General features: G+C 58.1%; 1 protein-coding gene across 2 annotated transcripts; it reads right to left on the minus strand.

Moving 5' to 3' along the window:
• Positions 1–18,705: 18,705 nt before the first annotated feature.
• Positions 18,706–73,140, minus strand: PCDH1 (protocadherin 1). 2 transcript variants are annotated; one of them, XM_083871946.1, is made up of 5 exons: positions 73,042–73,140; positions 65,115–65,929; positions 61,384–63,576; positions 44,724–44,943; positions 18,706–20,277 (listed from the first exon to the last, which is right to left on the minus strand). In XM_083871946.1, exons 2-5 carry the CDS (start codon positions 65,910–65,912, stop codon positions 19,892–19,894), a joined length of 3,597 nt encoding a protein of 1,198 aa, XP_083728072.1. In that variant the 5' UTR covers positions 65,913–65,929; positions 73,042–73,140; the 3' UTR covers positions 18,706–19,891. The 2 variants fall into 2 exon arrangements, with proteins under 2 accessions (XP_083728072.1, XP_083728071.1); XM_083871945.1 differs by lacking the exon at positions 73,042–73,140 and adding an exon at positions 71,758–72,284.
• Positions 73,141–140,457: the final 67,317 nt, after the last annotated feature.

Raw genomic sequence — 140,457 nt, forward strand, 5'->3', positions numbered from 1 at the left:
CTGCTGCTTCCCTTGGCCCATGGAATTCCAGCCCTTTCCCCAGACCAGGGCTGCTTCTCTCCCATCCATGATTCCCTCTCCTTGTTGTCTGTTCGTGCTTGGCTGCTGCTCTCAGGGCATCCCAGTCCAAGGGCTGCTGATTCCTGCTTTTCTCCAGATAGAAATAAATCAATGGATGCCCTGACACATCAGTGTGGTCCTGCTCCAGGCTGCAGGCACACTTCTGCCCCTTCCAGAGATAGGATGGGGCAACAGGAATTCTGCTCCTGTGGGAACTCTGTGTGTGCCCCACAGGGCTGTGCTCATCCCATTCCCAGTGGATGTGCTGGAATGGGAATGGTGTCTCCTTAGCTCCATCTGGAACAGCAGATTTGTGAGTGCATTGATGGCCAGGAATGGAATTCCAGCATTTCCCATGGGATTTGGGCTCCTGGCTGGCTGCTGCCCAGGATCCTGGCCAGATCCATCGCTGAGGGGATGCAGGGAGCAGAGAAGCAGGATCCTCCTGGCCTAGGGCTGCCTGGACACAGCCCTGGCTCCCTCCAAGGCAGGGGCTGCGTTTTCCAGCTGCCAGCAATTTCCATGAAAAACCTCATCAATGCAGTCAAAACACATTGGCTGAAACTGTGCAATTTTGAGGGAAAAAAAAAAAAGATATTTTAAGCAGTATCTTGGTCAACAGATAAAAAACCTGGGGAGCCTGGAGGAAGAGATGTGGGAAATGGGGAATTTTAAAGGGAATTTTTGAAGGCAGGAGAGCTTGTGAGCATGGCTGAGCCCACAGAGGCTTGAAGACAAGGCACGGTGGTGACAAAGTGACCCAAAGCTTGGTGTGGGGACAGGCACTCCAGTTGTGAGGAGCTGTCACACATGGAAATTCCTAGCTTGGGAATACAGGGAGAGATCTGATACGATCCTGAGCAAATCCCAGGGAAAAGGAGCCCCAGCTGCTGCCAGCCAGGCTCTGCTTTGCTCATTCCAGGCAATCTGCAAACACAATTTTGCTGTGACAGGCCCAGCTCCTGATAATATTTTTCTCTTCTAACCTGATTGTGCTCTGGAATGAAGTTGCCCAGGAGTTCATCAGTCCCACGACACTGGAGCTGTCCTTGGGAAGCAGCTTTGGAGCTCTGAGGGTGCCCAGCTTGGAAATGAAAGAGCTGCAGCACTGGTGAGATCCAAGGTGCTGTGAGCACATTTCTTGCTCAAGAGATCAGCATTTCATGGCCTGTCCCAAAACAAGGGAATTTCTGGGGGTAGATTATTCCAGAGATTCCTCAGCACACAGTCAAACATTGGATTATGCTGTGGGGGCACCCAGGACACCGGGGCTGAGCTGGATCCTGCAGGATAAGGGACTGGAGCTCCAGAGCTCCTTCCCCTCTCCTGACCAGGGGAGACAGGGAATAAGACACTCAGAGCAGCTATGGCTGCCACTGGATCCCTGGAAGTGTCCAAGGCCAGGTTGGACACTGGGGCTTGGAGCAGCCTGGGACAGTGGAAGGTGTCTCTGACATGGATCTGATCCTTTAAGTCCCTTCCAAGACAAACCAGTCTGGGATTCCATGATCCAGTCATTGCCACAGCCCCAAATGCCTCCAGCACAGAGCATTCCTTGGAGCACACATCCTCTCTCAGTTTAGGATTTTATCTTTTATGGTGATTTTGCCCAAATCAAAGAATAAAAAAATACTAAAATATGTCTATTGCCATCTTATTTTATTTTAATAGGATTAAGTATCCTTGTGCTATCAAAATGTCTGTTTCAACATTTGCAGGCTGAGGAATTTCTCTCTCTGTTGCAAATGACATTTAGGAACAAAATTGAATCTAAGTGTTCCTTCTACTTGTGTTTGAAACAGTCCAAATTGCAGTGACGTATTTGAGCTTTGTTGACACGGAACATTTGGATTAATCCAAAAGAAACACTTCCAGAACTTCATCTCAAGAAAACACTCAGACTTTGATGGGCCTGTTTCATTTGCAAATGAAGGGAGAAGAAAAAAAAAAAAAAAAAAAAAAAAAAAAAAAAAAAAAAAAGGAGAAAAAGTCACATCCTCAGCATTTCCTGGGAAACTGCAGCTCCTTTCCTTCCCCGTGGTGTCTGAGGATGTGGGATGTGCTCCAGGGAGGAACCAGCTGGATCTCGGCCTCAGGATCATGAGCAGCTAGGGCTGCTGTGCTGGGCAGGGTGGGGGGACACAGTGCAGGTGGGACTGGGCACACTGGGACCTGGGACCAGTGGCCCTGTCCCCAGCAGGGGATCCCAGTCTGATTCAAGTTGGTTTTCAGCAGAAGCCCAGAGAGGCTGGAAGTGTCTAAGGCCAGCTTGGACAGGACTTGGAGCAACCTGGGATAGGGGAAGGTGTCTCTGCCCACGGCAGGGGCTGGAATGAAATGCATTTTAACATCCTGTTCCACGATTCCATGATTCCATGGTTTCATGATTCCATGATTTCATTATTCCAGGATTCCAGGATTCCATGGTTCCATGATAAGCTGTCCCAGAAGATGGCACCCACCTTTCTCCCAGCCCTCAGACTCGTTCCTGTAAGCTTGGCCACCAATGGATCAGCCATTACCATATTCCAAGTGATGAGAAGCTTTGGATACTACTTCAACTGGCCCTGGAGCACATCAGGAGCATTTTCAGCAGCTGGAATCTCCTGTCCTGCAGGGAGCATCGGGCAGTGATGGATTCAGTGAATATCTCTGATGCTGTGGGTCAGTCTCAGGGCTCCTCTCCCACTCTGTGGGTGTTGTTTGCTTATCCGTGTGTTCCATCCATCAAGTGTGAGCTCTGTGTGCCAGGGCATGGCTCTTTAGGAGAGATTTCTTACAATCCCAGGATTGCTGAGGCTGGAAAAGCTCTCCCAGCCCATCCAGTCCCAGCTGTGCCCCATCCCCACCTTGTCCCAGCCCAGAGCACTCAGTTCCATCTCCAGCCCTTCCTTGGACACCTCCAGGGATGGGCACTCCAAACCTCCCTGGGCAGTTCCAATCCCTGAGCACTCTTTCCATGGGGAAATTCCTGCTGCTGCCCACCCTGAGCCTCCCCTGGCCCAGCCTGAGGCTGTTCCCTCTCCTCCTGTCCCTGTTCCCTGGGAGCAGAGCCCGACCCCCCCGGCTGTCTCCTCCTGTCAGGGACTTGTGCAGAGCCACAGGGTCCCCCCTGAGCCTCCTTTTCTCCAGGCTCAGCCCCTTTCCCAGCTTCCTCAGCCTCTCCTGGTGCTCCAGCCCCTTCCCCAGCTTCATTCCCTGTCCTGGACACGCTCCAGCCCCTCCAGGTCTCTCTGGCCATGAGGACCCAGAACAGGACACAGCCCTCGAGGTCCCCCAGCAGTGCCAGCACAGGGGACAGGCCGTGTCCTGGTCCTGCTGTCACACTGGTTTTGATGCAGGCCAGGTGCCCATGGCCCCCTTGCCCACCTGTGCACACCTGAGCTCGTTTCTTCTCAAGTCTGGTGCTGCTTTACCTACTCAGGCTGGGCTGGAATTTTGCTGGAATTAATAAACCAGCGAGGCACAGCCCCTGCCCTGTGTCCCCTCCCTGTCCCCACCCCTCTCTGCATGGGAGATGTCATCAGGAAAGGGTGGCATTTCTGGGGTGGGATGAGGAGAGCCTGACATATTCCCTCAACAACAGGGCAGCTTCCAGCAAGTCACCGAACCAGGAGCAAGCAAAGAGCAGCTGGCAGGGCTGCTGGGGGCTGTGAGGGGCTGGGGGCTGTGAGGGGCTGGGACATGATGTCCTGGGGACAGGGGGACAGTGACTCACTGCAACCTGATGCGGGGGGAGGGGAGGCAGATGAACTCATGCGGCCAAAGAGGGGAAGGGGAATCAGATGGGTTTTACAAATATACCAGGGGAGTCTCGAATACTGACGAGAAAGTAGGAGCCATTAATAAATTAGGAAGATGATTAAATTAATGATGACTCTCAAATGGCTGAAGCACTGCAGAGCCTTCTGAAATCTGCCTTTAACCAAGAAAAAAAAAAAAAAAAAAAAAAAAAAAAAAAGGAAGAGAAGCTAAGGAGTTTTCTGTGGACAATAAAAAAACAAAGGAAATCTTGTCAAATTGTCACATTTGAATCTTAAGAAAAGGCAGATGAAGCTGAGCAGGGCTGGGGCAGGCAGAGGGCCCGGGGTGGGACCAGGCTCCTGGAATAAAGCAGAGCCCCACAATAGAGTCGTTTAAGTTAGAGAGGAGCAGGAAATTACCCGAGGGGTTGCGAAGAGGAAGTGCAGCAGCCTGCATAAAGGACAGCGATCCCAGCAGTGATAACGGCAAGGCTCCATCTCCAACCCAACAATGAGGAGCCCAGAGCCAGGGAGACTTCTGGAAAATAAATGGATTGGGGCAGCATCCTAGGGGACTCTAGGGCCAGAGGGGACCAGCCCAGCACCCACAGCCTCTGCAGGTGGGTTTGCCCACCTTACCCACAGGATTCCTGCTCTCTCTCCACACTACCCAGGGAATGGGGGAGAAGGCTTTTCCTTCCTTTTCCTTGTGGAGCTGCTTCCAATGGAGCCACTCTGGGCTGCTGGGTTTTGGAATCCATTGGGGGATCCAGACAATCAGAGGAGAAGGTGGAAAGTCATCACTGGGTACAGGGATGGGAACAGCAGCTGCAGGTTCAGCTGCTGGATGGTTCTGGAACAGGAATGTTGATTTCCATGGCACCTGGACAAAATGTCTTGTTGCACAGGAGTGGGAGAATCACTGAATGACAAAATATCCTGAGCAGGAAGGGATCCCTAAGGATCATCAATCCAACCCTGACACCCCAGACCCCCCAACAATCCCCCCTGGGCATTCCTGGCAGTGCTGTCCAGATGCTCCTGGAGCTCTGGCAGCCTCAGGGCTGTGCCCATTCCCTGGGGAGCCTGGGCAGTGCCAGCACCCTCTGGGGGAAGAAACTTCTCCCAAAATCCAGCCTGAGCCTGCCCTGGCCCAGCTCCAACTGCTCCCTGGTGCTGTCCCTGCCCAGAGCAGAGCTGGTGCTGTCCCTCAGGAGGAGCTGCAGCCCCCAGAGCTCTGTCCTCAGCTCCTCTGTGAATGAGCCAAGATCCCCCAAATCCGTGACCCAGAGAAGCAGGACAGATCCCACTCTCCAACCTGACCTGCTGGGTCTCTGCAGGATCCTGGCTGGATCAGTCCCACATCCTCCCCGCCATCAGGCTTCACATCATTTCACATCATTTCCCCCCACAAATACAAGAACCATGGCTGGGTTTAGCCCAGAGCAGGGATTTTGGCCCAGATTTGGCAGAGGGAAAGCTCTGCAGGAGAGAATCCCTGGAACTGCCCAGGAGAAGCCCTCCAGTGCCTGGAGCTCAGCTGGGAACAGCGGGGTGCTGTGGCAAGGAGGGGATGCTGCAGCACCAGCATGGAGAGAGGGATGATTCCAGAGTGTCCCATGGCCCCTCTTCCCACCCTGGTGCTCTCCAGCTGTTTCCTTCAACACCCATCCCAGCACAGGAGCTAAAAGTGGCCTCAGGAGGTCACTGAGGACCACCCATCACATCCCCAGGCCTTGGTGTTGGTTAAGAGGCTCCTGCAAGCTGAGGGGACAGCACCAGATGTACCCAAGCATCTCTGGGGACCCAAGCACCCTGCAGGGTCAGGCCACACACACCAGGGCTCCCTGGGATGTGCTGGCAGCAGCATTCCCACCCAGATCCCACACAACTGGAGGCCCTGCTGTCCCCAGGAGGTCCAGCCACACAAGAGGGGCACCAGGGGGTGCTGAGGGGGCTGAAGGATGGGATTTGGGAAGCAGATGAAATGAACTCAATCTGTCCAGCTCTGCTGATCAATCACACAGGCAGAGCTGGATCACTGTCTCCGAGTGCCTGAAGGGTGGAAACAGAGAGATGGAAATTGCTCACTGCAGCTCGGGGTCAGGGGGAATGGGGAATTCCAGGCTTGCTGACTCAGCTCTTCCTGCCTTCCTGATGGTTCTTCAGGGGCAGGGATGGGGCTGAGCCCCAACCAAACCATGCCTGGGCAGCAGGGGAAGCTCCTGGCCCAGGGCTGCAGGTCACGGAGCTCTGTGGAAACCAGCTGGGATGAGGGGATGGGAAAATGGGGCTGTGCAAGGAGGGCAGCAGGGTGAGGAAGGTGGGATGGGACAGGCAAAACCTGCAAAGGCTGGACAGATAAGAATCTGACCAGATTGGAATTTGTGGGGTGTGTGTGCCATTACAGACCCTGATTTGGCACCGTGGTCCCGTAGGATGTTCCATCAGCCCTGCAGGGAGCTGCTCTTGGGGATGTTGGGGCAGGAGCCGTGGTGGGAGAGCCCAGGAAAAGGGAATGGGGTCACTCCATGCAGAAATCCACACACAGGGGTGGAGTTATTCCAATACCACAGGGACAGAGGTCACCCCAGTCCTGTCATCACCAGGACATCATCCCAGGGCTGTGGGCAGGGCTGGGGTTGGGATCCATCCCTCCAGGCACCACTCCCAGTCCTGGGATCCATCCCAGTCCAGGCACATCTCCAGTGCCGTGGAGCTGCTCTGTGTATCCCCTTCCCTGTCTGGAGCAGGACTGGTGGCTTTAAGGTGTCCCCCCTCGGTGTCCCCCCCTCAGCCCTGCTGCTTCCTGGGGCCTGTGGCAGAGCTGTGCCTCATTCAGGCTCTTTATCTGTTTTCATTTTCTATGCACACCTCTGGGGCACTGCTCAGACATAAAATAATCAACATGACAGTCCCCAGATAAAGGCCACTTCTGTTAGGAACACACCAAGTTCTCGTGGAAAAGCACACAAATGGCAGTTTATTTTCTATCTCAGCACCTCTCAGGCCTTGCAAGTGTTGGATCCAAAGGAAAATCTCCTGGTCAGCTCTTTCCCACCTGTGAAACATGGTGCAGTGTATAAAGTTCAGAGCCAGGAGTGAATAACAGCGACTTTCATTAAGTGTCAAGTGAAAGCAGAGCCAGGCTGGAGCCTAATTCCTGTTGGGACCCGTTCAATAGCAAATTAACCTGCCAGTGATCTCCCAGGAGGCTACTGAGCAGAGCAGGAGGAATAATTTGAAACCAGGTTTGGAGAGCGAGGTAATATCTTTTTTATTAGATCAGCAGATAATTTGTAGCCAGATATTTATTCCACGAGCCTCCGTGTGCGTGAGGAGCCCTCTGCCTCCCCCTCTCCCACCCAGATCCATGAAATCCTCTCCGGATATTCCATCAGGGCGGCAAAACCCGGGCAGGGGGTCGGGGATGCCCCGGGAACGCACGGGGGCACTTTTGGGCTCTGGTTTCTGTGACCCCTCCCTGGCCGTGCCCGGGGGACGGGAGGCACAGCGAGGATGGCCACGGGGATGGCTGAAAACGCTTTCTCCCCCCCTTTTTTTTTTTCTTCCCTTTTCCCTGACTGCTGGCAGGGAGAGGCCGGGCAGGCGGGCAGTGGCGGAGCAGCATTACCTCACCAGCGCCGAGCCGCGTTGGCTGCAGCGCCCGAGGAGGAGGAGGAGGATGTTATCTCCTGGCAACCCCCGCGCCTGTCACATCCATCACGGCAGCGGATGCAGCGCAGGACCCGCAGCCCCGGTGCCACGGGAGTCCTGCTGAGGAGGGCTCCCCTCCCTTGGGGAAAAAGCCCTTGGAATGGGCTGTGCTAGGGCTGCGGGTGACAGGAGTTGCAGGGATGGGCAGGGCAGGGATGAGGGCAACAGGAGCAGGGCACTGTGGGGAAATCAGGCTGCAGAGGATGGGTCCTGCCCAAAACTGAGCTCCGAGGAACCCGGGGGCAGAAATCCCGAGCTTGTCCCAGCTGATGGGTCAGAACCCCTCTCACCCTCAGGTGAGGATCCCTCCCCAGCCACAGCCCGGCCACTCCACCTAACCGAGTCCTCCAGCACTGCAGATTTTCACCTCTGCCTCCCAAAAGGAGGAGGACGAGGTGAAATACCTGTGCCCTCTCTGCTGGGGGATGCAGCCCCATCTGTATACACCCTCTGCCTTTAGCCAAAGGCTCCTTCCTGAGCTCCCAGCCCTGGCTCTGAGTGTGGCCGGTGAGTGCGGGGCCGTGCGGGCGGGGGGAACCCCGGCGGGAGCGGCACGGACCTGCGGATGAGAGGCAGGAAAAGCGGGGGATCGGCCTGGGGCTGCCAGCCACGGCCTCTCCTGGCTCCTGGCAAGCTGCCTTCAACCTCCCGTAGTCCTCCAGCACCAGCCTGTTGAGGGACTTCCACTGGGAATGGGGCACCAGGCAGGGCTGGGATGGACCGGAGGAGGAGAGGATGGACGGGGAGGCAGCAGCAGAGCAGATCCAAGGGGATCTAAGGAGATGTTGGCTCCCCCTGAGCTGCTCTGAGCCATGAGCTCCGTTTGCAGCCGAATCAGCACCATCCCCGCCAGGGCGGGGGCTGGAGGCGCTCGGCATCCCCGGGATGCTCCTGGCAGCTCCCGGGGCAGGGATGGGGCTGGAGCTGGAGAAGAGCCACGCTGGCCCCGCACTCGCTGAGCCTTCCACGCTGCCGGGCCCCCGCGGCAGTGCGGGAGAGGGGACGGGAGGGAGGGCAGGGGAGGAGCGGGGGAGGGAGCGCCTGATGAGAAATCCGGGAATGGGAGGCAGACAGAAAAACTAATCGGGGATGATTGAGGGAGAGCAGGAGGATGAGTGAAAGATTGAGACAGAGTGATAAAGAATATGTCAGACGGACAGGAAAACTAATAAAGAATAATAACAGCCCCTGGCCCTGCGCAGCAGCCACAGCCGCCTCGGGCTGTGCGGGGGGAGCCCGGGCTGGGTGTTACACCACCCCCTGCCCAGGGACACACGGGGACAGGCTGTGTGTGTGTGTGTGTGTGTGTGACACCACCCCCTGCCCAGGGACACACGGGGACAGGCTCTGTGTGTGTGTGTGTGTGTGTGTGTGTGTGTGTGACACCACCCCCTGCCCAGGGACACACGGGGACAGGCTGTGTGTGTGTGTGTGTGTGTGTGACACCACCCCCTGCCCAGGGACACACGGGGACAGGCTCTGTGTGTGTGTGTGTGTGTGTGTGTGTGTGTGTCTGTGTGTGTGTGTGTCTGTGTGACATCCACCCCCCACCCAGGGGACACATGGGGACAGGCTCTTTGTCCCCCCTGGACATCTGGCCCTGCACAGAGCAGCTCTGGTGGCTCATCCTTGCACTCGCAGCCCTGTTGGCGCCCCCGGGGAGGAGGATGGGGGTGTGTGGGTGTGCAAACCCGGGTGGCACTGTCCCCACACCTGTCACTGTCCCCGGGCTGCTGTGGACACCCCCAGCCCGGGGGGAAGTGCTGAGGGAGCTTTGCCCTTGCCAGGTGCATCCTGCTGGGTTGGGGACACACCCAGCTGGCCAGTCCAGCATGCAGGACCCCACGGAGCCCTTCCCTTCCCTTCCCTTCCCTTCCCTTCCCTTCCCTTCCCTTCCCTTCCCTTCCCTTCCCTTCCCTTCCCTTCCCTTCCCTTCCCTTCCCTTCCCTTCCCTTCCCTTCCCTTCCCTTCCCTTCCCTTCCCTTCCCTTCCCTTCCCTTCCCTTCCCTTCCCTTCCCTTCCCTTCCCTTCCCTTCCCTTCCCTTCCCTTCCCTTCCCTTCCCTTCCCTTCCCTTCCCTTCCCTTCCCTTCCCTTCCCTTCCCTTCCCTTCCCTTCCCTTCCCTTCCCTTCCCTTCCCTTCCCTTCCCTTCCCTTCCCTTCCCTTCCCTTCCCTTCCCTTCCCTTCCCTTCCCTTCCCTTCCCTTCCCTTCCCTTCCCTTCCCTTCCCTTCCCTTCCCTTCCCTTCCCTTCCCTTCCCCCTCCCCCTCCCCTCCCCCTCCCCCTCCCCCTCCCCCTCCCCCTCCCCCTCCCCCTCCCCCTTCCCTCCCCATGGATCCCATCCCACCCTTTCAGTGGATATGTGCAGGTGCCCCCAGGCTCACCTTTCCACCTGTGGCTGCTCCTGTCATTGTCTCCCTGCTCCTGTTCCAGCCTAGGGTGCTGAGGGATTGTGCACAAGCCCTCACTGCTCCTCCCTCTCCACAGCATTCCCTGTGCTTCCCTCGTTCCCAGCCCTTCTCCGACCCCCCTGTGCCCAGGGCAGGGCTGTGCCAGGCCCAGGCCCCCAAGCTGTCCCCAGAGGGGCTGGAGGCCACCTCAGCTCCAGCACTCTTGGTTGTCTCCTGAAGGTTAAACAAGTGGAGAATTTCTCCAGGAAAAATGTCCCTGCTGCATCACCAACCTGCTCCCACCAACCTCTGCCCTGGAAAACTCCAGGGAGTGTCCAGCTCCAGACAGGGAGAGGTTGGATGAAGTGAGCCCAGCTCGGTGTCACTGGTGTTGGCTTGGGGCCCTGCCATGGCTGAGATCAGTCTAGTGCCAAAGGACAGGGATGGGGGACAGAGCTCAGGCTGGCCAGGCTCTGGCTGGTGACACATTCTGTCACCAGGGCTGGGGACATGCTGCCAAGACAACTAGGACACCTCCAAGTGCCAGACAGGTTCTGGGGCTCCCGGGGAGGGGAGGACAAACATGAGGGATGAAAGACAGGAGGGACAAAGCTGGAGGTGACATCCCACAGTTCCAGCATGAGCACTGTGGGATTTGGTGTTTCCTGGTGCTCCCCAGGCAGGTGAGGATCTCGAGCAGCTCACTTCTGCCTGGATAAGGGAAAACCCCAAAGGCTCAGGTGGGGGTGATTTTCCATCACATTTGTGACCTGTTTGGGATCCCACTGTGTCCCCAAGGCTGCCTGAGGGCCTGTGAAGGTCCCAGCGTTGCCTCCTGCTGCACCAACTCTGGCTGTGCCAGAGCAGATTCCAGCATCCTTAGACTGGAGGTGGAGCCCAGGAACAGCAAGTGAGATTTGCTCATCATCTCCTGCACTTTTGAGTCATGAGCATAATTCAGCAGCTTCCAGACTCTGGGGATGTCAGGGGAACTCCTGGGCTTTTCCTCCTTGGAAGTTGCCTGTCCTTCTCCACCTCAAGCAAAGCCTTTTGGGGTGCAGAGGATGCAGCCACCTTTGGGATGAGCTCAGAAGCTGTGCCATGGCAGAGCTACCCTGGCAGCCAGAGAGGCCCTGGGAAAGGTGCCATCCTTTCCAGCAAGCTGGGAAAGGGCTGGGATGTGCAGAGCTTTTCCTGGGAAAGGAATGCCCTGCCCTGGTATAAATTGGTGCTGATATAAATCCTGCAGGACCCACACATGGGAGAGTCATGGATCTGTTCTCAGGGATCTGTGTGTGGGTGGAGGACCCAGATCTGCCACAGTCCTGGAGACCCAGAACCAGGAGCAGAGACTGGGATGAGATGGAGAGCAGGGGAAGGATTTAGGGATAAGGAGGGCAAGAAGGCTCCGTCCCTCCTGACACTTTCCCAGTGCTTCCCCACATCCCTACCCTGCACACCAGCCCTTCCCAGCACTTTACAGATCCATTTTCACTGTCCTGGCTCCATTACAGCCAAGTCCCTCTGGCACAGAGCCCTCTGCTTCCTTCCAGCCTTTCCTTGAAGGCTTTGTGTTCCTTTTTGCTGGCCTCACATTTGGAGCACACAGGATGAGTGCTCAGTAACAGGGCCAGGCCAAGGTGGCCTCTGTTATCCACTCCCTAAGGATGCACATCCTCCTTTGGCAACCCCCTGCTCTGTTTGGATCAGAAACAACTGAATTTTGTGGCTTTTCCTGGATTTTTGGGTGGTTTTTGTTGTAGGTTTTCTGGGTGAAGGAGGTGCCACTGGAATGTGGTGTCACCACGCAGAGCAGCCTTCCTTGATGGTTCCTTCAGATCAGATCCATGCAAGGAAGCAGAGGAATGATTCGAGCCAGTTGATTCGAGGGGTGTTTCCCAAAGATGACACAAAGTCCTGGGTCCACTTTCAGCTCTGTCTCATTCCACAGGATCAGAGAACATGGAATGGTTTGGAGGCAACCTTAAAAATCAGTTTGTTCCACTCCCTGCCATGGCAGGGACACCTCCCACTGTCCCAGGCTGCTCCAAGCCCCAGTGTCCAGCCTGGCCTTGGGCACTGCCAGGGATCCAGGGGCAGCCACAGCTGCTCTGGGCACCCTGTGCCAGGGCCTGCCCACCCTGCCAGGGAACAATTCCTGCCCAATATTCCATGTGTAGCAGTGCCAGAGGAACAGAAATTTCTGCACTGTGCTTGCAGAGTAACACCACAGTGGGTTATGGGGGATTCCTCGATGTTATTACAACACTAATTAATCACTGGCCCTGGTAGTTTTCCCTTGGGATCCTCCCCATGCTTCCCGAACTGATCCTCACGGGTCTGCAGAGCATCCCTGCAGTGCTGGAGCTGTGACAAGGCTGCTGCAAAGAGGGAACCGAGGAAGGCTTGGATGTCCAACCCCTCTTAAAACCTCCTTTTCAAAGGCTTTGGGAAAGAATGTTCTTCCTCTGGGGTTAAACTTCGCAGTCTGGGGCTGTTTCAGGAGTACAGGGGGGACTGACTCAGCTGTGTCCACAATGAGATCAGAGTGGCGGGATGGGCTCAGGGAGCCGAGGGATCGCATACATAGCAGGCGTTAATGTGGAGTTTTCCAAAGCTGCCTTTCCCCAGGAATGTGGGTGCTGGGATGTGATTGGCACCTGCTGGGCTGATGGACGGGCGGGAGGGAGCCGGGGAGGGAGAGCAGGCACAATTCCCTCTCCCGGCTCCCATTCCCGCTAATCCCATTAGGGCCGCTCACACTAAGCCCCCTGAGCCCCGCCCGCCCCAGGAGCGGCTGGAGAGGGACCGGCAGGGACGGGCACAGGGTGGGGAGAGAGCTCTGGGGACGGGGACACCGGGACAGGGTGGGGAGAGAGCTCTGGGGATGGAGACACAGGGACAGGGTGGGGACAGAGCCCTGGGGATGGGGACACGGAGACAGCAGTGTGGGGGATGATCACCCGGCCATGGAGACTCTCCGTGTGCTGGAGGATGACAATTCGCTCCTGCCCGTGATTAGCTACTGGTGGCAACACCCCAGCCTTGTCCCCGTCAATCTGCCTGTGGGAATAAACGGAGCCGTGCGTTCTGCTGGGGCTCCAGCTCCAGAGCCCCCCGGAGAGGGGGCTGGGTTGCCTCTAAATCTCCTAATCCCCTTCATCAGAGTGCCAGACAAGCAGAGACACCGAGCAAACTGCCTGGGGCTGGGCCCCCTGCCTTCTCTGAGCTGCTGCAAATCCCAATCATCCTGCGGGCGATTACAGGGGCTTCTCCTGGAGCACAATATCCAATCTCCCCCAGAGGCCACCACAACATATGCAGGGCCAGGCTCCGGGGCCACAGCGGACTTCTCTCTCGCTCATCCTATTACCGGAGTGCCCGGCAGGGCTGTGCGGGGCCGGGCACCCCCCGGGACCAGCGAGGGAAGGAGGGAGCGGCTCCCCCGAGCAGCGGTCCCGCTCCTCCGGCGCTCCGGGCTCTGTTCCCAACCCCGATCCGGCCGCTGCAGCCCCTCCCTGCCCTCTCCATGGTCCTGCTCTGGAGGCTTCACAGCTGCCCGTGGGAATCGTGGAATAAAACACATCTCGTGATAAAATAAATAAATAAATAGATAAATAAATAAAAATAATAATAATAAAAAAATGCTGTCAGCTCTTCGGCTCTTTTGGAACCTCTGCTCTGAGCACTAGGCTGGCTCAGCAGTGATCCAGAGCCCTGCTTCCATGCCAGGAGGGATGTGTGGCCATCATCACAGCACAAAGAGCTGTCCCATCACTCATCCAAAGAAAAGTCCACCCTGCTGGACACTCGCTGCTCAGGCAGCTCTGGGCAGGGCTCTGCTTGGCCCAGGAACCAGCTCAGCATCTTTGAAATTCTTCAAGGATTCAGTGAGGATAGATCAGGCTGTTCTGAGGTTCCACCTGGCTCCCTGTTTCCAGCTGCCAGGAATGCCCTTCGCTCTGGGAGCGAGGAACATGGAGAAGAGAACACCAAAGCACAGATGGTGATGGGGGCTGGGCAGGCCCTGAGGGTTCCCAGAGAAGCTTTGGCTGCCCCGGGATCCCTGGAAGTGTCCAAGGGCAGACTGGATAGGGCTTGGAGCAGCCTGGGATGGTGGAAGGTGTCCCAGCCATTGCAGGGGTGGAACTGGATTATCTCCAAGGTCCCTTTCAACCCAAACCCTCCTGTGCTTCTGTGATCCTTTGGCCACTGAAAATGCAGCTTTAAACCTCCCAGTGCTTGGGGCTGAGCTAAGTCCTGCTGGGAAAACCCTGAGGAAAGGCAGGCTGGGAGAAAATGGTGCCACTGCACTGCTGGAACCAGCCAGAGATCCCAAAGCTCGTCCTCATTACCATGCAAGCCTTGGGAATGACCCTGCCAGGTCCGTGCAGGCAGCTGGACAGCTGGGGCTGCAGGGTCAGGCCCTGAGGCAGCACAGGAATTAAATTTCCCGTCAAAATGGATGTCCCTGGCCTGGCACATTCCCAGCTCCTGCTGTAAGCCAGGACCCAATTAAACCAGATGTACCTGGAAAAGCCAGGTCACAACAGGGCTCTGGCACCAGCCCAGCCATCCCCTGTCACATGCTGTCCCCAGCAGCCACCAGTCACCCCCTCTGCAGCTGCCCCAACACCAGGGGAGCCACTGAGGGGTGACCAGGAGCCTCCACCACCTCAATCTCCAGCCAGAAATGTATCCCCATGAACTGAGCAGGGACACCAAGGCCACATCACCCCATCCCATGGAGCCCAGGCAGGTGGGACAATCCTGGGGTGGAACATCCTTGTCTCACACCCCTGGAGTGCTCCCTGGGCACCAAATCCCATATCCAGGGTGCTGCTGATGGGATCCCTGTGCTCATTCCTGTTCCTCACCCCCTGCAGGGCTCCCTGGGCACCGAATCCCATCTCCAAGGTGGTGCTGATGGGATCCCTGTGCCCCGGCCCCGCCGTGCTGGGCAGCTGCAGCACCAGCAGCATCGGCATTACCCCTTCCCAGCCGGTAATTGATGTGTGCTGCCATGGAAACCAGAGGGTTCCAGCCCGGCTGGATGCGAGCTCAGGGCTGTGCCGGAGGAGCGGGAAGGCTCTGTGTGCCGATGTGGGGTGAGGGGAGAGCACAGGAACAGGGAGGGGAGGCAAGGAGGGAACGGGGAGGGAGTGGGTGGGATGGGTGGGAAAGGGCCAGCAGAGAGGGGCAGGAGGCACAGGTGGGGTCAGGGAGGGGTCTGGATAGGCTGAGGACAAGTGTGAGGAGCAACTGCAGGGCATGGAATGTTCAGGAAGGACAGGGAGAGCCTGGGACTGTCTCTGCTCAGGAAAACACCCTTTGGTCACCTGTCCTGGGGGCAGCTCTGCCCTCTGTGCCAGCTGAGCCAGCCTAGCACCACCCTCAGCATCCAGATCCTCTTTCCTTGAGATGGCAGCAAAGGGCACTGGGCTCCTGAGGATCCCTGGAGACACATCACTGCTCCCAGCTGGCCTGGGCTGCCCAAGGGGCAGCTGAGACCTCCCCAGCCCTCACCACGAGGGGTGATCCCTCAGGAATGGAGCCACTGGATCTCCTCTCATGGCCCTGCAGAGCCCTGGGCAGAGGATGGCTCCAGAGGAGTCTCTGCAAAGAGGAGGGGAGGATGAGCTTCTTTTTCATGTGGGAACTCCTCCTTCCTGGAGCCTTCCAAGCTGGGAAGGAGTCTTTGCCTGGTGGTCCCACCACAGTGAGCCCAGAGCTGAGCAGGGAGAAGTGCAAGGCTGTGTGTGAGCCCAGCACAGCCCAGATGTGCCACACCTGGATGGACCCCACCAGAGGGGAGCAACTCTGCCCCGAGCCAGGAAACCTTGGGATCATGGGATCCTGTGCAAAGGCAGGCAGGGAAATCCCACAGGCATGGCTGGAAGAGCTCCCCCGAGATGGGCTGGGAAGAGCCACAAATGTGCCCTGGTCTGGAGTGGCCCAGATGTTTCCAGAGGGTCTGAAAGACCCAAAACCCCACATCCATGCCTGGGAAAGGAGATGGTGAAATGGTGGCAAATGGAGCAAGTCTCCAAGGAGCAGTGGTGGAGGTGGGAGGGGATCTGGAGAACTTTGATGGGATTTTCCCTGATTCCCACCTTGGCTGGTGACAGGCAGGTGGCCTTGGGGCTGGAGCTATTTTTTCATTGAAATATTTGGGTTTCAATCATAGAATCAATCACAGAATCATGAAATGGCTTGGCTTGGAAAGGGCCTGGAAGCTCATCCAGCTCCCACCACCTGCCATGGGCAGGGACACCTTCCACTGGATGATCCAAACCCCATCCAACCCGGCCTGGAAGGAGTCTAGCCTGTGGGAAAGTGCTTTGGGGGCTTACCCTCCTTGTCCCTGTGCAGGAACATCCTTGAGCTGGAAAACAGGGAGCCAAGAGCAGGGCAGGAAGGGAGATCCCAAAGCCTCGCCAGCCCTTTCCTCCCCTGAGGATGCTCAGGGGGATGGCAGGCAGATCCCAAAGCCTCGCCAGCCCTTTCCCCTGAGGATGCATGTGTGGGAAGAAGCAGCCAGGCACAGGCAGCCGGGTTTTCACACTTTTATTGTAAAGCTTTAGGAAGGGCTAATTACAATGGACTTGGTCATCTTGACAGCTCAGCAAACAAACGGAACAGGGGAGAACGGAAAGGGGCTCACAACGGTGTCATGCTCACGGCTCAGAACAGAAAGAGTTACAAGGGAATCAATTGTGCTCACAGCGCCCGGGGAGAACCAAGCCCAAGGCCCAGGGGCTTCCCCGCACAGGGAAATGCATCACACATTGAGCAGTACAACCTTAGCAAGAGGCGTTGCCTTAGACATAGGGCACCATCTGAAAAATAGTGGGGGTACTTTACTCTGCCATAGGATTTCTCCCTTTAGAAAAGCTACACCTGCATGTACATAAAACTGTACAAAAAACAAGGCATCACAAGCAAGGAAATGAAATCTCGTATAAATAGAACCAACACTGAAGAGCTACAAAGGGGTCGCTTAGATCCTTCCCACGCAGCCCGCCTGCTCCCTGGCTCCCACCTTTGGTTTTCCCCCTGGCTTGTCCTAGTGCAGTGTGAGATACAGTGAACCCTCCTCCTCCTCCCTGTGCTTGTCTGGAGCCCGTGGGGAGCTGTCCTCCCCCCACGTGCACAGAGGCTTGATCCTTCTGGCTTATAATTGTGCAAATGAGCTTCTTCTTCCCACAGCACCTCTTCCTCGCCCTCCCCCAGGACTGATCCCCAGCCACACTGGCAGCTTCCTCTGGGGACAAATCCCCTCAAACCCCTCTCCCAGGACTGATGTCCAGCACCCTCTGCTCCCCGGGGACCCATCCCCCTGCACCCCTGGCACCCCACTGAGGCCCCACTGCCCCCTCTGGCCTTCCCCATACACCCACGCTGTGCCCTGAGACCCCCAAGGCCTCTGCACCCCCAGACACCCAACCCTGGCCCCACTGTGCTCCCCTTCAAGCCCCCACCAGCCATCTGTGCACCCCACAGGGCTCCCCCAACCCCAGACCCACCCCCAAACCCCTCCCCAGCCCCAACCCTCGGGCACCCCTCTGCACTCCCCCCTCCCCCCCGCACCATGCTCGCACTGAGGACATCGCCAGGTGCTCCAGGAGCCAACACAGCAATTCCAGCCACAGGAATTCCAGCCTCGGGATCCCTTCGGAGACCCCAGCACAAAGCAGGGAGCCCACCCGCCGGGATAAGGTGGTCTCGGACAAGCCCCCCTCGCAGGTGGCTCTCCCCGGGGTCCCCAGGAGGAGCACTGGACACTGCCACTGCCTGAGCCCAGGGGAGGCGTGAGCAGCCGAGTTGGCAGTGGAGTCAAAGATCGTGGCCAGCACGGCCAAATTGCACATTCTGCCCAGTTTGGCCCTGAAACTACAGAGCTACAATAAAAACAGGTCAGGAGCGGCACCTGCTCAGGCAGCCAGGCCGGGGGAACGCGGCCCCGCAGGGCAGAGCAGGAATCCCGGCCGACATCCACCGGGAGCATCCCGCCCGCCTGAAGGGACGCCCGGCCGGGCCGGAGCAGCAGCGGGAGGCCGGGAGGAGGGTCCTGCCTCCTCCGGGGGGCACCACCGGGTGCCGGGGCCATGCGGGGTGGCAGCGGTGCCACCCGGGGAAGGCAGGGCTGGGGCACGGGGGACACGAGCAGCGGGTGCGAGCGGGCGCCTTCTGCCGCCCTTCCTTTGCCCAGCGGGCTCGGCCGGCACCGCGTCCCCTCGGGGAGGTGGGTCCCGAGAGGCACTACAGCTATGGCCTGGCCCCGCGGGGTCCCGGTGCCCCCGGAGCCCGGCACAGCCCCGCGCCAGCCCCGCGGGGACGGGCCGTGCGCTCCGGGGATGCGCCGCCGCGGGACGCCCATCCTGCCGGCCTCGCTCCCTCGGGAAGATGCCAGAGCTGGAGACGGGAAGCACAAGGGTGCAGCACGGCCCCTCCCGCGGCCCGGCGGGCGAGGACTGGGAAGGGCTACCCAGGAATGAGGCGCGAATGGCCAGGACCCCTCCTGCCAGGGGTGCACCCCAAAGCCAGGAGTGTGCCCCGGCTGCTGAGGGAGCGGGGACAGAGCCAGGGGTCCCCTCTGGGGAGCCCTGGGAGGGGCAGGGGCTTCTCTCCCCCCTGCACGGGAGCTGAGGACGCCGGGGCAGCGGGGACGTGCCGGGGAGGCCGGTGGACCTTTGACAATGGAAGAGAAAGCTGGACCCCGTGAGAGTGGCCCTGGGGCCTAAGGGCAGCGGAGTCCAGCGGGCAGGGGCTCGGCGGCCCCCGGTGTGACCCTGAGACAAAGCTCCTCCTCACAAAGGCAATGGTGGCTTTACAGGCGGATGGGACGGAGGTGGAGGGCACGGCACAGCCCGGCCTCGTGGGCATCCCCTGCCCCGGAGGAGGCCCGAGGCGATGGGCTGAGAGCCGGAGCCGCTGCCGACCTCCCTGCCAGCAGAGGCGGACTGAGGGCTTCTCCGGACCCAGCCGGTCCCTTCCTGGGGACATCTCCTCCCCGGACCCAGCCGGTCCCTTGACTGGGGGCTTCCCCACCCCTCCTCCACCCGCCAGGCGCAGGGCCACCACCGGGGACATCCCCGCCCCCTCAGAGCAGCCCCCACCTATGGCACCGGGCAGTCCCTAGGGACCCTGCAGCTTGTGGGCACAGTGACAACGTTCAGAAAGAGATCCAGGCTGAAAAATAGCAAAGTCCCTACAGTCCAGCCAGGATGCTGCCCCTCTCCTCCAGCTCCCCAGCTGCTGTTTCAGGGACTGATCACATCTCTATTTACAATATAGAACATGAGTGCGGGCCGGACGCTGCGCTCCCAGGGGCTCTTCCACGCAGGAAACCATTCAAAGCTGGAACTTGCTCCCTGTGGTTTGTTATTTTTCTCTCTCTCTTTTTTTTTTTTTTTTTTGTTTTGTTTTGTTTTGTTTTTCCTCTTTTTTTTTGTCTAGGTTTTTTTTTTTTTCATTTTGTTTTGTTTTCTTTTTAAGTGTCTCTTTTTTTTGTTTTGTTTTGTTTTGTTTCAAGGACAATAAAAAGTTGCGATCAGGCAGGACTTGAATGTCATTCCTATAAGATTCGTATTTACAGGAGTCTACAGCAAAGAGACAGGCAGCTGGCTCCCCGTGCTCGGGGACACTCCTCGTCCTATGCCCCAGGAACTCCACCAGCTCTACGTGGACCTTTGGTACGTAAGCCCTTCTCTCCCTTCTCTGTGCCCTCCGCACCAGGAGCCTGCCCAGCCCTCCCTGGCAGCAGTTCGGGATGCTCGGCAATCGGGGTCGGGATGCTTCTCATCCTCCCCACCCACCCCCAGCCCCGGGAGACACGAGGTTAAAAAGGCGCTCCTCTCATCCCTGCCTCGCCCTGCCCTGCTCCCCGCAGAGCGCCCTGCCTGGAGAAGCGGCCGGAGCCATAAAGCATCGAAGTGGAAAACGTTCCTCTGGCCTCTGCTCCCTGCCCCTCACGCCCAGCCTCACAGGTAGATCTCCCTCTTGGTGGTCTGGGCCGAGGGGGTGGTGGCCGACTGGAAGTCCGAGGTCTGGGTGAGAGGAATTTCCTCCATGGGAGAGTCCTTGCAGGGCTCATGGCTACTATTGGAGAAGGCACTGTACGTGGGGAGCAGGCGGAGGTTGGCCATTTTGGTGCTGCGCTCTTCCGACAGTCTGGGGCTGCCATTCCCGACTTGCTCTTGGCTCCCTCGGTCTTGGTAAGGCACAAAAGTGGAGAGTTTGAGGGCGTTCTTGGGCCTGCGGCTGGGGGAGGACTGCCCAGGCATCCAGCAGGTGTCGGAGTGGCCGAACTCTGTGCACTCCCGGGTGCAGGTCCCAGTCATGGCTACATCGGGCAGAGGCCGGAGATCTGTGGGAACAAGGGACAGCAGTGTCACCCCGGGAACTCCCTCAGGATGGGGATGGAGGGCAGGGATGACCTGCAGGGACTGGAGAGCTCCATCCTACCCACACTGGGAGGGATAGCTGGACACACAGACACTCTGGGAGCAGGACCCACAGACAGCCAGGGAGCTGGACCCATGGACACCCTGGGAGCCAGACCCACAGACACCCTGGGACCAGACCTATGGACACCCCGGGAGCTGCACCCATGAACAGCCAGGGAGCAAAGCAGAGCTGGGAGGGAAACCTAAAGCTACAGAGAGACAGGAGGCAGAGCATGGGGCAGAGCTCCCCGAGCCCCTTTGGAGACCAGGATTGCACAGGGAGGCCCCATAGCTTGTATTTGCACAGCAGCACACACGCTGCCACACCAGGCTTGTGATCCCAGAAGTTTAGGCACCACCTGGAACCTGCTAAGCTCCAGGAATTCCCACTGGGCACCACTGATGGCTTCACAGAGACAGAACTGCCCTGGACTCAGCCCTGAGGCACAGCCATGTGTCCTGGGCAGCATCCTTGGGCATCCCTGCCCTGCTCCCACCAGGCATCCCAGGCCACATTCCAGCCAAACCTGGCACCCTCAGCAGAAGCCACGAGCCCAGCCAGAAGTCCTGGTCTCCTGTGGAGCCCGAAATCCCCAAGCACATGGAAGTGAAACCATGCCCCCCTTGCCCCGAGAGGCTGGAGATGCCAGGATGTCCTGTGCACCAAACCCCTGCCCCTGAGGGAGCCCAACACCCGAGGGCACCACAGCTCCTGGCACAGCCAGGACACTGAACACCAGTTAGACCAATTCACATCCTGGTGTCCTCACACACCAGCCCCCCTTGCCCCAGGTGTCCCTGAGCCTCAGCCAGGTGTCCTTGGCACAGGCAGCATCTGTCACGAGGCTTCTGTGGCCGGAATTTGGCACTTCCATGCAGAGCTGAGTGTCCCTCAGAGCCATCCCAATCACGAGCCATTCCTTGATTTCTGCCCCAGTGTGGGGCACCACATGGTGTCCTGGGACACATCACTGCCTGCTGCCACAAGCACATCCAGCCTGGCGCTGATGCTGCTCATGACCTTGAGGCTGCTCAGATTTCCAGATGTCCCTGTGGTTCCCAAAAATCCTCTCTATGTCTCCACCACCATGGAGCTCTCTCCACTGACAGACCAATGGTGGGAGATGCTGAGGAGCTCTGGGGGCCTGAGACATGTGGGGCACTCCTTTCCTACTGGGCACACACTGGTGCACACAATTCCCTCATCCCAAAAGCAGGGCAGACTCATGGACAGTGCCTGAGCCCTGGGAAGGAGTGAACCAGGACACCATGGTGGGGTATCTGCCCTGGTCAACACTTCCTCCTGTCACCAGTTTGGGACTGCCACACACCCAAGTCACCCTGGCACAGCTCTCACACAAAGGATGCAGGAGAAGGCTCCAGACAATGCTGGGAATGCTTGACACCGGCATGGATGAAGGGGCAAAGTCAGCAGCCAACCATTGTGTGAGCACATCTTGCCCTCAAACAGCCCCCAGTAACTGTCTCTGAAGGCAGCCCCGTTTCCCCCTGGGGCCTGTGCCCACGTTCCACAGGAGCTCTCCCTGGAGCTGGGATATCCTGGCGGGAGGCACACGGACATACCTGCTGGCAGCCCCCCTTCACAGCCTGCTCCGCTCAGGGGACTCTGATGAGGGGCAGAAAAAGGACGACAGCGTCACATCAGTGCACAGCCCCAGCTTCCACACCCCCTTCAGCCTCTGCCACCCCCTTTCCCCCCTTCCCCACTGCCTCCTCAGCCTCTCCTGGCCCTGTCCAGCCTCCTGGAGGCTGCTCAGCCACCACTGCTGCTCCCTCACTCCTTGCTCCAGCTTTATCCTGATCCTCCCTGGAGCCCGGCAGCCTTCACGGGACTCACACAGGGACACTCAGAGACACCTGGGGGGTGACAGTAGAAGCTGAGGGGCTGGGGCTGTGCACACACAGAGGGACACACACATGGACACACACATGGATACATCCCAGCAGGACGCTGAGCCACGCTCACACCGCGGGGACAAAAAGCAGCAGCACAGAAGCAGCTCAGGGGACACAGCAGTGGCACGGGCAGCACAAGAGCACAGCTTGGCAGGGCACGTCCTTGGGGCTGGCCATGCACCAGCTGCCCTGCTTTCCTGGGGAGTTGCCTCGATTCTGTTTCACATGTGAGATACAAAACCACAGGCACAACAGCTCTGTTTTCATCCCTGCTCTGGGCAAGTCCAAGCAGAGAATGGAATCTGAATCCGAAAAGATCCATCAGGTTTTCCTCTCAGGAGTATGGGACTCTCCAGTGGCCATGCAATGGCTTGGTCAGTTTGAAGTCCAAGAGGAATTAATGCCATCCTTTCCTGCTTTCCTCCTGGACATCCCTTCCTCTCCCAGAAAGGCCCTGGTGCTCTGTGCTCCCGGGGGGTGGATGGGAGCCATCCCCTCTTCCTGGGGCAGGAGGAGCTTTGCTGAGCCCACAGAGGGGACTGGCAGGGCTGAAATAAAATCCACCTCTGCAGGGAACGATGGAGATTTCCTCGTGCCAGCAGCAGCTTGGGAATGGCAGGATCAAGCAGGAACGCTGTGTTCAGGGGCTTTTATTCTGCTTTACCCATTGTCTGCTCCTGGCACTGAAGCCTCTTTCCAGCATTGTCCTCTCGCCTGTGGAGCCGCTGAGCAGCGGATTCTGTGCCATGAGCCCGGAACGGGGCAGGGTGGAACTCCTGAATAGCTGGGACTGAGGGAAAACACGACCCCATGGCCTAATTCCCAGCACATGCTGGTGGCTCGGGGACTCCCATGTGCCACCAGACAAGCACAAATCCCTCTTTGATGGGAGTTTTGCCCATTTATTTTTCCTGATTTTGTGAGGTGGTGAGGAGGCAGGCCCACACCTCGGGGTGCACAAAACAAAGGGCACTCAGGATTCCGGATCCCTCCTCCACCCAAAATGCACTTTTGTGCCTTTGAAACCCTGGAATGTGACAACATTCCCAGGGGGTGGAGAGGATGGCCACGCCCTCTGGGCTATCAGGGCGTCCTGGCCACGCCAGGTAAAGCTTAGTGCAGCTGCCGTGTTTTCCTGAGCTTTGGCCCATCCTGGTTATTCCAGGCCACCAGACTGTGCTCCCCAGGCAGGGAAGTGGTGGCTTGGCCATTCACAACCCTCACACCCTCCTGGCTGCCCCTCCCTGCAGCTTTGCCTCTCTCTGGCTTCCCCTTGTCAGCTGCCTCGGGGCTCTCCTCCTTAGGGATGAATCCAGGGCTGGAAAAGTTGGATCCCTTTGGTTTTTTGAGGGGCATGGTTGGGGTTTTACCCCAGGATTTTTATGCCTCAGAGATGCCAGGTTGGCTCCTCTAGGAAGAGGCACAAATTGGTGCTGCTGCTAATTATTCCTGTCTCCCTCTCCCCACCCAGGGCAGGAGCTCATCCCATCACAGCGCTCCTCCAAAACCTTCCTGGGAAATTCCAGCAAAGCTCTGGGGCACTTTGGGAAAAGGACAAAAGCAGCAGCCCCAGTCAGCAGCGCTTCCCTCTCCTGCAGGACACGGGCAGAGGTTCCCTCGCCCTCTGCAAGCCTGGGATCTCCAGATCTCCAAGCAGAGGCTGAGCAAGCCCCCAGCATGTTTTTAATGCCACCTTCTGCCACATGCCAGCCTGGTTTGGTCCTGCTGTGTCTTCCATTTGTGTCAGTGCAGGGAGAGCAGGGATGGATGATGCAGCACAGAAGTCTTGGAAGGGAGGGGAGGCAGTGGGGCTGTGACAGAGCAGAGCATGGCAGAGGAAGCAGAGAAGTCCAGGAAAAGGGAGGAGGGAAGCACAGCATGCCAGGAGGGGCTGGAGAGGCTCAGCAGTGTGGGGAAATGGGGAATGAGAGTGTGGGGAGAGCAGCTGCGAGGAAAACCAGATGATTTCCCAAAGCTGGGATCAGAAAGAGCCTTCTTCCCTCCCTGGGGAGAACTCATCCCAGCCAGCTGCCTCAAAAGCAGAGCCCCAGAGCCCTGACTTGTGCTGGGCCTGGGGACAGAGGGACAGAGCAGGGCCCACGCTGCACCCTGGGGTGCCAGGGATCTCAAAGGTCTGTCCTCAGCCAGGGAAAGGGGCAGTGTTCCCAGGAGAGGCAGCCTGGCCTCTGTACTCTGGACACCTGGAAATGCCCCTTCTCCCATTCTAAGCCCCCAGGGCTCTGCAGACCCCTCTGGGATGTCTCTGACGGTGGTGGCCTCCCATGCCATCCCCTCCCAGCAGCATTGTCACCCTCTCTGTGCGACAAAGACTCCCTTCCTGCCTCACAGCTCCTGGCAGCTGGCACCACTCCCTATTCCACCATTCCTGGTACCACTCTCCTGCACCATCACTCCTCCAGGAGCCATTCCCAGGAATTCTGCTCCCCTCTGCCCAGGACAGAGCTGCTGGCAAGCCCCATCCTGCCGTGCCAATGTTCTCCATGGGTGCCACCCTCCCGCAGCGCCACTCCCCATAGCTGTGTCCCCATAGCTGTGTCCCCACAGGTGTGTCCCCACAGGGGTGTCCCCACGGGGGTGTCCCCACAGCGCAGTCCCCAAGGCAAGGCTCTCCCATGGTGCTGCTCCCTCCAGGTGCCGTTTCCCGCCGCGCCGTTCCCGGGAGGCGCCGCTGCCTCCAGGGACGGCCCCCCCACGGTGCCACGTCCTGCAGGTGCCGTGTTCTGTGCTGCTGCCGCCTCCAGGTGCTGCCTCCCCCCGCTGCTGCCTTCCCTGCAGGCAGCGCTGCTGCAGTGCAGCCATTTCCTCCAGGTGCCATGTTTTACAGCACTGCTCCCTCCAGATACCATTTCCCTGCAGAGCTGCTTCCTCCAGGCACCCGTGCTGCTTCTCCCCTCCCTCCTCAGACACCCTAAGGAACAGCTGGGATTGTGTAGCCCAACATCCCATGTTACACTGTCTAGCCCCACTGCTATCCCATCCTATCCTATCCCATCCCATCCCATCCCATCCCATCCCATCCCATCCCATCCCATCCCATCCCATTCCATCCCATCCTCCACACCTGTGAATGGATGTCCTGCATTATCCCACCCCTTCATTCCCACCTCTCCATACCAGGCCCAGTAGCCTGGAAAAGTCCCCCCACGCTGGCACAAGAGATGCTCATCATCCCAACTCATCTCATCCCATTCCATCCCATCCCAGCTCAGCAGGAGCTCTCTGCAGGGAACAGGAGCTCTGTGGCTCATTCCCAAAATGTTTTCCCCTTGCCAGGGCTGTTGGGAGAGGGGAGCTGTGCTGCAGGTGGTTCTGGAGCTGGGATCTCCTTCACAAGGCTCAGAGACAAGGTCGCCCCTCACAGTCCCCAAATGAGGGGGGCACAGGCAGTGTGATATCCCAGCAGGGAATCATGGAATATCCTGAGCTGAAGGGACCCACAAGGTTCATCCAGTCCAGCTCCTGGCCGTGCCCAGACACCCCAACAATCCCCCCTGGGCATCCCTGGCAGCGCTGTCCAAAGGCTCCTGGAGCTCTGGCAGCCTCGGGGCCGTGCCCATTCCCTGGGGAGCCTGGGCAGTGCCAGCACCCTCTGGGGAAAGAACCTTTCCTGGCTCACAACCCAAACCTCCCCCTCCAGCCGTTCCCTCCTTCCCTGAGCTCTGCCCTCAGCTCCTGTGCTGCAGCTGAACCAGCCCAGTGCCCTCAGCTGCTCCTCGGGTGGCCCCTCCAGAGCCTTCCCCAGTCCGGGCTCCCTCCTTTGGACACTCTGGAACAGCTTTGGATCTCTGATCCTGTGGCACTCAAAGTGCCCCAACACTGGAGGTGAGGCTGCCCCAGCCCAGAGCAGAGTGGGACAATCCCTCTCTGGCTGATCCCCCAGGACACCCTTTGGATGCAGGATCCTCACCCATTCCTGGCCCATATTCCCACGTGGACAAGCCCAGAGGTCCCCAATGTCCCTGCGGGAGCTGCTGAGCCCTGCCCGTCCCCTCGGGGCTGCTGCAGGGCCGGACGGGCACGGGAGGCCCGAGAGCCGAGAGCACAGGCACGGAGCTCCCTGCTGCCCCAGCTTTTCCCAGCCGCGGCTCCCTCAGCCCCTCCCCGCGTGCAGACGGTTTGCAGGACCATTCCTAGCACTACAACACCCAGCCAGACGGCTGCGGGACCAATTCTAGCACTACAACACCCAGACAGATGGCTCCCCAAACTACCCACCCTCGCTCCAGATGGCTCCCGGTATCGGAGCCCGACCCGGCACTGCCCACCGAGGTGCTGACTGCGGCTCGAAGCCGCACCTCCGGCTCCCGGGGCAAAAACGAGCAACACCCGCTCTCCCAGCACATCCCAGGGCTCCGCAGGCTGCAGCACAGACGGGTTTCTCCTGGGCTCCGGGGATGGAACACCCCCGGCATCTCCCCCGGCCCCTCCACCCCGCTGGCTCTGCTGACCAGCAGTCCCGAGCAGCACGGACAGCTCGCCCTGAAGTGCCCGGCCCGCCAGGACCTGCAGGACATCCCGAAACTCCGGAACTGCAAATGCCTTCCCAGCTCCTCCGAGGGGATCCCAGCTCGGCCCAGGAATGGATGAGGACAGATGCACCCACCAGGCTCAGCAAAGCAGGCACAGCTGGGGCTGGAGTGCTTCGCCTGGCTCCCAGGGGATGTGTTCTTCTCTTGCCCAGCTCCCAGGGGATCTGTTCTTCCCTTCTGACTCCCAGGAGATGTGTTTTCCCTTGCCCACTCCCAGGGGATTCGTTTTTCTCTTGCCCAGCTCCCAGAGGATGTGTTTTCCCTTTTCCCATCTCCCAAGGATGTGTTTTCCCTTTCCTCACTCCCAGGGGATGTGTTTTCCCCTTTCCCATCTCCCAGGGATCTGTTTTCCCTTTCCTCACTCCGAGGGATGTGTTTTCCATTTCCTCACTCCGAGGGATCTGTTTTCCCTTTCCTCACTCCGAGGGATGTGTTTTCCATTTTGCCATCTCCCAGGGATGTGTTTTCCATTTTGCCATCTCCCAAGAATCTGTTTTTCCTTTTCCTGTCTCCCAGGGATCTATTTTCCCTTTTTCCCGGCTCCCAGGGATGTGTTTTCATTTTTCCCATATCCCAGGGATGTATTTTCCTGGCTCCTGGGGATGTGTTTTCCCTTTTCCCGGCTCCCAGGGATGTGTTTTCCTGGCTCCTGGGGATGTGTTTTCCCTTTTCCCGGCTCCCAGGGATGTGTTTTCCCGGCTCCCAGGGATGTGTTTTCCTGGCTCCCGGGGATGTGTTTTCCCGTGTGTGCCGGAGGAGCCGCCTCCCTGCTGCGGTCACGCCACGGGCACCATGTAACAGTGGCCACATTGCCACAGCAACAGCAGGCAGAGCACCAGGATGGATGTCCCTGGACACTGAACGTGTCCCTGCAGGGCTCAGCAACACACTGAGGGCTCCCAAAATCCCCACAGCTTCCCTGTGATACCCAGGGAACAAATTCCACCCCCCTAGAACAGATTTTGTGCTCGTGGTGCCATCCTCATGATCTACCCTGGCACAGAGGGGCTCCAACCTCCACTGGACTATAAAAGGCAGAATTATTACATTAAACTGCCAAATAATTATGTTAAGAAGCACCTTAATAGGATTACAGGGTTCAAAGGTTAGGAAATGCCAAAATTAGGATTGTCCAGGCAGCCTTAATTCTCCTCCTGAAAGTGCTTTGTGATGCACACCAGAGTCACACTCTGGTGGAAATATTTCCCCTGGGGTCCCTTTGTGGCTCCCAGGGAGAGCACAGAACCACCCAAGATTTAACAGGGAAGGAACTGCCTTGCCAGTGAGACTCTGCCCAAAGGCTGCAGAAACTGGGGAAGGTACAAGGAAAGGCTCAAGAGATCACAGAAATTCCTCCTCTAAAAAGGGGCTGGAGAATGGGGATGTTGCTCTCCTAATGAGGAAAAACAGCAATTTTCTCTCCTCATTTTGAAAATAAAATATCTGGGCACATTTCATTGGCACTTCTCAAAACATTTGGTACCTGGCACATGCCCTCTATGAAAAATTGGGTCCTTGCAGCTAAAACTCACAGCAGCCAAAAGCAAAGGCAAGGAATGAGCATTGCTGGGCAATCCTCCTCACTCACGTTGCATAAAACAACCCAATCCAGCTCCAGAATGAAATCCTGGATCCATTAATATCCCAACATTATCCTCTGGCTGTCCTAGAGACAAGAGACATTCCACAGATATCCACCAGAAAGGTTGGGGAGTCCAAATCAATCCACGGAATCACCAAACCCTCTTCCCAGCATTAGCTCCCGCAGCATCCAGGTGAGCAACAAGGCCTGAGGTTCCTTTAGGAGTGCACAAAGATCCTAAAAACATGGAATTTCGGGCAGTGGAGCTGCCCTCCTTCCTTCCCTGCCCCAGGAGCTGGGACAGGTGGGAGCACAGGGCTCTCCTGGCTCGGCACGGTCTAATGATGGTTATGTAAATCCCACGGGAGGCGGCACCACCTGCCATCCCCGGGGGCTGCCAGCTCATGCATGCCTTGGATGCGCATTCCTGCTGCCCAAATTCCTCCGCGATTGCTCCTGCCTGCATCCTGCATTCCCACCTTACCTCTGCTGATGGATGCTCGGGATTCCACCCCTGGGGGGCTGCGGGGATGGCCTGGCCCCCCCTCCAGGCAGGGACTCCCTGGGGACACAGGAATGGCCCTCCCAGAGCTCCCTGGGGACACAGGAATGGCCCTCCCAGAGCTCCCTGGGGACACAGGAATGGCCCTCCCAGAGCTCCCTGGGGACACAAGAATGGCCACCCCAGAGCTCCCTGGGGACACAGGAATGGCCCTCCCAGAGCTCCCTGAGGGCATGGGAATGCCCACCCCAGAGCTCCCTGGCACACTCCGGGTACCCTGTGCTGCCAGCCAGTGTGACCACAAGGGGCCAGGCCACCGGGAGCAGTGTCACCAGTGCCACTCTGACCACCCAGTGACCTGGTGACACAGTCCCACAGCCTGGTGCCCTTCCCAGCCCTCTCAGCTGGACCTGGCTGAGGGACAGGTGGTGGCCCTGGTGGCACCAGGTCCTGGGGAGATGCCAGCCCATATTTTCATGTGGTGGTGACACAGAGTCGCCCTTACCCCATGTCCCCAAGTCCCCAGCTCTCAGAGCATCACTGGCCATGGTTCCAGAGGGGCTGGAGACCTGAGCCATGGCAGGATTGTGCCCTGTGGGGCTGGGGACAGTCCCCCCACCTGGCAGGCAGATGTCAGAGCAGCAAATGCTCCTTGCAGGAGGAACCTGAGCACATAATCCTTGAGCTCTGCCTTGTGTCTGAGCCTGGGAAGGGCCAGGTCTGATCCTCCCTGACCTGTCCCCTCTGCCCCAGGTTGGGGGGCGCACAGCGGGTCCCCTCCAGCCCCATCCCACCCAAACCATGGCACTGCACCAAGGCACCCCTAGGGCTGGCCTGGGCACCCTCTTCCTACATCCCAGTGCTCATCCAGCACCTGCAAGGGTTAATCTGCCTCTCCAGAGCTTCTCAAAGCTAATTAGAAAGAGCCTGGGCAAGTGTGGTGGCAGACACCAGTGCACTTATCTCCCCACTTCCGGGGCTCTGCCCTTATCATTTAATTAAAGCTGCAGCCCTGCTTCCCTGGCTGGCAGCAGCTCATCACGGAGGGCACTGGAGCTTGAGGCAGCTTCTGCCAGCTCGCCAGGAAGGGCAGGAGAAGGGAGGGAACAGGCCCCAGGAAGGACAATCAAAGGAAGAAGAAGATAGAGTCCCTTTGTGCTGGCTGGGGACTGGGGAGGCAGCGAGGGACCCCAGTGTGCCACCCCTGTGCCACGTGTGGGGGGACGTGGGGACAGCTCTGCTCCAGGGGATCTGGGCAATGTCACAGCCTGGGAATGAGCCAAGGAAAGGCTTTGTGGGAGGCACTGCAGACTGGATGCTTCTCCCAGAACCCCCAAAGCAGGTCTCTCACTGAATCCCAGGGTCACTGAGGCTGGAAAAATTCTCCAGCATCATCCAGTCCCAGCTGTGCCCCATCCCCACCTTGTCCCAGCCCAGAGCACTCACTCAGTGCCACCTCCAGCCCTTCCTGGGACACCTCCAGGGATGGGCACTCCAAACCTCCCTGGGCAGTTCCAATCCCTGAGCACCCTTTCCATGGGGAAATTCCTACTGATGTCCAGCCTGAGCTTCCCCTGGCCCAGCCTGAGGCCGTTCCCTCTCCTCCTGTCCCTGTTCCCTGGGAGCACAGCCCGACCCCCCTGCCTGTCCCCTCCTGTCAGGGAGTTGTGCAGAGCCACAGGGTCCCCCCTGAGCCTCCTTTTCTCCAGGCTCAGCCCCTTTCCCAGCTTACCTCAGCCTCTCCTGGTGCTCCAGCCCCTTCCCCAGCTTCATTCCCTGTCCTGGACATGCTCCAGCCCCTCCAGGTCTCTCTGGCCATGAGGACCCAGAACAGGACACAGCCCTCGAGGTCCCCCAGCAGTGCCAGCACAGGGGACAGGCCGTGTCCTGATCCTGCTGTCCCACTGGTTTTGATCCAGGCCAGGTGCCCATGGCCCCCTTGCCCACCTGGGCACACCTGGGCTCCCAGCAAGGCATCCTCAGGTGCACCCTGACCCCAGAGGCCCAGAGCAGAGCCAGCCATGCTCAACCCTCCCAGAGGAAAAGGACAGTCCCTGCCATGCTGTACCCAGCATTCCAAAGAAAACTGAGGACCACAGAGCACTGGGAAATGTCCAGGAGGGAGGCCACCAGGCAACTGGATGGATGTAAATCAAGGAACAGGATGGATGTCCACAAAGCAATGGCAGCAGACCCTTGCTGGGATCCAAAAGAGAACTTGAATCATGGAATCACAGAACAGTTTGGGTTGGATGGAACCTCAAAGCCCATCTTGTTCCCTGCCGTGGGCAGGGGCACCTTCCACTGTCCCAGGCTGCTCCAAGCCCTCCAAGCCTGGCCTTGGACACTGCCAGGGACCCAGGGGAGGCTTCAGCTTCTCTGGGCAACCTCACTACCCTCAGAGGGAAAGATTTTTTCCTGATATCCCATTATAAACCTCCTCTCTGTCAGCCGGAATCCACTCCCCCGATGGATAAACTCTGGGAATGCTGTGGTGTGAAGGCCACACAGGGCAGTGTGGGTGTGGCCCCCCAGGGATGTGTTCTGCAGTACATTCAGAGCACATTTTGGGACAAGCAGCCCCCAACCGCTGCTGGCATCTCCCATGCCAAATTCCACACCTCCCTCCCAAAGCGTGGTTAAGCTAATGGGTCTTGAAAGGAAAATTTCATAATCACTTTGTTAGCAGGGCTGAAGCAGCATGGCTTGTTCTCCAAAACCAGCTGGAACAGCTCTGCTAAAATTTAGGAAAAACAGAAAAAAGAAATCAACCTGAGGGAAACCCAGCATGGAAAATTGAAGCCATGGTGCTGGAAAGCAGCTGAGGTGATCAGCGATCAGAGAGGAGCCTGAACAGCACAAAATGTCAGAGCCTGAGGCTGCGCAGTGCAGGGAATGATCCTCACTGCAGGCTCCAGAGCTGCTCCCAGGGCACAGCCTGCCTGAAGCCCTGTGTGGAGCAGCCCGGGAATGGGAGCATCGGCCTCGAGAGCAGCTGGGAACGGGGTTCAGCTGCAGAAAAGGAGGTTCAGGGGGCTCTTTGTGGCTCTGCACAGCTCCCTGACAGGAGAGGGCACATGGGGGAAATCAGGAGCTGCTCCCAGGGGACAAGGACAGGATGAGTGTCCTCAGGTTGCACCAGGAGAGGTTCAAGTTGGACATCAGGGAAAATTTCCTCCCACAAGGATGGTCAAGCCCTGGCAGAGTTGTCCAGGGCAGTGGTGGAGTCACCCTGGAGCCATGTGGATGGCTTTGGCACCCCCAAAGACATGTGGATGTGGCACCTGGGGACAGGGGTTAGTAGTGGCCTTGGCAGTGCTGGGGGAATGGTTGGACTTGATGATCTCTGAGGTTTCTTCCAACCTTAGTTCCATGATTCTGTGCAAAGGGTGGTCTTCTCCCACTCCCTGCTCATGCCCTAATCACACAAGCCAGTATTAACGGGCAATATTTGGATTATTTTTTATTAATTTTCAGCAGGGCCAGTTCTCTCACCTCACCTAAAGCCACGGGGTGCACTCCAAGGGGCACCAGTTCATGTGCACAGGGATTTGGGAACACCAGCCCGGCTTTGTGAATCCTCTCCAGTGTTTGCTCCTTGGTGGCTGCCTCTCATTGTTCCCGGGTATTAAAGCTCTTGTGTCAAGGAGAAAAGAAGTGGCGTTCGCATGTCTGCCTTTGAACAAAACCATTGTTCAGCTCCATCAACAATTTAATAATCCTTCCCCGGCAGGACAATGGCTGGGGGGAAATCGTTGGTGCAGGGGGGCCGGGAGCCACAGAGCCAAGTGCTGTTCCCGGCCTTTGAAGTCAGGGAGGTGTTTGAGTGACAAAAGAAATCACAAGTTTATGAAAAGGGCTCGTCTCAAGGAGGGGATCTGCAAACAAAGGGAACCGAGACCACTCGGAGGGAAGCAGAACAGGGAGAAGGAAGAGCCCTTGGAAGAGAGTCAAGCCAAACCCCAAGGAAACCGGGAGAGGAAATGACAGTATGGATTTGCATGGGGACGCTTTGTTTCCTTGCCACGGATCTTCCCTGGGCTGCCTCCGAGGAAAGGGAGCACCCTCACATCATTCCAGCTCCTTTAGAGCCTGCCCTGAGCCCGCCTGAGCTGTCCTGCAGACACCGAGGGGGAAGAGGCAGATCCCTGCAGGAATTTTTGGTGGCTGTGAGAAGGATCAGGGGACAGGCACTAAATGCAGGGTGAGGCTCTTGGGCTGTGCCGAGGGGGAAATGTCTGTCCCTGATGGGGGCACACACAGCTCTGGATCCCAAACCCAGCCCTGGGGAACCCAACCCACCTGAAATCCAACATACAGCAGTCCTGGGAGCGTTAGGGCAGGGACACGGCCAGGGAACTTTGCAGGAAGGATCCCGCATCAAACGGGGCCATTTCCCTGCTGATTGCTCAGAGATGCAGAGCCCGAGCCCCCGGACTGCCGAGCCCCTTTCTCCGCAGTGCAGCCGTGCCACAAAGCAGCTGAAAACGCTCCTTATTGACGCCTCCAACGCCCACAGACTGCCAGGCAGAAAATCTGCAGTGGGAGCGCCACGGGGAGAGGTTTTGTGGCTGGCACGTGGCAGGAGCAGCCCCGGTCACATCCTCCCGTGGTGCAGGCAAAATTCACCCCAAGAAATTGCTTGAATTGAACCATCTACCCTCCTGCTGTGACTCCCCACCAAGCACTGAAAGGATCTGTCGCCCTAATGGCCAGGACTGGGGAGAAATCCCCTTCTTCTGGAAAAGCAGGAGGGATCAGCACCAAGGCTGAAGGAGCAAACACGGGATATGGGGAAGTTTAGGAACGGGACAGCCTGCTGATGGCTCATTTGGGGAAAAAAATCCAATCCTGATGAATTTTGCTGTGCCCTGTGTTTGTTTTTAGGATGGCAGCAACAAGCCCTTGCGGGAAAGCAGGGAAAAGATGGATAATCGCTTCCGATAGGGAATATCAACTTCCAGCTACCCCTGGGTGCTGCAGTTTACAGGCTGCTGGAGGAGAGATGCAATAAAGTTTGCACCACTCGAGGGAGGCCTGCCAGAGGCAGTCCTAAAGGCTGCCATGAATAAAACACACTTTAAAGAGCCAGCAAGGATTACAAAATCCTAAAATCCAGGCGGGACAAGCGGGATACATCATCCCCCCCTCCACATCAGAGGCAGGTTGGCAAAGGGGATTTGCCCAGAGCACAGCACCAGGGAGCAGCAGGATGATCACGAGAAGATTTGGATTTCACGGTCCAACAGAGATGGATGAAAATTTTCAGAATCGGTCCAAGGGCATCATTTTTAGCAGTTATTTTTCCAAAGGGAGGAGACTGGCAAGGGCAGGTCTGCTCCTCATGCGAGGGGAAAATCCGTGTGCAGCACGGAGCAGTGTCTGTGCCCAGGTAGGGAGCTCCGAGGGATCCGCGATCCGAGAGGTCCGGGCCAGCAATTGACCCTTTGAAGGAAGCCGTACATCATCATTAAAGAGCTCCGCGTCCCGGGGGACTCGGAGGCAAAACAAGCCCGGCGCTGCTGTCCCGGTGCGGGAGCAAACAGGGCTCAGGGAATGACAAATGGAATGCGCGTGGGCGGCGGGGTTTACCTGCAGCCCTGAGCACGGGAAGGGCTCGGGATCTGCTCCTCAGGGAAGCTGATAGGGGAACAATAGCCTGCAAGTGGTATTGTTTGCAGGAAAGGCGAGATATTTGCCTTTTCTCACTGATGTTGCTGCTTCTCTGTGGGGGCCCCTTCCTGCGTGGCTAATAAGCAGCAAGACGCCAGACGTGGAATACAAAAAATTCCTTTGGCTTTGATTCGTTTTCTTTCTGGATAGAGTCAGCCTTACTTTTGTAAAGATCCCTGTTGTCTCAGTAATTTCATCTAGAGATCCTCAAGGAGCAGAGATCTCCACATCACTCCGAGTTTAATATCTTGGTTTGAGCTGGCATATATTCCAGCAATAATTTATACAGCTGAAGAAGGGGGAGAAAAAAAATTACTTCTGTCTAATTGGCATTACACTAATTACCAGCAAAATACATCAGACAAATATCACATCTCCTCAGTCTCTGTCATTTTGCATTCCCTGCTCCATTTTCTCTTTCCTCGGCAGCGATAAAACAACACAAACGCCATTCTGACATCCCCGAGCAGGGATCACATCCCGACCCCCTTCTCCTGCTGCCTCCTGGGTTCCTCATGGCCAGGCAGGTTGTTCTAACCCAGACACACACAGCTGACAGAGAACTGCTGTTCCCTGGAACCTGAGCATTCCAGCACCCTATCTTTCCTGCTGGACCCCTCTCCCAGCCTCTCCTGTGTCCTTTGTCCAGAGGGGACATCCCTGGAGGAGCATTTTATATCTGAGTAATACAGAACACAGACTACAGTAGAGCCACAAGTCTCACCCACCTGAGCTGATTTATTCCTGATTCACAGCATCCCTACCAGTCTACCCCAAATTATTGGAAAAATTGTATTATTTTAGCCTGACAACACCAGTCTCATGCTGGAGTAAATGTGCCAAATATAAATCCAAGCATGTCCAAGACCTACCACGAGCAGAGTCATCATCATCCAGCTCATTCTGATATGAGCTCCCTGCCAGACAAGAGCCCTGGAAGAGAGCACTTTGGAGGGATCCTTCCCTGTTCTTGTCCCCCAAGCCCAGGAATGATGTATAGATGTTTGTTTTTAGGGAAACAGCCCTGGAAGGAGCATCCAGGCAGGACTCGGTGTCCATGACACCCTGGGAGGTTTCCATGCTCCCACCAGTGAGGTTTAGCCCTCCTTTTCCACGAGGATTGAGGCTGAAAGGCCTCACAGGGATCATTTGGGAACCTTGTACCCTGTTCAGAGGCACGACCCCCTCTCCATCCCACTGGGGACAACACACACAGACAATGTCTCTGCATGTCTCTCCTGGGAGAATGGAGCCTTCCAGCCTCCACACAGCAACTTCCCCCATTCCTGCTTCTTGGGAGCTTCTTGTCCTGCTCAGAGGTGCTGGAAAGGGAGCCCAGCTCCGGCCACACTGGCCTGGGAACAAGGACTGAGCCCCACGTGGTGACTGTTGTATCCCTGAGCAAAGCGTGGCTGCCTCAGCTCCCGGGAAATGAGCCCTGGATGCTGGCAGGGAGCTGAGCTCTCGGAAAGAAGAGGCAAACGCAGGGGCTGCCACGGTTTGATAACCTCTGAGGCACGGCAGCCTATCCCTGGGATGGCTCGCCACATCCATGACTAATGGGAGATTTATGGAGTGTCCTCTCTGCCGGGGAAGCGCAGCGCTGGCGTTCCAGCCACTTAACGGAGGGGACTTCAAATCAGGATGGATGAGAGCCCATAGGAAGGAGACAGGAAGAGAGATTCTTTAATGGTGAGAGCACAAAGGATCAAATCCCGGGGAAGAGCCAACAACTGAGACTGACACCTGACCTGTCTCAACAGCAAAGCTGCCATTGATTTCACCGGGGACAGGGATGAATCCCTTATCCTCCATCTCCTGCTGGAGAGAGAGATTTTCCATGTGAGGGATCCACACCTGACCGATCCTTCAAACTCAGCCACCTGCTATTTTTATGAGAAAGAAACTGAGGTGTGGAGTCCACGAGAAGCTCAAATGGGAGACTTCGTAAGCTCCTCTGGCATTAAGTTTAAATCCCACACTAATGCAGGTCCCTCGCACGGGCAGAGGCAGGCAGGTTTATGGAGACATTCCCGAGCATTGGGAGGCAGATAAAGGGGGAATAACTGCGGTAGATCACACAGGAGCTGGAAATGGCACGTCAAATTACTTCAAAAGGAGCTTTCTAAGGAAGCAGGTCTTTGAAAACAACAAATAGTCTGGGGCTGCTGAGGGATCCTGCCTGTCTGTTGCTTTTACACTCGGTGGCTTTTTCTGGTTTAGACATGTTCTAAAGCTGAATGCCAAGCTCAGAATCCCTGCCTCCCGCAGAATCCCGGCTTCCTGCAAGTTCAGCTCTTTGTGGAGCCACAGAGCAGGCAGGGTGGGAAAACTGCTCTGTCTGGAGAGGAAAAATGGCCAAGAAATGTGACCCAACAAAACCTCAGCCTGGTCACTCCCCTGTCCAGTTGACCATGGAGCTGTGCTGGGACAGCAGGATGGCACAGGGACAGGGCTGAGCCAACCCAGAAGGAGAGGAAGGACCTTCCTATTCTGCTCCCAAAACACACAGAGTGTTGAGGCTCAAGAGAAATCATAATTTCCATTCCTGGCTGTCCCCCACCTGTCCAGAGGAACGGCAGCGGGTCCCAAGTTCAAGTGTGTATTTTCAAATGGGCTGGGAAACAAAAAGAAGAGCCTGAAGCAGCTTCACCCAACCCCTCACTCCGAGGAAATGTCCTCCCTGGAGGGGAACATGAGACAAGCAAAGAAGGGCCCCACCCTCCCGTTCCCATTGCAGATCTAATTCGGAAAACTCTTCCTGGAACTGAGTTTAACGAACTCGAGCTGAAGCCATGAATAGTTGGAGGCTGATGTAAACTATTTTTGGGAAATCGACTTTCTACCAAAGAAGGGATGTTGAGATTTGGCCTAGAGATAAGAATAGCTGTGCATGACCATTTGCATGGGCATTTGCATCGGAATTTGCAACCATTGACAGGGAAAAGGAAAATGCCAAGTCCTGTGTGGGTTGGGTTCCCCGTTTTAATGTCACCGAGGTCATGTTCTGCCAGGTGAGAACCCTTTCCCAGGCCTGCTGAGGTAGAACATGATGGAAAATGTTCCTGCCTTGGACTGGAGGAGTTCCATTACACAGTTGGGCCTCCCTTGTCAGGGAGATGGGAAATTTTCCATTTCCAGGGACAGCAGAATTTGCCTTCCCTCAATGAGCTCATTTATAATTCCAAGCTAAAAACTTCCATATTCCCATCTGTTTGTAGCTGATTCCCTTAAGGAAAGTCTCAAAGTTTGCCATGGAGCTGCCCGAGCCCAAGAGTGGCTCCAAGGAGCAGGGTGAGTTTGGGGTCAGCAGCTCCCAGCGTGTTCCCCAGGCCCGGGGGCTCTGCACAGTGAGGGCAGGGTCAGCTCCCCGAGCTGGGCACTCACCATGCACAGGGACAGCACCATCCTGGGGAGCACTTCCAGGGGGAAAGAGGAATAAATATCACAAGAAATTATAGAATTTTCTCCACCCAGTGAATTCAGAGGAGAATGAATGTGAGAGACATAACACAGGTTAGAGGGCATTGGCAGATTTCCACTGGCTGGCCACAGACAGCAAGAGGGAATGGAAGAGATCCCAGCCCAGCCCAGGATCACAAGAACCGGCAGAAAACTCCCAAAATCCAATCCTGAATGCAGCAGGCACACACATAGCCATGGGGACCTAGATATTCTCCAAGAGAAGGCACCTTCCCACTGAAATATGGAGGTTTTGTCTCTTGGGTGTTGACTCTGAGTGACTACACTGCCTGGACCTTTCACAATCACACCACGTGGGTTCAGGGATAGAAAGGGGGAAAAAAGAACCAGAATCCAACAAGGAAATTTGGGTTCTTCAAATAACTCCTCTAAAGATGTCGAGGATCCGCCAAGGATCTTTGGAGATTTGGAGAACTCGAGGACAACCTTATGGGTGTGTGTGCACTACCACATAATCCTCTGAGGCAAGAGAGGCAGATAAATTATTACAGCTATTTTGGACAACGTCTGAAGCGAGGAGCAGCCTTCTTAGAAGGTCTTGAGAGGATTAAAGGCACTCTCTGGAGCTGGGAGCAGTATGCTTGCTCTTGGGGCAGGGGAGCAGCCGTGCCCTGTTTACCCCGAGCTCCTGGGGACAATTAAGGGAGGTGACCTGCCTGGTGTGGCAGGACAACTGCCCTGCCCTGAGCAGCTCTGGCGTAAGAGTTTGCCCAGACACAGCTGCTGGAAAACATGGAAAATAAGGAAATAGGGCTGGAATTACAGCTCAGGCAGAAATGTTGAAACCGGGATGGGGTAATCCAGGGCCATTTGCAATCTGCTGGATGTTGCCTGTCCTGATAAAAATCTTTTCCCAGCGGTGATTAAGCAAACCAGGAGCCAGTTTTGGGGATGAACCAACATTAAGTGTGGAAAGGAGAGAAGGTCCCAATTTCTTCTGAAGAAATGTAGGTGCTGAGAATTACTGAGGGACCCAGAGAGAATTTCCAGAGGGAAATTTCATGAGGAGCAGAACATGGTCACAAAGAATGTGGACACCCTAAACCTGGGCAGGAGTCGGAGCTGCTGCAGGACAAAAGGAATTCCAGCCCTGAAGTGTTCAAAAAGGCTGAAGATCAGTTACAAAAACCCCAAACCCACAATGTCTCAGCTAGAAAGGAGTCCAAGCAGCTGCCAAACCTCAGCTCAGCTGGGCAGATGTGTGACCTGCTGGACCTCAGTCAGCAAAGACCAAGAATGGCATGGATCTAGCTGGAATCCCACATCTCAGACAAAGCCCACTCCAAAGCATTCCTCAGCCTCCGCAACAAAGCAGAAGTGCTGCATTTGAAAGAAAAACAAAACAAAAAACAACTCCACAGACTGCAAATGTGCCTGGAACTCTTTCTGCAAGACAAAAGGGACATTTAAAGATAATGTAGGAAAAAGAGAATAGGTTTTAACATCTAGAGGAGTCTCCGTGCCAGGGAAAGGAGACAGAATGTAATTTTTTTGTCCCATCTGTTGGCTGCGAGGAATTGAACAACAATCGCAGTGAGAACCTTAAAAAGCAGCTCATGACTGGCACTAAAGCAGAGGCAGGAGGCAGTGACTGCCCAGGGCTGCAAATCCATCCTCGTGGTGAGCAGGAAAAGAGGATGGTTGGCTCAGGAATACTCTGAGCCATACAGGTTCTCAAGGAGCTCAGAGCTGGGGGTGCTCAGCATTGAGAACACTCCAGGGAGAGCTCAGAGCCCCTGCCAGGGCCCAAAGGGGCTCCAGGAGAGCTGGAGAGGGACTGGGGGCAAGGGGTGGTGGGACAGGACACAGGGAATGGCTTTCACACTGCCAGAGGACAGGGCTGGATGGGATATTGGGCAGGAATTGTTCCGTGGGAGGGTGGGCAGGCCCTGGCACAGGGTGCCCAGAGCAGCTGTAGCTGCCCCTGGATCCCTGGCAGTGTCCAAGGCCAGGTGGAGCAACCTGGGATAGGGAAAAGGTGTCCTTACCCATGTCAGGGGGTGGGACTGGATGGGTTTTAAGGTCCTTTCCAAGCCAAACCATTCCATGATCCCACAGCACTGCAGGGTGCACACACAGCCAGGTGCAGCCACATTTCCATGCCATGGTCACACTGTGAACACAAACACTCCCAGATACATCATCCTGCACCTGGAGCTGCTGTGGATGTCACCAAGTGCTGCTGGGGGGCTGTGGGACATCACCTGGACACATCCAGCCCACCAAAAGCTTGTGGGCAAATCGGAGACCATGCTGAGAGGAATATGAGCTGCAGGAACGGAAGGCTTGAACTATAATCAGAAGTTAGCAAAGTAGGGGAGGGAAACTTCTCCCCAGACTGCCTCTGCAAGGGTTGCCAAAAAGCACCACACACATCCAAGATGTGCCAGATGTTGCTGCTGTCCAAGAATGAGGCTGCAGGTCTGTGGTGGTGGCAGGAGCAGATGGCAATGGCTGGGAGGAGCGCGAGGAAGGGTGGGAGGAGAGGAAGAGAGACCCAGCTGCCAAAATCTCTTGCCTTGGCTCTGCTCACAGGGAGGGACTTGACTCAGTTTTCTTTCAAAGAGATCTTTAAATGTTGAGTTGCCTGAATGGGATCTCCGAGTACGCACCAGGAGAGGGAATTCTGGTGTTGTGGGATTCAGTAGGAAGAAGAGGGAGGAGCTGAAGCAGAGTTTAAGTGTAGACTGGTGAACGTGGGAGCAGAGAGGACCTTCCACTGGGAGGGCTTGCCTTGGGTCTCACACTTTGTGCTAACAAAGTGGGAAATTTCTAAAGGGATGTTCCCGGCAGAAATCATGGGCTGGGATTTCATGGCCGTGTCACACATGGGTAAGACAAGCTGCTCCTTCTGGCTTTGCAGTGCATCCCTGTAAATCTTCCCTGAAACAAAGGAAAACCTGCACTGGCGGGGTTTTATTGAGCCCAGCAGCCAAACCCAGGAAGTGATGTCTCCATCCATCCACTCCTGCTGTGCTGAGGGGTTGGGAGGGCTGGGACAGCACCGGGAAAGGCTGGGCTTGGCAAAGCCCTGGTGATGAACCAGGCAGGAGGGTTTGAAACCAGCTCTGCCACAAAGTCCCAAAGCCTCGTACCTCAGCAGCAGCCTGGGCTCTGGCATCTGGGAGCAGCCAGATTCCTGCCTCTGGAGCACCAGGATCCTGACAGGGCAGAGGGAGGAGCTGCAGCTCATCCAGGGTCACCCAGAGCAAGCAGCCACCTCCAAAAAATGCAAATTACCATTTCCTATTTCATTCCCCACCTATGGCAGAGTTTCTCCCCTGGAACTGTGAAGATAAACTCATGAACATCTGGGAAGTGCAGATCCTACGGCACGGAGAGTGTTGGGAAAGCTCATGAGGTGTTGTTAATTCCATACTCCGATCAGGGTTGTAACTGCATGCATTAAAAATGGCATGGGGTCTCCACTTTAAATAACAGCCATAAAACAGATTTTGGGGGTGGAAAAGCACTAATCAGAAATGCCTCATCCAATAAACCACAATCTCAGACATGTTCTCACCACACAGGGACAGAGGGAAAACAGGCTCAGTGTAACAATTCCTAAATTGCTCATACTCAGTCCTGAAATCCTGTTGAATTCCTTGATGGCCGATGGAGAGTGACTGGCACTGCCCCCATCCAAGCCCTGCGTGCACTATGGCAGCAGGGCAAAGCCTCCACAGAGCACCAGCACTCCCAGGCTCCTTCCAACCAAAGCAAATCTGGGATCCAGGGGGAGCAGATGTCTTTGGGAAAAGCACCGGGTGGCCAAGAGGGAGACTGAGCTTCATTCCCAGCTCAGCGTGCCCCACCAAGGTGGGGAACAGCACAGGGAAATGTTGGGGAGGAAACAAGTGGGCATCGAGGGAAAATAGCAGGGATGACAAACGCCTGGGATGACTGAGGAGCTGCCACGTCAGTGCCAAGCTCCTGGACATGTCTTCACCAGAACCAGCATAATTCCTCCTGCAAAGGGCCTGGCTCAGCCCCTGCAATACAGCATTTTACTGCAGTCTGCACAGCAGAAAGGGTCCAAAAAAGGAGGACACTGAGATGTGTGTTAATCAAGTGAAGAACCATCTACAAAGAAAAGGCATGGATCTGTCTTCCAGTTGAAAAGCTATAAATAGCCTTGCATACTTGCTTATCAGATTGGTTCGGCTGCCGGGATAATCTCCTGGAGAAAGCAATGGAAGCCCTGTTATGTTGGATATTTATAACCAGATGAAAGCTGAGAAAATGCATAGTCGTGTCAGCCTGGCGCTCGTGCCGCGGGATGGGGGAGCAGGATCCAGCGCAGCTCCGCGGTTTAACAGAAGGTCAAGAATGGCTTAGTCTACCCAAAAACCCAAGATCTGATCTCTTTGAGGGGCTGGTGCTGCTGCTGAGGCCAAGGCAAGGACATGATGGGACAGTCCCCAAAAGGTCATGATGGTCCCACATCATTGGAGAGGCTTTGCAGAAACAAGTCATGATTCTCCTCTGGACAAACAAGGTCTGGTTGGAAGTACAGATGTGGATGTGCCACACCTCGGGCAGGGGACAGAGCAAACACAACTCTGGTGAGCTGATCTAACACCCCCAGTGCCTCCTAATCCCCAAATCACCTGTCTCAGTGCCAGGGTCCCCTGACAGTCTGCTTAGAGGATCACGACTCTGACCCCAGCTCCTCAGGTCCCCTCTGAAGTGCTGTGCCAGATTATCCACAGAGCACCAGGACCAGGATAATGTTGCTGGATTCCTGAGAGCCTTGACCTGCCACAGCCTCAGTACCCAATACAGGTCAGGACAGATGCTGGAGCCACTGGAGCTCAGTTCCCAACCACTGCCATGGGAAGGGAACCAAGACAGGACATTCTGGGGATGGAGAGCGGAGCAGGGTTGTGGTTATCCCCTGGGAGCCTCCACCATGTCCATACGACAGATGGATCTGGTGGTGGATGGCTGTGGGGTGATTCCTGCTCTCCTGGGAGGTGAACACACACAGGGCACCTTGTGCCAGGGTAGGGAGCTGGCTTATAGGGCAGTTTTGTGAGGCTGTGGGCAGGGAGCCATTCCTGGGGGTTCCAGGCAGTGTCCCTTGGCCTTCCTCAGCCCTGTTCATCCCCGTCAGGGGAATATCCCAAGACAACCCTCTCTGCCCTCCACCTTCCAGGTGCTCCTCTCTCTTCCCTCTTTGTACTTTTAGCCCTGCTCCTCCCTCATCATCTCCGAGTTTCCTGTCACATTCCAGGGCTCAACCTTTCCTCTTCCAGGTCCATCACCCCCACTACCGCCCCATATCCATCAGCTCATCCATGGGGCATCTCCTTGCTCACCACCCTTCCAGCCTCTTTTCAGGGAAGCCCAGTACTGTTACCCTGTGCCAGGGCTCCAGGAACTGCTCCAAACTGCTCTCCCCAGTTGACTGAGTGCCACTTTTTGGGAGAAAGTGATCTGCACAACACTCATGGACAGGAGGGTGCAACAGATGGATTTGGGAACCCCACCACGCCTTGTTCCAATGGTTTTAACACAGAGAACTCCAGTGTTACTCCAAGAATAAGCTGGCAATTGGGAAGAGATGTTCCACTAGACCTGTCCATTTCCACAACAGAGGGACCTAGCAGGTTTGCAGCTCCCTAAAAACCAGCTGAACACACGCTCAGCCATCTTCCCACCACACACATACATGTCCCAAAGGCAAGGATGCTCCCAGAAACAGGAGGAGACTTCAGAAGAACCCTCTGCCACTTCCTCTTCTTCCCTCCCAGAAGTTTCTTTGACCCTGCCACCTCCACAGCCACCTCCCCTGGGGACACGAGCACAGAAGGCAGCAGGTACAGGAGAGAAGATGTTATGTGCACAGCCAGAGCCAAATCCAAGGAAGCAACGGGAGCTGGCCGGAGAAGACAGCTAGGGGTGGGCTGCAGCCAGGCGGGGCAGCACAGAGGCAGCACAAGCAGCACAACCGCGGGTGCCATCGGGGCAGGGGGAAGCAGCTCTCTGGCCGTGACCCCACAGACATCTCCAGGGGCTCTCAGGGAGTGCTGCACCGCACCAGGAGGTGATCTGAGGGGCACGGTGAAGGACACGTCACTCTGGGGTTTGCCACCACCACACTCCATGAGCCTCCATCCCATGGATCTCCCAGCCCAGCCTGTGCCACTAAACCTGCTCTGCCCCACGCACATAGCTCTGACTCCAAACACACCTGAGGAGCTCCAGCACACCCCAACCCCCCTGAGGTGGGCACAGGGACCCATGGGACCCCTGAGTGAGGCACACAAGCTCCCCACTGGCTGGGATACAGCCCCTCTGCTCACCTCTGTGCTGCCATCTCATGTGGTCATTCCCTCTCTGGTCATTCCAAACCCACCTGTCCCTGCCACACCCACCTGCTTCCTGCCACACCCACCAGTCCTCTGCCACACCCACCTGTGTCCTTGACTCTTCTCATCCCACACCTCCCCTCCCTCACCCACCTCTCCCCTCCCCACGACTCCTTGCTGCTCTCTTGCTTTGAGCCTCACCTCTTCTCCATCCTCCCATCCCACCAAACCAAGCATGTCCCAGCCGAGCTCCATATCACCCACAGTGGGGACATGGATCATGGAGGAGCAGGAGCCTCGGGGACAGGTCCCAGGGGAGGGGACAGCGTGAGGGGCGGGCACATACCGTTCTCAGGGTGCTCCATCTCCCCGATGCTGCCATCGGGCGTGGTGCGCTCATAGTGGTCCTCGGGCAGGGCCAGGGGCCCGATGCGGGGCCCTGATGAAGATTTGCTGCTGGGGGTCTCGGATTCCTCCAGCCCGCTGTCATAGTAGCTGTGCTGGGAGGGGTCCTGCAGGTCCTGAGCCTGGCTGGCTGCAGAGAACGTCACTCGGCGATGAGGTAACTGCAGACAAGAGAAAAGCTGTTGCATCACCCACCCGGCAGGTGAAGGCAAAGCATGGGGTCATCCAACCTGACCCCATCCTCAGCCCCCAGAGCCCTCCTGACAGACTCAGCACCAGGCTCCATCCCAGCCAAGACCTCCCCATCACATGTAGGGACACACTTTACACGGTCCCTGTGCTCCCCCCAACCCTTCACTCCCTCCATGGCTCTGTCCCGGCCTCTTCTGCCACCCAGATGTCCCCTCCCATGGCAGGACAGCTCTGGAAAGGTTCCCCCATCAGCACAGCCTCCTGAGTCACTGTCCCCACCCTTCACCGGGTTCACTCAGCAGGTTCCCGGTGCACTCAGCAGGTTCCCGGCGCAACCCCAGAGCCTCATGTGGCCAAGGCCACCCCAAAGCCTCTCTGATGGCATCACTGTCAGCACAGAGCCACGGTGACATCCTCCCTCCCCTGCCGGCCCCTGGCCTGACCCCAGCTCCATCCTCAGGGTTCTCCACCCAGGGTCACCACCAGCTTGCTTTGGTGTGCTCGTTAAGCGTTTCAAAGAGCCCATTTCACACTTTCCCTCCCAGCCCTGCCTCATGCTCCGAGCAGCTCCCTGCCAGCAGCCATTAAGCCACATCATTATCCCGCTCCAAATCCTTCCACCAAATCCCTCTTTGGCGTGATTACCAAGGAGTGGAGAGGGCAGCACGAGTTCAAGGGGCAGGAGCAGGGAATGAAACACAACCACCAGGAGCAAGAAAAAGCCACCACAATATTTCTCCACCAAAAATGCGCGAAGAAGCCCATGACAAGAATTATTTGGTGGGGATCTGAAGGTGATGAGGCGAGAGAGGAGCCAACACATCGTTTAGGCTGAATACCTTTTTTTGTGCTGGTGTCTTTACTACAAATCAGTGGCAATCAGGCGTCCCACACACAGCGAGCACCGGCCAGGAAGGGGAAGGAATTGAGACGAACAGAGGGAAGGAACACAGAGGGAGCATTTAGATGAGCTGCTTTAAGGTTGGTTGGACCTGATTAAATTCACCACAGATGCTTAGAGACCTGATTTAAGTAACTTCAGAGCTGTTAGGGCTGCTGCTTTTTTTTTTTTTTTTTCCCAAGACTTTTTTTTTTTCCTGAAGAATTTGTAGAGAATCAGGGAGCTTCCAGAAGACTGGATGCGAGCTAAAATAGCGCCTGTCTTTAATGATGAGAAAAAAGAAGAGCTGGAGAATTATAAAACAGTTAGCTTAATTTCAGTTCCTGGAAAAATACTGAAGCAGATAAAAGAACTCTTTGTAAGTACCTACAAGATAACAAGGAAATGAGTAACAGCCACTGTAGGTTTGTCACAAACAAACATGTCAAGCCATTGAACTCCTTCCTTTGAAAAGACAGCAGGCCTCGTGGAGGGAGGAGGAGCAGTAAATGTTCTAGCTCGACTTGAGGAAGTTTTTTTTTTGACACTGTTTTAGCTGATTTTCTCATAAGAAATGCAAGCAAAGAGTGGAGGTGCAGCACGGTACATCCCTGCCTGGGTAATGTGGGTACGAATCATTTGGAATCATGGAAATCATGGAAAGTGTTATTCCCAGAGGAATTACTGCAGACAGCCTCTTCAGCTGGGATCATGGATCAAATTAAAGCTCCGGATTGTGCCCTGAGTCCATTGCTGGGCTGTGTTCTCATTAACTGCTGGCATGACAGATGTGGGATGGATCTGCCACATCTGCACCCTCGTGAGGAGTAATCACAGCTGGCTGAGGATCACTGCACACCACGGGCTGGGGATCCACCCACAGTGCCAACCTCTCACCCAAAAATGCACCAATATCAGGATGTGCCAGCTCTGCTGGGTGCTAGGAGGCTGAGCTGGGCTCCAGTTTTGAGGACAAGTTCTGCCCCACTTCAGCAGAGAAGAACAGATAAGCAGTTGTTAGGAACCATGACAAAATATTTTTAAAAAGAGAGAGAAATTGGATGAGGGAAGAGAAGGTTAAGGGTGGAAAGAAAAAGCCTCTGCTTGGGACCACTGGCAGATAAGAAGGAGTAACACTACCTCTAGGGTTAATCACTATGGCAAAAACCCCACAGTTGGTAGCTTTGGCCAAGTGCAACCACAGAATCATGGCACAGTTTGAGCTGGAAAGGCCTTAAAGCTCATCTCATTGCACCCCTGCATAGGCAGGCACCTTCCACTACACCAGGTGGCTCCAAGCCCCATCCAGCCTGGTCATGGGCACTTCCAGGATGGGATGGGGCACAGGAACTCTATGCCCGTGGGTTGTCAGGGCAGAGGGGGCACCTCTCTGTGTCACTAAGGCACAGCCAAGCCCCTCTCAGGAGGGCTCTGGAGGAGCTGAGGACAAGGCAGCGCTTCCCAGGTGACAATGACCCTCTGGAGTCCCCTCCCAGCTCCCAGGGATGGTGTAAAGCCCGGCACTGCTCTCCCCCTGCACCCTGCCCACCCCGTTGAACCCCATCTCCTGCCTTGCCACGGCCCATCCCGAGCTCCTGTTTTCCCTCCGTGCTCGCACCAGCCCAGGCAGACGGGCCAGGCTGCTCGAGGCGCTGCAAGAATACGAATAAACAACCTCCCAAAGCCTGTGACAGCCACCACCCCCCTGCCCGGGGGTCTCCATCCCAACTGCAGCGCTTTTACCTGAAAAAACCCTCCTCTAAATGTCACCTCCTGCCAGGCAGCCCTGGAAAGGGCTCCTCTCACTGCGGGGCTCCCAAGCCCTGTCCCCTGCAGCCCCACAGGGCACTGGCACGGGGAGTGTCCCCTCCCTCTGTGCCCAGCCCCACCAGTGGGTGCCCGGGAAGCTCTTCCCACACAGCCCAGCTCTGCAATCATGGAAAGGCACGGAATTGCTGTGTCTGGCCCTGCCTGTCAGAAATGGGGTTTGGTGTGACCTTTGTGGGGGAGGTTAAAGAGCCTCTGAGCAGGCACGGCCTCTGCACAAGGAGCTGCCTGTGCAGTGCAATCAAGGCAGGCCGGGGCCTTCTGTTTGAGGAGTCAAACACAGCAGGTCCAAGTCACAACCTGCAAACAGCAAATCTGTTTTGAGGCCCTCATCTTTGCTTGGCCCAGTTTTTCCTCGTTCCTCATCAGAGGTGATCTTTACAAGTGCCATCTCACCAGGGCTTCCTCCAGCGCCTTCCTGCCCCTCCAACCTCGTAGGTTTTTCCACCTGAGGTCTGTGCCAGCCTCTTAACCCTGAGCTACTCATGCAGCCTGACCCTTGGATCCATTTTAAAGTCAGCACTTCCCAGGATATCAGCCAGCATTCCCCGTTTCTCCGCACACAGCTTCGTGCTGGGCCGTGTTAAAATGCACTTTGTTTAAATGGGCCCAGTTTACCAGGCAATCTGGATTGCTCTGCATGACTGCTCTGTCCTCAGCACCCTCTCCCACTCCACCAATCTCTGTGGCAGTCGCAGGTTTATCAGCAGTGATTTCAGATTTCCTTCCAGCCCATTGATTACAGCAGTGAATGGCAGCGGGCACGGCGCCGCTGCCGAGGAGCAGCTCCAGGAGAACCTCGCTCCACGAGGAATCCCAGCCAAACTTCCTTTCTCTGAGCTCTGGATAAACCAGATCTGCCTCACAATGCCATGCTGAGAATCCCAGAATCGCAGGTGGGAAAAGCCCTCCAAGGCCATTGAGCCCAAGCTGTGCCCAGTCCCCCACCCAGAGCACCGAGTACCACATCCAGGTGTTCTTGGACACCTCCAGGGATGGGCACTCCAAACCTGCCTGGGCAGCTTCTCCTGATCCCTGACCACCCTTTCCATGGAGAAATTCCTGCTGGTGTCCACCTTCAGAGCAGTGTTCATGCAAAATAATCAAAATAATAATAATGAAAATTATAATGATAATTATAAAATCCCCATTATCAACTGAGCACATCCATCAGTCTCCAGCTGCTCTGTACCCAACACAAACCAGCTCTGCCTCTCCAGCCCCACAGGAATGCCTGGAGCAGCCTTTGTTCCTCACGGAGGCCAGGACCATGCACAAGGAAAGGTTTAAAAGGCAGACCTGTCACATAATGCCAGTGCCCAGTGTCCCCTGCCATCAGCCACAGTGACTGACGTCAGTGCTATTTCCATCAGCCATTCCCTGCTTTAGCCATTAATCCAGTTGTTCCCTGGGGCTGCCGAGGACAGTGAGCACTGCACAGCCCCAGCCAGCTCTTCCAGCTGCTCATGGCATCACTGTCCTCCCAGTCCTGCCCATCCTGGGCTCCCCAGCTCCATGGACACCTCCGGAGCAGAGACATTCCCACTCCTTGGTACTAATTATTCCATCCAATTATGTCAAATATCTCTATTTTGAATGCCTTTGCTGGTTCCCAACACATGGGCAGGTCCCACATCCTACGTTGTTATGTCTCAGCCCAAATTACTCCAACTATTTAGTCAATACTTCTGCATTTTTCTCCATAATTAACAATTCTGCAATCTCCACTTGGAGTTGACAGTTCCTGAATTCCACCTCTTCCCGGTGCATTTTTAAAGTACTTATTGTGTTGACTTTGTAATAATTGATTTTCTCCCAATGTCTTTGGCTTTGCTTGTTAATTTTCTACGCTCCAGAAAGACTCATTTCTCCTAATTGCTGTAACTCCCTCCTTTTACCTCCAGTATTTATTGGTTTCCTACTTCCAACTGCTGCCACTGTGCTGGAATGGGATTTGGGGAAGAGCTGTCTATTTTCTCAGCTGAGAAATAGTGGCTTTGGATAAAAAGCCACATTTTCAGGGCTCCTCAGTGCTCGCTGTGATATTCCTGTTGGGGCACCTGTGTCAGCTCCACATCTGAGGGACAGACAGAGTCCCTGTCCCCTCTTCCCACAGGGATGCTCTGATGGGGATGTTCATCCCTGGGAAAATGCTGCAGGTTCTGTGCTGCCACAGCTCAGGGATTTTTCCTGAGGAGGAATCATTGGCAAGTCTCCCTCTGGTGACCCCCATTTTCTGTGAAGTGCTCTCCTGCTTTTTGAGCCCGTGCCTGCTCCGGCCTCTGCAGATTCCGGCAGCGATGAACTCCCGGCCCATGTGCTCGCTGCAAAAGCTCTTCCCTTTGCTCCTGCCTCTGCTGCCTGCTCACTCTGCCTTGAACTTCTCCTACCTGCAGGGTTGTGAGGGAACAGCAGTAATTGCTGCTCACTCTGCCCCTTTCCAATTCCACAAATCCAGGCTGCATCCTGCTCTGCCAGGTCCTCCTGCAGACACCAGGCAGGTCTGGTCAGCTCTGCTTCCCTTCCCTGTGCCCCTTCCAGCCCTGCTGCCCTTCCCTGTGTCCCCTCCAGCTCTGCTTCCCTTCCCTGTGCCCCTTCCAGCCCTCCTGCCCTTCCCTATGCCCCTTCCAGCTCTTCCCCAGTTTTCCAGCCACAGGGAAGCCAGGCCCAAACCCACAGCTCCAGTTTTGGGGCTTGTCTAGCAGTAGCAGGAACTCATTTTGGTGAGGAATTTTCATGGGCTGTCCTTGACCTGCCTGGTTTTGGCTGCACAGCTCAAACCCCCCCAACACCAATCCCTGACTGTGTTGATTCCTTCTGCATGAGGGCATGTTAGGAAAAATTATACTGGGAGAAGTTTCCTCATGGAAAGGGTGGTCAAGGTACTGGAAGGAGGGTGGTGGAATTACCATCCCTGGAGGTGTTCAAGGAATGACTGCAGGTGGCACTCAGTGCTCTGGGCTGGGTGACACCAAATCGTGATGATCTTTTCCAACCCTAATGATTCCATGAGGATTCCTACTCACGGATGCTGGACGGGGCCAAGGGGACCCCACACTCCTCAGGCCCTCTGATCCCTCCTGCCTCTTCCTTCCCTCATTCAAACATCTCCAGCTCCCACAGGACCTGCACCACGCTGATTCTCCTTTTTAAACCCAGGGAAAACAAACTCAGCCCAAGTGCCAGCAGTGCCAGGAGGGAATGGGAATTTGGGATGCCACCACATCCCCACAAACCCACAGCATCACCGCCTGTGCAGAGGGCAGGGACCGAACAGCAGGAGAAATTCCATTGTTCACAAAGGAAACAATAAACTCTGCCCTGGGCACCCTTTTCCTGCTGGCAGGGATGGAGGGGAGCCACCCTGCTCCCGCCTCCCGAGCGCAGTGGGGAAAATCCAACCCTTGTTAACCAGCTCGCTGCTGATTCCAAAGCGGGATCTGCAAATCCCAGCCTCCTCTGGCAGCTCCTGTGCCTCCCCACACGCCAGAAGCTCCTTTCAGGCAGCTGCCAAAGAAGCTGCTTCCCCAAGAGCTGCCACAATGCAGCAACTCACAGGACCGGGAGTGAAAGGCAATGTCAGAGCCAGCGCCCAGAATATCAAAATAAGTGACAAGGGGGCCATTGTGGCCCAGGAGTTACTCAACTTCAGATGGATTCATGAACCCTTCTCCTTTACAAACCAACCTGGAGCCATGCAACATCCCTGGATAGGGAGAGAAAGAGAGAAAGATAAGCCCATGTGCTCAGAACAACCCAGAGCCAGCTTTCCATGGGTGGAGGACTGGGAATTATTTGCTTTGCCTGGCAAGGAGCGGGGCTCCGGTGCAGTGCAGCACAGCCTTCAGAGCAGGAGGCTGAGGGGAATATTATGTTCATGGAAACCAGGGCAGGCCTCGAGGAAAGCTGGAGCTGAATTGCCAAAATCACCCAGGGCAATGCTCAAGCTCCAGGAAACAGGACACAGACTCAGCTCGTCCCTGAGCTAACCATTTCACAGCTCATCGGGGCCACAAGAGCTTCTGCTGTCGTGCTGGGGTGAGGATGGAGCTGAGACAGCTCTTCCTATTTCCATGACTCTCCAGCAGCACACTGTGTGGCCACTGCAGTGATTTTTGGAGGAGAAGCACCCCAAGAGCCCTCTTTGCTCATTCTGCACTTACCCTGCAGGTGATGGGAAGAGCTCAGGGCATTTCCTGGCACAGCAGCACCCTGAGAGACAAAGGACAAGGCATTGCCCTGGCTTGGTGTCACTTCCTGGCATCTACAGTTCCCCTCTGCTCCTGTCCTTGGTGGCCTTGGGGGTCCTGTGTGCCCCAAGGGTCTCTCCCTGCCCAGCCCCAGCATCTCCAGGTGTTGTTGGTTGAGCAGACCCAGCTGCATTCCCAGGGTTGGCTCCCTGTTTGCACAACACAAAGGAATTGAGGGAAGGGCTGGTGCTGAGGAGGGATCAGGTCCCAGGGGCTCTGCCTGCTTTGGACAAGGGAGGGAGATGGATGGGCCCATCTCTAAGCCAGGATGTGGTCTGTGCACACCTGTGAGACCCATCCTTTTATTCAAAACACTCGCTCAGGCCCTCCCAATATTCTGCCCCTGCGAGTGGTGTCTCCCAAAGAACCCTGGCAATCCTGGAGCACAGTTAAGGATCTGTGACCTACCAGTCTGACTTTACTGGGGTCACCTCCAGCACAGCCCTGGTCCCACAGGGCACATCAGCCATGGGGTGACAGCTCTGGCCCATGATGCTCACAGAGTCTCCTGTGATGTCCCCCGTGTCTGCGCCCACAAATCCCTGTGTCCATCCCAGTTCCCAACAACCCTTCAGCTCTTTCACTGTTGGCAAAACAGAGGAGGAATCCACAACCAGAGGAAAACCACGCAGGAATCCATGGAATCCCACCTCCCAAACCCAGGGATTACCCCAAAAAGCACCTGCTCCCCCTCCTGAGTGGCTGCTCAGCTGACAATTAGCGAGTGCTGACCTTGCAGTCAGCAGAGTCAGTCTCCAAGTCCTGCCGAAATAATGATAGCAGAGCAGCCAGCCTCAAATGGACATCAGCTCCCGAGGCACTATTTAATGAATAAATCCAGGGAAAATGCGGGCTGACTCCACATAGGTGCCCTGAAGCCTCCTGAAATTTGCATGATGCTCAAAGAAGCCGCCAAAGCCCGGTGCCAACCTGCCTGGTCAGATCGAATTTATCTAACTCAGAGCAAGATCTAACGCAATTAGAAACCCATTTAAGCAGCCTGGGGACAGAGCCTGCCTAACCCCAGCCTATCCCAGCTCTGAGCCCATCCAGGAGGTGCCATTTGGCTTTTCTTTGGGTGAAATGAAGATGGGCAAGGAAAATACAGAAATAAATCATCGGAAGGGCGAGCGGTAAAATTGAAAAGGGTCATTATCTTTGTGGAATGATGTCTAAATTGGCCTGGCCGTGCTGTCCTGGAATGTCTGTCACCATCCAGCTGATAATGGAGCTATTCTGGAGATGGTTGGTGTGGAGTGGAAATTGCCCTGGACGCAGCAGGAGGCCTCATAATCACGTTAAAACCATCTGAAGATCCCAGGGAGAAAAAGCTTCCGGAACTGGGAGCAACACTTGAATAAAACCCTCGAGGAATCCAACAGCTGCAGAGTGGGAAAATAATGCTGGGAAAATAATGAGGTAATCTGGCTCCCAGTTGCACCCAGTGGAGCTGACACGGAGGGTTGAAGGCTCTGGGGAGAGCAGGGGGTCTGAAGCTGTAAACTCAGGACTCTATTAAAAAAAAGGGAGATAACCAGGAATGCTTCCATGGAAGCCTTTCCACAGAAAACCTGTCAATTTGCTGAAACCAGATCATTATTCAAGCGTGCTCCTTGTTTCAGGGTTGGGGCATGGGGGGAGATCTTTGCTGACACGTGAAAATGAAAAAATGATGCTCTTGCAAAGGTACCTTTCACTTCAGGACTCCAGCCAAATATTAATTATGGAGCTCAACTCAAAAAGGTCAGGCAGAATCATGCCTTTAGAAATTACTAGAAAAAAAATTATATATAATATGTATTCTGATTGACTTGGGAAATAGGGAGAAGAACTGTCAATTCTTCCTGATTTGCTTTCAAATTGAAAATTTTCCTCTGAGGGCAAACTTGTTTTGCAACCAACTCAATTTCCACAGGCGAAGGGCAGCAGCTTTTCCTGTTTGCCCAAGGAATTGTGCCTGTTCTAGAGGTCTGGGCACCCACACACTGCAGAGATGGGCAGAGCCCTCACCTTAGTGGTCTGCACCTCCTGATGAATGGTGATACTGGGTGAGACAAACCTTCCTTTGGAGACATCAAACAGGTAGGACAAGTCATAGGAAGGCTTCTAAGGGCCACCTATCTTGCCTGCACTGCTCTAATTCCCATTCCCACTGGCATGGGACCCCTGGGATAGATGAGTTCCTCAAATCCCAGGATTGCTGTCACATCCTTGGCCAAACCAGATACTGGCTCCAGATAAATTTCCAGCACATTAGCAAAGCGTTCTGAGATTTCTGCGCAAGAGACACCCTGATAGTCCCTAATAAACTGTGATCCACTTGAAACCCTTGGAAAAAAAACAAACCACCCAAGCTTCTCCAGGCACTTGCAGAGTCTGGAATCACAACACCCCAAAAGGTCTTGCCCAGTCTGAATGAGAACGAAGGGCTCTTCAAACATCTGAAACACGGGTTTTGCTTTCCACAGGGCTCAAGTGCTTTTGATGAACAAGCAGGAGGATGAATGGATGAGTGTGAGAGGAACATCACACATCGCTCCAGTAGGATCTCAGTCCAGAGCTCAGCCACGAGGTCCCCCAGCAGGGCCAGATCTCAGGCAGCTGTTCCTGAGCACGGGGACATGGGAGGATGTGGAAACCAGGCCATGTGGGAGCAGTATAGCTTCAGGCTTTCAGGTTGCTCGGGCCTTTCAAGATGTCTCCGAGGAGCTGAATCAGGGCACGCTGCTCTGACAGCTCTGGAGTGGGATCAGCTCCCAGGGAGGGAGGTGGGGGTTTGCTGCCCTCCCCAAAGGATGGCTCTGAACTTGGATGGAACATGCCAGGATCCCTGTGCCATGTGCAGATAAGAGATCAGAGCAGGCGTTTTGCAAGCTCAGGAGGATGTTTACATCCTGGGGAAGGGGCATCTGCAGGGATCTCTGGGCAGGACCCACAAGGCCTGGCTGTGAGTGCCAGAAAGATGGAAATGATGAGGTGGTGGAGCTTCCTCCTGCTCTCCCTGCAGGTCACAGCCCACACTCCCACCACAAACCCACCCACGCTTCCCTGCAAGCAGCTGAAGGGCTGAGGCAGTAAACAGCTTCCACCACACAAGGCATTGATGCAAAACAACCAGGAATGTTTTGTAAGGGATCTGGGGGAGTTGTTTTCTTTCTGGTCCTCTGCCTGACCTCCTCTTCCTCTTCAGAGGGTTGGGTTGGGAATCACACTGGGAAAAGAAGCCTTTACTACAGGTAGGACATGGAAACTAGGTCCTCAAGGGTGCAGATACCTCCAGAAAAGTTCAGAAAGTCAGAGAATAGAATCATGGAATGGTTTGAGTTGGAAAGGACCTTAAAGCCCATCCTGTCCCACCTTCTGCCATGGGCAGGGACACCTTCCACTGTCCCAGGCTGCTCCAAGCCCCAGTGTCCAACCTGGTCAGGGACACTGCCAGGGATCCAGGGGCAGCCACAGCGTCTCTGGGCACCCTATGCCAGGACGTCTCCACCCTGGGGAATCATTCCTTCCCAGCATCCCATCTAAATCTCTCCTCTTTTAGTTTAAAAGAGTTTTCCTTGTCCTATCACTCTCTGCCTGTGTAAAATCTCTCTCCATCTTTTTTGTGGGTCTCCCTGAAGTACAGAAAGGGTCAGGACAAAAGATAAGGTCAAGGAAGGACCTGTTGGGGGGAAGCTGAGTGAGTCTGAGCTGCAGGTCTGACTCCAGAGGTGAATTGCCAAGGCTGAGCTTCACCCAGGTGGCCTGGTGGGTGCTACAGGCACAGTCAGAGGTGACAAGAAAAGGGGCACCAACATGCCAGGGGTGACCTCCTCAGCCCTGTTCAGTCCTCCTGTGCCCCAGCTGAGCTCTCTGTGCTTTCTGGGGTGCTGAAGGATCAGGGCCCTGCAGGAAGAGCCTCCTTTGGAATAATCTCCCCTGACCATCTTATTTCTCCCAGGAGCAGAGCTGGGTTGTGCAATGGCAGCACAGCCATGCCCTGGGGATGGGCCATGCCCAGGGCTCCTGGCAGGTGCACTCACAGGACAGGGGTGTGGGGATGAGGGTGGAGGGGCAGGAAGGTGATTTGGGCCTGGCATGGGGCTCAGCATTCCAAGGGATGTGCCAACCAGAGGGAGAGTTGCCAGGGCACCACAGGGGCTGGTTGTCCAACACCCCACAAACCACAGAGGAGCTCTTTGGGACTTGCCCCAGCATGGCACCACACAGGGGGATTCACTCTGGGGTCCCAGATGGCCAGCAGCTCCAGGGACACCAGAGCACAGCAGCCACCCCTTTGCTGTTGTCCCACAGCTGCCAGGGCAGCCCTCCCCAGCCCTGACACAATTGCAGCCACTCTGTGCCCTTTGCTCCAGGCATTCCTTAGCCCTTGTTCCCTTCACAACACCCTCCCTGACCTGTCCTACATCCTGCACCCTCTCATTACTCCAACCTCCTTCTATCCCATTCCAGAACATCCGAGAACATCCCAGCTCTGTCCTAACCCGGGAACACCCCACCCTCCACCCCCTCCAGCTGCATCCCACCCTCAGTGCTTCACCCCACCCACAGCCTCTGGGCACTCCGTGGGCTGAGGGGCCACCGAGTGCCTGGGGACACGTAGGGACCACGGGGACACACAGGGACCATGGGGACACACAGGGACCAGAGGACACACAGGGACCACAGGGACACACAGGGACCATGGGGACACACAGGGACCACAGGGACACACAGAGACCACGGGGACACACCCTGTGACAGCCCTGGGTTCTGCCCCAGGATTTGGGTGTCGGGTGAAGCAGCCTGCAGGGCTGGGCCCCACTCCAGGGAACAGCACTGCAGCTGAGAGCCCGGCCGAGCGGGCAGAGCAGTGCTGGGAATATCAATCAGGGAGGCTTGGAGCAGGCGGCTGCACACACAGCCAGGGCTTTCATCCCCCAGGATCCACAGCTCAGCCGGCAGAGCCAGCCAGAGGCTCAGCCCTGTTCTGGGAGGGCTCAGCATCCCTCTGTACTGGGGCCAGCACGGTCAGGAGAGACCGGGGAAAGCCAGGGTGAAGGGAGAGATCAGGAGAGAGGGTGGAGAGGAGCAGACACAGCTGTGAAAGATGTGGGAGGATTTGGGGGGGAATAAAGGAGGAGCTCCCCAGATGCAAGCTAGGAAAGGCTAACGCTGGCTCCAAGGGTATCAGACAGGGAAGAGGCTGAGGCTGTGGGAAGGGAGAGGAAGAGGACAGCAGGGAGGAATGAGAAGCAGGGAGGAATGGCAAGAAGGGAACTGGGCAGTGCTGTCACCCAGCCCCATCTGGGGAGCCCCAGGCAAGGAGCACAGGCTGGGTGAGCCTTCAAGGGAGAAAGGACGAGGTCCCCAGCACTGGTGGGGCCAGGGACCTGATGGCCTCCCTGAATGGGTTAGGGACAGTAAGTGCCACTGTCTCTTTGCAGACACTGCTCACAGAATTGTCACCTGACCAAGATTTCCCACCCTGCTGTCACCTGCTGTCACTGTGTCCACCCCACTGCCACCCTCCACACAGCACAGCCCTCCTCTCCTTGGGGCTCTGCGCCCCCTGTGCAACCTCCTACCACAGTCCAGGCTGCACAGTCCCCACTGCCACCTCCTTGGGGACAGGGGTTGTACCCTGCCCTGTGCTACCTCCCCCCAGGGAGACTCCGGCTGCATCCCCTGCATCCCCTGTGTCCCTGCCCTCCCTTGTCACAGAGCCTGCACTCCCCTCAGTGCCACCTGCACATGGTGCTGGCAGTGAGCATCCCGCTGTCACCTCCCACGCAGGGGCGCAGGCTGGGTACACCCCGCTGACACCTCCCCCTGCAGCACAGCCTGCGCACACCCACGCTGCTCTGGCTGCACACCCAGCCTTTAACCGGGGCTTGCTCTTCTTCCTGAAGCTGAAGTGGCTGAAGCTCCTCATTTTGAGGTCCCAAATACCCCACGATGCCCTCACTCCCTGCCATCATCCCATGTCCCCAGCAGAGACATGCCAGGAGCCACCACACCTCCCTGTTTTTCCCGTGGTGCCCTCAGCAACCTCACCAATGCCCCAGCACAGTGCACAACCCACTCCCACCCCATCCTGTGCTCCCCCAGCTCCCCCAGGCATCCCAGTGATGCTCACAAGCTGTTGTGCTTTGACACAGCCAGTCTCCCAGCAGATCCAGGGATCTACAGCCCCTCAGTGACATCTCTCTCATTCGATCTCAGCCCAGCAGGGCCAAATCTGACCCCAGCCCAGTCGATCCCAGGAGCAGGAACTGATTCACAGTGTGGAGGAGCTGCTCCCAGCACAGCATGTCTCTGAAACTGGGGAAAAGCAGGGCAGGTCCCCCATGAACCCTCAGCTCCATCTGCAGCTCCTTGCTGGATCCATTTATCAGCTCATTCCACGTGAACGACCTTGAGAAAACCCACTGACCCGGGACAGTGGGAGACTTTCCCAGACATCTGCCAGCACCTAAACCTGCAATTTATGGAGACTCTGAGCTAAATTCTCAAACAAGACGATTTCATTTCTGTCCATTACAGCTACAATGTTCCTCTCCTCCCCTCCCGCAGAGAGTAATTAATGCTGCACCGCGCTCCCAGCCCGCAGGCAGGTGCAGGAACCTCTGCTGAGCTCGCTCAAGTTCACACCACTCCAGCTGCCTTCCAGGGTGGTGGGGGGCTGTAAGGACCCGGGGCAATTCTCGGGAAAGGATGTAGAATATCCCCTCCCGGTAAAAAAGGATGGAGCCTGGGAGCCAGGCAGAAGAAAGAGCCGCTCCCCACGCCAGCGCCTCAGTTCTCACCCCAGGTTCATCAAAGAGCTGCTGAGGAAAGGAAGGAAGGGAAACTTCTCTCATAAAGTTCCCAAAGGGAAGCAGATAGCAGAGCTGAGCCAAGCCCCCAGACTGCCCTGCCCAGCCCTGCGGGGAGCACTTATTGAGGTGGTTGCTGGTGTCTCCTTTCCTCCTCTGCAGCCATCACATCTCCCCGCGGGTCCCAGCCCTGCCTGCCCAGGAGGCCCAGACACTTCCTGGATGGTTCAAGATAAAACCTTATGCTGTTAGCAAAACAAACGAGGAGGCTGTGAGAGCCAAGGCTGGCACAGGGCTCAAACCACCGAAGCCAGAACCACTGGTTTCCCCGGCTGATCTAATCTCTCCCAGCGCCAGAGCTCCTTGGGCCCGGCAGCCTGGTGAGGCCACTGGAGGCCCTGGGGAAGAGGTGAACTGGTGTGACAGGAGCAGGGATGGGTGCCCTAGTTTGGAAGAAAAACCAGGAGAAACAAGAACGGGTGGCCAGGGAGGGGATCCCTGAGATAGGATATTGGGATGGTGGGAGAGGGGTGTTGGACTATTCCTGCGTACTAGGATCCATCTTTTCTCCAAACAGCTGGAGACAAGACCCTGAGCGAGCCCCGTGGCACTGGCATCACTCCCATCCATCCCGCCAGGAGATCCCATACAGGCAGAGCCATCTGCGTGGGGAGCAGGACCACTCCAGCAAGCCTTCCTGAGAGGATTTCTGCTTCCCATCATCTCGTGGAGTCGGGGAGCACCGGGATCCAGCACTGCTGACATGCCAAGGCTCCATCTGCAACCGCGTGCGCCCTCATTGCAGCACTGCGGCGCACGGAGCCGGTGGCTGCCAGCCCGCACCGGTGGGATTTGGGTCAGCCTAGCCAAGCACAGGGATCTGCTCCCCACGATCGGGCTGTGGGATGTGGGTGTGGCTCAAGAGGATGTGGGGATCAACCAGGAGAAGCTTTGAGGGAGGATGTTGGCATGAAATTAAATGAAAGCTGGGAGAGCTGGGCCGTGGTTCAGACTGCGTCCACATCCACACACGTGTGTGTGTGTGTGTGTGTGTGTGTGTGTGTGTGTGTGTGCAGGTGTTGGGAGCCCTGTCCTGAAGGAATATCTTCAGAGGGCCAGGTAGTGACTGGACATGAGACATGTCAACCTGGGGATGAAGGGTCAGCATGATGAGGCATCTGGACTGACCACACTGGGATGTGCTGGAGGGTTTGTGGAGATGGCCGGCCCACGTGAGCATCACTTCTGGCCTCCACAGGGTCTGAGTGCTCCAGCAGCCAAGGACATGGGAAATATGCCTGGGAAATTGTTGGGAGTGAGAGCCTCCTCAGGGGCAGCAGGGAAAATAAGGCACAACCGGTCAAAAATAGAAAACTTTATTGAAGTCAAATCCAACAGGGCAGCTGAGCTCAGCCCCATGGCAGGAGCCCAGCCTGCCACTCACTGGGGTACAAAGAAAGGGGCAGGGATCTCATGGGGCACATGGGGTACAGCATGGGGGGAGTGGGTGGTCCTCACCCATGGGGCCCCAGGAAGAAGGCAAAGCCACAGGCACTCGCTCCCCCTCTCCCTCCCTGGCTGGTTAAGGACAGAAGTGCCAAAGCAGAAACGTGGTGCAAGCTCCTAAGTGGCCAGATAGCCTGAGAAGGAGGATCCTGCAAGCTCTGTGCTCAGCTTACGACCTCGTGGCTCAGCTCCAAGCTCTAGTGCACACCAGCGAGCAGCCAAGACCTGCCTTCGCCCTGCCCTGCACGCAGAGAACCCCCCGGCGACACCAAGAGCAGTGACCCGACTGCAGCAGGGACCCCAGTGCCCGTCTCCCCCAGCCCCTAGCACAGCCCCAGCCCCGCCACACGGACGGGCCATTCCCGTGCCACCAGGATCTGCAGACCCTCTCCTGCAGAGCCACAGCTCCAGGCCCGGTGCTCATGCTAAGAGAAGCCCGGATTTCACCGCACCAACTGTGGCAGAGGGCCCGTGCCTGGGGGAAGCCAGAGCCTGAGCCTGGGAAAAAGGCAGAGCTTTGCTCCTCCACCCAGCCCCACCTGCCTGGGCAGCCGCAGCGGGCCCAGAGCTCCCTTTGAGGCGCCCTGGTGCAGGGATGGTGGCAGGTTCAGCCACACCAGCAGAGCCAGGCTGGCAACAGTGAGGCCAGAGCCTTCCCAACTGCTCTCTGGAGCAGAGTAGGGCTAGAACCCGGCTGTGGCAGGAGCAGGACCAGTCCCTCCTCCCCATGAGCCAGCCCAAGCAGAGGAAGGGATAGGAGGGTGGGCATCGCCCTCCTTGGTGCTGTTAGAGTGGTCCCCAAAGGGGACGCAGGCGGATGGCATTCCCTGCCCAGAGCCCCACATGCAGAGCCACACACATGCAGCACCCTTCGCGCCACCGTCACCCAGGCAGCGCCACCAGGACCCAGCCCCAGGAGCTCTGACAAGGGCTTGGATAGTTTTTGGCCTCCCCCACACCGCCCCCATCCCCTCCCCGCACCAATGCCCAGGCTCTGTGGCCCGGCTCCGGGGTAGTCCATCGCCAGCCCCCGGGCCACACATGCAGGGCTTGGGGGCGAGTCCACGCTCACTCCCACACCTCTGTCCAGATGGGTCCCCGGTGCAGCGGGGGCGCCACTGCTGGCCTCAGGATGAGCTCTCCTACCTGCTTGTTGGTGTATTTCTGGGGGTTGGTGCGGTAGCTGTAGTCCGAGTACTGCTCGGAGCCCGTCGAGTTGTTGTCCCCAGTGCCAACAAAGGTGTTGGTGGCTGGCAGGTCCTGCACCACTTGGTGCTTCTTGGAGGCGGAGGGTGACTGAGGCTGCAGCTGGATGGAGGGCAGCGGCGAGTTGGAGCGGTAGTGGCGGCCCAGGTCCGGGCTGCCTGGAGGGTAGTTCAGGGGCAGGTGGATCCGGGGGCTGTCGCTGACAGAGTCGTTCATGAGGTTGAACTTGAGCGATTTCTGCAGCCCCGTCTCCTCCTCATCCTCCGTGGGTTTGGGTGGCTTGGGAGACTTGCTCTTCTTCACCTTGCTCTTGCTCTTCCCACTCTTGCTGGCCTGCTTGGGCGCGTACAGGTCCTTGGTTTCCTTCTTGCCCGCTTGGTAGCCACTCTTGGCCTCACGCTGCCGGCAGTAGCGCACCAGGACCACCAGCACAATGACCAGGGTGACGGCCACGATGCCGGCAATGACCCCAAAGAGGATGTTGCTCCGCTGCTTGCTGCGCTCGTACTCTGGGTCGCCAGCAATGTCAATGTCCAGCGGGGTGTCCAGGCTGTGCCCCACCAGCGTGTCCAGCAGCGTGCGGTTGGCCAGCGTCTCGTTGACATAGAAGTGCACCAGGGCCGTGCCGTGCCGCGAGGGCTTGCCCTTGTCATTGACACGCACGACCAGGCGGTGCAGGCCGTGGTGCTTGCGCAGGATCTCCTTCTCCAGGGTGATGTCTCCACTCTGCGGGGAGATCTGGAAGAGCTCGAAGGGGTTTCCTCCTGTGATGCTGTAGATCAGTTCGGCGTTGATGCCCGAGTCAATGTCCTCTGCCTTGACCTTGCTCACCTGCTGGCCGGGGCTGGTGTGGGGCAGGATGTGCTTGTAGGTGGCATTGGAGGGGGAAGTGATGAAGGGGGCGTTGTCATTCTCATCCAGGACATTGATGGTCACTCCCACATAGGCAGACCTGGGGGGATCCCCCCCATCCACTGCCTTGAGTCGGAAGGTGTAGGTGCTCTGCTGCTCCCGGTCAAAAGAGATGCTGGAGAGGATGGTGCCAGTGCCATTTTGGATGACAAAATCCCCGTTGTCTTGCTCCACCGACAGCTGGATCCGGGCATTTTCTCCTTTGTCAGCATCAATGACGGTCACCATGCCCACGGGGCTGAGGGGTGGCATGTTCTCCATCACTGAGAAGTTGTAGCCGCTCAGCATGAACTTGGGGTCATTGTCATTCCTGTCCATGACGTTGATGGCAACAGATGCTGTGCCCTGCTTGCTGGGGCTGCCCTTATCTTCCGCCACCACCAAGAACTCGTAGCGTTCCCGCTGCTCTCGGTCCAGCACTGCCTTCACCCGGATCTCCCCAGAGTCAGGGTCAATGGTGAAGGCACCCTTGGAGGAGGGGTCTGTCACCAGGGAATAAACCAGCTGGGCATTGGAGCCGCTGTCAGCGTCAGTGGCACTCACCTCCATGACCAGCTCATCAGGCTCGTTGTTCTCAGGGAAGGCCACCTCAGTGAAGCTCTGGCTGAAGACAGGGGCGTTGTCATTGACATCCATCACCTGCACCTTCAAGGAGTTGGTGCTGGAGAGGGGTGGGTTCCCCGAGTCCACGGCCACAATCTCAATCGTGTACTCCTTCACCGACTCGTAGTCCAGTGGCGTGGTGGTCTGCAGGAAGTATTTCTTCTTGCTGTCACTCCCTGTCTCACTGGCCTGGCGCAGCTGGAATGGGACATCACCGGCCACCACACATGTCACCACAGAGTTTTCACCCTCATCTCGGTCAGACACCTGCACCAGAGCCACTGCTGTCTCTACTGGCACATCCTCCGAGATGTTGGCCATGCCATCCTGGTGGGTGACCAACCCTATACCTCGGATCTCTATGGAGGGTGCATTGTCATTCATGTCCTTGATGGTGACCACCACCTGCGTGCGGGCACTCTTGGGATTGGCGCCCTTGTCCTTGGCCATGACAGAGAATTTGAGGGTGCCGATGTCCTCGCGGTCGATGGGGCCCTGCACGGTGATGAGCCCTGTGGCGCGGTCCAGGCGCAGCAGCCGCCGCACCATGTCCGAGGCCTGGTGGAAGGAGTAGTCGATCTCGGCGTTGGCGCCCTGATCCGAATCGTTGGCTTTCACCTGGGGACAGAGGGACAACCAGTGAGCAAAACAAGGGCACGGTGGAACAAGCCTCTCCACTAACTGCCGCGGCCTTCCCTGGGGACAGCCGGGGGGGAAAAACCAGGATTTCCTCTTCTGGGGCCAAGGACTGTGGGGCAAAGACCCTGGGACCGGCAGAGCAGCTGGGAGCCGCCCTCAGGCACGGAGGCTTTGCCTTGCTCTTCCAGAGAAACCGGCTGGGCTGGTTGTCTGTGCTCCCCTCCCAGCCGGCTCCGGCACGCAGGGAATCCTCCAGAGCCATGGAACCCTGCTGTGAGACCCAGCCAGCAGCAGGGAGGGACAGCTCCAGCTGTGCCCCCAAGGAGGGGCTGGAGCAGCTGCCTGGCTCAGGTGAGGCCGAGGAGGGAGGCAGCGATGTGCGGAGCTGCAGCAGCTCCATCATGGCATCCAGGGATGCAGCCAAACAGGGATTGGGGCTGCCTGGGTCCTGCACAGCACCGTCCATCCCTGCCCGCCCGCCATGAGCCCTGCATCCCCATAAACCTGCCTCTACGCCTATTATTTGCTTTCTAAAGAAGATGAGGTTTGTCTAACATTTGCCTCCCTAATCGGCTCTCTGAGCAGCCTCTTCTCTGCACCATTTGCTGCTCTGCCGTTATCTTGCTCAGCAGATTTGGATAGAGAACGAAAGTTGTTAAATGTAAATTCCACCTTTTACCTCCACTCACAAAACAGGCGGAAGTCATTTTCCCCCTGAAAGATAAAAGCTGAGCAATGGCAGCAGCGGCGTCTCAGCCCATTCTCCTCCCGGCCATGCAGCTCCCTTATCTGCTTCCAACTCCCATTCTCTTAACAGTGAAAAATGAATTCTTAAAAAATTCACATCAGAATTAGCAGGCAGATGAGAGCTGGCCGCGCTCGGCTTATTAAGATGGCAGCTGCAGATAAACAGATGTCAACTACTATCATCTCAATGCCCCCTCCAAGCCAAATCCACCAAGATGCAGCCCCTTGGGCTCTCCGGGCCAGTTTGCAGTGCTGCCCAAGACAAGGCAGAGCCCTCGCTCCCTGCAGACAGCAGGGCACCTCCGGAGCCATGGCCAGCCCTGTGCACAGGCAGCACTGATGCTCCCTGTCCCCACTGCCTGAGTTTCCATGGAGTGGCCAAGGGAATGCAACTTATGAAAGGGTCTATGTCTTGTCTGCAGGCAGCACTGAGACCACCCTGGCCCCAAGCCAGACTCCTGGTGGCCTTCAGGTCCCAGCCCTCCCAGTAACCCAGAACTCTGCTCCCTGCAGCCCTGCTGCTGCCCCTCAGCCGTGTCCTGCAGCCCCACTTCGGCTGTGCCTTCCTGCACATCCTCTCCAACCTCACTTGAGCAGATGTGACATCAAAGAGACCTGCCTGCCCACTGGCTGTGGGTGACATTGTGGGCTCCTCCATCCAACCCTCCCTCCTCCCTGGTGGAACCATGGCCACGATGTGGATCCTCCTGGGTTGTCCCTACAGCCAGGCAGGAGGGGAAACAGGGAAGAGAAGAGTCCCCTGCACTCACCTGGAGGACAGAGTGCCCCACAGGGCTGTTTTCAGACAGCTCTGCCTCATAAAGGGCCTTCTCAAACTTGGGCGCATTGTCATTCATGTCCAGGATGGTGATGCGGAGCAGGGCACTGCTGGCCCGCGGGGGGTTCCCCCCATCCTGCACCTTGATGGTCAGATCGTAGGAGTCCCACTGCTCCCGGTCCAGGTTCCCCATGACGATCAGCTGAGGCTGCTTCTCATCCTGGTCCTCGGCCACCTGCAGCCCAAAGAGCTCCTGTGCCTCCGGACCAGCCGTCAGCTCGTAGGAGGCAACGCCGTTGGGGCCCGAGTCCCGGTCCATGGCCGGGGAGATGGGGAAGAGCGTCCCGATGTTGGTGTTCTCGGGGATGGAGAGGGTGAGGACGGGTGAGGCGAAGTTGGGGGTGTTGTCATTGATATCGAGCACCTCGATCTTCCCCTCGAGCAGGCGTGGGCTGCTGTTGGCGTTCAGGTTAGTGATGGACACCTCGAACTCCAGGAAACAGGGCTCTCCAGGCAGCAGGTGCTGGCACTCCCGCAGGTTCTCCCGGTCGATGGAGGCCTCTGTGGTGTAGATGTCCCCAGTCTTGCCATCCACACGGAGGTACGGGGCCCCCACCTCCAGCTTGTAGAGGTGCCCCATGTCCGGTAGGCCATAGTCAGCGGCCAGGCTCCCTATGAGGCTGTTGGGGGGTTGCTCCTCCTGCACTTTGTAGACCACACGTGTCCCCGAGGCCAGGGCAGGGAGCTGGCAGAGGAGCCACAGGCCCAGGCAGAATGCCAGCGGGTTCATCCTGCGCTGCAGGGGAGCTGGAGGAGACACAGACACCGGAGGTTAGGGACCAGCCCACTTCCCTGGCTTATCCCACTGCGCCATGTGGGGCTGCACATGGTCCTGGCAAAGCTCCCGAAGGGAAGGGGCTGCTGGGGCTGGCTCCTGGCAGCCTCCAGGGCCCCGAAGGACCCGTCCCAGTTTGCAAAGTTCCTGCAACGCCCTGCTGGAGTGAGTAACCCTGTCATTGAAACCTCAGCCCTGTCACTTGCAGGAAGCCACTCCTGCCACTGTCCACCCTCTTCGTCACCACACCAACTGTAATTAGACCCAACGAGGCACAGTAACAGGGTGGACTGCAGGCAGCCTGCTGCCAACAACCCGATGGGAGCCAGCCAGACTCCGAGACAGCTTCTCACCACCCAAACACAGGAACATTGTGTGCCACCAATGCAGGGGCACTGCCTGCCACGCACAGCAGGGACACGCGGGCACTGCATGCAGCTGCCAGCACTGCAGAAACGGGAGCACCAAACGGGGACTTCTGCCTGCCCTGTGGGGATGTGGGGCTGACACCCATCTGCCACTGCAGGGATGTGGGGCTGACACCCATCTGGCATTGCAGGGACAGGGGACACTGAAAGGATACAGAGCTGACACCCACCCAGGGACAGAGAACACTGCAGGGACGCAGGGCTGCCACCCATGCAGGGATGGAGGGCCATGGCTTGCTACAGGGATGGAGGGCTGCCATGCACCCAGCACTGCAGGGACACGGGGCACTGCCTGCACTGCAGGAACAGCAGCAGCCATCACTTCAGGGACACAGGACGCTGCAGGAATGCAGGACTGCTGCCCATCCAGCACTGCAGGAACACAAGGCACTCGAGGGATGCTGCCTGTCCGGCACTGCAGGGCTGCAGGGCACTGCAGGGCCACGGGGCACTGCGGAGATTCAGGGCTGCCACCTCTCCAGCACTGCAGGGCCATGGGGCACCACTGTGGCAGGGACACAGCAGCACTGCCCTTGCTGCACTGCCAGCACAGTGGCACTGCCAGCCTCGCACTGCGAGGTACAGAGGCACCACCCACCCGGCACTGCAGGGATGCAGGGGCCCTGAGCATCATCCCTCCTGCACTGCCTGTGGAGCACTGCAACCCCCGGTGCTCCTGACAGTCAGCAGGACACCGGGTCCCTGGCCAGGCTGTGCTGCAGTGTAGAAACCCCCCAGGCAGCCCCCAGCAGTGCCCAGCCCCGGCGCACTGCAACGGCAGCACAGCATCCCCCTCGCTGCACAGTCACTAGGCAACCCCACACCCTGCACCAGCAGCTCCTGTTCCCTTCCTCACTGCAGACACACTGTTCCCTCCCATTCCCTCCCACTCCAGTCTGGGACATGGCACGCACTGGGTGCCCACTCTGTGCCAGTGCCCACCCCGCTGCTGCAGTGGTGGTGCTGGAAGCACTGCCCCCCTGCATTGCAGAGACACCCCTGCACTGCTGCCCCCACCACTGGCACCTCTTTCCTGTGCCCACACACTGCCCAGGCCGTGCCAGGCACACTGCCAGCCCCACAGACTGACCCTTCCTGTGCCAAGCCTCATGCCCTGCTACCAAGCCCCTCTCTGATGCTGTGTTTGGCCACCAGCTTTCCCATTCCCTGCTTTCCATTCTGGGAACGCGCTTTCCTCCTCCAGGGTCCAGAAGCACCCACACAGCTTCTGCTGAGCCGTGAGCATAAAGGGGTTCAACGCTGCTCACTGGCACCCAAAAACCCAGGGACTGGGTGCCCTAAAATTAACAGCCACAGACACCTACCAAAGCCCACAGCATCACCCCACTCTCACCATCCCCATCGCTCCCTCTCTTCATACTCTGTACCCAAGGATAAGCAAATGCTCCATGGGCAAGCTCTCCATCACCATCCCCCACTGTGGTGCCACACAGCAAGTGCCCAGTTCCTGGTTAGCCTGGCACTGTATGGACCATCAGCAAGTGGAACACCCTACACTGTCCTCCCTGGTACTACCCACAAGCCAACAGCTCCCAGTCCCTCCACCCCTCTGCTTCCCCATGGACATGGGACATAGAAGACATGACTCTGCCTTCACAGGGAAAATGCATCTCTGTGCCTGGAGAGGAGACTGGCCCTGAAGCCAAGCTTGCCTCTGTTCTCTTGTCCTGCCACTTCCTTCATGTGCAGAGCAGAGCCATTCCCAGCTGGCTGGGAATGTGCAGGCTGTGCAGAACTACCCACACTGGCACTGGGATGTGTGATTCCAGGAGGAAGGATGAGGACAGCAAGACCTCTTCCATCCCTGGACCAGGCTGAGGATGGAGGAGGACAGGAGCCAAGCAGAATCTCTGCACCAGCACAGGCAGCGTGTGCACATGTGTGTGTGTGTGTGTGTGTCTGGGCTGGGGAGATGTGCCTCCCATCCAGGGGTGTGATCTGCCCAGAGCACAGCTGTGTGTCCGTAGGGAAAGGCACACACGTCACACTTGTGCCCTAGCAGGGTGTGCAGGTGTGTCACACAGGGCAAGGAGCACATCCCTACCTGCCTTGGGCCCATGCCCCAGGTGTGAGCTGGTCCTCCTGCATGTGTGTGCGCCCCCCACAGTGCCTGTGCCCCCCACGGTGTGTGTGCCCATGTGTGCGCATGTCCCTGGCACCGCCGCCCGGGGATGTGTGTGATGTCACCCGTGCGGGGGCACTGGAACCTGGGTCACGCTCATGTCTAACACACCCCCGGGGTGTGCTCACTCCAGACCCCCCACATCCAGCTGCCACCCCAAGCTCCATCAGCCCTGCGCTCCCGTTGGGGATGGCTGTGAGTAGGGACAGGGAAGATGGCCAGCTCCAGCTGCTGGGAAAGGGCTCCCAGAGGATGCCCAGGCTGGGAGAGGCACCATGCCCGCTGCTGGGCTGTTTGCTCTGGGCTGTTTGCTCTGGGCTGGGCCCTGGCTGCTGGTGACATAGCCACGTCCTGACTAAACCCTGGTGCGAGGTGAAAGATCGCAGGGAAAGGGGAAAGTCTCCAGGCAGTGCTGATGCCTCACACAGCTCAAGGAGCTGGGAGGAGGGCCCAGCATCCGGAAACACCACGAGCCCTGTGCCAGCCTGGAGGGGAAGGGTGTCATCCAAAGGTGCCCAGCACCCAGGATTTCTGCTCCAAAACCAGGGCTGGAGTCTGAACCCAAGCTCCATTCCTGCAGGTGAAGGAAGGAACCCTGCAGAGCAGGGAGGTGGGAGGAGGAGAGGGGCTGAGAGCCCAAGGGGCAGTGCTGAAAGGCACAAGGGGCCCTGGGCTCAGCAGGATAAGGAATCAGCAGGGTCAGGATTCCTGCTGAGCACCCAGGGGTGCAAATGACACAGCGCAGACGTGAGAGCCCAGAGCTGGGCGTGAGGAGGAGGAAGAGGAGGAGGAGGAAGCCTCCACAAGCACGTCTGTGCAGGAGACACAGGCTTCCCAGGGACCAGTCCGAGGCACCAGGCTATTTTCCCATGGGATCTAAGGACCATCCCACACTTTCTTCTCTGGTGCCAGGCACCTTTTTCCAACCTGCTGGCAAAGCACAGAGCACTTAAAAATAAAAACCCCTCCCAAAACAACTATTCCTCCACACACACAATTCTCCCTACGGGAAGAGTGTGAGAGAGACTGAACCACATGAGAGAGGCGTTAGTCACGCTGCTTAATGCATGACTGGGAAGCTCTCGGAGGACAGTGGCATGCAAAATCCGACAGAATTCAGCCATCCCCACAAAAAAAAAAAAGAAAAAAAAACAAGCCTTAATGAGAGAGAGGTTATAAAGCGCCGGGAATTTAAGCAACTGCTTGAACAAGCCTGTGCTCCCAGTGATTCCCACAGCCTCCTGGCCCCGTTCCACGGGAGGCAGCACCGCTTCGGGAATGGACACCAAAGTCCAGCCTCTCCTTGCTCCCAACGGCTGATTGCGTGGCTCGCAGCCACGGCTTACAAGTCTGTCCAAACCCTGCGCTGAGCACACAAGTGCTAATCCTCCGCCCCGCGCTCCCCCCGGCCCCGCTCCGACACCCGGAGCTGGAGCAACATCCCAGCAAGCAGCAAACAGCTCATCCTAGCTCCACGCGGAGATCAGCGATCGTGTTAGCCGAGAGAACGGCCGCTGATGGTCAGTCCTGCGCCGAAGGCACGGCTGGGCTGAATCCTGGGTATTCCGTAGCACGTCCCAGGATTTGCTCCAGCTCCGGCTGCCACTGCGGCTGCTCGGCGTTTCTGCAGGCTGGGCCCGAGCGGCCGGAGCCAGAGCACCCCGCCAGGAGGAACCCCACTGGCCTGGCAACAGCGTCACCCCCAAATCATCCCTGAGGAGCTGGGCAGTGATGAAACGCCGGCAAAGCCCAGGGCCCTCCCTCCTCTTGCTGCCTTCTCCACATCCCTTCCAACTCCGCCAGCCAGCGAGGCAGAGACCTGTCAGAGCCTCCCAGGAGTGGCACCCGCCATCCTCCCACCCGTGGGTCCCCCACAGCCACTCCGGGCTCCTGCCCCCTCCCGCTGCCATCCCACCCTCCACCCCGGCTGGAGAGGGGCCCTGGGGGAAGACAAAAATATCGCGGGCCTGAAACACCTCGGCAGGGCCGCTGGGAGCTGGGCACAGCGGGAGCGGCTCTGCCCCGGGGGCGCAGCCGAGAGGGTTGGGGGACCTTGGGGAAGGGGGACAGGGTCCCCTCGGCCTCGCAGCGCGCCGGGGTAGCCGCTGCTGCCGGCTGCGGCGGCCGGCAGGGAGGATGGAGGCCGGGCTCCGCTGCCCGCCGCCGCGGCCGGGGCTCCCCGGTCCCCGCGGCGCTGCCCGGGCTGAGGCTCCGGCTGCCGCCGGCTCCGGCTGCGGGCACGGAGGGGAGCGGAGCCCCCGCTCCCCCAGGCGGCTCCGCCAGCCCCGCACACGCACAGATACACACACGGACACAAGCACGGACACACGCGCAGACACCCGTGAATAAACCACGGGAGCCGCTCTGCCGGCACCGGCTTCGCGCTCAATCTCGGAAACAGGGATCCTCCGCGGCGCCGGCACGCACAGCCGGCTGACACACGCGGAGCCTGCTGACACACTCGGAGCCCACTGACACACTCAGAGCCCGCTGACACACTCACCCGCACGCACATCGCCCGCTGACACACTCACTCACATACACACAGCCCGCTGACACACTCACTCGCACGCACAGCCCGTCACAAGCACACAGCTCCGCACACAGACACGCGCACCCCACTGGTGTCCCCGCAGGCCGGTGTCACACGCACCCCACGCGGACACCCCGGCGCGCCCCCGGCAGCCCCCCGCGCCCGCCGCTCGGGCTCACGCACAGCCCCGCTCCCAGCCGGCTCTCGGCTCACCCGCAACTTCTGCGGCTCCCACGCAGCCGCGCACCCCGCGGGCGCACACACCCAGGGCTGGACGAGGGGCACACACCCAGGGCCACCCCCGCGCGGAAAAATAAACACCCCGAAACACGCGCGCACCCCCCGCCACAGCCGCCCTCCCGCAATCACCGCCCGCCCTGCGCTGCGCGGGGCTGTGCGGGGCTGGCCGCGCTCCGCTCCGCTCCGCACAACAAGTGGCAGCGCCGGGCGGGACCGGGGACAAGCGGGAGCCGCCCCGCTGGCCGCGGAGCCCCGCGCAGCCCGGTGCGGAGGGGATCGGAGGGATGCGGGATGCTTAGGAGCGGGATGCTCGCCAGCGCCGCTCCCGCCGCCGCCCGGCCCCGCGCTCCCGCACGGCGCCGAGCTCCGGCGCGGGCCATCCCGCACCCCCCCCCCACGGGCCCCGCGGTTCTGCCTGGCTGCGGGCGGGGGTCCCGGCCCCGCCGCAGCTCTTACTTGGATGGTGCCGGCGCTGCGGTCCGTGCCGAGCCCCTGCGCGCTGGTCCCGCGCCGTCTCCATCGCCTCCTTCCCGCCGGGACCGGGCTCCCCCCACCCCCCCGGCTCCTCTCGAGCGTTATCCACGGATGAAAACCAAATGGAAAAAAATATTTAAAAAAAAAAAAAAAAAAAAAAAAAAAAAAAAAAAAAAGAAAGAAAGAAAGAAAAAAAAAAAAAAGGAGGGGGGAGGGGGGGCAAAAAATATATAAATGTCCCGTGGGAACCGCCCCCCTCCCCAGGCCGGGGCTGCGGCTCCTCCGGCGGAGCGGCGGCTCAGGCTGGAGGCAGCCCCGGTGGGCAGCTCGGTCCGTGCCCGCCTCCGTCCCTCGGTGTGTGTGAGGATGTGCAGGGGAAGCGCAGCGCAGGCACGGCCCCTTCCCCCCCCCGCCCGCCGCTGCCTCCGCCTCTCGCCGCCACCACCATGGGGAGGTGGAGCTCCGGCTCCTTATCAGATCCCGAGCCCGGCCGGGCTGCCAGGACGAGCGGGCAGCGGCTGCCGGGCAGAGCCGCCCGGCCCCGGGCTGCCGGCACCGGGCCCGGCGCCGTGCCCGTGCAAAATGGGGGTCCCCGGTGCCCCCCGGGCCCGCTCACCCCGGGGACCCCTCCGCTCCCTGCCCGCACACGTGCGGCTCGGGTCTCTCTTTTCACTCTCCTCTCGGTGCTCTCAATAATTAATTCGCTCATTTGTTCTTCCAGCCGGCGCTTCACAGCTCCACAAACCCCTGCACAGGGCCAGGGACCTGGGCCGGCGCAGCCGGGAGGTTCCTCCGTGGGACCGGGCCCCCCGGGGCTGTGCCCTCCCCTCCCAGGCCCCCGAGGCGGGCAGGGCTGCGGACAGGGGCTGTGCTGGCTGCGGTGGCGGGGCTGGGGCGGCCGCTGTGCCCTGCCGTCACACCTCGGTGAATCACTCGTTTATTTATTGCGGGGTGTCGGGGCGCAGCAGGCACGGAGCACCTGCGACTCCCAAAGCACCCGCGGGCTCCCAGCGCCCTTTGTGATGCCTTCACAAGCTGTTCTCCCCCAGCTGGCTCCTCACCCGGCACCTGGGCTGGCCGGGCAAAGTCCCCCGGGGGCCTGGGGACGGCGTGTTTCAGGGCTGCCGCTTCCATCGCTGCCTCCGCCGCCTCCTGCTCCTGCAAGGAGCGGCCTCGCCCCCTGCCAGGGGCTGGAGCTGCAGCCCGACCCTGCCAAAACCCTCAGCGCCCTCCGAGGGTCGCGCAGCCCGTGACGCTGCCCCTCACCCGCCTTCCGGGCCGGTTGCGGTGCGGATTTCTCGCCAGGATGCTGGAAAGTCCTTCCCGCTCCGCCGCAGCGAGGATGGGAGCGCGTCTCCCCGCTGAGCTACGCCAACCTGTTGCGCAGCGCCCTTCGCTGCACACATGCTCAGCTCGGCTGCATGACTGCACCATCTAGAGGCTGCGCCTGCCTGCTCGGAGCAGCCCGGCTCCATCTCACCCCCTAAATCACCCCGTTTTCCCCCAAAACTGCAGTGCTTTTCTGCCAAATTTCCCCGCTTTCCCCCGGCAACAAGCGGGTTCAGCCCGCGGCAGGGCTGCGTCCCGCTGGGCAGGACAAGGGGGCTGGGAATCACCCCTCAGGATGGAAAGCCCAGCTCTCTCCTCCCAGACTTTCGGCTCCTCCGTGTCCGTGTGCGGTTTTATTTTTTTTCCTAGTGTCAATTCACATGAAGCCAAATTAGTAGAAGACGTGAAGTGAGAAGCCAGGGAAGGTCACAGCCCACCTTTGGGGCAGGGAGAGGAGCTGTGGGGTTTGTCAGGCTGTGCCCTGCTGATCCAGCCTGAGCTGGGCAGGGAGAGGGAGCAGAATTCTCTGGAGACAAGGGGAGGTTTGATGGATCAGTAACTGGCAGCCCTCCTCGGAGGGACAGAGAGCTGGAGCAAAGGCAGAATCTGAGAGAGCGACCCCGTGGATCCAAGGCTGCCCATGAAGCAGGGACAGCAAACTTTAGAGATTGCTGGGGACCAAAGGTTTGCATTTCACAAGAGTCACCGGGCAGTTGATCGGCGGCGGCACAGGGAGTGCCGGGGATCACTCGATGCCGCTGATTTGTGGGACACTGGTGACTGTCACCTCAGCCTGTGCTCAGACACGTTTCTGAGGGACAGGTGCAGGCTCTAGGAATACAGGGGAGAAGTGTCCTGGCACCAGGAACCCCCCTGAGCAGCCCAGAGGAGTGGCCTGGCAGAGCCCTCCACAGTGCCAGCAGCACCTGTGGCCTGGAGGGGACACCATGCCCAGGCCACTGCTGGCCTGACCTGGCTTCCCAGGGCTGCCTCATCCATCTCTGCCTTCCTCCTCCACCCCACTGCCTTTGAAAGCCCCTCCCAGAATGCTCCTTGCCCTCTGACAACACAGGAAGCTTTACCATTCCCTGTACTTCCTTCTCCTGGGTGTTATTGTAGAATCCCAGAACAGTTTGGTTGGAAAGGACCTCAAAGACCATCTCATTCCACCCTCATCTGGCAGGGACACCTTGCACTGTCCTAGGGTGCTCCGAGCCCTGTCCAGCCTTGCCCTAAGCACTTCCAGGGATGGAGCATTCACAGCGTCTCTGGGCAACCTGTGTCTCACCACCCTCACAGGGAAGAATACTCCATCCTGATATGTACCAGCTCCAGATGAGTCACCCATCCTCACCTTGTCTTCACCATTCCCAGAAAGCAGAGCTAGTCTAAGCAACAAGAAACCCTCAGGCTGCAGCTCTGTCTGCAGAGTTATTCCATGACACCCTCCAGGGCTGGCAGTGCCGCCACCCTTGGAGCTGCTGCTGGAGGCTCTGGCTTGCACCGAGCTCTGGGTCCCCCAACCTGGGCTGCTCCAGGTGCCCCGTGTGGGGCTGTTCCAGGTGCCCTGTGCTGGGCTGCTCCAGGTGCCCCAAGCTGGGCTGCTCCAGGTGCCCCGTGTGGGGCTGTTCCAGGTGCCCTGTGCTGGGCTGCTCCAGGTGCCCCAAGCTGGGCTGCTCCAGGTGCCCCATGTGGGGCTGCTCCAGGTGCCCTGTGCTGGGCTGCTCCAGGTGCCCCGTGCTGGGCTGCTCCAGGTGCCCCGAGCTGGGCTGCTCCAGGTGCCCCATGTGGGGCTGCTCCAGGTGCCCCGTGTGGGGCTGCTCCAGGTGCCCCGTGCTGGGCTGCTCCAGGTGCCCCAAGCTGGGCTGCTCCAGGTGCCCCATGTGGGGCTGCTCCAGGTGCCCCGTGTGGGGCTGCTCCAGGTGCCCCGTGCTGGGCTGCTCCAGGTACCCCGAGCTGGGCTGCTCCAGGTACCCCATGTGGGGCTGCTCCAGGTGCCCCGTGTGGGGTTGCTCCAGGTACCCCGAACTGGGCTGCTCCAGGTACCCCAAGCTGGGCTGCTTGAGCAGAACACGGAGGCAGCTGCTCCGTGGTGCCGGTGGGGCCTTATCAGAAGAACAAAGCCTGCGAGGGAAGAGCATCCAGCTAAATCTCTGGGAAAGCGAGAAGAAAGGGAAACACAGAGAGCAAATGAACCTTACAAGAGAATAAATACCCCCTCCCCAACACACACACACGCAGCAACCTGGCTGCCGTCTGCTGCTAGGAGTTCAAAGGCTCCTCTGTTCTCTCTCTCATCAGCTCTGGGCTCCGCAGGAGAAGCAGCAGCTTGGATTTGGGCAGCAAATGCTAATAACACAGATGTTCTGACAATCCACTTGTTTCTACAATTAAAAACAAAAAGATCCTCAAAACCCAAATGCGAGGAAATGAGCACATTAAAGAACTTCTCCTCCGCTCGCCTCCTGCGTCACCCAGGGCTGCAGGTTTGTGGGGGAAGGAGCTGGGTGGGCGCAGCCCCATCCGGAGCGTCGGTGGGATGGTGTGGGAGCAGCTCATCCCTGGGCCCACGGCCCCGCTCTGGCCACGGGCTGCGGGCAGCCAGCCCCGCCTGGATCCACCAAGGAGCCGCGGGGCTCGGGTGTTCACTGCCTGTCTTGCCTGTGGGATGCTCACTGCCAAATTATTGGGAGATTGTTTTTATTACTGTTTTAACTCTTTTTTTAACCTTGTTTTTCTCTTGGCTGCTCTTTCACTCACTCATTAATTTTGGTATTTTTCTCACGGTATATAACCCCTGTCACGGCTGCCATGGCAACAGGAGGGAATGTGCTCAGCGCTAAAATATCCTCTCAAAAATAACAAAAATAAGACAACAGAGGCAGCTTCTGTGGGCTGCTGCAAATGCAGATCTGGCCTGGCTTTGTGGTGACGGAGGATGAAAGATCCTGCAAGCTGGGGAAGCCCCTGAGCCCTGGGCCTCCCACAGCGCTCGGCCCACCCCACATCCCAGGGCATGCGGCCTGGGAGCTCCTCCGGGGGTGGACACTGGGGCTGAGCATCTCCAATCTCCTCATCCAGCCCTGAAAGCTCTTCCCCATTCTCAGGACCACTGCCCCTTGTCCCTCAAGGCCACATGAGCTCCACCATTGCCACACTGGGAGCTCGTACTGGATGGACATTGCAACTGAGAATCTCCAGTCTCCTCATCCAGCCTTGAAAGCTCCTCCCCTTCCTCAGGGATCACTGTCCCTTGTCCCTCAAGGCCACATGAGCTCCACCATTGCCACACTGGAAGCTCCTCCTGGGGTGGACCTTGGGACTGAGCATCACAGAAAATTCTTCCCATTCCTCAGGGAGAACCATTCCCCAGATAAATGAGGAGGAAAGGTGGGTCTAGGCTTGGAGAAGGTGGTGAGGGCATTGCTCAGGGGGGGTTGCTGGTGTCTCGTGGGTTTCCATCCACACGTGGATCCCTGGGACAAGTCCCACCTGGTGATGTGGTGTCCCCAGGCTTGGGAGCCGCAGCCAGCATTGGTGGCAGGGCCAGCAGGGTTGTCACCCAGAGCTGTTGTCTCTATGTGACAGGATCACCGGGCTGGGGGAGAGAGGCACTTGTGTTGATAGAGCACACTCGGATCTCCCTGAGGCATTTGACTTCCTTCCACCTGACATTTTGATTAAAACTTGCATTAGAAGGAATTAACAGGGCACAGATGAAATGGATTCAAACTGCTTCCCTGGCAGATCTCTGAGGGGGCTGCTAATGGGGAGAGAGCAGTAAGGAGCATTATTCCCACCTCCCTCCCCCAGGGCCCCGCGTTTCGTCCGCTGCTGTGAAACATTTTTATCAATGATGGAGATGAAGAGATGAAATCTTTGCTGGGAAAGCTGGAAAATGACACCCAGAGTGATGAGACAGAAAGGGAAGAGGATGTTTTCACCTGGTTAAATGGTCAGGGGGTATTTGACTGCAGATATCCGGAGTATGTTTGGGACTGAAGTTTGGATTTGAAGCCCTCAGGCTGGATCTTGGAAAGCAGTGACTCTGGGCAAGCCCATACAGGCTGGGCAGAGGAACCCTGGCTTTTAACCAGCAATCAAGGGAGCTGTAAGTTTAAACCCTCCCAAGAATATCTGCCTCGTCCAGTGTTGCAGATTCGTCTGTGAAAGAGTAATTAGGCATCATTGTGTACTGGTGTGTGGGGGCTGAAATCAGTGAATAGCACCCTGCTGGAGCTCTTTGTCTGGCACCCACACTCGGGGATGTCAGGGGAACACCACGAGAGCTGGAAGGAGCACCACAGACCCGACCACAGCCTGGAAAAGCCAGGCCTAGGGGTGTGATGCTGCTAAAACTCTGTTATCAGGTGATCTGAGCACCTGGCCTGTGTCCTCCCACACGGAAAACAGAGCAGGGAACCCTTAAATCCCACAGCAAGGAGTAACAAGAGCAGGGCTGGAGCTGAAGAGAGGCAGATTCAGCCTTGGATTGAAATCCAGCATCCAAGTGGTGAGAGCATTTGAAGGCTGGAGGAGCTTTTCTCGGAGAGATGATGGGCTCACAGCACTGCTGCAGCTTTTGTCACCAGATTAGATCTCACTCTAAAAAAGAAACCATTTAATCCTGGGAGCAGCTCTGAGGCTGAGGCGAGGACGGGCTGGGGTGAGTGACCTCCCTGGCCCGATCCTCCACCTCATCCCTTCCCTCTCCAGGCCATTGGGAGCAGAATGTCTGCAGTGCCCTGCAATTATTCAAGCACTGATTAATCAATGCCCTGCTCCAGGGTTCAGGGAGGTTTCTCCAATCCCCACCCACCCTCTGCGGCACCAGAGATCTCCTCAAGAAGAAGCAGCAGGGCCCCAGAATGAAACCCTGGTGGCTGATTGAGCTTTGGTGCTCAGTGCCTGAGCTGATCCAGGGATTCAGACTGGAGAGGAGCTTTCCTGGCACTCTCAGGCTGTTGGAAACACATGGGATGCTCCAGCAGCTTCCCCAGGTTGGGAGCCACCCCCAAGGGTAAGCTCCTGCTGTTCCCAGCACTGTGCCCACGCCAGTGGTCTGGGCTGTGGTGGCCTCTCTCCCATCCCTGCCTCTGGCATTCTCTTTATTCCCAAAACACTCAAATTCCTGGTCCTGAGTATAAGGAGGGAGTCAGTGGGGTTGTACATGAGGTGTGGGGTCACTGAGTCGTGGAATCACAGCATGGTTTGGGTTGAAAGCAGCCTTAAAACTCATCTTGATCCAAAACTGGAATTTCACCCACTAAATCACATCATTCAGGTCCCCATGCCCTCTTGGCTGTCCCCAGTCCGGGCTCCCCATGACCTGGCAGGAGCAGGTTTGGGATCAGGCATCCTGGAAGGGACTCTGGGGGTTCCTGTGCTGCTGCTGCTGCCGGAGATGCTGAGGGTCTGGCAGGGCTGGAGAGCAGCAGGAAGAGGGGAGCTCTCAGGAAGAGGGGAGCTCTCAGGAAGTGCAGCCTTGCAAGGAATGAGCCGAATTTCTCACTTCGCTCTCTGAGCTGGCCTCGCCTCCTCCGGGGATCTGCTATTCATTCCTCCTCCAAAGGAGATTTACACCCATTTCCTGCTTTTGTTAGGGTCCAACGGTCTCCTGCCTGAAATCCCACCTCCAGCTGCTGCTGGGAGATGGACCGGCCCTGGAGACAAGCGAGCAGGCACCGGGGAAGGGAGGGCTCCACATCGTCCCAACAGGAGCTGCCGGGGAGCCGTGACCTCCTTCCACAGGATCCCACGGTCCAAGGGAGCAGGAGGAGACTCAGGGAGAGGAGACCAGACCAGACCTGCCCTGCCCGTGACTGGCACGGGGATGGGACACACGGAAACCTCTGCTCAGGCTGGGACTTGTCCCTGGAGTCTGGGCTGGGCAGGAGAGGAGCTGCTCCAGGCATGGAGAAAGGGAGAGGCTCATCCCTCATCCCTGGAGAGGAGGGACTGGGGGCCCACGGCCAACCAAGTTCTGTGGGGTCCAGGGACAGATGGGGACCACGGGAGGGTCCTGGGTGACAACAGCAGGTCAGGGACTGTGGTGGGGACAGCCAGGGTGCGCATGGACACCAGAGGATGGAGAGCTCAAGGTGAGCGTGGGTTTGGCAGGACATGGCAGGGAGAGACTGAGGGCAGTGCCTGGGGACAGCAGAGGAGAGGGGCCCTGGGGACCAGGGAGGTGCCACAGGCACCAGCATGGCAGAAACAAGCAGCCCTTGGAGCAGGGAGAGCAGGGCAGCACGGGCCGGGAATGGGAATGCACTGAGGGGGGAGGTCATTGTCCCTCGAGCTGGCATGTGGCAGGAGCACCGGGCCAGAGAGGGGCTGGGGTGGGAAGTGGTGGCAGCAGTGACAGACCTGAGTGACCTTTGCAGGGCCGGGGTTGTGTTTGCTCCGAGGGGGTGATGCTGCCCCTTATCTCCTCTCTGTGTTTGCTCTGCAATATCCTGGAGCCAACACTCCTCAGGGCAAAATCCAGAGGCGCTGGAGTGAGGATGGAAGGGGAATGCAGGGCTAAACAAGTGCCAGACAAGCTGGGACCCGCGGGAAAGGCCAGCCAAGATCAGATAGGGCACATCCTGAGGGAGAAGATGGGTGGCTGGAGGTCTGGAGCGGGGGATCCCGGTGGGGATCTTCTCTGGGGGCTGGGGCACAGGGCCAGAGCTGACCCTGGGATGCAGTGGGTGGAATACTGGGGATGGGACATTGCTTCCAGCTGTGCCCAGGTGCCATGTCCCCAAGTGCCACATCCACACATTTTTTAGAGCCATGGAGCCACAGAATTATTTGGCTTGGAAGGGATCTTAAACACCACTTTATTCCAGCCCTTTTGGTGGACAAATTTTCCTGAGACTTGATTACTCCAAGCCCCATCCAGACTGGCTTTCAACACTTCCAGGTACCCACAGAGCTCACAGCACATCCTGCTTCCCCCTGTGCCTGAGCGTCACCGCCCCAGGCTGGCAACCAGCATGGACCTTCCTGCTGAGGGACTAAGTCCATCTGTCCCAAGAGACAGGAGCTGTGCTGGGTGCCACACAGGCCAGTGTGCCCTGCCCAGGGCGGGAAGGGTGGCAGGGCTGAGCGGGAAGGGGATGAGGCAGCTTTGGGGAGGGATCCTGAGGAGCTGGGAGCAAGCAGGGAGAGCAGACTTTGCCCATCCTGGTAAACAAACAGCATGGATCGCTCCAAAGCAATCCCTGACTCCACCGCCCCTCACAGACACAACATGCAGGGCCCTGAACTTTTGTGTATTTGTTTTAGGACAAAAGCATTAAGGGGAAAATACCAAACAACAAATAATGTCTGTGCACACTGGCTTGCCAGGTGTTCTCTGCTCCCCAGGGCAGGCTGGCAGTTTACAGTGCTGCTGAGTGCCACAGCACATACCCACATCTGCCTGTCCCCAGGCCCACCACAAGGGTGGCCCCTCCACATCCACCCCTTATTCAGCCTCAAATCAGACCAGCCTGGTGGGTCCCTCCAGAGGGGCACTTTTTCTTTGGGCTCATTTCCTGCTCTGGCCCTTGAATTCCGTTTTTCCCTTGCAAAAGGGCCCTGTGGGTCCTGGGGACTGGAGGATTTGAGCAGCCCCTTGCAGTGCAGGGTGTGCTTTCAACATCTTCAGCACCTCCACATAATCCTCTCTCCCATCCCTTTGTTGGCTGCCTCTCACTGCACACAATTCCCAGCGTGGAGCCGGAATTCCGGGTGAGAATGAGTCAGGACAGCTCGGTCTTGGTGGGCTCTGCACCAGGGGCAGCTTCCAGCCTGGGGGGCAGCTCCTGTGGCCAAAGTGCCCAGCCCAGGGCACCCCCAGGCCACTGCCCAGTGCTCCCCAGCAGCCCAGTGTCCCCAGGAGCTGCAGCTCTGCAGCAATTGCTGGTGCTCACAAACAGCCTTGTTTCATCTCCAGAGGAAACTCTTCAAAGCCACCCAAGCACTTTGATTTCGGAAAGGTTTCCATTCCTGTGAAGATAAGAAAAGCTCCCTTGGCACCGTGCAAGGGCCCCCAGGAGGGACTGCAGCCCACATGCCTGGGAGCCAGGCAGCCACGGGCTGAGGCTGAGCAGGCTCACGAGTCCATGGCCAGCAGCATCAGCAGCACTGTGGCCTGGCACGGGACAGGAGCTTCCACAGGACTGGGCCCTGCCCTCTGCCAGGCTCGGGGATGTGGTGGGGTGACCTGGAGAGAGGCTGTCTGGGATCTGGGGGATGGGATGGGCACCTCCAGGCCCTTGGGACAGGGAGGTGTCTCCTTCCAGCATTCCTGGCATGGCCTCTTGCAGAGACAACAGGTTGGTGACCTGGATGTTGCTCCCAGCTCTGGGCCCTGCTGCCCAGGGGATTGGTTTGGAAATAGGGGGAATGTGTCTGGATGTGGGAGCAGTGAAATGAGGGAGCACCAGGGGAATGGACTGGGAGCAGGGAGTTTTGGGTCTGAGAGCCATGCAGGGCTGGAGAGGGAATGGAGCAGGCTCTTGGGACAGTCTGGGGATGATGGGGACAGTCTCACCATGGGGGTGGATGTTCTTCCTGTCACCCCTGCTGTAGCCAGAGCCTCACCCTGACCCTCCAACCTCACCCTGGCTCAGAGTCATCAAGGCTTTAATCACAAAAGAGACTTTGAGCTGCAGGATGTGGAGATCAAGAAGCAAGAAGCCCTTTTGGTGTCTGTGTCTTCTCCAGAGCAAGGAGTAAAATGAGTAAGACAATTTGGAGGGGAGATATGGATGATGAGATCCAATTGTTATGGGATAATGAGATCCCTGAGTTACTTCAGCTTGAGGTCCCTGGCAAAACCACCAGGAGCTGGCCCAAAAGCCTTCAGGAAATCACTATTGAGTGTGAGGATGTAGCAGGAGGGTTACAGGGAGCTGCATTCTTCAGGAGGAGCTGCAGGAAAGTGAACCCGTCTCTCCATCCAGCAAATCCCACTGAGCTGTGCCCAACACGGAGCCAGTTTGGGAAGTGCCACCAGGGTTAGGGGGGGCTGTGCCAGGCACATAAAGAGGAGGGGCAGGGGAGCAGAGGAAAGAAAATCACTGGAGAGTGTTGGCCTGGCTCACAGCGAGATATTGGGAGTGAGTCTGGTCACAATTTTGCTCACAAAATGAAACCTCTTGGCCTGATTGCAGCAGCACCACTGGGACCTGGAGTGGGCTGAGAGCACAACCAAGGGTGCTGTGGAGTGGTCAGGGAGCTGCTCAGCCCCCCTGGAGGGTGAGGAAGGTGAAGGGGTTGCACCAGTGTCACCAGGGTGCTCAGTAACAGGAGGTGACACAGCCAGCACCAGACTGAGGAAATGCAGGGCAGGAGGAGATCTAGGCCCCTTCCCTGTGTCCCTGCCCTGCGCTGGACTGCTCCAGGTGACAGCCCTTGGCCCTTGTACGACACCCCCAGTGTCACCTCACAGAGATGTGGGTTGGGGCAGCTGCAGAAAGCCAAGGAGGGATGGGGAGGACACAGCAGTTGTACCCCCACTGCTGCTGTGCCACCAGCACTGCTGTGACACCGCCCCTGTCAGCCCTGCAGGGACACCAGCATTGCATCCACTGTGATCTCAGGGTGACCATCACCTCCTGGTCTCTCCTGGGGATGCCAGGGGTTGCAGGTGCCTCACTGAGCACCAAGAGGCTCCTGAGGGTTTTTTGAAGTGGGTGAAGGAGCAGCCCCCAAGCTGGGAACTTCCCGTTCCTCTTCCCTGCTCTCCTTTTGCTCTGTGTGACCCCACAGCTGCCCTGGGAGGCACAGACAGGCCCAGCCCAAAGTGGGGGCGGTGAAATCGGGGACTCTGCTGGGCTTGAGGATCACATTGGTGGAGCAGGAGAGGGCAGGGTTAGCAGGAATGAACTGGAGACATGCTGGGACTGATGGAAGGAGCACGGGAGAGCCTGAGAGACCTGTCCTACTTTTCCAACAGTGAAGAGCCAGGGCGGGGGTCCCTCCTGATTTCCCTGCTCAGGCCCCTGGGCTGATGCTGAGGGAGCTGCAGTAGGGACTCCCAGCCTGCAGTCCCGGAGGTGCCCGGTACCAAAGCTCCCGAGGAAGGTGCACGAACGCCCCGGGGCAGCAGGCAGGCAGAGGAAACCCTGAAGGGAGGCGCTTGCTCTCCTTTCTGCCGAGAACAGCCTGGGGCAGAAACGCTCCCCTGTGCCCACTGCATTCCGCTCCAGACAACGAGGAGCTCCAGAGGACTGGGGCACACAGAGAGGGGCACCCCGAGCATCTGGATGATCCCAAGGTTGCTTTTCAGGGAGCTTTGTCACCAAAAATGTTACAGAAAAGTATTTCTCAGCTTTTTTTTTTTTTTTTTCTTTTTTTTTTTTTTTTTTTTCTTTTTTTTTCTTTTCCAGCCTGAGTCAGGTATTTAAAACCCTGTGGACCTTTCCGTGCCACTCTATCTCTTAAGGAAAGTGGGAAGGGAGGAAGCGATACAGAGGATCCCATAATTGAGTTTTGGCTTGCAATCCTATTGTTAGCAGGGCAAAAAATAAATCCTGGAGCAGCAGCAGGGGGAGGCAGCACCCTCAGCCCTGCAGTGACACCCTGGTGCCTCAGGGGACTGCCAGGGGCTGCAGGGTTGGGTTTCATTTCCTTCTATTTCAGCCAGGTTTTCTAAGGCAATGAGATGACTTTAGCTCCTGGCTGATGTCACTGTTGTGAGGGAGCTCTGCAGGATTTAGATCCCAAAATCAGAGAATTGTTTAGGTTGGAAAAACCTCCAAGGTCATCAAGCCCAACAGGTAACCCAGCACCACAGTGTTCACCATGAAATCATGTCCCCAAGTGCCACATCTGCACATCTTTTAGAACCATGGAGTCACAGAATTATTTGGCTTGGAAGGGATCTTAAACAATCCCTTATTCCAACCCTTTTGGTGGACACCTTCCCCTAGACTTGGTTGCTCCAAGTCCCATCCAGCCTGGCTTTCAACACTTCCATGGACACACTTCAATTTGAGGCATCCCCAGATGGGTGGCTGGATATGGAGAGGTGCAAAAGGTGCCTTGAAGGAGGAAAAGGCACACCAGGAGCAAACAACAACCTCTGGCAGCATCTTCCTGGCACTGCAGCCCCTCTGAGCTGGTGACCTGCAGCTCTCAGGATGGGTTCCAGGGTGGTAAACCCCTCTAAAACTGGGTCCTGCTGGCCCTGAGCCTTCTGAGCTCTGCTGGGTGGGACCTGCAGCTCTCAGGGTGGGTTACAGCAGCTTGGAAGAGCCTAAACCACTCTAAAACTGGGTCCTGCTGGCCCTGAGTTCTGCTCACAGCTCTCCTCATTGCCAGCCCCTCCATCCCAGCTCAAACTGTGGCTGCTGTTGCACGGGCACGACTCGTGTGTCCATGGGGGGAAGCAGCCCCAGGAATAACCCAGCCTGGAAACCAGGAGCTCGTGTGCTCGTTTGAAGTGCAGGATACGGCAGCTCAGGAGCCCCCCGCTCGCCAAGATTTCTAATTACGCTTCTGCATAATTGTTCCAAGCATTTGCTCACGCTGAAGCAAAGCTTATTGGTTTGTGAGCCCGAGCACACCCCGGGGCCTGCTTCCAAATGTAGGCCCAGCCTTTAGTGCCCCCGGTGCCATAGTTGGAGGATGTGAATTTGTGTATTATTGCTGAGAGCTCCGTCACCGCGCTTGGAGCTCTTAGAGGACTCCAGATGTGTCATCTGGGCCGGGGGATTTGCTGCCTTTTGTGCATTCCGGCGTCGTGGCTGTGAATCCTCCATCCCTGCCTTGGCTTCCCTGCCTGAGGAGGACGATGAGTTAGGGAACTCTGCTTCTGCATGAGGTTGTCCTGGTGTTTGGCTGTGTATTCCCAAATCTCCACCACATTTCCCCCATTCTCCATGCTCTCTGTGCTCCCTGTGCTCTGTGTGCTCCATGTGTTCCCAGCCATCTCTGCTTCCTGATTTCCACCCCGTGTTTTACCCCCTGCAGGCTCTCCCCCTCTCTGTTGGCTCTCTGTGGGTTAATGCCTATTTTCTCCACAGCATTTGGCTCCGTCTCATGCATCTGCCATCAGAGCAATGTGAACCTTCCCTGTTTCCCTTCCCAGTATTCCCAAAGCTCTGCTAAGCAAACTCCAGCCCTGGTCCCATCACATTCCAGTCCCTGCCCTTCCCACAGATCTGGGATTGAGCCATCTCCATGTCCTAGGAAATGTGGCACAGTAAGAGTTGCTCTTCCTTTAACCCCAGGCATGGCATCCTGGCTCTGTGTATGGGATTGCCTTATAGGACTCACAGCACCCCTGGCAGGCAGGAACAGAGCCAAGGTTAGGGCAGGGACTGAGATCAAATCCAGCTCTGGCTCCTGCCAGGCTTATGGGGCATTGGATGGGGCTTGGAGCATCCTGGTCTCTGCCCATGGCAGAGGATTGGAATGAGAAGAGCTTTAATTTCCAGCCCAAACCAATCTATGATTCCATGATTCTGTGAGAACCTTTCCCATTTCCTTAAGCCTTTGTGGAGAGGTGGGAAGGGCTGAGTTCCAGTCTGCTCTGCCAGCAGGCAGGAATCCATGCCGGGTGGAATACACGAGCTTCCCCTGCCCTCTCAGGTTGTTGGGATTTAGGGAGCCATCCCTGGCAGTGACTGGGGAGATGCAGAAAATTTGGAATGTGTCTCCACCAAAGCTCCAGTGTGTCTTGGGAGTGTGGTGCCAAAACCACCCATGAAGCCCTTCATGTGTTGAACCATAGGGACAAGTGACATCCAAATGGCTCCTTCCACAACCCCCAAGTCTTGGGGCTGCTGTCCCCATTGGGATGAGGGAAGGATTCCCTCAGTCAGAGCTGTGGAGGTTCCTGAGCAAACAGGAGGGAGCAGTTTTGGGCTCCAAGCAGCAGAACCTCCAATGGGGCAGCAGCATCAAGGGAGAAATGTGCCCACAGCAACAGCTTCCCTCTGCTCCAAGGTTGCTTCCCTCTGCTTCATTGGTGATCCACTTATCCAGGCTGGAGCTCCCAGTGCTCCCCTCCATGGACAAAGCCCCTGGAGTGTCTCCAAAGCTGCTGATTTCCCCCAAGAAGCCTTGAGCACCTTGGCCAGGACACAGCCACCCTTCAGCTGGGCATCTCCAGGCAGGATATCCTCCAGGACAAGGCCAGCACAGATCGGGGGGAGCTCCCAGGTGTGGCTGTGCCGTGGTGTTGCCCAGGAAGGGGAGAGGGGAGGAACAGCAGCAGCAGCCCTGCGCAGTTATGCAGTAATATCCAAATCTGCTTACTGTCTGCCGCTGTGATTGAAGGAGTTTCTGTAATAATGTATTAGCTAAAGCTTCCAGATTATCCCAAAAACATCAGCTTTAACAAAGGGGTAATGCCTCTTTAATCCCCGCATGATCCCGGTTCCCAGTCTCTGCAGGACATTAATTCACGGCTAATACACAGACTCCAGGCAGGCTGCTAATGTGGGCTGCAGCCCAGTGGGGCCAGCCGGCCACTGCTTTGTTCCCCCTGCTCCTGGGAATGCCAGGATCTCCAGCCTGGCCCCCTTCCTGAGCACAGCTCCTGGATCTGGCCACTGTGGTTGGTCTGGGAGCGATCGGGGATGTTCCTACCTTCCCTGCACTGTGGGACAGCCTGGCACTGGGTGCTGGGTGTGGGATGTGTTCCTCACCCCTATGTCCCTGGAGAAGGTGTGAAGGATACCTTGGAGCAGGCAGCCCAGAGACCCTGTGGCTGTTTCATCCTTGGAAGTGTCCACCTTCTCTGCCATGCTGGGGTTGTTCTCAGCTTTTTGTTTTGTGCTTTGTACCCCTTGGCCTTGTCCCAGGGATGGGCACCAGGAGGGGAACTCAAAACTCCAGAGTTCCCTCCCACCATCAAACATTTCCATGTGCCCATCTCAAGCAGGATGGAGGGAAATCCTCCTGAGCCAGGGACAAAAGAATCTTTCTGCAAAGTTGGCCAAAACAAACCAGAGGTTGTCACCAGGGTTTTGCAGGCCAAAATCTCTTTGACACAGCAGATTTCAGACTGTGATCATCAGTTCCAGTTCCTTCTACTTGTGGAATTGACACCATGGCACAGCCACACCTGGGAGCTCCCCAGGATCTATGCTGGCCTTGTCCTGGAAGAGATCCTGCCTGGAGATGTTGGACACTTTCATCCCTGCAAGGTTGGACAGGACTTGGAGCAGCCTGGGACTGTGGAAGGTGTCCCTGCTTATGGCATGAGTTGGAATGAAATGATCCTTAAGGCTTTTTCCAACCCAACCCATCTTGTGAGTGTGGTATTCTGTGAAAATCAGCAGTTGGTTCTGTTGCACTTGGCAAACAACTTCCTGGTGGGAAATGGCATGGCCAGGGGTGATGGGCTTCACCCTGGGCCAGAGCAGCTGATCTAGGGACACCATGGAGCTGGGCCAGGGCAGGCTCAGGCTGGAGATCAGGGAGAATCCTTCCCCAGAGGGTGCTGGCACTGCCCAGGCTCCCCAGGGAATGGGCGCAGCCCCGAGGCTGCCAGAGCTCCAGGAGCATCTGGACAGCGCTGCCAGGAATGCCCAGGAGGGATTGTTGGGGTGTCTGAGCAGGGCCAGGGGCTGGACTGTAGGGATCTTGGGCTCACTTCTAGCCCAGGACTCTGCAAGTTTTGGAAGAGGCCACGTCAGGCTCCTGAGAGCCCAGAAAAGGCAGCGCTGCAGATCCAAAACCCAGGGGTGTGTATGAACAGACTGGGAAACAGAACAGGAGCTGGATGAACAAACAGCAAATGGGACCAGGCCATGCCTGTCCCCTTCAGCAGGACCTCAAGAGCCACTTTGTCCCGCTGACAGGTTGTGCAAATTGCTGTTGTCACCCTAGTTTGCTGCAGCTGAGCCTCCCCTCCCACTGCCCTCAGCTCAGCCGTGCACAGTGTGAGGATGGAGCAAGGAGAGATACCTTGTGGAGCAGCTTCTCTGCTTTCTCCTTCTGCACCCCATTCCCGTCTCCCCCAGGCCAAATTGCACAGGCAGAAGGAACTGGAACTGATGATCACAGTCTGAAATCTGCTGTGTCAAAGAGATTTTGGCCTGCAAAACCCTGGTGACAACCTCTGGTTTGTTTTGGCCGACTCTGCAGAAAGCTTCTGGTGTCCCTGGCTCAGGAGGAATTCCCTCCATCCTGCTTGGGGTGGGCACATGGAAATGTTTGATGGTGGGAGGGAACTCTGGAGTTTTGAGTTTCCCTCCCAGTGCCCATCTCTTGGACAAGACCAGGGGGTACAAAGCACAAAACAAAAAGCTGAGAACAACCCCAGCATGGCAGAGAAGACCTCAGAGGTGGTGGCTCTCCCACACAGGTGGGATCCCTGGCCAGAACTATCATCCTGCTGGTTGTTCCCTCACAAAGCCAAGACATCCACAGGTCTGGAGTCTCATCTCAGAGCTACCTGAGGATGTCACAAATTGTCCTCCGGAGGTGTCCGTCCTCCCCACGGCCTATAAAGGGCCCATAAAGGGCCGAGTGAGTGCAGGCTCCACGGGGAGGCAGTTTGAGCTGCAAGGAACTCGTCCCACCCCATCTGCTGAGGCCTGTTGCCATCTGGGCCGGGACCTGAGCACAGTTCAGCCGCAACCTTTGGGTCGCCTTTTCTCAGCTTCCTCTTTTGATGTGGAAATCGGCAGCTACCTCAAAGAGCTGCTCCGTGGCTGAATTCAGCAGCAGGAGCCTCTTGCAGAGTGCTCCTCTCTCCCCAATTACCTTTCTGGTCTCCACGGTTACAGTGTCAGCCGGCTCGGGGAGGTTTCTGTGCCTGCTCGTCCCTCAGCCCTGGGGCACCAGTGCCAGCCCTGCCCTGAGGTCACAACGGGACACTCCAGGGAGGGCAGAGTCACTGGGAATTGTCCAGCGGGAAAGGCCTGGGAGTGCTGGGGACAGCAGCTGGATACGAGCCCAGGTGTGCCCAGGTGGGCAAGGGGGCCATGGGCACCTGGCCTGGATCAAAAACAGTGGGACAGCAGGACCAGGACACGGCCTGTCCCCTGTGCTGGCACTGCTGGGGGACCTCGAGGGCTGTGTCCTGTTCTGGGTCCTCATGGCCAGAGAGACCTGGAGGGGCTGGAGCGTGTCCAGGGCAGGGAATGAAGCTGGGGAAGGGGCTGGAGCACCAGGAGAGGCTGAGGAAGCTGGGAAAGGGGCTGAGCCTGGAGAAAAGGAGGCTCAGGGGGGACCCTGTGGCTCTGCACAAGTCCCTGACAGGAGGGGACAGGCGGGGGGGTCGGGCTGTGCTCCCAGGGAACAGGGACAGGAGGAGAGGGAACGGCCTCAGGCTGGGCCAGGGGAGGCTCAGGGTGGATATTAGGGAAAATTTCTTCACTGGAAAAGTCGTCAGGCACTGGAACAGGTTCTCAGGGAACTGGTGGAGTGACAAAATCCCTGTAGAGTTCATAAACATGCAGGTGTGTCACTTGGGGACATTGGTCAGTGGTGTCCTGGACAGTGCAGAGGGAACACTTGGACTGGAGGATCTCAGAGGCCTTTTCCAACCTCGATGATCCTGAGATTCTGTGACCTTCCCTGGCTGCTCCTGGCACCTGACTGCCCTGGGATGCAGCCCTGGGGACACCAGGCAGCTGCCCTGACCATTGCCCCATTTGTGTCACCCTGCTGTGTGCAGAGGGCCACTGGAGGTGTTGGGGCAGGGACTGAGCTCCTGAGGGGACACACCCTCAGGGGATCCAGGTGGGGTGTCAGCTCCCACCCACACGGGAATGTCACTTGGACACACACAGGACAAAGCCTGATGACTGAACCCTCAGTTCTTCCCAGGCAAGGTGATGGCTCTAGGGTGGAGCCTGTGCTGCAGCTGGCAGTGAGGCACCAGCCAGGAGCCCTTACTGGTTATACTGGGAGCTGGTGGAGCCGAAACCAGCCCTCCCACAGTGTCTGGGCTGCAGTGAGTCAGCCACCCCTGGCTGCTCTCTGCCATGTGGGACTGCACAGGCTGCTGCTGCTGCTGCAGGTCCCTTCCCAGGAGCTTTTCCATGGCTGGGCAATCCCGGAGTGGTGTCACTGCAGGGAAGAGGCCCATGGACACAGCAAGACACACGTGTGACACAGAGGTGTGTAAGGGATGAGGCTTGGAACCACCTGGGATGGTGCAAAGTGTGCCTGCCCATGGCAAGGGTGGAACTGGAGGGGGAGGCCCTGGCACAGGGTGCCCAGAGCAGCTGTGGCTGCCCCTGGATCCCTGGCAGTGTCCAAGGTCAGGTTGGACACTGGGGCTTGGAGCAGCCTGAGACAGTGGGAGGTGTCCCTGCACATGGCAGGGGTGGTACTGGATGGGCTTGAAGGTCTCTTCCAACCCCAACCATTCCATGCTTCTATGTTACCATGGGCTGAGCCCCAGAGGGTCTGGAGCAGCAATCCAGTGGGAGCACCCTCCTGTTCAGCCCTGGGAAAAGTCACCAAGGTTCATTTTGGCAGCTGCCTCTCTAGGCTCTGTTTTGTCCATATTTTGTGCTCTATTCCCACTGAGCAGTTCCCAGAGCCAGGAATAACGCTGGGAATACTCCCCCTGTCTCTGCTCCGGGTTCCCAACACCAGCACAAGGAGCTGCGGCAGCAATCCTGGCCGGATGCCAGCTGCTGGAATTGTGGCCCTGCCATGCCACACCTCGGAATGTTCACAGGGAACCAGCCCTGAGGGGACGTGGGAGCAGCACGTGTGGAGCCAAGGTGTGACATCCATGGATGGGGCTGGAATCACCATCTGCATCCCCCAGCTTGTCCCCCCACGCGGGAGGGGACTCCATGTGCTGGCACAACGTTCCTGCTCATGCCCGGCCCATCCCAGAGCTGCATCCAGCAGGGCTCTCCCCCGTGCCAGGGAATGTGTGATCCTTGCAGGGAGGATTCCGTGTGCCAGGGAGGCTCCGGCAGCCTGAGGAGCTTTGGGAAAGGCACCTGACAGGTTGGGTAGCGTTTTCCTGCAGGGCATCATTTCACAGCTACAAGGTGTTTGCTCCATGGAGATTCGTGTGCAGGCACGGAGGAGCAGGACAGGCAGGGAGCCTGGGAATACCAGGAGCTGGGTCAAGGCACTGGCATGAGAAAAAGTGGGTCCAGTTTGGGCATGGCCATGTGGAGAGGAGAAGGAGGAGGCAGCTTCTGGGAGCAGGACACAGAAATGCCTTCACACAGAGCCTGAGCACGGCTTCCAGGGATTTCCCATGGATTTCATGTGTTGGCCAGGCTGAGTGAGGCCCTGAGCAAGTGGGTGGCATCCCTGCCATGGCAGGGCGTTGGAATGAGATGGTTTCCAAGGTCCCTTCCAACCCAGATCATTCCCTGATTCCATGATTTGTGACCCTGGAAGTTCACCTGTGCCTTACCTACAGCTTATGAGCAGCTCATTGGCTCTTCTGCATTTCAGCTATGCAGCTTCCCTCTGACCTGGGCAGAGCCCTGGGCTCAGGATGAGGGGGAAATCCCATGGGACAACCCCAACATCCAGGGATTTTGGGGTCAGGAGAGTGCCCTGAGCCCGTGTGAGCTTTGTGCCTGGGCTCGTGCCGCCTGCCACCCAAACTCCAAATACTTCCACGACAAATAAATGCCACACACCGCCCACAGCCAGAGGGAGGGGAGAGCTAAAAATACCCTCCCCTGGTGGCTGCCAGCAAACCCCAGCGGGGCCACCTGCCAGCGGGGATCCAGAGCCACCCCGAGCAGAGCCAGCCACCCTCTGCACGCTCGGAACAGGAACAATTCCTGAGGTGTGACCCAGTGCTGCTGGAATGGGTCCTTGGAGCCGGGATGGGTGCCCAGGCAGCTCAGGCCAGCTGGCAGCTCCCCACGCTGCCTCCAGACACAGTGGGAGGCACAGAGCCTGGGGAGACAGGCAAGGAAAACACCAAGGCGGGGGGGGGGGGGTGTGACATCCTTATCTGCCACCTCCCCAGGGGGCAGAGGAATTGCCAGACCAGGGGGAAAGGCATTGGCAAGGCCATGGAGCCGGTGGCAGAGTTGGGGACAGTGCTGGGGACAGGGAACATTGCTGGTGGGACAGGGATGTTGAGGCATTGCTGTGGGGTTGGGACAGGGACATTGGAGCAGCCTGTCCCACTCTGGAGAGAGGGATGAGGATGGTGGGGAGAAGCTCCTAAGCCTCCATCACCCTGCATGAGGCAGCCCTGGTTCTGGGAGGTGGTGGCACCTTCCCAGGGTGGCCATCAGTGTCCTATTCAAGCAGGAGGGCACAGGCAGCTGCCCTGTCCCCAGGTGTCCTGCAGGCTCACCCTAAGCAGCACTCATCCGAATGCCCATAAAGTGCAAGGTTTGCTCCCCCTTTGGAAGCTCCTGGACTACCAGGGCTGGTCTATGTGGACTGAAATTCCCTGATCTCTGGACAGGCAGCACCTCAGGAGCTGTAGGAAGCTGCTCCCTTCAGCTCCCCTGGCTCAGGACAGCCCCTGGGAGCTCAGGCACAGGATATGACAGGGAGGAATGGGCCACACACTGTGTCTCATCCCCCAAATGAAAACCTGAGATCCTGAAGGACACATTACAGCGTGAAGAGCGTGAAACTAGAAAACATCTTGCAGCTCCCTGCCTGCCTGGCTCTGCAGAGATCTGCCCACTCAGCCCAAATCCGGAGCCATGGAAAAGGAGCAAACCAGAAGAGCTTTGTCTGCGTTCCAACCCTTCGGAGATTTGAAACTTGACAACAACAGGAGAGATTTTCACCCTGTTTTTACAGATTATCAGTGCATGAAAACACTACTGCACTCCATGCCAGACCCACAGAGCAAACCTGCTCCCAGTGTCCAGGGAGAAAACTCCCATTCCCACTGTGTGCATGTCCTGCCAGCTCCAGAGCACACACAGCTCCTGCAGCAGCACCCTGTGAGCAGGACCCACCCCCCTGCAGAGCTGCCACCAGCTCTGGGGTCTCCAGAAAGAGCTGGAGCTGCTGGAGAGGCCACAGAACTGCTCCAAGGGCTGGAACCCCTCTGCTCTGGAGCCAGGCTGGGAGGGCTGGGGGTGCTCACCTGGAGAGGAGAAGCTCCAGGGACACCTCAGAGCCCCTGCCAGGGCCTACAGGGGCTCCAGGAGAGCTGGAGAGGGACTGGGGACAAGGGCTGAGGGACAGGACACAGGGAATGGCTTCCCACTGCCAGAGGACAGGGCTGGATGGGAGATTGGGCAGGAATTGTTCCCTGGCAGGGTGGGCAGGCCCTGGCACAGGGTGCCCAGAGCAGCTGTGGCTGCCCCTGGATCCCTGGCAGTGCCCAAGGCCAGGCTGGACATTGGGGCTTGGAGCAGCCTGGGACAGTGGGAGGTGTCCCTGCACATGGCAGGGGGTGGAATAAAATGAGATTTAAGGTCCTTTCCATCCAAACTATTCCATGATTCCATGACCCAGAGCCCCCTGACAGCTGCAGAGGCTATTTCTCAGTTCTCAGGGTGGCTTTGCTTGGGCTGCTCTGCATCCCAAATGTGACCCCTGTTCCCTCTTCCTCTGTGGATTCAGGCTTTCCTGCCCTGACCCTGTGTTTGCCAAACCTGCCCCCCCCCCCGCCAAGCTCTCCCTACCCCCAGCAGGACGAGCAGATTCCCCAGGGATTCCCCAGGGGAATCCAAGCCGGGAGGATTCCGAATTTCCCGCTGAGAAGGAAGGAATTTACCCAAAGGGAGAAAATCAAGGTAGGACCCTGTGCTCGTGGCAGTCCTCAAGACACAGGAAGGCGCTGCAGAGGAGCTGCATTGCACAGGACTGACTCATCCACTCTTCCTGCTGCCTCATGAAGGATATAATGGACATGAGGGGGGAAAAGCAGGATTATGCTTTCCCTTCTTCCACAGGCCACGATCCTGAAGTGTGGCACAGTGGGGCCCAGCCTGGCTCCCTCTGGGGCACAGCTCAACCCTGAAAAGCCTGGACAGGCCTCCCCTGGCTGTGGGAGCTTTTCCCAGGGCCAGGGAGCAGGTGAATGTTTCCTGCCGGGATCTCTCCTGGGATCAGGGTGCCTGCAATCAGTGGGTGCCACACGGCAGGTTCTGAGCTGTTCCTTTGGCATGTTTGTTCCGGGGTTGAATAGCTGGGGTTAGGAAAGGCTCTGATTCACCAGGTGGGCTCATTCGAGGGCAGTTTCCTGTCCCCGCTCCCTGCCCCACCCTCCGCCGGTGCTGCCGGACTGGTTGTGCCGCTGCCGGAGCAGGACAAACACCCTCGGGGCTCCTGCAGTGCCCAGGGGGCATTTCCAGCCCCACAGGCAGCCAGCTCACCTCCAGTGCCCCTCCACTCTTGAATCCACCCCGGAAAGCTCCTGCTGGAGGCATCCCTGGTGGAGAAATGCTGCTCCTGCCTGGGCCACCTTTTCATTCCTGGGCTGGAAATAAATCCGCAATCTTGCTGCTGATATTCGCAGCTGACACACGAGCCTGGCAGGGCAGTAAATAGCACTGAGGAGCCAGCAGCCTTCAGCCCAGGCTGATCCAAGCATCCCTATTTCATCCCCCAGCTGAGAGTTCGAACTGGGAACAAGCAGTGCCGGCTGTTCCTGCCAAACTCAGCCCGGGCTTTGGAGAAGAAATATGCAGGAGCAGTAGGAAGTGAGGTTTAGCATCCCTGCAAACCTGAGGGATGGGGAGAGCTAGTGCTGGGGGCTGAGAAAGCCCAAGGTGGGCTGAAACTCCCATGGAAGATGGATAAATGTGTCTGGAAGAAACAGGAATTGTGAAGGGAGTGTTGGTAGTGGTAGAGCTCTGGGGAAAATAAATGTTCCCGTTTGCAGGGAATTCCCATTTCCCCCAGGAATAAACAGTCCAAGTCCATCCCTGTTCCGGGAGCTGTTCCCCTGGCCGTGGCAAGGCTGTGGAGCAGAGAGCTCAGGGAGAAATCCAGGGAGGAAAGGATACTGTAAAGGGAAAAGGGAAAAGGAGTGGTTTTCTCTCCCAACTGACTCATGTCTGCATTGCCGTGAGTCAGCATGGCAGGATCACCTGCCCAGGGCAGCCTTTGGATAGAAATGATCTGTAAGGCTCCTTCCCAGGCCACGCTGGGGTTCCATGGCCATGCAGGGAGGGATGGGGCTGCTCTGCCCCTCCAGGTGCTCCCGCTGGCTCGGGCAGGGTGCAGACCCCTGGGGGATGATGACCCTGTGTCCTGGTGTGTGTCCTGCCAGCCCAGGGGCCCTGTCTCACCCCCACTTAGTGCTGCCCCGGTGCCACCTTTGCAGACTGCCAGGGGTCAGATCCTCATCCCCATCCAATCCTGCCCAAAACCAGTCCTTTTTTATTGTGTATTTTAACTGTCTCAGTTCTGCAAGGACATTCCTCCAGTCCAACGCTGTCCCAAACATTGCCCAGTTGTCCCAGTGTGAGCAGGGCGGCAGTGGGGACAGTCCCCCCCACACAGGGGACACAGGGAATGCGGGAACCCCCCAGCAGTGGGGTCCCCTCGGTGCCCCCGGGCAGTGCCCTGCGCTGGGGGGGAGCAGCACGGCCCCGCTGGCTGCCCCAGGGTGCAGAGGGTGACAAAGCTTCCCTGGCCGCCTCGGGGGCAGAGGAGCTCCCGCATCCAGGCGGCAGAACGGAGAGGGAGCGGGATTTGCATCTGCCGAGGCGCCCGAGCTGGGCACAGCCCCAAGCCCGACCGCAGCGGGGCTTCCAGCTCACCCTCCCTCCCTCTGGAATTGTGCCTCGCTTTCCCACCCTGCTTTCCGCCCTCACTGGCTTCCCACCCCCTCCCACGCCAGCCGGCTCCCGAGCTGCATCCCGGCAGGAGCATCCTCCTCCTCCTCCCCAGGCAGCCCCCGCCCAGCCGTGGCAGCTCCCACCCCGCTACCAGGAAAGCGCAGAGAGCTGGGATCGCTGCCAGAGCCCGGCTCCTGCGCCTCAGCTTCCAGCGAAATGCCAGGAACGTGATCTCCGGAGCCTGCCAGGTGACGGCAGGGACGTTTCTGCAGCGCCGGCACCGGGCTGGGCCACGCTGTGCCCCTTGGCTTTGGGGGTGCTCACATCGTAGGCTGAGCCCTTCCCCTCTGCTCCTGCCTGATCCGAAACCCTCTGGAGCCTCCCGAGCATCCCAGCCCCTCACAAAACAAACCCTGTGGTGGGCACCTGCAGGTGGGGATGCCGAGGGAAGCTCTGGGGGCAGTGGGAAGGACTCTGCAGAGCGTGAGGGGAGCTGGGATCTCACCCAAACCAGGAGAGCCTCCTGCTCCTTCCCTGGGCAAACCCAGGTGGAAAATCACCAAGGGACACCCAGGACGTGGGTGGTGAGGGTGGGGGCACCCAGACCCCATCCCCACATTCCCACTGCCCCATTCTCCTGCTGTGAGCCCAGGGAAGCCGTCAGGGAGTGGATGCTGTGCCTGAGGGCGCCGTGGGACACCTGTGGATCCATGGAAGAGGCAGCAGCAGGAAGGAAGCAGAGGATCAGTCCCCACCACGCTCAGGCAGGGAGTTCCCCCAGGCTGTGTGGTGGAAACCTTCAGCCAAGAGGTTTTCTTCCAGTTTTTTCCCTTTTTCTCACCATTCCTTGTGTTTTTCCCACATCCCAGCACTGATCACTGCCCCTCCAGAGACTGCAGGTTCCCTGTGACCTGCACAAAGCCCTCTGTGCTCCTGCTGTGTGGCAGTGCCATGCCAGCCTCCAGGGACATTTGGGTGACGTCCCCTCCCCACCCTGCCACCAGCACAGCATCCCCATCAGCCAGCCCTGAGAGCCCATGGGGGACATGGGTGACACTTGTCACCCATCAGCTGTGGAGGGAGGGTCCCTGGGAAGAGGAGGGAAGGATATGGATCATCCCTGGGCACTACTGGCAGTGTGTGCCCTCTCCAACAGGGCATCCTTGTGTCAGAAAGCATCCAAAAAGCAGAAGGAAATACTGCAAAACGTCTGGTTTTCAAAAATGACCCTGCAAACGGCAAGGGACATGAAGGGTATCTGCTTTCAAACCTCCTTCCTTCCCCTGGGAACAGGGAAGTGAAGGAAGCACAGGGAATTCTGGTGTGACCCTTGCACGTGGCACGCTCAGGAGAGGCATTAAAAGCTGGGCACACCTTGCTGGCAGTGCCCAAAAAGGCTGTGCCACCCCTCCAGAAACCAGAGGAGACAAATCCTGCCCTGTGACCACCCCTTGGGTACAACCTGAGCTCCCACACTGCTACTGCCACGAGCTGCTGGCTCTGGCTTGGTGCTCCCCAGGTGCTGGGACCAGGTTTATTGCCAGAGCTGTGTCACCCTCTGCCTGCTGAGGGACACAGAGTCCACCTGATCCCCATGGCACGTGGCCCCTGATCTTTGTCACCCTTGGGCAGCTGCCTGGGGTAAGAGCAGCACTGGCAGCACCTGCTGAGCTCCCTGAGGGTTTGTCCAGGCTCTGCTGTGGGAGAAGGGATGGCACCTGCAGCATTCCCGGCCACCCCACATGGGTGGGACACATGGGGCCCGAGTATTTTTATCCTCCACGAGTGTGTGTGAGTCACTCATTTGTCTCTCCTCCACATCAATCCGTTCCAGCACAGCGCCAGCTCATAGACAGTGAGCAGGGGAAGATCATTTCAAACCCAGCTCTCCTCACGGGCTGGAGGAGGGGGAAGGATGGGAACCATCCCTGCTCACTCCCCAACCCACCCAGCCCTCCCTCCTCTGCCACCCCCAGCTCAAGCCTAGAGCTGCAAATCCCCTCTCTCCCAGCGTGGTCAGCCCCAGAACTGCCTGCTCCTCTCCCAAAGATTTGGTTGGGAATGGGCTGGTGCTCAGCAGGAGCCAGGCACCAACACATGGTCAGGAGAGATCTGATGTCCCAGTTTTCTGAAGGTCTGAGTGCGGCCATGCCCAAAGCAGCATTGACACATTTCCTTTGTAAAGAATATTTCCCTGGATGCAGATTGTCCCTTTGTGAATGCCCGTGGCTGGCACAGGAGCTGGGGCTGCACTGCCCTCGGTCCATCCATAGAGTGGCTGACAGGACAAGGGGAAAGGCTTCAAAGTGACAGAGAGGAGGTTTAGATGGGATATTGGGAAGGAATTGTTCCCTGGGAGGGTGGAGAGGCCCTGGCACAGGGTGCCCAGAGAAGCTGTGGCTGGCCCTGGATCCTTGGAAGTGTCCAAGGCCAGGTTAGATGGGGCTTGGAGCAGCCCGGGACAGTGGAAGGTGTCCTTGCCATGGCAGGGATGGGATGAGAAGAGCTTGAAGTTCCCTTCCAGCCCAAACCATTCCATGATTTCCCTGAATGCCACCACCAGGCAAGGTCAGTTCTGGGTCTGAGGGGGGCTGAGCAGGGGGCTCTGTGTCCATCCCAGCTGACAAGGACAGATGTGACTTTGGGATCTCGGAGCAGAGACCTGGGGGCTGCTCCCCTCCCTGCGGCCCCCTGAGCTCTGCAGTCTGGGCCAGGGAGCCTCAGCCCTGAGGAGCTGCAGGATGAGGGACCCCCTGCAGCCCCTGGCCCCATTCCCTGGGGGGACTTTGCCAGGAACGGATCCAAGTCCTCGTGGCTGGATCAGGTCAGGGGCTGGGCTGCAGCACAGTGGGGAAAGCAGAGGAATGGGATGAGCACTGGGATGTGGGAGCCTGGCAAATGTCCCTGGCACTGCCACCACAGTGCAGGGCTGCTGCCAGTGTCCCCAGCTCTGGAGCAACCAGGGACCCAGGGCTGAAGGCTCCAGCTACTGGTCCTTGGCTATTCCCTCCTCTAACCTCGGGTGGGATTTGCAATTTCAGCTTCACTCCTGCACTGCAGAGTGGGGGCTGTTCCCCTGCTCCTGCTCCCAGCTGAGCTCCAGCAGTTCCTACCCCAGAGTGGTGCTCCAGAGAGGGAGCTGGGGGCCCTGGGGAGAGCTGGGGCACAAGAGACTGACAGGACAACCCCGTCCTCACCTGGGCCATGCCACGAGCAGCTGTGCTGGCACCTCCTGTCCCCCCACAGTGCTGCTGTGAGGGGCCAGGGTGGCACAGAGGGGCCGGGAGCTGCTGGTCCATGTGGCAGGGATGAGAGGTCCCTGCTGGCCATGGGGACTTGGGAACAGCTCATGATGTCATTTTTTCACACTTCCCTGTTCTCCATGACATTCCCAAGTGCTGCCTCTGCTCCCTGCCTTCACCACGGGTCTGTGGCCATGTGCAGGAGTGGGGGAAAGGCTGAGTGGTGAGGATGGGAAAGGTGGGGTCAGGCCAGGCTTGGGCTCCACATGAGGCGGGTTTGTATCCCACGGAGGGGGCTGGATCCCAGTGAGGGGGCTGGATCCAACTGAGGGGGCTGAATCCAACTGAGGGGACTGGATCCCAGTGAGGGGGATGGATCCCACCAGGGGGGTTGGATCACACCAGGGACTGGGTGAAGTTGTTTTCTGCAGCTCTGTGCATGGCCCTGATTCCCTGGGCACGGACCCATGTGGGACCAGCAGCCCTCAGAGACGGGAGCACAATTTTGGGGCGACTCTGGAGCCCTCCAAGCCCCCCGGCCCCACTTTTGGCTCAGTTTTCTGCACGGCACCAGCGAGGCAGCCTCTCATCCCCCAGCATCCCCCCACCCCTAATCGCCCTAATCCCTTGAAACAAAGTCTTAATCCCGGGGAGCTCAGTGAGGCAGAGCGGGGTTCCTGCACCGTGCCATGGCTAAACAGTGCTTTAATCCCAGAGCAAACCGCTCTAATCCCGGAGCACGGCTCCCTGCCCCCGCCTGCCCGCGGATCTGTAAGCGATCGGCACCGGGGCAGCGACACTGATGGCCCGGGGCCATCCTCGCTGTCACCAGGGAGGGCTCAGGGGCCCGTGGGGGGCACCGGACCGGGGACACTGTGGCTGAGCCCCCTCCGTGCCGGGCAGCTCCTGGCGAGGGCCACGCTGGGCTCCTGCCCACGCCATCGATTGGCCTCAGCAATATTTAAAGCTCCCGTTTAATTTCCAAATGCAGAGGAGTGGCTGCCACTTGTCTGGCTGGCTGTGAGCATTTCCAGCTCTGCTGGGCTCTGGGAAGGGGAGGGGGCACAGAGGGCCCGCAGGGGTCACGGCGGTGCCCGGAGAGGATCCCTGCTGCTGTTGCAGGGCTGGCGGTGCCCGGGCGGGCTGGGGCCGGGAGCGGGGCCGGGAGCTGCAGAGCCCGAGCCGGCCAAGCCAGCCCTGCCTGGCACGGCGCCCGTGGGGCCATTTCGGAGCACCGGCGGATGGGGAGGGCTCTGCAAGCGGGAATTGCCTCCCTCTCCCCGGCAGACGGGAGGAGGAGGATTCCCCCGAGGCTTTGAACCCTCCGCTGCCACTGCTCAGCTCATGCTGCAGCACCAGGGAGCACCAGGCAGTGCTGGAGCCCGGATCCGCAGCACCCACAGCACCGCCGGGGGCTCCTCATCCTCCCGAGCCCCCTGCAGGGACCTCACCCCCGTCGGGCTTCCCGGGGAACGCAGATCCCGCGGTGCCTGTGCCCCATGCTGCAAATCCCCAGCTCAGCATCCTCCCCAGGGCGTGTGGCGTGTCAGGGATGCGGATCCCAGCTCCCAGCCCTCCCAGCTTGCAGGGAAAGTGGTTTTATCCCGCTGGAACAGCTCCCCTGGGAGCAGTGTCATAGCCGGGGCCCTGCTGTGCTCTGGCCAGGGCCATTCAGTGCCTGCCTGGCTGAAGCTTCTCCCCTCAGAGCCTTTGAAGCCCACACACGCCGTTAAAACACCGCCTGAAATATTTATCGAGTCAATTTCCAACTCACATAAACTCCGTGCTTACTAAGGGAAAAAAAAAAGGAAAAAAAAATAGTTCCCTCTCATTTTTTTCGTGAATCCCTGAAATGTAAATCCAGTGCCAGGTGGGCTGGGTGCCGCCCCTTCCCTCGGGATGCGGGACATGCTCTGCACTGCCACGGTGCCAGCTGCTGCTCCCCGGGGCCTCATCGGGCTCTGTGCTGTCCCTGTCCCTGTCCCTCTCCTTGTCCCTCTCCCTGTCCCTCTCCCTGTCCCCGCTCTCTACCTGGGTCACTCTGCTGCTGGCACAAGGGAGTTTTGGGCTGCCCTGAGCTGCTGGAGCAGCTGCTGGGGCCCTGTGCTGTGCAAACACCCTCGGCAGCCTCAGCCCGCGAGTCCCCGAGCAGCCCCAGCCGGGCAGGACCGCAGAGGAGCCTTTGTGTCCCTGCCCGAGCAGCGGGGAAGGGGAGGGCGCGGATTTGCAATGAAAATGGAGCAGCCGCTGTTTGAATCTCCCCAGCAAAAGAGCCATTAGCGCTAATAACAGAGCAGAGGGCGCTTCCCATCCGCAGCCTCGGAGCACTTTGCACGGAACCATTTCCCCCAGCTCCTCACCCCGCAGTGCCGGCGGGTGTGGGATGCCAGGGACGCTCCTTCACTGCCCTTCCACCGCCGGAACGGGAGGGAAAAGGGCTGGGATCCATCTCCGTGCCCCACAGCCTCCCGCAGAGCTGGTGTTTCACTCGTCCTCTCCTTCGAGGAGTTTTTGTCACCTCCTAAAGGTCTCTCCGGGACTCTGGGGTTAGGGATGGGTTGCAGGGTTCATCCTACAAAGCCTTGCCCTATCTCCTGGGCCTGTGGCAGACAGGGAGCACAGGGACACCTGCCAGGCGATGCCATCAGAGCCTGGCAGTGACCAGAATTCCATCCCAACCAGTGCCAGGAGCTCCAGGAAGAGGGAGTGGGACAGACAGGGAGCTGCTGTGGTGGGGGCTTCCCTCTCAGTGGGGCAGGGGGCTGTGGGGAGGTTTTCCAGGCACACCCCAGGGCTCTGAAGCTGAGCTGTTGCTGTGAGAGCACTGCAGCGGGGCTGGGAGAGCAGCTCCGACAGGCTCTGGCGATAAGCAGGAATTAGAAATGCATTAGGAGCCGCTTCAAAGCCCTCCCCGATCGGAGCTGCAGCGGCTGATGTCACAGCTGCTCTGTGCCGAGGCAGGAGGGGCGGGCTGGCACAGGGCAGTCCCCGAGGCCACCACCCCAGTGCCAGGACGGTGCCTCCGCCCTGGTCCTGTGTGCCCCAGCCAGTGCCACATCCCGGGAAGAGCCGTGCCCCCCTCAGTGCCCAGCTCCTGGCAGCTCCCAGCCCATTTCCCTGCTGCAGGAATGTGTGGGTGCTCCCGGGATGTCAGCCCTGGGTGCCGAGGACAGGTGGGACCACACGGGGTTTGTGCCCCGAGGCTGCAGCAGCAAGCGGACAGACCTCTGCTCTTCTCCCGAGGCAGGGAGGAGGAGAGAGACGGGAAAATCCCAAAGTCTGCCGCCACCCAGCCCCTCTCACACAGCCGGGCTGGCTCCTGGGTGGGGTTTCCACCTGCATTTCCCACATCCAGCCCCTCTCTCCCAGCCAGATCCCAGGTGGGCACTGGGAGAGGCTCCCTGTGCTGCACCCCCGGCAGAGGATGTGTTCAGCTGGCTCGTGCTCCTCTTTGGAACATCCCAGATCCATTTAGGGATACTGCCCCTCCCTCCTCCGAGCAGGACATTAACCCCAGGTCTATTTTCTAAACCTTGCCGGGGAAGCCAATCTGCCGTGAGTCCCAGGGGGCCGTGCAGAGCCTCGGCGCAGCGCTGGGATCCCAGCCAAGGATATTTCCACCGGAAAATCCTGTAAGGGAGAGATGTCAGCCCCAGGCCCCATCCTGCTGATCCCCCCTGCGAGGAGGAGGCAAAGGCAGGGTGCAGTGTTGGGGTGCAGGGGTTCACTCCGGGGTGCAGCTCCAGCCCCAGGGCCCCTTTCCGCGCTGGTTATTTTTATCCTGCTCTTGATGGATCGGTGCAGGCGTCGACGTTGCCAGAAGATTTCCCCCCCAGTTCCATCACACGGCAATTTAAGGTTAGCCCTGCCTGCCAGAATGAGTCAAAAGCTTTTAAAAAGCCTATAAAGCAGGCATCTCTGCTGCCCTGCTTTGATTCCACTCCTTTGTTTATGGCTGAGGTCACGGGCTCGTGTCTCAGGGAGGAATCCAGGTCACCGGTGGTGGTGACGTGGGGCTAGGGAGGCACTCCCTGCCTGCCTCACACACCTCTGCTCCTGCCTGCAGCCCACGTCAGGGACCTGCCTCTGCGCGCTCACACCCTGCCTGGCACCGAGCGAGGGCACAGGCGGACTGGGAGCAGTCCAAAAACATCTCCTCGGAGAGATTTCCCCTGGAGGAGCTCACCGGCCTCAGCCAGACCCCAGCGCTAGCCAGGAAGCCAAGGGAGGATTCCAGGGGGCAGGAGGCTCATCCCTACCAGGGCAGGGGCTGACCTGGTGGCACAGGGGTGTCCCGAGGGTGGGTTTGGTGCTGGGGATGTCCCCTGGGTGGGTTTGGTGCTGGGGATGCCCTCGGGCAGGTTTTGGGAGGCACAGGGGGTTTTGTCCCCAGAGCAGCGCTGTCTCTGCTGCCAGGGCAGATGTCACCCCCACCCTGTCAGGCAGCAGCTGGATGTCCTTCCAGCCCACTGGTGGAGCACAGGGACACCCACGGTGCTCCCAGCCCCTCGGGCAGTGGCTTAGGATCAGCACAGCCAAAGCGTATCCCTTAATCCTCCTCCCAGCCCAGCAGTTGCCATGGAGAGCGCCACGGAGCACTTCTTGTCACCCCCTGCCCCGCCTGAGACCCTCCTCCCAGCCCTCCCGCTCCCATTCCTGCTGGAATTTTCCCATTCCAGATGGAAATCCTGATGGTTTCCCCAGCGCAACATCTTTGGGAAAGCTTTTCCAGCCTAGCTTTCCCCTGGCTGGGACAGTCCACATCCGTCTGTGCTTCTCCCAGAGCTCCCACAGGCATCCCCACCTCCCTGATCCCGGCTCCCACCTCCTGCCGGGCCGGCTCGTGTCCCCTCGCTGCCTTTTCCCAGGGATGGGACCGTGGCCTCGTGCACAGGGGTGACAGCTGCGGCCACTGGTGCCGGTGCCAGCCCTGTGGGGAGGCTGCGGCAGCTACCAGCCCGCGGCGGTGCAGAATTCCCAGTTTTTCCATAAATCCCCGGTCCCACGGCCTGTGCACACCCATCTGGGCGGCCGGGAGGGCTCGGGGCATCCCAGGCTGCTGCTCCCGGCTCCTTCTGCTCGCTGCCAGCCCCTGCCAAGCCGGGCGGGGGATTTTTGGAGAGTTCTTTTTAAGGCAGCTCTTTTGGGGCTGTGGCCAGCGCGGTCGGAGGGACAGCAGCTGGAGCGGGGAAGGAGCAGGCGGATGGATGGGCGGGATCCCTTATCCGGCATCTCTGCCGATTCCAGGGCACCCCAACCCGCCTGGCGGTCCGGGGAGGGCTGCAGGGAGGGGAGGGCACCCGGGAGCTGCCAGGAGGAGAGGACACATGGCCACGCACCACCTCTGTGCTCATCTCCGGTGACCCCCGGGCTGCAGAGCGGCTCAGCCCGCGCCGGCCGGGGCGGCCCCAGGGGAGGATGTAGCAAAGCGGTGCCAGCAGCGCTCGGCCCGGCCCAGGAGGAGGGGCGGGGGATGAGGAGCAGCAGGAGGAGCAGGGAGTGTCCTCCGAGGTCTGGGCTAGGCACAGGACCTGCTGGCACCCTCACAGGTGAGGTGATGTGGGGGTTTAGGGTGCGACACGGGGGAGTCGCTGTGACTCCCTCCCGGTCTGGCAGCTCAGGGGGTCGTCTGTGCTCTCACAGGGGTGTGGACCCCAAAATCCAGCCCAGTCCCATGAATTTGGTCTCCCTGCTCCCACCAAGGGAACAGGGGAAGCCACAGCTATCCCCGAAATCCAGCCCAGCCCCCTAAATTTCCTCTCTCTTTGGCCTCTCCAAGGGAACAGGGAAAGAAGCCACAGCTGCCCCACAGACCATGGTGATGTCCAAACTCCCTGAGAATGAGCTGGTTCTTCCCAAAACCCCCCACAACTCCCAGCCTGCATCAGCTGCCCAGGATGTGCCGTGGAGCATCCTCCCAGCCCCTGGTGAGCTGCTGCTCTCTGCCTGCTGCCCACCTCGGGAGGGACGTTTCTGTGCTCCAGGTAACCCCGACAAATGGGTTGTGCTCAGAGCTTTGCAGGATGAGACATCCTGGGAGGATGAATCCCTCCCCAGGGATGCAGCTGCCCTGGAGCTGTGGTCTGGTGGAAGTGTGGTCACAGTTCCAGCTGTTTGCTGTGGCCCCAGAACATCCCCAGGTTGTGTGTGAGGTGCCTGCCTGTCCTTCCCCATCCTCTCTCCCTCTCTCTCCACACGAGTGGTCCTCAGGGAAATCATCAGCCCTGAGTTGCTTTTGAAAGAAAATCTGCCCCAGATCAGCTCCCCAGAGTGTCTGTGCAGAGCAGGCAGTGCCTGCTGGAGCCAGGGGATGGCCCAGAGCTCAGAAGGGAACAGCAGCTGCTTCCTGCACCAGCCCAGCATCAGGAACCAGGCCTGGAGCTCCCATGGTTTCCAGTGCCATGGGGAGTGTTGGATCTCTGCCATGCCCTGGGCCCAGCTCTGACACTGGGATCAGAGGGGATTTCTGTGCTGGCTCCAGCTGGGCAGTGCAGGGTGCCATCCTCCTGCTCCCTGGGTATTCCTGGTTCTCCATTCCTGCCCACAGACCAGGCTGGATCAGCCCAGGGCTGCCATCCCCACCATGGGGGGATGTGGATTTTCCAGCCCCTGCTCCTCCCTGCAGCCGGGCAGCAGGGCCTGCCTGTCCATTGACCACAGATGGGCAGCTCCAGGCTCTGGAAAGGCATTTTCTGCTGCAGGGTCTGGTTTGGGCCAGCACCTGTGATTTTGGGCAATGATGGATAAGCAGTAACTATCTGCACGAGGGCCTTCAGGCCCACCCAGCTGCCTCTGTTGGCACACTGGGAACAGCAGGGTCTGTCCTGGGATCCTTCCTTTGACCCCAGAAAAGAGCTGGGGTTTTCCTTGTCCTTTTGTCCTGATGAGCCCCAGGACCCTGAGGAGTCACAGAGGGCTCAGAAGTGGCTGGGGTCTTGGCAGAGTGACCCAAACCCTTGTGGCACATGAGGTGACATGGATGAAGCCTCCTGCCCTCCCTAAATGCTCACCCAGACATGGGCCACAACCGCCCCTGACATCCTTCAAAAATTCCAAAAATAGGGATGGGGCTCCTACACTTGGCTCCTTGTCACCGTGACCCAGTGATGCTGGCACTGCCTCTCTGCTGCTGGAGGGTCCCTGCCACCACCACCTGCAGTGTCCCCTCAGTTCCCACTGCCCTGAGGCCCCCCCAGCCCCATCCTGGCCAGGGGCTCCTCTGGAGGGGGCACAGGCAGGACTGGCAGGAAGCACCAGGGGCTGGCAGTGCCCACGTGTCCACCCATTTGTCTGTAATTAAAAGTTGTGTGTAGAGATTTCCTGTGACACGTCCCGCGAGTCCAGCTGCAGACACGGTGCCGTTGGAAGCAGGAGATGCTAATGAGTGCTTGTGCATATTAAATACCTTGTTTACACTTCGGAAACAGCTGGTAGAGCTGGGGGAAGGAGGGGAGGTGGCTGGAACCTTCACTCAGGCTTTCTGCCCCTCAGGAGATGCTGGGCCTGGGTTAGGCCAGGGCTCTCAGCAGTGATGCCACCACCCTGTCTCAAGCCCTGAGTGACACTCAAGTCTGCCCAGGGGTCCCCTCTGTGGGCACTCGGGGGGGCGTTGGGGGAACCAGCTGCCCTGGTCTCACCTGATCCTGGGCATGGGGTCCTGGGGGAACTGGGAAAGAGGAGAAGGCAGCAGGATCAGGGGACAGTAGGAGCCGCCCTGCCCAGGCACTGCCCTCACTCAGTGACCAGTTCCCCACTGCCCGGTGCCTCTGTTTGTATGAGATGCAGGAAAGGTCCCCAGCCCTCCCCTGGCCCAGGGCAGGATCCCACCCTGCCCAGAGGGACAGCTCTGGCTCTGGGATGCAGGCAGGCTGGGGTTTGCCAGCACAACCTGAAATGCCTCAGCAGGGTGGGGGGCTGAGGTGAAGGCTCAGGGACTCTCTTGGCTGATGGTGGCCTTGGGCTGCTGCAGGGACACAGTCCCTGTCCCTTTCCCAGTCAGGTGCCCTGCACTGCCTTGCTGAGTCAGCAGGAACCCCCAGCCCAGGGCCCTTCAAGGCTCCAGGACAGTCCTCATGTCCCTGAACATACAGGACAGGCATAGGGGCAGCAGAGTCTTCATGTCCCTGAACATACAGGACAGGCACAGGGGCAGCAGCTCCAGCCCTGCTGCTCCCCAGGCTTGCCAGGCTGGGGGACACCTCTCAGCAGGGCAGGGATCAGGCAGCTCCCTCCACCTGCACTCAAAGAGCTTGACAAACTCCAGGAGAGAGTTCCAAGGACATCAAACAGCCCCCAGTGTGACCCCAAGGTCACTGTCTGGGCTGTGGGTCACCCTTCCCTGGCCAGCATCTGCTGTCTCCTTCCACACCCAGCCAGCTCCTGCACTCCAGGGCACCCAGCAACCAGGACACCGTGGGCAGGAGCTCTGCCAGCTCTCCCCTCTCTGGGGCATCCTCAGGGGGCTGCTGGTTCCTGCTGCCCTGAAGCCACCGAGCTTCAGCTCGGCTGCTCATTCCTGTTTGCTCCTGGGGTGATGCACGCAGGCCTCACATGTGCCACCCCATGGAGCCTCCTGCTGAGCACATCCCGGGAGGCCGGGCCGGGCTGGATGACTGAATGACTGATGTGATCGCTGCCAGGCTGCCTGAGCTGGGCACTGTGGAGTTGTTTCTTCCCCCTTCCTCCAGGGACAGGCAGGCGGAGGCGCCGGGAGCTGTTGGAGAGGGCTGGAAGAGCCCTGCAAAGACAGAGCTGAGCTAGGACCCTCGGGGACACACCCCCCAGAGCCCACCGGCAGCAGCTGCACCTCGGCATCGTGGCTGTTGTGTTTTCCCCGTGTTCCCTGTAGTGCCTGGGGCAAGTTCCCAGAGTGTGGTCCCCAGCCACACACGCCTGAGCGAGCCGGGCCAGGGGAGAGCCCCTGACGGCAGCCATGGATGCTCCAGTGGAGGAAAACTGAGCACTGGGAACGTGGAGCTGCCTTGGCTTGTGCCAGGCTGGCAGCAGGATCCCAGGGACCCCAGTGTGTGCTGTGTGACAGCAGCAGGGCCCTGTGGCAGCACCCCCACAGCCCCAGACAACCTCTGGATGTCCAGAGCCCATCCAGACACTGCTGTGGATATCCAGAGCCCATCCAGACACCACTCTGGATGTCCAGAGCCCATCCAGAGCCCATCCAGACACTGCTCTGGACATCCAGAGCCCGTTCCTGTGTCCCAGTGATGGTGCCCTGGGATCAGGGATGCTCTGGGTGTGTCCCCACATGATGATCTCACACAGACTGTGCCAGCCAGGGCTGCTCAATGAATTCCCACCCTGTGAATCCCCAATCCCTGTCTGCAGGAATTCCCAGTCCCTTTCTCCAGGGCACCATCACTTCCTCCCCATCGTCTCACCCCTTGTGGGAGGGGATCCTGTCTGCACCCCTCGCTGGCCCCCTCAGGGTGTTCCTCACGGGCACAGCTGGGTGGCTGGGACAGAGGGATGGGTGGCACCAGGGACACACAGGGGGTGTAGGACCTAGACAGGCTGATCCTAATGCTCGTGGTGGCTGTGAGGAGCCTGCAGCAGAGCTTTTTGGAGGGGGAGAAAATGCCTTTTGGGGTTCAAGAAATCTTCTCATGGAGACCTACGTGCCCAGCATGGGGCAGGTAGGTGTCCCTGCCTGGGTGACAGATGTCCCCTCCCCTACCTGCACTGTCCCCAAAGGCTGCAGCTCCCAGCGAGCAGCTGAGATGCCACCGAAGTGCCACCAAGCACCAGGTGCGGGTCTCTGCCCATGCCCCCTGAAGAGCCGGGGAGGATCCAATCCCCTCGCACACCGCGGTGGGCTGGGGGCGGGCAGGAGCCGGCTCAGTGCCACCCTCAGCGCGTGGTTCTTTAGCCCTGACCCCGTCAGCAGTTTCCCCATCCCACCTGCACCCTGGAGCTCTGCCCACCCCTCCCACAGCTCCCACCCAGCCCCGGCGTTCCACGGAGCTGCCAATCGCGAGCGTTTTAAATGTTAATGACGACGTTTCAGATTTGTAGTGGAAACTAATTAAAATTGTTATTGTTAGCGGGTTTGAATTGCCCAGGTGTGAATCATTATCCTCATTAAAATAATCAGGGAGACGGGGATGTGACAGGAGAGCAGATGGATGAGCAGCAGCCTGAGCCAGAGACCCGGCCGGCCGGGGAGCCTCGGTGCCCGCGGGGAGAGGAGAGGAGAAGGGGCAGCGCTGCCCAGGCGGGCACAGACCCGGGGCCGGCCCAGCCCGGCACCTCCTGCCCCGTGGGACTGTCCCACGCACGGCTGCGGGCGGGATAGCGGGAACGTTCAGAGCAGGAGCGACACCGGGGACAGGCTGCAGGGCTGGTTTGGTCATCGCCCATCACTCCCCCGACATCGCTCCTGCTCCCGCCCGAGCCACCCCGCCGTGTCCTGGCTGTGCTGCCCCGTGTCCTCGCAGCCCGGGGACCGTCACCTTCCCCTGCACGGATTCCCCGGAGCAGCGGGGGTGTTCCCTGCCCGGTGCTCCGGGAACGCGGTGACATTCCCCAGGCTCGGGCGAGGAGCTGGAGGCTGTGGGGCTGCTGCTGCAGCTGCCGGGCTTGGGGACACGGGGTGGCTCCCGCGCAGCCCCGCCGGAGCCACCGGGCCGCTCATGCCCCGGGGCTGCCCGTGGCCCGGCTGGCCCCGCGTCGCCGCAGCTGCTCGGGGCCCTGCGGTTCTGTCTGCAGGGAACAAGGGCCCCTTTCTGCCCTGTGAATGGGCTCAGTGTGCGCAGCCCCCGGCCGCACCCCGCAGCCCCCGGCCGGCGGGGCTGGGGTCAGCGGGACCCCGCGGGCACGGAGCTATTCAGGGAAAGGGCACCGAGTCCCCGCGCTCAAGGTCGCCTTTGTGCCGTGAATCGCAGAGCCGGGGCTCCCCTGGGGACGGGCAGTGACACCAAAGGGAGGAATGGTGGCACACGGCCAGCGCTGGAGCTCTTCACAGCCGGTCTCCCCCTGAGGCTGTGTCTCATCCCTTGTCCCCAGCTGTGTGCAGTGGCTCCGGAGATGCTCCTGCTGGTCCCCAGCATTCCAGCCGGGAAAGGTGGCACCGGGAGCTGCTTGCCAGGCGCTGGCCACCGGTGACTGCGGGGATGTGCTGGCCAGGTGGCACTCAAGACTAGTTTATCTGCTGATGTTTTCATCTATTGACAAATCTATTATTAATGATACACTTTCCTGGGCTTGGCAAAGCTCTGTCCGTGCTCCAATCACATCCATCCAATAAATCTCAGCCAGGGTTTTGCCATTGCTGCTGAATTAATTATCCCCAGATTGTTTTTTCATAAATATTTGACAAGCACTAACAATGCGAGGCGTGAAGCCCCCTGGTAGTTCTGTGGCTCCAAATTCCCCTTCAAAGGGAGCTGCCACCTCCAGCACTGCTGGACCAGGGTGGCTTTGGGAGACAGGGAGAGGCTGGGGCAGGACCTCGGATGAGGAGCTGCTGCCCCCTGGGCTGGGGAGGGTTTCACACAGGGGCACAGCACCTAGAGCCGTTTAATTCAGGCATCAAAGGAGCAACAAGGACAGCCAACCGGCCCCAGCTGGATGGATGGGAATTGGACAGGACAAGGGCATGGTGTGGAGCTCCTGGGATGCAGAGCTGGGATGTTCCACCCCCTCTGTGACAGCACAGCCCGGCTGATGGATCATGGAATAGCCCGAAGGGACACACAAGGATCATCCAGTGCTCCTGCTGCTGGACAATCAATCCCAACAATCCCACTCTGTGCCTGAGGGCATTGTCCAAATGCTCCTGGAGCTCTGGCAGCTGTTATCACTGCCCTGGATGTCTTGGGGTGTTGGGAATTTTGGGCATTCTCCAGCAGAAAGTCTTGGCATGGTGTTTGCTTGGTGTCACTGAGCGGTGACAAGGTGGAGTGGAGCCCCTGGAAGGGGTCACCAGTACAGGGTGGTCGGTGGGGCACCTGTGCCTCTGTCAGAGCCCAAACCCCTCTGTGCACACCGATGTCCTCAAACTGCTCTTCCTGGAGATACAACCTCCAGGCTGTGCCCCTGGAATGGGACAACATGGAAAAAATGGAAAAGCTGTGGGATCATCCTTGGGGTTGGGTTCCAGGCACCCACCCTGTCCCACAGGCAAGCTTGCTGCAGCATCTGGGGAGGGCACTGGAAGCAGGATGGGACCCCAGGCCAGGAGGCTGATCCAGGCTGCACAGCTTGGGGATCCCACGGAGCCCCAGCCATCCATGCTGCAGCCACGGGGAGGGAACAGGGATCCAACTGCAGTCAGAAGGCTGGGAGAAGTACCACAAACCCAGAGCAAGCACTGGAGGCGGTACAAGGCTCCAACCCAAGTAAGGAGAAAAACTGGAAGCTTCCCAGCAAAGCCTGCAGTCGGGAGGGAAATCTTTGCTGGAGCAGGAGCCAGCGCAGCCGGTCTGCAGCTCTCCCTGCCGGGCTTGAGGGGCTGGGAGCAGCAGCCAGGATGCTGCTGGAGTCCAGCACAGGCCAGCAGGTACCCAGAGAGTCCCCAGGGACTCTGCAGAGCTCAGCAGGCACCAGGCCCTCAGCAGCTGAGGTTGGAAATGGTCTCATTCTGGCACTTGGAGCACAGCCTGGAGCAATCTTTGGGAAGGGCTGGGCTGTCCTAACCCCACAGAATCCATCCTCTGCTCTCCTGCTCAGCCCAAAGTCAGGCAGGAAGGGGGTGTCATGGGCTGAAACCCACCTGAGGACGCTCTTCCCACCTGGCCCAAGTCCTGGCACCTTCTCTGGGATGGGTCTGAGCTGAGGCCACAGCTCTGAGCGGTGACACTGCAGCAGGAAGGGCTCTAGGCAGCCCCCGACACACTGCAAGGATTCCCAGGATAAACTGGCAATGGACCAAAGCACAGATGCTGAACTAGGCTGGGCAAATTAAACTGAGAGAAAGGAGGCCAAAATCACCCAGGAGAGGCTGGGACTGGCTCTGAGGCCGGACTCTCCCTCACTGAGAGGTGTCAAGTGAGCACCAAGGTGTGCTGGAGGTGGGAGTGTGGAGCCCCCCCCGGGGAAGGGGCTGGCACAGGGCAGGGTGACTCTCAGCTGGTTCCTGGAGTTATCAAACAATTAAAGAAGTGATAAATTTAGCCAGTGGAACAGGAAATTGGCAATAATGCTGAAATGAAAGGAAGCAGTTGAGCTAACTGCTGGGCACTCTACAAAATTGGCTATAAAAAAGAAGGACTGCCATAAATACGAGGGCAGCCAGGAAAGGACATTGCTGGTAATGAAACCCCTGCTCCCCATGCGGGAAATGGGAAGACACAGAGCTGGAGATGGGAAAATATCAACTGTGGCAAAAGGAGTGGGAATGGACGGACAGCAGCCAAGACTGTGCTGGGTCCTCTCATCCCTGAATTGATGGTGTTGCACTGAGAGGCTCCAAAAGCTACAAAATCCTCCGAGTGATGTGCTGAGCTCCAGCAGTGTCCCTGAGGAGAGGTGGGAATGGGCTGGGACAGGATAATGGGAGAGCTCATTCCCTGGGATTGCTTTGCACAATCCAGCAGGTTATAAATGCCAGGAGCGGGCTCAGGCCAGCACAGCCCATGGAAATTGCCTTGGAAGGCCTGTCCCCAGTGAGCAGCAGCCTTTGGGAAGCTCTGGGTCCTGCAGAGCTGTTCCCCTCCTGTGCCAGGCAGCAGCAACAACAGCTCCACGACAAGCCCGAGCTAATGATTTGTTAACAGTCACTGGAGCTATTTTCAGCTGATCCAGGACAAAACATTCAGCAAAATTCCAAGGGAATCTAAGGGAGGAAAAGGCCTGACAAGACAGCTGCCTTGTGTTCCAGAGGCAGGAAAACGGGATCTCATGGGATGCAGGAGCATCCCGGGCCCCTCGGGCTGGTGGCCACGACCCCTCCATCCCCTCTGCCCTTGTATGGAGAGGTCCTGGGGGGGTTTCACTGCTCTGCTGCCAAGAACTGAGCTGGGTTTAGCTGGTCCAGGCCACCCTGGGTTGGTGGCATCCCTGGTGGGACACAGAGCTGGGAGCTCAGGCACAGCCAAGGTTTGTCCTGCGGGGTTGGTCACCACGTGTGGAGGAGCTGCTGGAATTCTGAGACCATGGCTCAAGCACAGAGCTGCTCTGGGGAATGTCCAGCCCAGAGAGGGAGGGGGCTTCTCTCAGCACAGAGCTGCTGGGTTGTCCCACAGGCCCCCCATGAGGGATGGGACCTGCCATTCCTGTCCTTGTGAGGGGGAGTGGGGAGCTGAAGGGGCATGAGGAAGGTTCTGGGGTCCCCACAGACCTTAATTCTGGGTGGCTGCTGTAGCAGCCGTGCCCAAGGCCCTGTCATGGCCTCCTTCCAGGGCACTGTCCTTTAATCCCACAGCCCAGCTCATCCCTGGGCATGGATTCCAGCCTGGCTCCCACAGCCCTGCTGTCCCCTGCCCTGCAGCCATCCCTCAGCCCTCCCCAGCCTGCAGCAGATCTGGCCACCTCTGTGGCCAAGAGAGCACCTGAACATCCATCCCAGGTTTCATTTCCATGGAACTGAGCTTGGCTTCAGGCTCAGAGGCCTCAGGGAGAGGCAGTGCAGAGGAAATGCTGTTTTATAACATCCTGCCCATCTGTTGTGATCCTGAATGTCAATCCCCAAAAATGTCACTTTCCCTGCTCCAAGGCCCCTCCTCAGCCCTGTGCTGGCTCCCTGCTCCCCCAGCAGCCCCCAGCCCCACTGTGCTGCAGGCTGGGGGGTCCTGCCCATCCTGCCCCATCCCTTCCCTACACCCAGCCCATCCCAGTCTGTGTCTCCATGGGGACTGTGGGATGAGTGATTGCAGGGGACCCAGGTGACCCTGGCAGTGCCCAGACCTCGCCCAGCATTCCTGAACCTGCCTGGAACACCAGGGGGCACAGATGGAGGGAAAACCCCACCTGAGCTGGCTCCTGGCTGGGAATGGGGCTGGATTTGGGCACCTCCACAGTCCAAACCCCCCGACACAGCCAAAGGAGTGGACACAGCCCCGGGAGGGGACACAAGACCCCCAGCACAGCCTGCTGCCTGTGCAGAAAAGCTGCTCCAAGACGAAAACTCCTCTCCCCTCCCAGCGCAGGCTCCGCGGAGCAGCCGGCTCCTCGTGTGGCAGCCGCCGAAGCCGGGCAGGGAATTTCCATGGGGCAGCGCCGGGCACGTGGAGCCGCCCCGAGCTGGGGACGGCTGAGGCCACCAGAGCCACACGAGAGCCACTGCACGGGGGCTGCGGCGCCGAGGAGGGGACAGCTGAGTCACCTCGGGGAGCGCAGCCCACGCTCACCCATCTCCCCCCGGCAATTAACGGCAGCGCTAAATACAAACAAGGCCCCGTTAGTCAGCAGCGGGACGTGGCCGGGCGGCAGCGCCCAGCCTTCCCCGGCAGCAGCTTTCAACACGAAACAAACTCCCACGTGGAAACCTCCAGCTCCTCTTGGATCTGCTAATTTATTCCCCTTGCTGCTGCTGCTCAGCCTGCAGACAGGCCCCAGCGTGTGGGATGAGTCCAGAGCTGCCTGTGCCCACCTTCCCCGGGAAAAGAGCAGCCGGGAAGGGGCAGGGAAAAAGGGAGAGCATAGGAGGGGATGCAGCACGATGAAAGGGATGCGTGGCCAGGCAGGATGCAGCTCTGAGACACAGGGGGGTCTGATGGAGCAGATGGAGAAGACTGTGGGAGAACAGCCCCTGCCTGAACCACACAGGGCTTGAACTGCACCACTGTGGCCCCAGTCTTCCCTTGGATCACGAGTCCTGTGGGTTTTTATGGATCACAGCTCCCTGCTGTCCCAGCAGGCAGTGTCTGGACACATTTTGACAGCTCACAGTGCTTAATGCAGCTGGTGGCTGTGACCCCACATTCCGCAGGAGCTGGAAATCAATATTTTCTCACCAGGAGCTGTGAAATCCGTGGGGTGGCATGAAAGGTCACCCTGTTCTGCCAAGGTTATCCCAGGATGGGCAGCACAGGTTCCCACTGCTCTCAGGGGCTGGGCACCAGCATTGCCTGGTGCCACATGGTCCCTTTGGGGTGCATCTGCTGCCATTTCATATAAATAATGAGGCAGAGCCCAGCAGGCCCTGTGCCACCCCTAGAGACCATCCTGGGCTGGGTGGAGGTGGCTGGTCACTGTCACTGAGTGCCACCCTGCCCTGCCCTGCCCTGCCCTGCCCTGCCCTGCCCTGCCCTGCCCTGCCCTGCCCGGGGCTGCTGCTCCTGCTCCCTCTTCCTGCCACCTCCAGGCCACCCTGTGCAGCAGCAGAGCAGGAAGAGCTGTCCTGGATCCGGGACCCGCGTGTCCCACCCAGAGCCACGGGACAGCAGAGCCCACACATCCCCCAGACTGGAGCTCCCAGAGATGGGAACCCCTTGTGCTGCTGCTCATTCCACACCTCCAGAGAGATACTGGGAGCAGTACTGGGCAGGTTCAGGGTGTCCTGGGTGTCCCTGGGGTCCAGCAGAGTCCCCGAGGGGCTGTGGGACATTGGGAGCTGTGTCTGGCAGCCCCCACACACCCCTCTGGCAGCAGGGCCCAGCTGCCTGGGCACCTCTGGATAATCCATCTGCTGAACATGCTACAGGCCATTAGCTTTAACTAGAGGGAGTTGCGGGGAGAATCATTAAAGGAAAAGTTCACAACGCAATTAATAAAGCACCTCATTAGGTCTCCTTCCTCTCTGAGTGTGCAGCTCCCGCTGCTGGCTCTGGTGCTCCTGCTCCCCTGCTCTCAGGAGATGCTTTTCCTTTCCCTTTCCTCTCAGGAAAAGGATCCTTTTCAATTCCTTTTCCCCTCAGGAGGCAGCAGAATGCTGGAGATGGCACTGACTTCTCTGGGAATGTGACCCGCCAGGGTCCTGCCCAGGTGTCCCCCAGTTCTGGGATCCCTCAGAGCAGCTCTCCATGTCCAGGGCACAGAGAGGGACAAGCAGGATGCAAATCCATCCCTGGAGGGGGGATGCAAGCTCCAGGCCCCATCCTCTGCCCCACTCTGTCCCTGTGGTCCTGTTTATTGTGGGGCATCCAACAGCATCTCCAGGGCTGCTGACCCTTCAACCCCATGTTCCTGGGGCTGCATTCCAACCAAAAACTGGATTCTTTACCTCCGCCCCCCGCCCCCCCCCACGCTCTCTGCACCCCTCCACAGGCTCATGAGAGCCAGGCAGTGCCATGCCCCAGGCCAAGGGGGCTCAGCACCCTCCAGGGCACAGGGAGCCCCAAAGGGAGCCAAAGGCTGCATTTGGGGATTTGCCACCCAGAGCCTCCTCGAGTGGCACACGGGGCACTCCTGGCTGGATCTTGCCTGTGCAGAGGGTGTGGAAGGGCAGTGCAGGCTCCAGGCTGGCTCCTGGCTGTGGCTGGCTGGTGATGGTGGCCATGGGCAGGGCTTTGTGTCACTCTGGCCACCACCAGACACCGGGGCTGCTTTCAGGCACCAATTTCACATCTCCTCTCTGAGCTGCTCAAGGTCCCTTCTGCTTCCCTCTGCCAGCACCCAGGGGCAGCTCCTGGCACCCACTCCCAGCCGTGTCTGCACAGCAGCCCATGGGGACAGGGCTTGGAAGTGCCACGGAAGGGAAGTGCCAGGAGGGGCTGTCAGTCCTGACTGCTCTTTTTGCTTCCAGCCCCTGCCTCCCATCTCTGGCTGTTTCAGTTTACTTCATCTCATCCTCACCCTTGAAAAAGCTGCAAGGTCCCAGCTTTCATGGGGATGGAGGATGTTCTCAGAGCCAGGGCTGCTCCAGAGCCATTTGTGCCATACCAGATTCCAAGGGGAGCAGCATCCTGATCCCAGCAGGGATCCCACGGCAGCATGGTGGGGCTGGGGCTTCCACTGGCTGTGCAACCAGGAGAGAGGAGAGCAGAGATCCTGGGAAACAGGGGCAGTCCTGGGCAGTGGAGCAGCCCTGTGAGACTCAGGGCTGGATCCACCTGCCCTTCCTGGCAGTAGAATTTCAAGGCAACGATGGAATTGCACCCCTTGGAGCCGGGAAAGGGGCAGACAAGCATGGGGGTGTCCTTTGGACACAGCTGGAGCTGTGGGAGCTCTGGCAGTACTGGAGATGGATCTCTGTGGGAAAGGGAAGCAGGAAATGCCAGTTCCTTCCATCTCTTCTCATCTGCAGGCCCAGCAAGGGGTTTGTCCAGAGGAGAGAGAGGCAGGACCTACTGGGAACTCATCAGGACTGATGTTGATCATGAGGAAGGAGGTGCAGGCACTTCCAACCACACACAGGAGCCCCAGAGAGGGAAAAAGAGCTCTCCAGGCCCCGTTCCTGCCCTCTGAGCTGGGTTGGTTCAGGACAAGCTTTGCATTCCCACACCATGAGCTGCTGGAATGCGCGGCCAGGGCTCCGAGGAGGTGCAGCAGATTTCCCATCTAAATCAGACTCCTTCTGTCTTAATCTCAGCCAGTACAAGTGGCTTAACCCATCGGACCAGCTCCAAATCCTCCTCTCCTCCTCCCGATCCCACTTAAGCCCCGAGTTTTCCCCCTCGATAATCTCTGATTCGCTGGGATCACGGGATTGCTCTGCCAGCTGCACAAATCCAGATGCTTTGCTGCTGGGCGGGCACCCAGATGGGGATGGATGCAGCTGGGGGATCTTAGAGACTCCTCCCTTCTCTCCTGCCCTGCCCAGCCCTGCTGCTCCCCTCCTGTGGAGCCCGGGAAAGCAAAGCCATGGCACTAAGCAGGGAGAGGTGCCCACATTCCATGTAATCCACAGGTTCCCGTGGCAGGACACAAGTTCAAATATCCCTCTGGGAACCTCCTGACCAGAGCTGGGATGGCTGGCCTGGGATATGGGTTGTGCATGTGCTCCAGAAAATTCCCAACTGAGGGATGGAAAACAAGGCCAGGGATGGAAAACAAGGGCAGGGAATGGAAGCTAAGGGCAGGGAATGCTCTGCTCTGCCAGGCTTATCCTTCAACATCTGTGCAACACCCTCCCTGCATGGAATCTTGCCTCTGAGATGGCTTCAGCCATGCAGCCGTGGGCTCCAGAGGCACAGGCAGGGAGCTGCAGCATCTCCAGGCTGCAGGAGGCTGGACCCTGCGGTAAATGGCTCCTGCGGTGGGGTGCTCTGATCCCAAAATACAGACTAAACCACTCCAGCCCTTCCCCTGCTGCTGTCCTGCTTACTGGACAGAACAGAAGCAAGGAACAGACTGGGAAGAGCCTGCCTAGCCTGGGGCATGTCTGAGTCCTGTCTTCCCTCTCCAGACACATTATCCAAGGGAAAATCCCAACATCAGAGGGCAGGGAGCCATCACACAGGTGGGCAGCGCCCAGCCGCACATTCCACACCACCCCTTCTTGTAGGGAAACGTTCTGACAGTGCCACTCTCCCAAACTGCCCTCTCTGAGCTGGGAAATCCGTGCCTGCCAGGAACGAGGCTCAGCCTTGCTGCCTTGCAGCCATTGTGGAGGCATTTCCTTCACATCCTTCTGTGGTTTTATATTTTTGTTTTGCAGCCTGAATTCCCTACAATGTTTTCCGCCCCTGGGAATGGGCTCTGTGTGCTTTTCCCTCTGGAAACACGGAGTACCCCCAGCATCTCACGTAAGACAGGATGGAGGAGTGAGGGAGTGGTGTAGGAGCCCGGTGGGCTCTGCTCCCACATCAGCCTTTCCTTCATCTCTCCTACAACAGCCTCCTTGCTTAACGACATTTACCTAATTAGCAACGTGCCCAATTGTTTTACCCAGCAGGAGAACGGGCTGCTTGGCTGAATCTCACAGAGCTGAGGAGGACCCAGAGCCCCAAAACGAGGAGCTCCAGATGAGAGAGGAACATTCTCTTCAGGTGCTCTGTTCTGCCAGAAGGCCTTTGATTCGGGGGATTGTGCAGCATGAAAGGCCAGGCTGGTTCCAGCCTTTGTGCAGCTGAGAGAGAGAGATATTAAAGTTTGATGCAGTGCTCTGGGAGAGGCTCTGTGATGGAGAGAGGAGCCTTGCAGGAGCTGGGGCGGCTTTGGGATCCTCGGGGGCTGGTTGTTATATATTTCCTTGCCTAATGGGCTGCACGTGAGCAGAGTGCTGAGGTCACAGCCGGCACTGCTGTTGTGACCTTGGCTGATGATTTTCCCAGGGAGGAACGCTAGGCTCCTCAAGAATTGCAGGAGTGACCCTGGGTGTCAGCGAGCAACCTCCACCATTCCTGTGCTTCCCAAGGAGTTATGGCTCGGATGGGTGGGGTGTTCACTCCGTGGAGCCAGCACAGCTGGGGGAGAAGGCTCCTCCTTGGGGATTCCTGCATCCAGCACTGGCTCAGGCTGGGATGTGCCGTGGCAGCCTCCAAGAACAGAGGGAGCTCTGGATCTCCCAGTAATCGCTGTGGCGCAGGGCAAGGACAGCAGGGTTTGGGCTTGGAATGGGTTTGCAGCAGGAGCTCCCTGCCCATTGTGATGCCTTAAGTTTTATCTTTCCTGCATTTCAGGTTCTGTGCTGCCCAGGGGTGCAGCTCTGAGCTCACATTCAGTGTCACGCAGCTCTGCACACAGCAGGGACACAAAACAAACCCTTTTCCTGATGGACACCAAGGACAACTTTCAGGCCCACAAGCACAAACAAGGGTGGCTGGAGGGAGGAACAAGAAGGATGGGACCTCACAGACTGGAGCTGGAATTGGACAATTAAAGCCCAATATGCAAATGGACCAAAACTTATAAAAGTGTGAGACCTCATGACTATTTAGCCATTTTGCGACCATTTTGGGTCCACCTTGGGTGTAGCCCTGGTCAGGCTCTTGTCCTGCCCAAGGTGTATCCTTAAAGGCCTGTCAATAAATACCTGCTTTATTCTCCAGCTCTGTTCAGTCTCTGTTCCAGGTGAGCCTTCCCAAGGCATTTGCTGTGCCCCTCTCCCCATGCCCAGGGATGTGAGGGCTGGAGCAGGGCTGTGGCCAGAGACAGGACCCTGCTGTCACACCCCACAGGGATCTCAGCGAGCCCATGATTCCAAAGCCTCTCCAGGCTTCTTGAACTGTGGATCCTGGACAGCAGCAACCCAGCCAGAGAGGCCTCTTCAGGCAGACCCTGGGGCTCAGAGCCTGCTGGGCAGTGTGGCCATCCCAGAGCTGCCTTGTGGCATCCCTGAAGCATCCCGGGGGTGTGTCTGGAGTTCTGTGCTTGCATTTGGCTGTCGGTGCGTGGGGCCAAGCCCAGGGCAGGGCACAGGGAATGGGTGTCCCTGAGAGTGCAGATCCTCCTGCTGCTGTGCCCACATGCACAGGGAAGCCTTCCCAACACCAAGCACTGCGGCAGCTCCATCCCAAGGGTGCTCCAAGGACTCCAGACTGCGGCCCTGGAGCCGCGCTGGCCGCAGGAAGCAATCAGTCCCCAGGACAGCTCAGCTCTGACACATTTCTCAGGACTGAGTCTTCCATGCTTGCTTTAACCTTTCCTGGTGACTTGTGGTGTCTGTGTTAAACCATGATATGCCTGCAACATGACAGTGATTTGTTTAAAGAGTCCACACTCGTCCTTGTTAGCGCTCACTCGGGGCTCTGACAGTCCTGTCAAAGCCTCGGCACATTTTTCTGTTCTCTCCCTCATTTGCTGCTGTCACCATGGGGAAATATCTGGATAACAACATCCCTGGTGGCATTTGAGGAGCTCAGGGCCCTTGGCTTGGCTCCTGGTCCCTGCCCAGCATCCTGAGCCTGGCCCTGAGCAGCAGCAGCACCGAGGAGCCTGTGGGTACCAAAAGGTTTCCCAGCTCCCAGACTGGAGCAGGATGCTGATCCCAAGCCCCTTCACAGCCTGGATTTTGTATGACTGGATCCTGGGAATGGGCTGGGCAAGGAGCAGGCTCTGGGACGGTGGTGGAGTTTAGGAACTGGGCAGCTGTCCCAAACCCAGCATTTTCCAGCTAAAAGAGATCCCTGCTGCTCTGTCCCCAGTGGATGAGGGAGCAGAAAGGGGATGGTGCTGCCAAGGCCTTGGACTGAACAAAACCAGGGCAGGCAGAGCACCAGGGATGCAGAAACTGGTCCTCTCCAGGGAGCTGCTGGGGAGTGAGGTGCCTTTCTGAGCGTTTAAGAGCTAATACTTCAGTGTCCATGGAACTCCCACATGGATGAGCTTCAGGGCTGAGCATGGCAGCAGGGAGAGGAGATTTATGCTGAGGTTTGGGTAAATCAGAGTGAGCTGGGAGGTGGTGTGGGAGGGCTGGCGGCAGGTCTGGTGTGCAAACAGCAGCCTCTCCAAGCTGGGAGTTTCCAGCCTGGGAAAGGTTGGGAAATCCAAGTAGTCCCTCTGCTGTAACCCCTGCAGATAGCCTGGAGAAGGAGGCAGGGGGAGGGCAGTGGAGACTGAAGTGGGAGAGGGGTACCCAGGACTGACTGCAGCCCTGAACCAGGCAGTGCAGCCCTTCCCAATCCATGCAATCTCCTCCTGTCTGGTACAAGCACCACAGGGAATCTCCATAGGAGCCCCCTTGCACCCAGCCAGCCCCTGCACCCTTCCCAGGGCATCCTGGCCTCTTCCCTGTGCTCCAACAAGGGTGCAGGGGTGTCACCTCCCACTCTGCTGCTCACCTGGCACCTGGGACCCTCCATCCCATCCTGGCTCATCCAAGACCCTCCTGGATCCATGGAGCTGCCCGGAGATGCCAAGCCCAGAGCAACCCATTTCCCAGAGATAATGTTGTATTTCCAGAGTGCGTGGAGACAAATCCGGCCAAATGTTCCCCTCCCTGAAGCCATCAAAGCCCGAATGACTCTGTAATATTTAATGGCTTGTTTTGCTCCCTAAATGATACAATGAAAAGGATTATTAATGTTAATAGCCTTCTTATCATATTTTAATAGCATCATGTATAACCCAAATGTCATCTCGGCACATATTTCTCCTGCTCTCACCCAGGGCGCGGAGCAATCACACTCCAGGGATGTGGAGAGGGAAGAGGCATCGGGCAACAGGCTGGAAAGGGGGGCTGGAGCCTGAGGAGGAGCTGGACTTGGCTGGGTGGAGAGAGGGGATGTGAAGATGCCTTGGGAACTGCTTCCCTGGCAGCAGGGGAAGGAAGGAGGGAATCAAAGGGCTGTGCAGGGAGATGGGCAGGGAAAAGAACATAGAGTGGGCAGGGGAAGGATGTCTGGGATGGCAGGGACAGGAGGCACAGGATGGGCAGGGAAATGGTGGGTGGGATGGAAAAGGGTGCATTAAATGGGCAGGGGAAGGGTGGATGGGACGGACATGGAAAGGATGCACAGAGGAAGTGTTTACGGGATGGGCAGGGGAAGGATGTGTGGGATGGGCAGGGGAAGGATGCCCAAGGCAGCTCCAGAAAGGCCCCAGGGATGCACAGGAACCCTGGGCATTGAAGGAACAGCTCCTATCCAGGAGGTGAAAATGGATCCCATCCCCGACAGCCACCAGATCCCGCTAATCCATCAGGCCTGGACAGGGCTGGATCCCCCAGACAAGGAAGGTCAGGCCACCAGTGCAGGGCAGGATCCCCCAGGACCTGCCTGAGCTGCTGCTGCTCCCAGTTCTCTTCCCAACATCCGGGACTCCACCAGGAGCAGCCTGAGCTGCTGCTGCTCCCAGTTCTCTTCCCAACACCCAGGAATCCACCAGGAGCAGCTGTCAGTGACACACTCCAATTTCCAGCAAATCATTTCACACTCCAGAGAGCATTTCCCTATTTTTTCCCCATCCAATCCATTTTCTAGATTAGTTTAACTAGGCTGAAATCCCCCATTTTTCACATGGGGTTTGGTTTCCCTTGCATCCAGCCCTCACCTCCGTGCCAGGCAGGAACAGGCTGGAGTGCAAAGAGACCTCAAGGACAACATCATTTCATTTTCCCAATCCTCAAACCAAGCCAGGACATTTTCACAAAGGAATTGCAGAGAGAAGAGCCAGAAAGACTCAAGGAGAAGCCATGAGTTGCTAAAGCTTCCAAATAAAGTTCTGCACCTGGAAGAGCTTCAGACATGCGGAAGTTTTCACTGCGGTGTGCATGGAAATGGGTTTTCCTCCTTGTCCCGTGCTGAGGGCTGGGCACAGGTGCAGCACCAGCACCCTGCACACTCACAGTGATCCCAGTCCTCCCCCAGACATTTGAGCACTGCTTGTAGCACCCCAAACCCACCTCTCCCAGGTGCTGGGAGCGTCCCCCATGGATGTGGAGCACACGTGCTCACCAGTGCCAGCTGCCAGCTCCCTCCCATCCAGCTGCTTTGTGCTGGGAGATGAAAGGGGGCAGCTTGGCTCTGACCTGCTCATATTTCACTAAAATGTTATTTTAACACTTAAAAGGGTAGAAAATACCATCGGCAGCTCCTCATTTATCAGATCGATGTGCGGGGAGCGGGGCATGCACGCGCTCCACATTAATGAGCCCGGGGGAGCTGGCAGCTTCCCGGCACTGCCCGGGCACACAGGAGGCTGGGCTGGCAGGAGGCTGGGCTGGGCAGGAGGCTGGGGTGGGCTGGAGGCTCCTGTCCCCTCGAGGGAAGGCCACAGGAGCTCAGTGACTCCCGTGGGGCCAGAGCAGGGAAGGGAGGGCAGCAGTGCAGGAGACCCGAGGGTAGGACTGGATGGGATACTGGGAAGAAATTGTTCCCTGGGAGGGTGGGGAGGTTCCCAGAGAAGCTGTGGCTGCCCCTGGATCCCTGGAGGTGTTCCAGGACAGGATGGATGAAGCTTGGAGCACCCTGGGATGGTGGAAGGTGTCCCTGCCATGGCAAGGGTGGGATGGGATGAACTTTGGGTTCCTTCTGACCCAAACCATTCCATGTGGAGGAACGGCAGATGCTGAGCTCATCTTCCCACAGGGCTCATTCCCACAGCAATGTGGTGGCTCCAAGATCCTGACAGAGGCCACACAGACACTGTCCCATGGACAACAGCAGTGCCAGGCATTGCTCACCTCCAGATAGCCCTGGGGATGGTCACTGGCACAGGGATGGTCACTGGCATGGGGATGGTCACTTCCTCAGGGATGGAGACACTGGCAAAGGGATGGTCACTGTCACTGGGATGGTCACCCTGCCCAGCAAAGCCTCAGGCAGTGCAGGAACTTTGTCCACACCTCCATCTCCACATGGATGTCTCTGCCCACCCTCAAAGCCGAGGACAAAGGACAGTCACAAAGATCAGGCAGTGCCAGGAGAGCTCCAGGGAGCAGGGCTGGCTTTGCTTGTTCAACACCTCTGTTAATAATCCTGGCACAGAGAGTAAACAGAAGCAGCAGCTGTGAGGGACTTGCAGGGACTTTCCAGTTTCAAAGCAATATTTGGAATTTTTCACAGCCCTCGGGGCACTTGCAAAAACAGCTTTGAGTCTTAAAGGTCTCACAGCTTTAGGACAAGGATTTTATTCATCACTTTTTCTTCTCTGACTCAGAGGGCATCACCAGAAGGCTTCCCAAAGGGCCCCAGAGGACACGGACACAGGGAACTGAGAGATTCCAGTGCTGCACAGACACTGAGGTGGGAATGTCCTCACTGACTGCACCCAGACCTGCCCCAAGGGTGGAGTTACCTGTGCCTGATACTGGCTGTGAAAATATCAGAGATGCCATGTCCTGTCTGCCTTCACACAGGACGTGGAGTGAGTCATAAAACCTTTTTCCTTGAGATTTCCCACAATTTTCTCAGCAGGTTTTGGGACCTGGGGGCATCCCAGGGTGGGTCTTGAAGCATCCCTGTGTTGAGGAAAAGCCGGCAGAATGAAGCAGGGAGTCCCCAGGGTCCCCCCATTCACAGAACTTGCACTGGAACTGCTGTCACAAAATGTGTTCACCCAGTTGAGTGAAAAAACAATGAGAAAAATCAGGATTTTTGCAGAAATGTAGAGGAATTTTTTTAAGGCAGAAACAGAAGTGATATTCCCATGTTGGCTGGAAGGAGTGAGACACCACTCTCCTAAATAACACATCCCTGAGATTTGCAGATGAAAACAAATTGGGGAAGAGCTCAAAATCCCGAGGAGGAGAGAGACCCCACTGAGCCGGCAGGCGGGATGTGATCCACTTGAAGAAACACAGCCAGGCCATTGAGGAGAGAATGATCCGAATCCTGCGCAAAGGCAGTGGCAGGGGGAGCCCCGCGGTGCAGCCAGGCTGAGCAGGGCTGAGCACGGCTGCCAGGGGTCTCACCACTCTGCTGCTTTCCGTCCTCACCATCCAGCCCAGTTTCCAGAGGACTGGAGCCTGCTTAAAACCTGCTGCTGTTGGCAGAGTTTTGAGCCAGGCTGGCTCCCCACGGCCCTGGGGATGCTGCCCTGGGAGGGTGGCAGTGCCTGCAGGGAGATGAGCTGGATCAGTGCCTAAACAGAGGCTTTTTTAGGGTTGTACAGCCCAATATGCAGCCTCGATCCCAGTTCCCTGGGGTTGCAGGAGCCCTGGGTGCATTCCAGCCTTGCCCATCCTGGAGCAGCATCCTTACCGGGACAATTCCAGCCTCAGACCCTGCAGCCACTGCTGGACCATCCTCCCACAGATCCTGGATTCCCTGGAGCGTCTCTGGGTGGTTTTTGTGCCTGCTGGGGCAGGGATTCCCTGCAGGAAGGCACCCCAGGGACAGAGCGTGGCAGAGCCCTGGGATGGGGACAGGAGCTGTGCTCAGGGAGCAGCCGTGCCGGGATCCCAGCGAGGGCTGTGGGCATATGGCAACCCATTCACTGAAGGAAAAAATTAAATTACCCAGGACTATAAACCAGTCAATTTAGAGCCATATCCTGGCTGTAATCAGGCAATAGTATTTCATTTACTGCCACTCCAGCGGTGCTAAGAAGAAGCAGAGCTTTGGGGGTGGCTTTGAGGGACACCCTGAATGCAGCCAGGTTAAGAAGAGGGGTGAGGGAACGACTGGGGGTGTCCCAGCAGCCCTCACCCTGCTGTGGCAGTCCCTGCCCTTGTCCCACTGCTCCCAGGCTCTCCAGTCTCTAGGAGGTGCAGCTTGAATGTCACATCAGCCTAATGGCCAGTTGCCTCATTTCCAGGTTGCACAGCCTCATTTTCCAGGCACAGATGAGATGTTTGTGCCACGGCTGGTGCTGCCTGTCAGCGGGAAACGCTGCTGCTTTTCCCTCTCCTTGCTGGAATGTGGGAAATGGAAGAATGCTTTGTAATCTGGTTATGTGGATCCTGAACATCCTTCACCTCCTGCTTTCTGTTGTTGTTTGGGTTTGGGGTTTGTTTTTGTTTTGGTTTGGGGTTTTTTCTTTGGGTTCTGGGTTTGGGGGTTTTTTTGTTTGTCTAGGGAGGGTGTTTTGTTTGTTTGTTTTGGGGTTTTTTGTTTTGTTTTTGTTTGGGGTTTCGGGGTTGTTTTTTTGTTTGTTTGTTTCTACTCATGAAAATGGGATGAAGCCTGGCCTGGATGGGAGGGTTGGGGGACTTGCCCAGAGCAGCTGTGGCTGCCCCTGGATCCCTGGCAGTGCCCAAGGCCAGGCTGGACATTGGGGCTTGGAGCAGCCTGGGACAGTAGAAGGTGTCTCTGCCCATGGCAGGGGTTGGAATGAGATGAGATTTAAATTCTCTTCCAACCCAAACCAGGTTGGGATTCCATGATAAGGCTTCCTCTTTCTCCAGTGGCATCATTCCTCAGGGAGCCCATCATCCCATCCCTGTGGGATGCACCTTTCCAGCTACACGGAGGCTGCAAACACCAGGCTGAGCATTTCCCACAAACTCCCTGGAGTGAGGGACCAAAAGCTGTTTAAAAGGAGCTGTGGAGGAGGGGGCTGTGATCATCCCCGAGGCTCCAAAACGAGCTGGGCAGGATAGAGAGGAGCAGAGAGGAGCTTAGGCCACCCTTTGATGCTGCAAAGCACTCGGCAGCCTTAACTGGCTCTCCCCAGCCCTTCTCCCTTCAAAGCAGACCCAGGCAGAGTTCAGCTGCCATCCCCATGGATGGAGGGATCGTGCACCAGTTGAGGAGTGATTTGGGGAAGCTGTGATAAGAGCAGGCAGGGAACAGCCCGCCCGGGGCACAGCCCTGTCTCCCTGTGCGGGTCAGACCTGCTCTCCCTGCCCTTCCCAGGCTTCCTACTCCTCATCCAGCCCTTTCCCTGCCCTTTGGCTGCTCCCTGCCCGTGTGGACGTGAGCCTTGCCGGGTGCCACGGGTCCCCTCCCAGCCTCTGCAATTGCAGGGTGCAGGCAGCAGTCACGGGCAGGGCAAGGACAGCGGCTCCAGCAGCTCGTTTTTAGGTCAGAGCACAGAGCCAGGTGTCCTGCAGCACCTGTGGGTGCCAGTGGAACCCAGGCTGGCTCAGGAAATCATCCCCAGCCGTGCCCCGTGGTTCTGGGGACTGCCAGTGCTGGGGTTGGAGTGCTCTGTGCCCTGCAGGTGGCTCGGGGAGGGGACAGGAGGGACGGTGCAGGCTCTGCAGTGCTCCTGGCAGTAAACTGCCCCAGGGAAGTGCTTTGGAAGCCGGCTGGCCTGGCCACATGGAATTCCCCTGGAGCAAGGAGAATTTACAAACACAACACCTGCAGACTCTGCTTGACACCCCACCTCCCCTAATGATTTCCCAGAGGGATGGGGCAAAGTCAGGGAAAAGGTCACCTCTGGCATCCTGATCCTCTCTCTGCACAAAGCTGTTGGGTACAACCTGCAGGGCTCCCCAGGAATCCTGTGAGGGATTCTCCTGTGTGCTGGGGGGGTTCTGTGGGACAGGCTCAAACAACACCAGGTACAGGTCAAAGGCTCATGGAATCATGGAGTGGGTTGGGCTGGAAGGACCTTAAAGCTCATCCAGTTCCACTCCCTGCCATGGGCAGGGACATCTTCCACCATCCCAGATTGCTCCAAGCCCCATCCAGCTTGGCCTTGGACACTTCCAGGGATAGGGAAGCCACAGCTTTTCTTGACCAAGCCTTCCCCAGGCTGATCCTCTCCCACCTCCACTGTGCCTTCACTGTCATTTTCACACATTTGGAGTTTTTCAGTTTTCTGACTTCCTTTTCCCACCCTGCTCCTCTCTCCACCCAAGCACAGGCAGCATTTCACTGCTGACCAGGAGAGCTCCCCCTGACCCTTCCCATGTTTGTGCTGGGCTCAGTCCTCATGGAAGGCCTTCAGGAATTGTTGCCAACAGCACTCCTTGGAACAGGACATGAGCTGGACTCTCCACACAAGGATTTTCTTGTTGACTGACAGCAAGAGCTACTAACTGAGACATCTCCCTAGGAAAGGACTGGATAACATTCCCTATATTCCCTGGATAATATTCTCTCTGCTCCCAGCCCCTGCCAGGGACTCAGATCTGCTCCCCACGCCTGTGCACCATTCCCTTTAATCCAGGCTGAGCTCCTATTAACACCCGCACCTGGAAAGGAGCTGGCTGAGCTGAACCAAGATATCCCTTGTTCCCACCTCATCTCAGGAGCTGCTGCCCTGTGGGCCCTCACTGGCACTGCCACGTGCTGGATGTCCTGGCAGTCACTCCCCTCCCCAAACCTGCTCCCTCATTCAGCCAAACACACCCAGAGCTCGCCTGTGGCACTGCTGGGGTGTGACAAGGACCAGGAGGGTCCTGCCTACCTTCACCCCAACCCTGAGGAAGGGATGAAGGGGGCTGGGGGGCTGGGGCTGGGTCCCACACAGAGCCCTTGTGCTCTGGCTTGGCTCTGTGGGTTTGTGCTCCGGGGTCCCTGAGTCCCTGGTGGGACATAGGGATGTGTCTGCCCCCAGGAATGTACCCACACAGCCTCATGTCTCTGCTGGTGTGTGTGTTCTCCCAGGAATGTCTGCAGCGGTGTCCCCTTTGCTAACTCTCCTCATCTGGGGCCGTTCTGGGGCAGTCAAGCCCCAAGATGAAAGCCTTTGGGTCCTGACTCATCTCACCACTCACTGTAAACTCTGGATTTCGAGTTCCCCATCCTCTGGAGGAAGATTTGGGAGGAACTCCAGGGCTTTGCATGCTCCTTTGCATGGCAGATGAATGGCTGGGGCTCCCTGCAGGGCCAGGTGGGTCCTTCCCCTCCTGGGGACATGCAGCCACCCCGTGCTCCTGCAGCACTGGTGCCACCTGTGGCCGCTTCACCGCCAAAAATCCCCTGGAACTTCAGGTTTAATCTGCTGTGAACTCCTCCAAAGGATCTGTCCCTCCACAATAATGCCGTGTTTTGATGGGTCGGTGACAAGGACATTTAATCCTGCAAGTTGATCCTTCCGTCCATTTGACTGGTGGCCCTTTCATGTCAAAACTCTTCAAGCCACTGAGTGAGAGCTCAAAGGCTGCTGGTAAATTGTCAGCCCAGCGCCCTCGGAACAGGTCCAACGGGTTGTGCTGCTGTTTTCCCCCAGGGAATAATCACATCCCTTCTCCCTGCCCTGCGCATGCACGGGAGGTTGGGATTGTTATTTCTGATGAACTTCAAGGCGCCTCTTGCCAGAGAAATAACATTTCTGTGGGTTTATTTATTTATTGATCTGCTCCCTTCCAAAGCCAAGAAAGAAAAAGAGGCAAGGCAAACAGGCAGGAGAGAGGGAGATGAAGAAGTAGGAGGGGGTGGGAGGCCAGGGAGATGAGCACCAGCTCAATCCTGGCTGCCACGGTTTAATCAAAGGTTTCTACAAAGGGAGACCAAATCTTTTCAAATTTGTCCCCAGCCCGTTGTTGTGAAGCCACAGCCCCCGTTTGCGGCGGCCCAGCCAAGCCAGGGCTGAGAGCTGCTGTCCCCAGAGGCCACACTCCCTCTCTGAGGTGACAGAAGACTTTGAGCACCGAGCTACAAGCAGGGCCCGAGCTGGCAGCGGTGTCTGATCCCGGAGTGAGGGCTGGGTGCTGCTCCAGGTGAATCTGCTGGGAACGGCAGCGATTGCTCCTGGATTGCTGCCGGCTCCTGACCCTGGGGAAGCACAGCAGCACTGCCAGCGCTTAATTGCAGATGGGTTTGAACACACCCTCTGCAAAGGGGCCGATTCCTGCTGCCAGCCTTTGAGAGGAGTCATCTGCTCTTCCAGTAATGCCTCCTGCATCCCACAGCACAGGGCCCTCCGAGCTCCCAGAGCCTGCAGGGGTGATTGGCTGCCTCTGCATCTTCTCCCAGCTCCTGGATTTCCTCCAGCTCTTTCATTTCCTACCAGAGGCCTTGATGGCAAACAGGGTCACCCCTTGAACCCCAATGCAGAGCTCACAATGTTCTGCCAGCCCCTCTCAGCTCCCTGGACGGTGCCACTATTGATTCCAGCATGCAGAAGCTCTGCCAGTCGTGTCTGTGCCAGGGGAAACTCCAACAGAACAGAGAATCCCAGAGTTACCGAGGTTGGAAAAGGCCTCCAGGATCATCGAGTCCAAACTGTGCCCCATCCCCATCTTGTCACCTGCCCAGAGCACTGAGTGCCACATCCAGCCCTTCCTTGGACACCTCCAGAGATGGGGACTCTGAACCTCCCTGGGCAGCGCCTCCCAATCCCTGAGCACTCTTTCCATGGAGAAATTCCTGCTGATGTCCAACCTGAGCCTCCCCTGGCACAGCCTGATGCTGCTCCCTCTTGTCCTGTCGTAAGATCCTGCCACTGTCATGGCCCTGTCATGTGGGGCATGGTGGCCACACAACTCTGCCACATCGAGGGCTGGAGTGGTGTCCAAAGTGTCCTCCCAGGTTCCCCCAAGGTCTGGGACCTTCCCATGGAGCAGAGAAGGCTCACCAGCCCCACTTTTGGGGCACAGGAAGGCTGGAAGAGGCCTCAGCCTGGCTGCTGCCCTTTATCTCCACCGAGCATCCACTGCTGCACTCCACAGCCCAAGAGCCTTTGAGTGCAAGAACTGTGATGTTTATTCATCCAGGGCAGACCTCAGATAGGAAAGGGCTGATAAGAGCCACCACAAGGGCTGCTGGAAGCAGCAGATAAGATCTCAGTTCTGCCACCAGCCCTGTGCAATGCAGCGCCTTCATGAATATGCAGCTCCATTGTGCTGCCCGAGACAACAGGATGGGTTTGAGAGCTGAATTCAACCCTTGTCTGGGAAAAACTCAGCCTGGGGAAATAACCACAGAGAGATCCACATCCATGGCACACAACTAACCCTGAGATCCACAGCCAGGGCACACAGCTAACCCTGAGATCCACAGCCAAGGCACAGAACTAACCTTGAGATCCACATCCAGGGCACAGAACTAACCCTGAGATCTTCATGCCCATCACTGCAGAGTGTGGGATACAGATCCGAGTGATGCTGGGGGTTCCTGGAGTGGCATCTGGTGGGGACATGGTGGTGACCACTGTGCCAGGATCCTGCAGGAAGAGAATGGGACAGGACATTACCAAACCAGCCCTTTCCAGCAGGATTTCACCAGGTTTTACTTTAGGAAGAAATCCTTTACTGAGGAAGAAATTCTATAATGAGGAAGAAAGAAATCCTTCCCTGTGAGGGTGGTAAGGCCCTGGCACAGGATGCCCAGGGAAGCTGTGGATGCCCCACCCCTGGCCAGGTTGGAGAAGGCCTTAAACAACCCCATCTAGTGGAAAATGTCCCTGTTCACGGCAGGGATGAGATGATATTCAAGGCCCCTTCCAGCCCTTAAAATGCTAAGATTTATGGGCTGGACTTCTCCCAGCCTGGGTATTGACTCAGAAGGGCCTTGCAGGGCAGGGGGAACTACCCCAGGCAAAAATTAGGATCTGGCAGGAGCTGGGAGTGGAGAGGAGCTGATTAAACCCTGCCCAAGGAGCAGCGGGAGATGATCCCTCCACACCTCTGAGCCACCTCCTGCCCTGCCACATCCCCCCAGCAGTGCCCAAGGGTCCCTGCAGCCCAACCGGGGGCTTGGTGGCACTGGGGACGTGTCAGGGTGGCCCTGGGGATGTGTCAGGGTGGCCCTGTCTGCCTCAGAACCCCGCTGGCAGCACAGTCAGCTCTGCCCCCGAGGCCCCCGCACGGCCCCGCTGCTGCTGCCGGTGCTTTGCACCACCGAGCCTGGAAGCTGGCTGGGAGCTGGGAACGAAGCATTTGTGAAATTAATTAAGACAACAGAGGCCCGAAGAAAGGGAAAGTTAATTAGTCACGGCAATCAGTTAGATTTGATCCAAAAGAACAAACAAAGAGTTAGAAGCGTGTCACTGGCGGGCTGCTTCTCTGGAAAAGGGATTACGCGGAGATTTCCACCAAAGGGAATGGCTTTGTGCTGCTGCTCCTTATGTAATTGGGGATTTAGAAGTGGCACAAAGAGTCATTACCACAAAATTTCTTTGTCAGAGGAAAAAAGTTGACATTTATAAAACGCAGGAGGGAGCAGCAAAACAAGGCGGATCAATGGGCATGGACGTGGGAAGGGGCTTCCCTGGGCCACGGGGGCAGCCAGGGCGAGGAGGAGGAGGAGGAGGATGGAGGCTGATGGTGGTGGCTGCCCTGGAAGGTCCCCAGGGCGTTATGGATGGATGGGCCAAGATGCAGCAGCACCAGCAGGCTGTGAAAACCAGCGGGGAGGCGTGAAAAGGGGCGATAGATGGCAAATCCACGGCTGGGGAAGAGGGGGATGCTGGGGACACAGCAGGGACAGCCCCCAGGGTGGCAGGGCTGGGGACACAGCAGGGACAGCCCCCAGGACAGGGTTGGGGACACAGCAGGGACAGCCCCCAGGACAGGGCTGAGGGACACAGCAGGGACAGTCCCCAGGGTAGCAGGGTTGGGGATACAGCAGGGACAGCCCCCAGGGTGGCAGGGCTGGGGACACAGCAGGGACAGTCCCCAGGGTGGCAGGGCTGGGGACACAGCAGGGACAGCCCCCAGGACAGGGTTGGGGACACAGCAGGGACAGCTCCCAGGGTGGCAGGATTGGGGACACAGCAGGGACAACCCCCAGGGTGACAGGGTTGGGGACACAGCAGGGACAGCCCCCAGGGCGGCCCTGCCAGGAGAGCTGACTGCAGCCAATCCCGGGTTTTCTGCTTGAGCTGCCTCTGTTATCTTGGCTTTCTCCTCCGCAGTTCCAGCTTTAATTATTTACTCTGACTCCAGCAGCTCCATTTCCCTCCCAATGGGCACGAAGTCACCTCCTTGTTGCTAAGGGCCTCCCCAGAGCTGCTGTGGTGGCACTGGGAGGTGTCCTTGGGGTCCCCAGGGCTCTGAGCACAGCACCCCACTGCTGTGCTGGCACCTCTGCACCCCAAAAAAATGGGAAGGAGAAGACTCCAGGCTGCTGGGGCTCTGAGGATGTGCCTCAGTTGGCCTGGGTGCCCACAGGGGTGTCCCCAGCTTGTGCAAGGCCCAGTGGGCCACCCATGACACTCCCTGCTCTGGCTGCTGCCACCCACGGGACTCACTCATAGCTGCTGGTCCCCAAAACCACTCCAACCTCCCAGGAAAGTTCTCTGACAATCTGTCAGTGTGAGGAGCAAAGCACTGCTGCACTGGGGACGGCTCACTCAGAGGGATTGTGCCCTGGAGAGGAGGGGACAGCAGAGCAGCCCCAAATGTAGGCACATCACAGCCCTCCTTTGGGGAGGGCTGGCTCCTTGGGCACCCCCTTCCCACCCACCCATGCCTGGCTGCTGCCCCTGGGATGAAGGGAAGGCACCCAAGGCTGGAACACCCACAAGGAATGTGCACCCCAGGGGTGCTGCCAGCTGGGAACACACCCAGGGCTGGGAATGTGTCCCAGTCCCAGGGCTTGGGACATTCCCACAGCAGGCATGGAGCCATCCCCCAGCACCCAGCATGGACTGGAGAGCAGGGACCCCAAATCCCAACTTAGCCATGCTCCTCCCAGTGCTCCCAATGGATCAAGTGCTGCTGGGAAAGCTGGCATGGCCCGAACTGCAATGGGATTATCCTGTCTCCACACAGGTCAGGATGCCCCTGGATCTGGCTGGGAGAAGATCCCTCATGCTGGCTCCCAAGGATTCCCAAGGATTTCTGCCTCACTGGATTTATGGAGCAGGCTCTTCTCCTGAAATGGTGCTGGGCATTCTCCTGTGCTCACATCAGGAGAGGAGGGATAGGGACCTGTCAGTCCCTGCTGGTTCTGGTTCATATTTATCATTAAAATAAGGATTCACTTTGAATAAAGGGGAAGAGTGAGGAGGGTGAAGTCACCCCACACCCTCCAATATCCCCTCTGGACACGTGCCAGAGTCACACCACAGCCCCATCCTGATGAAACCCCACCAGCCCAACACATCCCACCACAAACCCCAGTCCCATCCACTTTGGAGAACATCTCCATCACATCCATGGAGACCTAGGCCCAAATCCCCTCTTTCTGTGGGAAAAAAACACCTGCCAGCTCCCTTCCCAGGCTGCCATCCCTTCACCTGGGGCTCTGGCAGCAATTCCAGCAGTCGTTAGGGAAGCTGCTCATTAGTCTGTGAGTCAGAAGGCTTTGGAGGCAGCTCTGAGGAGCAGGGGCTGTGCTGAGCTCTCTCCGGGTGCCTCTCAAGTGCTCTCCCTCAGCTCCTGGGCTTTGATGGGGCTCCCGTCTAGACGGCTCCAAAATCAAAGGTTTGAGCCTCGTGAATGTGGTGGTTACTCAGCCACTGCTCTGGCTGTGCCTCAGCTGCCACCACACCCCAGAGGGATGGTCCTGCCCTCAGCATGGCTGGGAAATCACAGAATTACAGAATCACAGAATATCCTGAGCTGGAAGGGGCCAGTGGAGATCATCAATCCAGATCCTGGCCCTGCACAGACCCCCCAACAGTCCCACCCTGTCCCTGAGAGCATCGTCCAAACGCTCCTGGAGCTTTGGGGCTGTGGCCATTCCCTGTTCAGTTTCCTACCACCCTCTGCATGAAGAACCTTTCCCCAATATCCCGATTAGATCACAGTTTGATGCCATGGCTGGAGACTGCAGCAAAGCTCTGCTGCTTCGGGGAGCTCTGGGAGCAGCTCCATCCTTCCCCAGGGCTGGGAGGACACTGGCAGGGTCCCCCTGTGCCTTGGCTGGTGACACCAGCCCGGAGCTGACCCCTCAGCCCCTCTGCCTGTGCCCCCAGCTGGTAGAAGACGGAGGGGCATCCCTGGGCTGCCTGAACGCCCGGCTGCTCCGGCTTCCTGCTGTTCCACAACGTCCTCTGGGACACCGTCACTGGGTTTTAATTAATTGTGTTCCAAATCAGAAAAAAAGAAAAGGAAATAAACCAGCAACAAGTCCCGCAGCTCTTCCCTCGGGAGGAGCTGGTTTGGGGGGAGCGAGGCAAGGGGACTGTCAGGAGCAGGGAAGCAGCGGGATATGCGAGCAGAGCGCGCCGGTGTCGCTGTCCCCACCCCTCTCCAGGGAGCCCGGCGTGGCCACCGCTGCCGCTGCTGGTGTGAAAAGCTGGCTGGAGGCTGGGAAGTCAGGCCGGATCCGGCTCGTGGATCCCGGGAACATGATGGGCTGTCAGAGCCGCTCCTCGCTCATCTGTTTAGTGACCATGAGCGGCGGGCCGGCTCTTCCCGCCTGGAAAAGCCTTGTTTTGTTTGCTCATCTGGCTCATGAAAAATGCAGTCGCCCCTCGCCGTGTACATGGAATTGGTTTTAGCTCGGAATTCTCGGGTTTGGTGCCAGGAGAGGAGGGATCCATCCTCAGTCAGTTCCATGTGAAGGAACAGGGAGAGTTGGGTGCCCCCAGCCAAGCACCCTGTTGCACATCACATCCCTGTTCCACATCATATCCCTGTCCCACATCCCTGTCCCACATCCTATCCTCATCCCCCAGCCCTGCCAGGGCTGCAGGGGTCACAGAGGGGATGAGCCCAGTGCCTCAGCCCATTCCCACCCTTCTCCCAGGCCATGCTGCTGGAGGATCCCTCAGAAATTACACAAAAGGCTCAGGAAGCACTTCCTGAGCCCCTGAGGCCTGGCACACAGGGACACTCGGGCACACTGTCAGCCTGTCCCCCTCGGCTCCTCATCCCAGAGCTGTGGGAAAGGGCTGACACCCCACAGCCCCACAGCTCCAGGCAGATGAATCTCTCTGGAAGAGGTTCTAGCAGTGCCCAGGGCACAGATCAGGATCCTGAATCCCCCAGGACAGGATTCCAGCAGTGCCCCTGGCACAGGGCAGGATCCTGAATCCCTCAGGACAGGATTCCAGCAGTGCCCAGGGCAGCAGGGACTGGAGCAGGCAGGGGCTGATGGCTCTGGTGTGTGGAGCACTTCAGCCTGGGGAGGACAGGGATGGATTTACAGAAGGAAGGAGTTAAAAATCCAAGCTGGAGAGGGCACACTGAGGATCCAACAGTAACCACAGACAATGGGAAGTTCCTGGGGCTGGAGGATTGGGAGGACCGTGGCAGTGCCAGGGAGCTCTTTGGCCCTGTCCTGGCTGTGACCTCAAGCAGGCCACCAGCAGGTGGGGGATCCTCACCCAGATGTCACCTGGGGACTGATGGCATCTAAATCCATTGGGATGGGGAGCCCCAGGAAGCTGCAAAGCTCTCAGGGAAGGCTGGACACTGCTTTGGTCCAGGTCTAGGGGTGTGTGGATGATCCATCAGTGATTCTGGGAGTCTTCGGAGTGCAGGCTAGGGAAACAGGGCTCAGGATCCATCGGGATGTTGACACCTGTGCCCATTGCAGCATGTCAATGACCTCTGGGCACCAACAAAACATCAGAAGAAGTAACCCCTGCCAGCTGCAGCATGAACTGCCTGAGTCCAGAGGAGGCCATGGGGATGCTCCAAGGGCTGGAGCTCCCTCTGCTCTGGAGCCAGGCTGGGAGGGCTGGGGGTGCTCACCTGGAGAGGAGAAGGCTCCAGGGAGAGCTCAGAGCCCCTGCCAGGGCCCAAAGGGGCTCCAGGAGAGTTGGAGAGGGACTTGGGACAAGGGATGGAGGGACAGGATATAGGGAATGGCTTCCCACTGCCAGAGGACAGGGTTGGATGAGAGATTGGGCAGGAATTGTTCCCTGGCAGGGTGGGCAGGCCCTGGCACAGGGTGCCCAGAGCAGCTGTGGCTGCCCCTGGATCCCTGGCAGTGTCCAAGGCCAGGCTGGACACTGGGGTTTGGAGCAGCCTGGGACAGTGGGAGGTGTCCCTGCAGGCTGCTCCATGTAAGGCAGCTGATCCGCTGGAAGCAAAGGAGGATTTCACTCCTGAAGTGCCTCTGGCCCGGCGGGCGAGGGGCAGCGTGAGCGCTCTGCTAATGCCGTGTCCTGCCGGTGTCTCACACTCACCGCTATTCAAAGGGGCCAAATCAATACCCTCAATACAAAACCAGTTGCAGGCAGCACGGGGAAGCCGAGCTCAGCCCGCTCTGGGCAGATAAATAGGAATTGATCTCTGAGCTGGAGAGCAGGGGCTGCTCAGGTGCGTGCTGCAGCCGAGCCCCCCTGACGCCCAGCGCGCTCCAGCATCGAGCAGGGCCTGTTCCGCCACGCTGGAAACAATCAGTGCCTGAATCAGCTGGAGGAGCACATTTAAAGGGAGAAATTTGAATCATAATTCCAAGCTGTGAAGAATACTCTCCCAGCCACCCAAGGAGACAATCCCTCAATCAGGAGAGCAGAGGCCTGTTAAGAAAAGCGGGCTGCGTCAGACAAAAGTGAGAGCGGCTGCAGAGAATGAAAGCGGCGGCAGCGGCGATGGGGACGGGAAGAGGATCATTTCCAGCCTTGCAAAGGGACAAAATTACCCGGGCAGACAATGGGAAGCGGCGCTGGGACACCTGCAGAATCCGGGGGGGATGGGATGGGTGGCTCAGGATGTGCTGTGTCCTCCCACAGCGGCCTGGCTGGGAGACAGAGGAGATGAGGGGGTGATTTCTGCAGGTGGAGGTGCCAGAGGTGAGGACAGGGAGCAGGAGGTGGGAGGAGTGGGATGTGGAGCTGCCAGGCCAGGGATGAGCGGCGGGGAGGGTTCAGGTGAGCAGAGCAGGCTGGTGTCACAGCGCGGTTTGAAAAGGTCGGCCTGACATCCATCCCGGGCCAGTGTCAGAGCAGCAGGGGAAGGCGGTGTCACTGCTGCCAGTCAGGGCAGGTGTGTGGGAAATGTGTGCTGTCAGCCTGACAGGATCCTCTGGGGGTGGGAGACAGGTCTGCTGGCCAAAGGGAACAGTGCAGACCTCGAGAATTGCTTGTGAGCCATCACCATCACCCACTCCTACTCCACCTCCCCTTGCCCTCCATGCTAAGGCACTAACCCAGCTCCTCACTCACCAGAGGGGACACAGGGCCTTTGGGAAGAGCCCCCAAGCCATTGTCACCACCCCAGGGGGTGCCAAAACCCCTGAGGTGCAGGGCTGATCCTGCCAGGATGCACAGGGATGGCCACTGCAGCCCCAGCGAGCTGAGCACATGGATCAAACCCCTGTGCTGAGGGCTGGAAGGGGGAGAACAGCAACGGATTTGGGTGCAGGATGCCCAGGAAGATGGGATGGAGTGGAAAGGCTGGAATTCCAGCCTCAATGACCATTTCAGGCTGCGGCAGGCCAGGCTCAGCCCCATTCTTTGCAGGGCCAGCAGGCAGGGAGCCCCCAGCATAGCCAAGCCATTCCCAGTTCAAAGCAGCTCAGCAGCTGCCCAGTTAATTCTGATTTATCCCTGCCTGGAGCAGTGGCACATCCCACCCACGCAGCTCCAGCTCATCCCTATCCCAGCCTGCCAGCTGTGTCTATCCCTGGATGCTCCCAGGCTGCCCCACTGCTGTCTGTCCATCCTTCCTTCCCTCCTGCCTCCTCCTCCTCCTCCCTCTTGTCCTTGCAAAAGGGATTAATAAATGCATGGAGGGGCCTCTGAAATTGGCAGCAGCTGGATCGGGGCCCAAGGTCTGCTCTGCCCTCACAGGGAAGGGGCTCTTCACAGACCTGCTGGATGGAGCCATTCCAACCTCATTACCCAGAGAGATGGAGCCAGGAAGGGGAGGAGGAGGAGGCTGGAGCAGGGAGGGAATCAGAGCTCTGAGGCCTCGAAGAAACCTTATTTCATTCTGGGAGAGGCCAGAGCCCGGGGCCGTGGCCTTGGGGGGATATTGAGGATGCAGGCAGGGAGAGCAGAGAGGAGTGAGGATGCAAATGGGGCTGGTGCTGACAAGCAAATGGCAGCTCTTCGGGGAAGGCATTTTGGGATCCTGCACCAGCCCAGGGTGAGGTGACACAGAGTCCCCAGGGCATGGCACAGCTCCAGGCAGGATGACACAGGGTCACCAGGGCATGGCACAGCTCCAGGTGGGGTGACATGGAGTCCCCAGAGCATGGCACAGCTCCAGGCAGGATGACACAGGGTCACCAGGGCATGGCACCACCCTGTGTGAGGTTTCCAGGTGTGGCACAGCCCCACAGCAAGGTGGCACAGGATCTCCAGGGCATGGTGCAGCTCCATGGAGGAGTCACCTGCACATATGACAAAAAGGACAACCGAACACTGCAGGCTTTGACAGGGACTGAAAAATTGCAGAGCTCTTCTAATCCATCAACCCCTGTGGCAGGGAAGAATCAGTGGCACAGGGAACAGAGTGTGTGGCACAGGGAACACGGAGTGTGGCAGAGGGAACAGAGTGTGTGGCACAGGGAACAGGGAGTGTGGTACAGGGAACAGAGTGTGGCACAGGGAACACAGAGTGTGGCACAGGGAACACGGAGTGTGGCACACAGAACATGTGGCACATGGAACCATCCCAGCCACCACACCCACAGCAAGGAATGTGCCCACAGCTCCATGATGGGCACATGCAGCCAGAGAGACACCAGGAAAGGGGCCGGGAAGGCAGCTCCTTGTGCAGAGGCATCGGGAAGGCAGCTCCTTGTGCAGAGGCATCGGGAAGGCAGCTCCATGCACAAAGGCAGCGGGAAGGCAGCTCCATGCACAAAGGCAGCGGGAAGGCAGCTCCATGCACAAAGGCAGTGGGCAGGAAGCTCCATGTGCAAATCCAGAGGCAGCCCGGCGCTCCCGGCCCAGCCCCGCGTCTCCCCGGCACGTCGGCACGCAGGGAGGAGGCACAGCCCGGCGCTCCCAGCCCTGGTGTGTTTTTCCTCTCTTCCCCTCATTTCTGCTCATAAAGGTCTGCGCTTAAGTAATGAGGCTTTTTTGCCTGCCTTCTGCAGGAAGATACACAAGTGTGCCAATGTAAATTGCTCCATTTGGAGGGCTAATTGCACTAAAAGGCAGCCTGATCTGTGGTTTTTCTCTATTTTACATTAGCAGCTGAGCTGTCAGATCTGAAATGGAAACTCATTTTTAAGGCTTTGCATTTACAGTGGCTTCAACAATGAAAAATGTTCCCTGACAGTAATAGAAGGCAAACCTCATTAGAGAAACTTAAACCAAAGCGGCACAGTGCTAAAGCCCTCAGGCTGCTTCCAAGCATCTTAAGAGGGAACAAGAGCATTTTTCACATGACTCTCTCTGCCCGTGGAGTGCTCTGGCTCTTCCTGACTGGAGCTGTGCCCGCAGGAGCCGTATTTCTGACATGCACAGGGTTGCAGCAGCGATGGCAAATGGCTTTTTCTCGGGGGCACAGGGCACTGAGGCGTTCCAGGGGTGGAGAGCCCGGCTGGATCCGAGCAGCTGCTCAGCCCAGTCCCGGGATGGTGTTTTTGGAGTGGTCAAAGCTCCCTGGGAGCCGTGGTGGTGCC

The sequence above is a fragment of the Zosterops lateralis genome (genome assembly GCF_965231275.1).
Source record: "Zosterops lateralis genome assembly, chromosome: 14".
NCBI classification, from domain to species: Eukaryota; Metazoa; Chordata; class Aves; order Passeriformes; family Zosteropidae; genus Zosterops; species Zosterops lateralis.

Excerpts from the sequence above, each read along its gene's own strand:
- PCDH1 (XM_083871945.1), bottom strand. The coding sequence starts at position 71,821 with ATGGAGACGGCGCGGGACCAGCGCGCAGGGGCTCGGCACGGACCGCAG. Across the intron at positions 63,577-65,114 it reads TGGGGCACTCTGTCCTCCAG|GTGAAAGCCAACGATTCGGA; the intron begins GTGAGTGCAGGG and ends CTCTGTCCCCAG. Across the intron at positions 20,278-44,723 it reads GATGGAGCACCCTGAGAACG|ATCTCCGGCCTCTGCCCGAT; the intron begins GTATGTGCCCGC and ends TTGTTCCCACAG.